General features: G+C 44.9%; 1 long non-coding RNA gene across 1 annotated transcript; it reads left to right on the forward strand.

Moving 5' to 3' along the window:
- Positions 1–2729: 2729 nt before the first annotated feature.
- On the forward strand, positions 2730–107901 carry LOC135968793 (uncharacterized). The gene is made up of 6 exons (XR_010583756.1): positions 2730–2856; positions 3504–3566; positions 48064–48112; positions 51148–51201; positions 90064–90331; positions 106942–107901. It is a non-coding gene; the product is annotated as an uncharacterized lncRNA (long non-coding RNA).
- Positions 107902–144179: the final 36278 nt, after the last annotated feature.

Below are 144179 nucleotides of genomic sequence, written 5' to 3' on the forward strand. Positions count from 1 at the left end.
TCTGACACCCTTCACCATCCTTCTTGTTTGCTAGAGGGTAGATGTGGGATGGTTTATCTCTCCTTTGAAAATGTTTCTTCTACTAATGGGCGATTTCTGTTGAAGTATAGAGAGCAGACTCCAATTCTGCCATTTATTTATTTATGAGACAGAGTCTCACTCTGTCACCCAGGCTGGGGTGCAGTGGCACCATCTCGGCTCATTGCAACCTCCACCTCCTGGGTTCAAGCAGTTCTCCTGCCTCAGCCTCCTGAGTAGCTGGGATTACAGGCACCTGACACCACGGCTGGCTAATTTTTTATGTTTAGTAGAAACGGGGTTTTCCGTGTTAGGCTGATCTCGAACTCCTGACCTGATGATCCGCCCGCCTTGGCCTCCCAAAGTGCTGGGATTACAGGTGTGAGCCACCGCATCCGGCCACTTATTATTGTTAAAGCAAACTACATATGGCCTGAGAAGGACTTCATACTTCTACATTTGAGTCGCTGTGGACCAGCTGTAACCTAGCTTAATAGTCAGACAAAATTGAAAAGCTAACTAAGGAGTATGCACCTGTAGCAATAACAGAGTCTTGGCCAACCCCAGCGGCAATACACACAACCACTCATAGACTGCTAAGTGCTCAAACTGTGTTTAAATCAGGCAAATGCCAACCTGTAACCAATCCAGCTGTTTCTGTACTTCACTGCTGATTTCCGTACATCATTCCCCTACCCCCCTTTTTTTTTGTCTATAAATCTTCCACCACGTGGCTGTGCTGGAGTCTCTGTGAATCTGTTCTGATTCTAGGGGCTGCCCGATTCACAAATCATTCATTGCTGACTTAAACTCCTTTACATTTAATTTGGCTGAAGTTTTTCTTTTATCATTATTAATGTGCCTTTGTGGGGAGCTGCTTCACTCCTCTGAACCTCAGTTTTCTCCCCTGCAAAGTGGGCTTTTGTGGAATCCCCCGTCCTGGATCAGGCCTCCTGCCTTTTGCACTTGTGGCTTCCTCTGTCTGGAATGTCCTTTCTGCCCCTTGCTATTCCCAGGTCATTTCCATTGGCCCACCAAACATCAGGACTCAGGTATGACGTCAAGGTCTTCTGCAGCCCTGGTTGATCTCCCCTGTCCCACTGCAGTGGCTGCCCCTCCTCTGTGCTCCTGGCACTCTGTGCATCTGCGTTGAAGTCACTTGTACCTCTGTGTTCTTCATTACGTACTGAGCCCTGTCAGAGCTGGGCCTGTCTCTGATTCATCCTTGTTTCCTTAAATTCCAGCAAGGCCTAGTAGATGGGGAATATGACTTGGGACAGGACCGTGGGGAGCCATGATACCTTCTCCTCTCTCCTCCTTGGGCTTGCTTCTGAAGGAGTACCTTCCCAACATCCTCCTGAAGAATTCCTTCTTTTCTGACCCACAGTGAAGTTCACCAGAGACGAAGCATTACAACACGCATTCAGTTTGTCTCTGTTTCCCTGGAGTCTCACAGTTCCACTCTCGTGCCATCAGCATTTTCTGTGAGCCCAGTGAGGGACACTTACGATACAGACAGGAGACAGGGAAATACGGGTTAGAAGAGAGTGGTTCCCTAGCAAAGGCTCCACCCTCAAGCCTGGAAACTCGTGGCCCTAAATGAGAACAGACATCCCTGTTTTTGTGCCCAAAAGTTGCCTTTTGGCCCACCCTGCCCCCATCCTATACACGCATATACCCCAGGCTCCATGAGGAGACAAACGGAAGAGCAGAAGAATGGTAGAATGGCGTAGCAGAGAGAAGAGAAGGAGTGTCTGAACGCTGACAGGAGTTCAGGTGGGGATGGTCAGAGAGGAGATCAGCTACTGGATGGCCAAACTCCAGAGGACAATCATCTTCCCACTCCATCCCCTTTCCAGCTCCCCATTCATCCCACTGAGAGTCACCTCCACCACTCAGTAAAACCCCCATATTCATCCTTCGGGTCCATATGTGACCTCATTTTTCCTGGATGCCAGACAAGAACTCGGGATATGGAAAGCTGCCACACTGGCCCTCTACCCTTGGAAGAAGGCAGAGGGTCCACTGAGCTGGTTAACAATTAAGCCATCTGTGGACAGCAAGCTAAATGAGTGCACTCTAACGCATGGTCTCTTGGGCTTTGGGAGTCACAGACACTGACCGCTGGACGCTGCCATGGGGCAGTAGTCCAGGGGTGTTTGCCCTGGCTCCTGCACCTGCCCATCTGTGTGCTCGCCTTCCCATAAGGGGTTTGAGCATGCATGGCGGCTGAGCAGACAAGCCACACCCCTGTCGCACGTCCTGTGAAGGAAGTCAGGGAACTTTCCCATTTCACTTATAGGGAAGTCTCATTTAGCAACATGTCTATGGTGCAACTCAGAGAGGGGAAGAAAAACCATTTGGGAGGGTTGAGTTTAGGCTATTGGTTTATGTAGGAAGCATGGAAGGTGAAGTAGATTCTGCTGGTGCCCTGCCTGGCTCCCCTTCATCAGCTGGCAAATCCATCTCCAAGCTGCTGTGCATGTTGGCTGCTAACAGCTCGCAGCTGTCCAGAGAATTGTCTCCAGGGAACTGCCCTTCCTGACAGGAGCCGCCTCACCTTGGGAAGTCATACTTCCTCATCTGCAGGGACAGCACTCAGTCAATGACTGACATCCTAGGTATAAAGGTTGGATCTTTGAGTCAAAGTGGGGAGGTCCCTGTCATTGTTTTTGTTTGTTTGTTTGTTTATTTATTTATTTTTTATTTTTAGAGACAAGGTCTTGTTCTATTGCCCAGGCTGGAGTGCAATGGTGTGCATCATAGCTCACTGCAGCCTCGAACTCCTGGGCTCAAGTGATTCTTCTGCCTCAGACTCCTGAGTAGCTAGGACGATAGGTGAGTAATTTCTTTTTTTCTTTGTTTCTTTCTTTCTTTCTTTTTTTTTTTTTTTAGAGATGGGGAAGGTCTTACTATCTTGCCTAGGCTGGTCTCAAACTCCTGGCCTTAAGCAATCCTCCTACCTTGGTTTCCCAAAGTGCTGGGATTACAGACGTGAGCCACAGTACTCAGCCCCTGTCATTTGATTAGTGCTGCAGAGCCCCCACCAGGATCAGGCCAGGTGAACTTGACCTGAAGCCATATCCTTGTTCACTTTTTCCTTGATCCCTTCCTGCTTCCCTCTCACTTCTCTTGAGAACCCTCCCTCAAGAGATCACACTCTCCAATTCCCATCTCAGACTCTAGGGAATGTAACCTAAGGCTCAGGGCCAACATTCAGTGGGGACACCCAACTGACTTTGCAGAAATGGAAGGTGGAAGATTGCTTAATGGCCTCATATGAGTTATGGAAGGGATGTCTGACCTGCTTTTTCTTTAACCATCATGAGGAAGGAAGATGATGAGGCTCTCATGCTTCTGTCTTAGGGCTTTTTGGGTTTGTATCTTGGTCTGACATCTTGGTTGTGTGTCTTTGGGCAAGGACAATTTCTGTCCGTCAGTTTCCCTGTCTATAAAAGGAGATAATAATCATGCTTTATTTATAGGACTGTTAAGAGGATTAACTGAGATAATCAATATCAAGAGCTTCGGAGGATATATGGCACTTGGTGAGTACTATATTACATTGCTGTTATTACTGATATTGTTACTATTATTGTATCATTGTCATGTTAAAATGCAGCTACAGAATGCAAATTGCTGTCTTTTTGAAGAACAATTTCCTGGCTTGAATCAAGAACCTTCAGTATGTCTCTATCCTTTCATCCAGTAGTTTCCAAACTTGGAAGTGAGCCTTAGGGAATAATCTGAAATGCAGATAAGGTTTTATTCACCCATGTCTCATCATAGCATTATTTACAATGGGAAAAAAGGGAAATCACTCCACTGTCCAACAATGGGGCAAAGTTGAATTAGCATGTGTACCGCAGCACTCACTCCCTTCACAGCAGTTCAGTGTCCCTCAAGGATCCAAAACAATGAAGATGCTAAGTTGACAGATGCCCTGCGGGAAGAAAGAGATAGAGATGGTTAAGTCAGTTTCACAACATCTGTTGGACACCTGCTGTGTGACCAGGCATTGTGCTACGTGGTGAGGTCCCCTTTCTCAAGTCATCTCCATCCTGTGAAGGAGACAGACAGGTGCAGAGCTGATTAGAGCGCAGACCAATATAGGCTGTGACAAGGATAAGAACAAGCTGGTTATGGAAGCTGAGAGGCAGAACACAGCTTTATTTGAAGGACCAGAGAAGAATTCCCAGGGAGCCTACCATCCTAGTAGCTATGTCTCTTTGGGGTGTCAAGATCAGCTAAAAAGACAGAGGCATTACAGCCAGCAGAATTCTGAAAACTTAGTTAACTTTTTTTGGATACCTCATCTTGAGTTCTTGCAATATTCGGTCCTACATGCCTTGAGCCCATGTATGTGTGGGTGTGCGTGTGTGTGTGTGTTGGTGAACTTAGGTGCAGATTTCGTGAGAGCCACTATTATGATAACGTCTACAGTTGCCTCTCAATTTTACCCTTGCCATCACTATGGCAACCCACAAAACAAAAAAGACAGAAGGAAAGGCTTTTGATCTTATCTTGCCTGGGGCTTTGCCGTAGCCTTTGATATTCCCTGGGACTCGACATCAGGAAGTTCACCATTGTGCATTCAGTATTTTGGGTCACCTGGATGTTGCTTCTTTCTGGCATTGGCTCCTCTCAGAGGGTGCTGGAAATAATGAGAAATTCTAAAACAATTAGCTGGAGGTTATGAAAAGCCATGTGCAAATTGTGGCAGGTTGTATTTTCCATAGATGATTACAATAAGATCTCCTGTCACACATGCAGTGCTATGGCCTTGGCATCCCCATTGAGTTGTAATTGTTGTACCCTCCCTGTGAATCTGGATGGGTCTTGGGGACTGTCTTGACCAACGGAACGTAGCAGAAGTGGTTATATGTGACTTCTGAGGCTAGCTTATAAAAATACCATGTACATCTGCCTTGGGCTCCATCTTGGAAGTCAGCCACCATGCTGAGAGGAAGCCCAGACGTCCTGTGGAGAGGCCCACGTGAGGAAGACTGAGGTCCCCAGCCCATAGCTCTGGCTGAGGTCCCAGCTGATAGACAGCACCAACTTGCCAGCCGTACGAGTTATGATTTAGTTCTCCATCTAGCTACCCCAGTGCGTACCACGTGGAATGGAGATGAGCTGTTTTCACTGAGCCCTACTCAACTTATAAATTTGTGAGTAAAATAAAGCACTGTTGTATTAAGCCATTAAGTTTTGGAATAGTTGGTCACTTGGCAATAGACAACCCAAACAAATCTATGTCCTAACAAGATGTTTTGCTTTGCGGAGGGAGAATATGCACTCATTTTAATTTTGTATTTGTTTATTTTTGAGACAGAGTCTCGCTCTGTCACTGAGGCTGGAATGCAGTGGTGCGATCTCGGCTCACTGCAAGCTCCGCCTCCTGGGTTCAAATGATTCTCCTGCCTCAGCTTCCTGAGTAGCTGGGATTATAGGTGTGAGCCACCACACTGGGCTAATTTTTTTATATTTTTAATAGAGATGGGGTTTTGCCATGTTGGCCAGGCTGGTCTCGAACTCCTGACCTCAGATGATTCACTCACCTTGGCGAGTGCTGGGATTACAGGCATGAGCCACTGTGCCTGGCCTAATTTTTATTTTTTATTGAATTTTTGAATTTTTAAAACTTTTTATTTTTTAATTTAGAGACAGGGATTAACTGTGTTGCCCAGGCTGGTCTTGAACTCCTGGCCTCAAGCAATCTTCTCACCTCAGCCTCTGAAAGTGTTGAGCTTACAGCATGAGCCACTGCACCTGTCCCATCACCAATTTTCTGTCATCTATATGCACTGATGCATTTCCAATTCTGTTTTAAAATTAGACCTTCTCAAGATTCTGAGTAGCTCTCAACAGTGACCTTGTAGCAGAGACTTGAAAAATGAGTTCAGGTGGAGAACGTAGGACAGGCATGGATGGTGACAGGAACTACTTGGGCCAAGGCAGTATAGCACAAGGAATTTAGTGGGCACAGGGAGCTAGGAGCAATTAGCTGTTTCTGGCATGTAAGAAGAAGGTATAGAGAAGCAGGGGATGAGGGTGGATAGGTAATGGGGGCTACACTGGGGAACCTGATAGGGGTGCAGAATGGGAGCTGGTGACTTGTCTCCAATTACATGGTAAACTCAAGTGAGGCTGGTTCCTGATTCTGGACTCCCTTATCCTAGCATAGAACCCTAGCCACCATTTTTGGTTCCAGCATAAACTGCCCTTGATGGTAGCTTCCTTTGAGGCCCTGAAAGTTTTAAGTAAGAAAAGCAAGGAGGTCATACAGCATAATGATTACGACCTTGAGCTCTGGGCTCAGATGTCAGCTTCCCGCTAGGTTGACCTGGTGATATAGGACTTCTCTAGGTCTCAGTCTTCCTGTTTCCACAATGGGGTGATGGGGCTGTTTTGCATATTCAATGAAACCATTAACATAAAACCTTTATCACATAGTCGATGTACATTACAGGTAGCTATTTCAACATCTGGAAGTGTGTGTGTAGAAGGAAGGTCAGGTGAACACAAGTGAATACAATTGGGCTTATAGAAAACTCTGTGACATTGGGTGTGGTGGCTCATTGCCTGTAATTTCAGGGCTTTGGGAGGCCCATGGTGGAGGATTGCTTGAGCTCAGGAGTTCCAGAGCAGGCTGGGTAACATGGCAAAACCCCGTCTCCACAAAATAACAATAACAACTACAATAACAACAAAATCCAGAAATTAGCCAGGCATGGTGGTGTGTGTGTAGTCGTAGCTACTTGGGAGGCTGAAGCGGGAGGATCGCTTGAACCCAGGAAGTGGAGGTTGCAGTAAACTGACATTGCGCCACTGCACTCCAGCCTGGGCGACAGAGTGAGATACTGTCTTAAAAATAAATAAATAAAATAAAAAAACCCCAGAAAACTCTGTGAAGTTAGAAACAAAATTATTTTCTGATCCACCCAAGAAAATGACTTTTCAGGCCAGTTGCGGTGTCTCACACCTGTAATCCCAGCACTTTGGGCGGCCAAGGTGGGTGGATTACCTGAGGTTGGGAGTTCAAGACCAGCCTGGGCAACAAGGAGAAACCCCGTGTCTACTAAAAATACAAAATTAACCAGGCATGGAGGCACATGCCTGTAATCCCAGCTACTTGGGAGGCTGAGGCAGGAGAATTACTTGAACCCTGGAGGCGGAGGTTGCAGTGAGCTGAGATCGCGCCACTGCACTCCAGCCTGGGCAACAATTCCGTCTCAAAAAAAAAAAAAAAAAAAAGAAAATGTCTTTTCAGATTTTTGAGACATTTCAGAGTTGAGAAGGGATGAACAATAGCACCTTTCCTGTAGAAAATGCAAAGTCACACTCCTGAGAAACAGCCTGCCCTGCAGAAGGAGGCGCCTGGAGGAATGGCTGTGCCGGATTATTTGACTGAGGTTAGACATGCCATGTGGGACTAAGATGCCCCTCCAGGCCCCTGGGTCGCTCCAGGAGAGTGACCGCTGGGGAAATGGGTGCTTTTAGGTCACTCTTTCAAAGACTCCTTAATGGCTTCCTTAATGGACTTCCACTGTCTCAGAAGTGGAATGGAATTGTTTTTGCGCAAAAATGGAGATGTGATGTCTAGTTCATGCCGTGTACAGAAGGAGAATGTTTTGCAGTGACAGCCTGCTTTTTTTTTTTTTTTTTTTTTGAGACAGGGTTTCACTCTGTCACCCAGGCTGGAGAACAGTGGTGCAGTCTCAGCTCACTGCACCCTCCGTCTCCCAGGCTCACGTGGTCCCCCACCTCAGCCTCCCCAGTAGCTGGGACCACAGGCATGCACCACCATGCCTGGCTAATTTGTTTTGTATTTTTGGTAGAGACAGGGTTTTGCCATTTTGCCCAGGCTGAACTTGAACTCCCGGGCTCAAGTGATGTGCCTGCCTTGGCCTCCCAAAGTGTTAGGATTACAGGCTTGAGCCACTGCACCCAGCAGTCCACCTACTGTTATAAACATAGAAAGCAGGAGAGAAAAGTTGCCTTGGCCTGGCGCAGTGACTCACGCCTGTAATCCCAGCACTTTGGGAGGCCGAGGCGGGTGGATCACCTGAGGTCAGGAGTTCGACACCAGCCTGGCCAAGATGGTGAAACCCCATCTCTACTAAAAATACAAAATTTAGCCAGGCATGGTGGCAGGCGCCTGTAATCTCAGCTACTTGGGAGGCTGAGGTAGGAGAATCACTTGAACCCGGGAGGCAGATGTTGCAGTGAGCCAAGATTGTGCCATTGCACTCCAGCCTGGGCAACAAGAGCAAAACTCTGTCAACAAACAAACAAACAAACAACAACAGCAACAACAACCAAACAGCCTCCTCGGCACAATGTGTTTCTTTTTTTTTTTTTTTTTTTGAGACGGAGTCTTGCTCTGCCTCCCAGGCTGGGGTGCAGTGGCCGGATCTCAGCTCACTGCAAGCTCCGCCTCCCAGGTTTACGCCATTCTCCTGCCTCAGCCTCCCGAGTAGCTGGGACTACAGGCGCCCGCCACCTCACCCGGCTACTTTTTTGTATTTTTTTTTTTTTTTTTTTTTGAGACGGAGTCTTGCTCTGTCGCCCAGGCTGGAGTGCAGTGACCAGATCTCGGCTCACTGCAAGCTCCGCCTCCCGGGTTCCCGCCATTCTCCTGCCTCAGCCTCCCAAGTAGCTGGGACTACAGGCGCCCGCCACCTCGCCCGGCTAGTTTTTTGTATTTTTTAGTAGAGACGGGGTTTCACCGTGTTAGCCAGGATGGTCTCGATCTCCTGACCTCGTGATCCACCCGTCTCGGCCTCCCAAAGTGCTGGGATTACAGGCTTGAGCCACCGCGCCCGGCCCACTTTTTTGTATTTTTTAGTAGAGAGGGGTTTCACCGTGTTAGCCAGGATGGTCTCGATCTCCTGACCTCGTGATCCGCCTGTCTCGGCCTCCCAAAGTGCTGGGATTACAGGCTTGAGCCACCGCGCCCGGCCCACTTTTTTGTATTTTTTAGTAGAGAGGGGTTTCACCGTGTTAGCCAGGATGGTCTCGATCTCCTGACCTCGTGATCCGCCTGTCTCGGCCTCCCAAAGTGCTGGGATTACAGGCTTGAGCCACCGCGCCCGGCCGGCACAATGTGTTTCTTAAGCTCTTGTAAGAGTCTGTATTTTAGGGCTTTCTTTTAGTGCAACGCAAACAACCCAGGTTCTAGAGTTATAAAAACTTAAGTCCCAGTTGTGTCGCTCAGTGGCTGTGTGATGTTGGGCAAGGGACCCACCCTTTCTGAACACTGGTTTTCTCATCTGTACAATAGCAACAGTAACTCTGCCCCAGGACTGTTGCAAAGGCCCCAGGACGCAAGGCATGCCGATGGCACAGTGTGTCACCTGCCTGTACGATGTGCCCCTTCCCTTCCAGCCTCTGGCTGCTGCTGCTTGTCCCCAGGAGCAAAGCAGAGGACTGGCAGAACTGGGGGATCTTGAGGGGCTGGGTTTTCACTCTTCACTCTCCCTCTCCTTGGCTGCAACCCCTGCAATTTTTGCTGCTTTAAAAACAGGGATCAATACTCCATTAACTCATACCTTTTGTAGTTGCTGAACACAGGACACCACTGGGGGTCACTGGGGCTGCAGGACAAGCCCTGAAGCCTGGCTTCAGCAGAAGCAGCCCATCCCAGAGGCACAGGGAGCTGATGGGAGCTGGCAAGGCCCTGGCTTCTTGTAATGTTTCATCCCAATGCCCCTCTGCTCGGAACTCTTGCCAGCAGCAAAGAAATAGCGGCAGAATAAAAACTTTGAAGGAATTCATTCATTTGGCAAACATTGAATGAGTTTCTGCTCTGAAGGGAAGTGGATTTGGTGTGAAACAGACATGGGTTTGGATCCTGGCTCATCCTGGCCTGCTGAAGAGCTATCGTCTGTGTGCCTGGCATGAGGTAGGCGCCTGCTAGATAGAGGCTGAGTGATGGGATGCATTTTGTGATAATTGGTGAGGCACATTGCTTTTCAGAACCTTAGTTCTTTATCTCTGAAATGGGCATAATCATCGTCCCTCCTCCACAATTCCCTTTGTGTTAGGAGATATTGTAAGTGATGCGCAGAACTGCCACACTGTAGCCTCTCCACAAGCGCTGGTGTTGATGATGGGCATTTATAATCCACCCTGACTGGTTGCAGAGAACTATTTCCATCCAGAATTGTATGATACCTTCGCCCCATCACTTCTGCAGCCAGTAATCCAAGTGTTTTTTTCTCTCCCCTAATTATCTCCATTTGCATTCTTTTTCTTTTGTTACGTAAGCTGAGATATTAGACGCATTGGCTGTGAAGATTGAATTCTCTTCTAATTATAAGAAAAACGGCCTTTTCTTTCTTCTGTTAGTCCTAATGGAAATTAGCTGCATAAATCTCCCAGCTTTGGGGTAATTTTCTAGGCCTCCAGCAGCATCAGGGAATGCAGACTTTGAAAGCAGGTTGGTGTGCATCCCTCAGTAAGGAGGCTGGGGCGGTGGCTTTGGAGTTGGGGAGACCTGAGGTGTTTTTTTCTTTTTTTTTTTTTAGATGGAGTCTTGCTCTGTCGCCCAGGCTGGAGTGCAGTGGCACAATCTTGGCTCATTGAAGCCTCTGCCTCCCAGGTTCAAGCGATTCTCCTGCCTTAGCCTCCCGATAACTGAGATTACAGGTGCACACCACCATGCCCAGCTAATTTTGTATTTTTACTAGAGATGGGGTTTCACCATGTTGGCCAGGGTGGTCTCAAACTCCTGACCTCAGGTGATCCACCCACCTCAGCCTCCCAAAGTGCTGAGATTAGAGGTGCAAGTCACTGCATCCGGCGAGGTAGACCTGAGTTTGAATGCGGTTATGAGATGTGTGACCTGGGGCAGGCCACCTTACCTCCCTCGTGTGGGTCTTCTCATCTACAAAACGGGCCTGATAATCCTCAGCATGTGGTGTTGGTGTGAAGTTTCATGCTGTTCTAAGATGAAGGGGGTTGGAATTGGGTTACTTTGCTATTATAGCATTTCTCGTCTTTCCCCACCTCTCCTAGGCTCATTCCCCAATGCCACCCATCCGGGAGAAGGAGGCCCATTCTCCTGGCCATTATATGTGTCCCATGGAGTCTGCTATGAGGACTGTCAGAAAAAGACCAAACTGTCCTACGACACTATTTTCCCATGTCCCGTAGCCCTAAGGTGTTTGGATAAATAAATACAGGTGTGAATTTCTGGATCTGATACCTGCCTATAGACTTGTTTTTTTGAGATGGAATCTCACTGTGTCATCCAGGCTGGAGTGCAGTGGTACGATCTCGGCTCACTGTAACCTCTGCCTTCTGGGTTCAGGTGATTCTCCTGCCTCAGCCTCCCAAGTAGCTGGGACTATAGGTGTGTGCCACCATGCCTGGCTAATTTTTGTATTTTTAGTAGAGACAGGGTTTCACCTGTTGGCCAGGTGAAACCAGCATGTTGGCCAGGCTGCTCTTGAACTCCTAATCTTAGGTAGTCCGCCAGCCTCAGCCTCCCAAAGTGTTGGGAATATGGGTGTGAGCCACTGCGCCTGGCCACCCATAGACTTTCTCTGCTGTTCTCCCCAGACCACTGTGTCTCCTCATGTGCATGGGTTTTTAAAAATTTTTTTTATGTCATTGTCATTGTGATCATCCCAGAAGAGAAGCCAGACCTGCAAAGACACATCTGAGATGGTGTCTGTGGATCCACCAGTTTATTCCTCATCTGTAGGGCCCCAACGGAACACAGATTGGAGAGAAGGCCCAGTTCTAATGCTGGGTGGAGGGAGGAGGAGGGTAGTAGGTGGGAGAAGACAATGGTTTGATAATTCCCGCCCACCACCAATTAACTGCAAGAGCACAGGGATGTTACTTAATATCTCCACATATCAGTTCTTCATCCACCGTCCTGTGGAAAATTCCAGGTCCTGTCCTCATTCTCTGGATCTAGACACAGAGGCAGGGATAGAAAGAGCTTAAGAGTCACCAGATAGAGCCAGGAGGAGATTTCACATCGTGGTCCGTGGTTCCTTCTCTTCACCTGCACGTCTGAGGTCTCTGCAGTGGGGACATTTGCTGTCACGGAATCCCAGCCACGACCTTCTGAGTGTGGCCAGCAAGTTCTCGTGATCAGCCAGGTCCTGAGCATGGCTGGAGGGCTGGGGGAGCAGAAACAGGCGCTGGGGACAGGGAAGGAAGCCTAGCTCTCCCTGTCTTTCCTCCGGTGCTCTTAGAGGATAAGGGAGAGAATAAAGAGAGAAAGCAATGAGAGGAGAGGGGATGATAGGAGGAGGAAGGTGGAGAGAAAAGGAGAAACAGAGAAAGAATATTTCTTTCCTTGCTATGTCTTTTGGCTCTGTCTTACGGGACAGAAGGGACCTGCCCTGTGTCCCACAGCAGGGGAGCGGCAGACTCTGGACTGTGTCAGCTGCACGGGTTTCAGTTTCCGGTGATGGCACCTGGTTATTGCTATTCTGTTCAGGAGACTGGATGTAGCAGGCTCTCATGGAAATGAATCCTCTAGACGTGATGAATTACCCTCAGGGCTCAAAGCCACCAGCTGGGCAACCTCTAGTCCTTGTGCTGTGCTGGCCGAGGGATAGCAGCTTCCTAATCGTGGCTCTTGGGGTGCAGAGATGGGGCAGTGGGAGGCAGGGCTGAGTAGCAGGGACTGTCCTTGCTAGCTGCACCCTTCATGCCTGGTCTGCCTTTCCCTGAAGCTGCCTGGAAGAGGAAATGAGAATCTAATGACGTAAGAGTCCTGGTTGGGGGGCTGTCAGCCTCCTGCAGCTTGGTCACGGGTCGTAGGAAGCCTGTGTCAGATATGGGCAGATTCTTTAATTGTCCTGGCATCATGGAAGCCCACTGCCATGGAAGAAGTACAACCTTCCCTTCTAGCAGGCGTCAAGGATTAGAAGCCAGCCCAGTGCTGTGGGAGGAACAGGGATCTAGAGTCAGGCAGACGTGAGGCTGGGATCCCTCATCCTGGGTGGGCATAATCTTGGCCCCACTTGGAGGCTGAAGGCAGGGATGTTGGCTTAGGGAGAGGACAGCAGGAGGGGGGGGCATTTTCATGTCAGCCTCTTGTCGCTTGCCAGGATTGGGTCCCGAAGAGATGGCTGGGTGGGCTTTGTTCACTCACCGTATCCCTGGCGGGACACTTGGGCCAATTGGTGAAAGCTCAGTTGACTCCACGGTGCTTCTGAGACACACTTTCTGGGAACCATCTGTGCTTAATAATTGGTGATAATGACATCAGTTAGAACCAAGCCTAGATTACCCATTGGAAAATGTTATGCACGTTTTATTTATTTATTTATTAATTATTTTTTTGAGACAGAGTTTCGCTCTGTCACCCAGGCTGGAGTGCAGTGGTGTGATCTTGGCTCACTGCAACCTCCGTCTCCCAGGTTCAAGCGATTCTCCTGCCTCAGCCTCCTGAGTAGATGGGATTACAGGCATAGCCACCACACCTAGCTAATTTTTGTATTTTTAGTAGAGAAAGGGTTTCACCATGTTAACAGGCCAGGCTGTTCTCCAACTCCTGACCTCAAGTGATTTGCCCACCTCGGCCTCCCAAAATGCTGGGATTACAGGTGTGAGCCACCATGCCCGGCCTGGTATGAAGGTTACCTTGAAGTCCCTTTGGTAGCACTACACTTCTGTGTTTTATTTTTTTATTTTTATTTTTTATTTATTTTTTTCTTTTGAGACAGAGTTTTGCTCTTATTGCCCAGGCTAGAGTGCAATGGCATGATCTCAGCTCACCGCAACCTCCACCTTCCAGGTTCAAGCGAATCTCCTGCCTCAGCCTCCCTAGTAGCTGGGATTACAGGCATGGGCCACCATGCCTGTCTAATTTTGTATTTTTAGTAGAGACAGGGTTTCTCCATGTTGGTCAGGCTGGTCTCGAACTCCCAACCTCAGGTGATCCGCCCGCCTCGGCCTCACAAAATGCTGGGATTACAGGCGTGAACAACCATGCCCGGCACACTTCCGTGTTTTAAAGCACCATTAGTCCTGGCTGGATCCTGACAAATCAGAGAGGTGTTCAGGTTTCTGGGGACACATTCATTCCAGCCTCTTTTAGGCCAGCCTGGGAAATAGTCAAGAGGAGAGGAGAACTGGGTTCGAATCCTGGCTCAGCCATTTCCCAGTTGTGTGGCCCTGGACAGGCAACTTCATCCCTCTGAGGCTCATCTTTCTCATCTGTAAAATGGGAACAATAACATTATCTGTCTTATATGTTAATTGTTAGGGTCAACTAAACTACATTAAGTGAATGAAAGTGCTTAAGGGAGGATTCAGCCATCATCAGACGCTATGCCTCCGTGTGTCCCTCTAGGTCCCCTCTCCCCTGTCCTCCTGCTCTGTGCCCTCAGAGGCTGACCTGTATGAACCACATCAAATGGCTCCCTTGATCTTAAAGCGTGGGTTGGGTTGGGCTGGGGAGCATTGTCGGGGGTGGGGGTGAAGGAGCCAGGTCAAGATATTTGTTCTTTTTGCTCCTTCTTTGCAGGGGTGACTGGGGTCAGTTGCATCCCTTGACGGAGGGTCTTTGCTCCTGCTTTGTGGGCCTGCACTCACAGCTTTCTCTGTGTCCAGATTTCGATAATTGCTCCCTCCTCCTCATCCGTCCAGGCCTAAGGTGGTAACTTCTCCACTGCCACAAGCCTCAGGTTACTGCACCGTCCTTTGAGATTTTCCAACACTCTGCACATTCCCTTGTAAATAATTCTTTATTCGTCTCAGCTCAAGTTGGTCTCACCCCATTGGAGTGGCAAGCTAATTTCCTGCTGGGAACCTGACCGATCTCACCCTAATCTCACTGTGGATGGTCCAGTGAGTCTACTGAAGCTGACACCAGATTTTCCTGTGATGTGTTCACCAGTGTCCTGGCTGGCTGGACCAAGGAGTTGACCCATTGTGACAGTTCAATTGAGGCATGACCTTCCCCAAATCAGGGTTAGGGGCCTTTCCTAAATAGTGATTAAACTGACTTTTTGACTAGCACTCCCCTGGGGACCTTACTGGAGACCTGAGTTCTCATAGGCTCTTAGGCTGTGTCCTACTAGGCCTTGCCCCTGTAGGAAGGTCAAGGAGCAGACCAGGTTATTCCCAGGTGGTGGGAGGGGGTAGGAACTTGCAGTCTTAGCAGAAGTGGCAGGATTTTTGCATCTGACAGCCAACCTCCAACTACCTCCACTCAGCCCTGGATAGATCTGATTAGTGAGGTGTAGAGGCTAAAGCACACTTAGCTTTAGCTTAGCTAAAGCATTCGACACATGGCTCTTTTTTTTCCTTTTTTCTTTTTTTTTTTGAGACAGAGTCTCACTCTGTCACCCAGGCTGGAGTGCAGTGGTGCAGTCTTGGCTCACTGCAACCTCTGCCTCCCGGATTCAAGTGATTCTCTTGCTTCAGCCTCCCAAGGAGCTGGGATTATAGGCACCCACCACCACGCCCAGCTAATTTTTGTATATTTTAGTAGAGATGGGGTTTCACCATATTGGCCAGGCTGGTCTTGAACTCCTGACCTCAGGTGATCCACCTGCCTCGGCCTCCCAAAGTGCTGGGATTACAGGCTTGAGCCATTGAGCCCGGCCTGACATATGACTCTTAATATCCAGTTCTTGGTGTGATCTTGGGCTTCACATCTGACCACTCCTCCTTTTTGTTTACTTCCCTGCCTTACAAAAAAATAAACGGGCCAACCATGGTGGCTCATACCTGTAATCCCAGCACTTTGGGAGGCCGAGGTGGGAGGATCACTCGAGCTCAGGAGTTCTAGATCAGCCTGGGAAACATGGCAAGACCTGCACCTGCACCCCCCAACCCAGATCTCTACAAAAAAATTCTACAAAAAAAATTAAATGAAATTGGCAGGACATGGTGGTGTGCACCTGTAGTCCCAGTTACTTGGGAGGATGAGGCTGGAGGATCACTTGAATTTGGGAGGTTGATACTGCAGCGAGCTGTGATTGTGCCAATATACTTCAGCCTGGACAACAGTGAGACACTGTCCCAAAAAAGAAAAAAATAAAAGAACATTAAAAAAAACAACATGTGATAGTTTAATGTGTGAACCTGGCTAGGCTACAGCTCCCAGTTACTCAGTCAAACACGAATCTAGGTGTTACTTTGAAGGGATTTTATAGATGTGGCTATGTAACGTCTACAATCAGTTGCCTTTCAGTCAAATTTGAGATAATCCTTTTCTCTTGGCTTACTTCCCAAGGTATCAGCTGGTAGCAGATTCAAACAGTGGTTTTCCCTCTGGGGTTCAAAAGATGTGTAGAATTTTGTGTCTTAATATTTTTCTAGGAAGAAGGTTCATCCACGCTCCTTCATTTTTGTTTTTTTTTTGGGATGGAGTTTCTCTCTTTGGTTCAGGCTGGAGTGAAGTGGTGCGATCTCCGCTCACTGCAGCAGTCTCCGTCCATCAGGTTCAAGCAATTCTCCTGCCTCAGCCTCCTGAGTAGCTGGGATTCTATGATAGACGCCCATCACCACACCCGTCTAATTTTTGTATTTTTAGTAGAGATGGAGTTTTGCCATGTTGGCCAGGCTGATCTTGAACTCCTGACCTCAGATGATCCACACACCTCTTTCATTCTTAAACCATGAAATGGTTAAGAATCCCTAGATACAGATATTAGTTATGTGTCACTTCTCCCAGGATCATGTGATTTTACAGATGGCATTGGAATAGCCAAAGGAATGAATCTTTAAGGGTGGAATTGACAGGGGATTACACAGATCCTAGGGGCTTGGCCAGCCCGGAGCCTCTTCCGTTGGCCCTGTACAGACCATGCCTCTCTGACAGCTGTGTTCAGGCAGCTTAATGTATAGTTACTGGTTTTATTATCGCACAGTGGGAAAACAAAGTCTGAAAGATTCATGTAGGATTATAAAGAAGCCAGATTTACTCTTCCCTAAAACCTTTTGCGTGAAGAAGAAAGGAAAATACTAATAAAAAATGACTTGCTAAATTAAATGGACCGAGAGCAGATTAAAAAAAAAATCTCACAATGAAGAGATTTGGCTGGCTGATGTTGGCTAGAGAATATTTAAGAGGACAAAAGATGGATAAAGCAAAGGAAAAGGAAAGTTGCTTCCTCTTTTCTTGGGGCAATCCAGTCTCTATCTTTAGGAACTGGAGAGCAGAATGTTCATGTTCTCGTTTCTTAGCAACACCAGGTGGTCCAACACTAGGGGGTGGATAATCTTTTGGGGATGGAATTCTACTCTTTTTTATTCCTTCTCATACCCTTTACCTCCTCCCTCTCTGTTTTCTGGCTGTGCTTGTCCTTCGTATTTATTAAGCTCTGAGAAGATACAGGGTATGATGGTAGATAATTTTGCCAGCATTATATCAGCTTTGCAGCGTGCCAGCTGTGTGGCTTTGATCAGGTGACTTAACCTGGCTGTGATTTAGTTTCTTTTGTTCAGGGATCAGTTGTGGGGATTGCATGAAATGCTACATCTAAAGCCGTTAGTGTGGTATCTGGGAGTAGCAGTCCATTAATAAATGTTAGTAGTTCTTCTTTCTCCTTGTAACAAAATTAGCCAGTGCCTATTACATCTAATTAATAAGTGTGCATTTAAAGATGCTGACATGGTGAACAAGAAACTGTGGCTCCTTTTGTCGCCTAAAAAAGGGTACCTGGACACTAAAGGGCTGAAGTTGCCTATTTTTAAATATTAAGGTGGGATCTCGATTCTTGTTTTAAGGTGTGAAGTAGGCAGGGGTAGTTTTTGAAATGCAAATGGGCATTGTGTTGCCATGACGAAGATGTTGCAAGGAAAGAGAAAATCACAGAACTTCAGAACCAGAACAGATTTTCAAACAAAATAACTCTATTTTCTAAGCCCAAATTGGGATGGAGGGTCAGAAGGGTATAAGTGCTGTTATGGGGACAGCGGGACAAAGCCATATTGTCTAGAGTTGGAGATGCTTTCTTTTAAACTTTTTAACATATCTGAAATTAGAATGCTTTTTGTATTCACTTAATGTAGTGGGTTTTTTTAAAAGTCTGGAAAAACTGTTATTATATCCAAGGTGAGTCTTACAGGCAATGGTGTCTTAAAATCAAGCAAATAGAGTTTGGAAATCACAGTGGCCAGGTGTGGTGACTCAGGCCTGTAATCCCAGCACTTTGGGAAGTTGAGGCAGACCAATCACTTGAGGTCAGGAGTTCGAGACCAGCCTGGCCAAAATGGTGAAACCCTGTCTCTACTTAAAAAACACAAAAATGAGCCAGGTGTGGTGGCGGGTGCCTGTAGTCCCCGATACTTGAGAGGCTGCGGCACAAGAATCCTGGGAGGCGGAGGTTGCAGTGAGCCGAGATCATGACTCCAGGCTGGGCAACAGAGAGAAACTTTGTCTCAAAAAAACCAACCAACCAACCAACCAACCAACCAACCAAACAAACAACCAAACAAACAAAAAAACAAAAATAAAAAGAAAAAAGAAAATCACCGCTCACAGTGGCCTGAATCAGCTCAGTCCAAAATAGACCACCTATGCTCTTCTGTACCTATGAAGAGGTGGACCAGCTGACCACTAGATGTCTTCCCGTTGCTGGTATGGCAAAGGTTATCAGTGCCTCTGTTCATTCCTCAGCATCTGCCTTGATGTGCCTTCATCTTCTTGGCCTTCTATCTGCAGGGACTTCCAGGTTAACAGCATGATCTATCTGCGTATGGGGAAGGCTGGAAGCATCAGGACATTGACACCTGTGGAAGCAGCCCTCAGCCAGCCGGGGCTGGGAGCTGGCAGATGACACCGCAGACGCTCACTCTTAGATGGAAAGCTGAGGTGCTGTGCACTCTCTGTCTAAAGTTCTCCAGTCATATGGGGTCCCCAGTTTGCATGCAGCATGTTTTGCTTAATATACATCCTCAAGGGCCTGTCCCACCTTCCCTGTCTCATTTTCCTACTCCTTTTGCTGATGTTTTCTGGGATCCCCTCCTTAATAACCCACTTGCACTGGAATCCTTGTTTCAGGGTCTGCTCCTTCATTTCCTTTGGATACATACTCAGAAGTGAGATTGCTGGATCATATGATAGTTGTGTTTATAACTTTTTTGAGGAAACTCCATACTGTTTTCATAATGGCTTTACTGATTTACGTTCCCACCAACAGTATACAAAAGTTCCCTTTTCTCGGCTGGGTGTGGTGGCTCACGCCTGTAATCCCAGCACTTTGGAAGGCAGAGGTGGGTGGGTTGTATGAGGTCAGGAGTTCGAGACTAGTCTGGCCAACATGGTGAAAACCTGTCTCTACTAAAAATTCAAAAAAAATAGCCAGGTGTGGTGGCATGCGCCTGTAATCCCAGCTACTTGGGAAACTGAGGCAGGGGAATTGCTTGAACCAGGGAGGTGGAGGTTGCTGTGAGCCGAGATTGAGCCTCTGCACTCCAGCCTGGGCGACAAAGCAAGACTCCATCTCAAAAAAAAAAAAAAAAAAAAAAAAAGAAAGAAAAAATTCCCTTTTCTCCATGTTCCCACCAATACTTGTTATCTTTTGTCTTTTTAGTTATAGGCTTCTAACAGGTGCAAGGTGATATCTCATTGTGGTTTTATTTTATATATCCCTAATGATTAGTGATGCTGAGTATTTTGATATGTTGGCCATTTACATGACTTCTTTTAATAAATGTCTATTCAGTTCCTTTGCCTATTTTTCTATTGCCTGATTGCCCTGGCCAGAACTTCCAACACTGTGTTGAATAGGAGTGGTGAGAGAGGGCATCCTTGTCTTGTGCTGGTTTTCAAAGGGAATACTTCTAGTTTTTGCCCATTCAGTATGATATTGGCTGTGGGTTTGTCATAAATAACTCTTATTATTTTGAGATAAGTCCCATCAATACCTAATTTATTGAGAGTTTTTAGCATGAAGGGCTGTTGAATTTTGTCAAAGGCCTTTTCTGCATCTATTGAGAAAATCATGTGGTTTTTGTCTTTGGTTCTGTTTATATGATGGATTACGTTTATTGATTTGTGTATGTTGAACCAGCCTTGCATCCCAGGGATGAATCCCACTTGATCATGGTGGATAAGCTTTTTGATGTGCTGCTGGATTCGGTTTGCCAGTATTTTATTGAAGATTTTTGCATTGATGTTCATCAGGGATATTGGTCTAAAATTTTCCTTTTGTTGTGTCTCTTCCAGGCTTTGGTATCAGGATGATGCTGGCCTCATAAAATGAGTTAGAGAGGATTCCCTTTTTCTATTGATTGGAATAGTTTCAGAAGGAATGGTACCAGCTCCTCCTTGTACCTCTGGTAGAATTCGGCTGTGAATCCGTCCGGTCCCGGACTTTTTTTGGTTGGTAGGCTTTTAATTATTGCCTCAATTTCAGAGCCAGTTATTGGTCTATTCAGGGATCCAACTTCTTCCTGGTTTAGTCTTGGGAGGGTGTACGTTCCAGGAATCTATCCATTTCTTCTAGATTTTCTAGTTTATTCGTGTAGAGGTGTTTATGGTATTCTCTAATGGTAGTTTGTATTTCTGTGGGATCAGTGGTGATATCCCCTTTATCATTTTTATTGTGTCTATTTGATTCTTCTCTCTTTTCTTCTTTATTAGTCTTGCTAGTGGTCTATCAATTTTGTTGATCTTTTCAAAAAACCAACCCCTGGATTCATTGAGTTTTTGAAGGGTTTTTTGTGTCTCTATTTCATTCAGTTCTGCTCTGATCTTAGTTATTTCTTGTCTTCTGCTAGCTTTTGAACATGTTTGCTCTTGCTTCTCTAGTTCTTTTAATTGTGATGTTAGGGTGTCAGTTTTAGATCTTTCCTGTTTTCCCTTGTGGGCATTTAGTGCTATAAATTTCCCTTTACACACTGCTTTAAATGTGTCCCAGAGATTCTGGTATGTTGTGTCTTTGTTCTCATTGGTTTCAAATAACATCTTTATTTCTGCCTTCATTTTGTTATGTACCCAGTAGTCATTCAGGAGCAGGTTGTTCAGTTTCCATGTAGTTGAGCGGTTTTGAGTGAGTTTCTTTCTTTTTTTTTTTTTTGAGACAGAGTCTCGCTCTGTCGCCCAGGCTGGAGTGCAGTGGCCGGATCTCAGCTCACTGCAAGCTCCGCCTCCCGGGTTTACGCCATTCTCCTGCCTCAGCCTCCCAAGTAGCTGGGACTACAGGCGCCCGCCACCTCGCCCGGCTAGTTTTTTGTATTTTTAGTAGAGACGGGGTTTCACCATGTCAGCCAGGATGGTCTCGATCTCCTGACCTTGTGATCCGCCCGTCTCGGCCTCCCAAAGTGCTGGGATTACAGGCTTGAGCCACCGCGCCCGGCCTTGAGTGAGTTTCTTAATCCTGAGTTCTAGTTTGATTGCACTGTGGTCTGAGAGACAGTTTGTTATAATTTATGTTCTTTTACATTTGCTGAGGACTGCCTTCCTTCCAACTATGTGGTCAATTTTGGAATAAGTGCGATGTGGTGATTAGAAGAATGTACATTCTGTTGATTTGGGGTGGAGTGTTTTGTAGATGTCTATTAGGTCCACTTGGTGCAGAGCTGAGTTTAATTCCTGGATATCCTTGTTAACTTTCTGTCTTGTTGATCTGTCTAATGTTGACAGTGGGGTGTTAAAGTCTCCCATTATTATTGTGTGGGAGTCTAAGTCTCTTTGTAGGTCTCTAAGGTCTTGCTTTACAAATCTGGGTGCTCCTGTATTGGGTGCGTATATATTCAGGATAGTTAGCTCTTCTTGTTGAATTGATCCCTTTACCATTATGAAATGGCCTTCTTTGTCTCTTATGATCTTTTTTGGTTTAAAGTCTGTTTTATCAGAGACTATGATTGCAACCTCTGCTTTTTTTGTTTTCCATTTGCTTGGTAGATCTTCCTTCATCCCTTTATTTTGAGTCTGTGTGTGTGTGTCTGTGCATGTGAGATGGGTCTCTTGAATACAGCACACTGATGGGTCTTGACTCTATCCAATTTGCCAGTCTATGTCTTTTAATTGGAGCATTTAGCCCATTTATATTTAAGGTTAATATTGTTATGTGTGAATTTGATCCTGTCATTATGATGTTAGCTGGTTATTTTGCTCGTTAGTTGATGGAGTTTTTTCCTAGCCTCGATGGTCTTTACAATTTGGCCTGTTTTTGTAGTGGCTGGTACTGGTTGTTCCTTTCCATGTTTAGTGCTTCCTTCAGGAGCTCTTGTAAAGCAGGCCTGGTGGTGACAAAATCTCTCAGCATTTGCTTGTCTGTAAAGGATTTTATTTCTCTTTCACTTATGAAGCTTAGTTTGGCTGGCTTCATATGAAATTCTGGGTTGAAAATTCTTTTCTTTAAGATTGTTGAATATTGGCCTCCACTCTCTTCTGGCTTGTAGAGTTTCTGCTTCCCTTTGTGGGTAACCCGATGTTTCTCTCTGGCTGCTCTTAACATTTTTTCCTTCATTTCAACTTTGGTGACTCTGACAATTATGTGTCTTGGAGTTGCTCTTCTTGAGGAGTATCTTTGTGGTGTTCTCTGTATTTCCTGAATTTGAATGTTGGCCTGCCTTGCTAGGTTGAGGAAGTTCTCCTGGGTGATATCCTGAAGAGTGTTTTCCAACTTGGTTCCATTCTCCCCATCACTTTCAGGTACACCAATCAGACATAGATTTGGTCTTTTCACACAGTCCCATATTTCTTGGAGGCTTTGTTTGTTTCTTTTTACTCTTTTTTCTCTAAACTTCTCTTCTCACTTCATTTCATTCATTTGATCTTCAATCACTGATACCCTTTTATCCAGTTGGTCAAATGGGCTACTGAAGCTTGTGCATGCATCATGTAGTTCTCGTGCCATGGTTTTCAGCTCCATCAGGTCATTTAAGGTCTTCTCTACACTAGTTATTCTAGTTAGACATTTGTCTTGTCTTTTTTCAAGGTTTTTGACTTCTTTGCGATGGGTTCGAACATCCTCCTTTAGCTTGGAGAAGTTTGATCGTCCGAGGCCGCCTTCTCTCAACTCATCAAAGTCATTCTCCGTCCAGCTTTGTTCCATTGCTGGTGAGGAGCTGCGTTCCTTTGGAGGGGAAGAGGTGCTCTGATTTTTAGAATTTTCAGCTTTTCTGCTCTGGTTTCTCCCCATCTTTGTGGTTTTATCTACCTTTGGTCTTTGATGATGGTAACGTACGGGATTTTGGTGTGGATATCCTTTCTATTTGTTAGTTTTCCTTCTAACAGTCAGGACCCTCAGCTGCAGATCTGTTGGAGTTTGCTGGAGGTCCACTGCAGACCCTGTTTGCCTGGGTATCAGCAGCAGAGGCTGCAGAACAGCAAATATTGCAGAACAGCAAATGTTGCTGCCTCATTGTTCCTCTGGAAGCTTCATCTCAGAGGGGCACTCAGCTGTGTGAGGTGTCAGTCGGCCCCTACTGGGGGGTGTCTCCCAGTTAGGCTCGTCGGGGGTCAGGGATCCACTTGAGCAGGCAGTCTGTGTGTTCTCAGATCTCAAACTCTGTACTGGGAGAACCACTACTCTCTTCAAAGCTGTCACACAGGGACATTTAACTCTGCAGAAGTTTCTGCTGCCTTTTGTTCAGCTATGCCCTGCCCCCAGAGGTGGAGTCTACAGAGGCAGGCAGGCCTCCTTGAGCTGCAGTGGGCTCCACCCAGTTCAAGCTTCCTGGCTGCTTTGTTTACCTACTCAAGCCTCAGCAATGGTGGGCGCCCTTCCCCCAGCCTCACTGCCGCCTTGCAGTTTGATCTCAGACTGCTGTGCTAGCAATGAGTGAGGCTCTGTGGGCGTGACACCCTCAGAGCCAGGCGCAGGATATAATCTCCTGGTGTGCTGTTTGCTAAGACCATTGGAAAAGCACAGTATTAGGGTGGGAGTGACTCGATTTTCCAGGTCACAACTTCTCTTGGCTAGGAAAGGGAATTCCCTTACCCCTTGCACTCCCTGGGTGAGGTGATGCCTCGCCCTGCTTCAGCTCATGCTCGGTGGGCTGCACCCACTGTCCTGCACCCACTGTCCGACAAGCCCCAGTGAGATGAACTCGGTAACTCAGTTGGAAATGCAGAAATCACCCGTCTTCTGCATTGCTCATGCTGGGAGCTGTAGACTGCAGCTGTTCCTATTAGGCCATCTTGGAACTTTGATCCTTACATCTAATTTTTACATTCTGTGTAGCATGAGGAAGAAAAAAGCTACCTTTAGAACTGGTCGGCTGGGTGTGGTGGCTCACGCTTGTAATCCCAGCACTTTGGGAGGCTGAGGTGGGTGGATCACGAGGTCAGGAGTTCCAGACCAGCCTGCCCAACATGGTGAAACCCTGTCTCTATTAAAAATACAAAAAAAAGTAACCAGGCGTGGTGGTGTGCACCTGTAATCCCAGCTACTCAGGAGGTTGAGGCAGGAGAATCGCTTGAACCCGGGAGGCAGAGGTTGCGCTGAGCTGAGACAGTGCCACTGCACTGCTGTCTGGGCAATACAATGAGACTGTGTCTCAAAAAACAAAACAAAACAAAACAAAAAACTGGCCTACAAGCAGATGTTGATATGGTTTGGCTTTGCATCTGCACCCAAATCTCATGGTGAATTGTAATCCCCAGTGTTGGAGGAGGGACCTGGTAGGAGGTAATGGGATCATGGGGGCAGATTTCCCCCTTACTGTTTTCATGAGGGTGAGTGAGCTCTCATGAGATCTGGTTGTTTACAAGCATGTGGCACCTTCCCACAATTCGACATGATATTTGGGTGTGGACACAAATCCAAACCATATCAACATCTGCTCGTAGACCAGTTCTAAAGGTACCTTTTTCCTTCCTCATGCTATGCAGAATGTAAAAATTAAACATAAGGAGCAGACATTGATGGTGGGACTGGAAAGGCAGGGGACTACAATAGTTAGAGCATGACCTCTGGGTCACACTTTGGCTCTCTCTCTTCTGCCTGCCCTGGTCATGTAAGATGCTCCTCCTTCCTGTTCACCTCCCACCATGATTGTAAATTTCCTGAGGCCTCCCACCCAGGCTTCCTGTACAGCCTGTGGAACTGTGAGTCAATTAAACCTCTTTTCTTCATAAATTACCCAGTCTCAGGTAGTTCTTTTTTTTTTTTTTTTTGAGACGGAGTCTCGCTCTGTCGCCCAGGCTGGAGTGCAGTGGCCGGATCTCAGCTCACTGCAAGCTCCGCCTCCCGGGTTCACGCCATTCTCCTGCCTCAGCCTCCCGAGTAGCTGGGACTACAGGCGCCCGCCACCTCGCCCGGCTAGTTTTTTGTATTTTTTTTAGTAGAGACGGGGTTTCACCATGTTGGCCAGGCTGGTCTTGAACTCCGACCTCAGGTAATCTGCCCGTCTCGGCCTCCCAAAGTGCTGGGATTACAGGCTTGAGCCACCGCGCCCGGCCTCAGGTAGTTCTTTATAGCATTGAGAGAACGAACTCATACATACATCAACACATTTTCTGTGGTGTCAGAAATGTGCGATGGGAGGGAAAATCACTAAGGCCAGAACTTTCAACATTTTCTTTTTTTTTTTTTGAGACGGAGTCTCGCTCTGTCACCCAGGCTGGAGCGCAGTGGCCAGATCTCAGCTCACTGCAAGCTCCGCCTCCTGGGTTTACGCCATTCTCCTGCCTCAGCCTCCCGAGTAGCTGGGACTACAGGTGCCCGCCACCTTGCCCGGCTAGTTTTTTGTATTTTGTAGTAGAGATGGGGTTTCACCGTGTTCGCCAGGATGGTCTTGATCTCCTGACCTCGTGATCCGCCCGTCTTGGCCTCCCGAAGTGCTGGGATTACAGGCTTCAGCCACCGCGCCCAACAACTTTCAACATTTTCTTTGTGGTGACCACATAATGGGATCTTTGACAACTGCCTAAAAAGGCCCATCCACAAGAAGCTGTTGAGACAGGCTGGAAAATGTGGATAATAATAGCACTGACCTCTTGGAGGTGCTGCAAGGATTAAAGGAGGGAATATATACAAAGTGCCCAGAACTGCGTTCAACACTTAGTGAGGTCTACATAAGCATTTGCTATTTTGTGTTCTCGAGAAGTGTTACCAAGGAATATTCTTCATTCATTGCAGCATTGGATTCATTCGCTAGCTTCTCTCTTGGCTCTAGGTCTATATAAGGGCTGGTCCCTCTGCATGGATTCTGTGGCCTGAAAGTCAGCACTGGTGTCTGCCTAACTCTCCTTAGTTATCTAGCCTCACATCTGGTGTCAATGTCTGCAGGGAGCCTGTCTGGCTTCTCTATCCTGTAGACTCTCTGTGCACCCCCCTACCCACTCTATGATGGCCCATAATCCCCCCTAATTATAAGTGCTCATTAACCTGCCTATCTTGCCCTCTGGGCTATAGGCTCCTACAGGGCACTGGCTGTGTCTTATTTAGCTCCAGACAGCAGAAGGTGAAATCAGAATGATTCTAAGCATGAGAAGGATTTGATGTGTTGGCTCTGAGATGGAGAGGCTCATAGGCAAGGACTCGAGAAAGGACCTTAGGAGCTATAGACTGCAAGGATATGGGAACCTCAGTCCTACAACCAAAGGAACTGAATTATAAAAAAAAAAGAAGGGGAAAACTGTGGGATATGATGAGGTTTCTCTTCAAAGAGCCTGATCAATCCTTTATTCTTTAATTCATAGTACCCCCCCACCTTTCCCTTTTCTCCTCTTTCTTCCTTTCTGCCTTTGTTCCGTGCCCAGACATGCCACAGTACCAGGTGTTATCAATACCAGCTCACATTCCTTTCCTTATTTGAAAAAAAGACTAGCTCTCTAGCTCATTACAGACACCCCTTCCCCTTTGCCCTCTCTCCCTTATGTGCCCACCTTATCTAAAGAAAGTTCAAATGTTTAGGCAGCCGGTACTAGTTTAGATTGTGTGGCCTGACTCTAGCCAGTGGGGAAAGGGCACAGGGGCAGGACTTGCATCAGGAATAAAGGCTCTCATGCCGCTTTGTTCAGTTGTGCTCTCATGGTGACTAGCCAAGGAGAAGCACCCCTCTAAACAAAAGTAAAATTACTTTACTGAAAATCCTTTGTTTGAGTGTTCAGTTTCCTTAGGATTTTGAACATTATTTCCAACACATGCTAGAATACATGCCAACTAGAATGCAGTGTTCTTGTAGTCAAACTTCCTGGGTTTAAAACTCAGCTCCACTGGTTGCTAAGTCTGTAACTGAAGGCAAGTGCCTTATCCTCAGTAAGCCTCAGCTTCCTCATCTGTAAAATGGGAATAATTTTAGTACCTATCATATGGGGTTGTTGAGGGCTTGAAATAAGTGTGCATGTAAAGTGCTTATAAGAGTACCTGGCACATAGTAAATGCTCAATAAATGAATGCTAGTTGTGATTGCTGCTGTCATTGTTCTTTAATTACTATTACTTCTACTCAGCACCAAGTACGTTGAAAATCCCCAAGCTTGGGAAAGTTTGTTTGTTTGTTTTTACTTATTTGTATTTTCCCCGCTGCCACAGGCAAATGCCACACCTAGCGTTGTTAAAATGACTTTAAAGAAACAAATCACAGTTAGGTTCTGCAATCTTGTCCCTCACTGATGCTGAATGAAAGCTTCAGAGAAGATAAAAGGATTGCCTCTTTGGAAGCAGGACTATTACTTCTATCCTTTAAAGTGATGAAATTATGAATGATCAAAGGAGAATGGATGGCGGGAGAGGAAGGTTTCATTCACATATCATTGTTCTGCAGGCACTGAAGGCCTGGGGAAGGGACAGCCACAGCTGAGATGGAGGAAACTGTGAGTGGGACAAATGAACTAATGGGTGGAAATCAGTTTGCATAGTGTCTGGCATGAAGCGAACACCTAGTAAACGTTAGTTATTATACAGCATGCAGAACACGGCAGTCCCTGCCTGGGGTAACTGTGTTGAATATCTGTCGTGTGCTAGATGTTAGTCTCCTGAAAAGGTATGTCCACCCAGAACCGGTGGATGGGACTTTATTTAGAGAAAGGAGCTTTACAGATGTCGTTAGATTAGGATCTCAAGATGAGATTGTCCTGGATTATCTGGGTAGGCCCTAAATCCAACGACTGGTATCCTTATAAAAAGAGGAGAAGATGCAGAGGCAAACACCAGGTGATGATGGGGTGACAATAGATGCAGGGATCAGAGTGAGGGGCCTACACGTCAAGTAGTACCCAGGACTGTGGCAGCCCCTAGAAGCTGTAGAGAGGCAAGAGACACATACTCCCCTTAGAGCTTGCAGAAGGAGCCAACCCTGGGAACACATTGATTTCTGGCTTCTGGCGTCCAGAACTGTGAGAGAATTCTCTTTCTTTCTTCCTTTCTCTTCTTTTCTTTTCTCTTTTCTTTTCTTTTCCTTTCTTTTCTTTCTTTTCTTTTCCCTTCCTTCCTTCCTTCCTTCCTTCCTTCCTTCCTTCCTTCCTTCCTTCCTTCCTTCCTTCCTTTCTTTCTTTCTTTCTTTCTTTCTTTCTTTCTTTCTTTCTTTCTTTCTTTCTTTCTTTCTTTCTTTCTTTCTTTCTTTCTCTCTCTCTCTCTCTTTCTCTCTTTCTTTCCTCTCTCTCCTTCTGTCCTTCTTCCCTCTTTCTTTCTCTTTCTTTCTTTCTCTTTTCTTTCTTTCTTTCTCTTTCTTTCTCCTTCCCTTCCCTCCCTCCCTCCCTCCCTCCCTCCCTCCCTCCCTCCCTCCCTCCCTCCCTCCCTTCCTTCCTTCCTTCCTTCCTTCCCTCCCTCCCTCCCTCCCTTCCTTCCTTCTTGACTGGGTCTGGCTCTGTTGTCCAGGCTGGAGTACAGTGGTGCCTTCACAGCTCACTGCAGCCTCTCCCTCCCAGGCTCAAGTGATCCTCCCTCCTCATCCTTCCCAGTAGCTGGGACTACAGCCACACACCACCATACCTGGGTATTTTTTTTTTTTTTTGTAGAGACAGGGTCTCTGCATGTTGTCCAGGCTGGTCTCGAAATCCTGGGCTTCAGTGATTGGGTCTCAAGTGATTGGCCCACCTCGGCCTCCCAAAGTGCTGAGATTACAGGTATGAGCCACTGAGCCTGACCGAGAGAATACATTTCTGTTGGTTTGTTGTAATCCACCAGTTTCTGGAAATTTGCGACAGGAAGCTACAGGAAATGAATATCACACCCCACTTAGATGTCATAATTTTCCTTTCAAATAAACCTGCTTCCTCCTCCACCTGGGTGTTTTTCTCCCAGTGTTGATCACCAGGTAGATATATGTTTACCTTTACAAGAAACCGAGAGGCATGTCCATTAATCACCCTCTCTTGACAGATGAGGAAGCTGAGGCATGGAGGGGCAGAGCAGGATGTCTGAGGTCACACAGCTAGTCAATGGCAGTGCCAGGATTTGAACCCAGGTAGACTGGCTGCAAAGTTCATGTTCACTTCAAGATGCTACATGGCATGTTTGCACCAAAACATCTCAAGCACCCCATAAATGGATACACCTACTATGTACCCACAGAAAATTTGAAGTGTAATAAAAAAATTAAAAAAATATGCTACCTCTCACCCCATGGAGCTCTCCGTGGTGGGAGATTTTACAAAACTGCCCCAAATTCTCAGTTTTCTTTGCTCATGCTTTATCTGTGGGGGATCAAAGGTTTTGTCCTCCCTACACCCAAACCCAGCCCTCCACACTGACTCCCATCACTCCCTGTGGGGGCGGGGGGGGAGGTGGTCTCCCTCCCATTTTCTGATCTCCTTTTTCCCTGTATGGGGAAGTTCATTTCACATGGAAAAGTTGAAGTCTGACTACAGCCTCACTTCTAGGCTGAGTTACCCAGTTCACTCCATCAGCAACGCACCTCCGTTTGTCCGCATCCTTCATCTTTTTCTCAATTGGCTCTCAGGAGTCAGGGCTGGACGTGGTGGCTCACGCCTGTTATCTCAGCACTTTGGGAGGCAGAGGCAGGTGGATCACGAGGTCAGGAGATTGAGGCCATCCTCGCTAACATGGTGAAACCCCGTCTCTACTAAAAATACAAAAAATTAGCTGGGCATGGTGGGATGTAACTATACTCCCAGCTACTCAGGAGGCTGAGGCAGGAGAATCGCTTTAACCGGGGCTGGCGGGGGCAGAGGTTGAAGTGAGCCGCCGAGATCACACCACTGCACTCCAGCCTGGGTGACAGAGCAAGACTCTGTCTCCAGAAAAAAAACAAAATAAAGAAAGAAGGAGACAGAGCCCCCATCTGAATCCCAGGAGTGGCCACATGGTACAGGGGTTTCATTTATGTATTTCTATTTTATTTTTAAAAATTTACTTATTATAGAGACAATGTCTTGCTCTGTTGCCCATGCTGGAGTGCAGTGGCACACTCATAGCTCACTGTAGTCTTGAACTCCTGGATTCAAGTGATCCTTTTGCCTTGGCCTCCTGAGTAGCTGGGACTATAGGCACGGGCCAACATGCCCGGCTGATTTTTAAATATTTTATAGAGATGGGGTCTTGGTATGTTGTCTAGGCTGGTCTCAAACTGCTGGCTTCAAGTGATCCTCTTGCCTTGGCCTCCCAAAGTGCTGGGATGACAAGCATGAGCCACCATGCTTGGCCTATACAGGATTTTTTTTTTTTTTTTTTTTTTTTTTTTTTTTTTTGAGACAGAGTCTCGCTCTGTCGCCCAGGCTGGAGTGCAGTGGCCAGATCTCAGCTCACTGCAAGCTCCGCCTCCCAGGTTCACGCCATTCTCCTGCCTCAGCCTCCCGAGTAGCTGGGACTACAGGCGCCCGCCACCTCGCCCGGCTAGTTTTTTGTATTTTTTTTAGTAGAGACGGGGTTTCACCGTGTTAGCCAGGATGGTCTCGATCTCCTGACCTCGTGATCCAGCCGTCTCGGCCTCCCAAAGTGCTGGGATTACAGGCTTGAGCCACCGCGCCCGGCCCCATACAGGATTTTTAAAACCATGTTATGGAATTTTGACTTTATCCTGAGGGCAATGGGGAGTCATCGGGCAGTTTCAAGCGAAATGGTTATATTTGTTTTTTTTTTTAAATTCTGGCTGCAGTGTGGGAAGAGTTTGAGAGCTGGAAGGGGGAAGTTAACAGTAGGAGTGTAAGGACATTATAAGACATTTTTCTCTGGATCTAGGTGAAAAAATGGTGGTGGCTAACCTAGGGTGGTGGTAGGGAATGGAGAGATGGAAGAAAAAGATGGAGTCAAGGAAAATATGGGATGTAGAGTGGACAGGAATTGGCTTGATTGGATGTGGAAGATGATGGGAGGTATCAAGGATGACTTCTGAACTCTTGCATAGGTTAATGGGAGGATGTTGGTTCCATTTATAATAAAAGGAAACAAGGAGCAGAACTTGGTTTGGGGAGGAAGGGGCAGGTGGTAGTTTGGCTCTGTTCCTTCACCTAAAACTAGCTGTTTGGGGACTTGGATGAACTAGACCAGGGTTCTAGTTTCTAGTCTGGAAAACTTTTTTCGTGTAAAGGACTAGATAGTACCTTTTTTAGACTCTATAGAAACCACTTGACTCTCCTGTTGTAGCGTGGAAGAAGCCGCAGACAGCATGTGAATGAGTGGGCAAGGCTGTGTTCTGATAAAGCTGTATGTACAAGAACAGGCAGCAGTGGAAACATGTGCATCAACAAAGACAAACAGATAAACAAAATGTGATTGACCCATACGACAGAATATTATTCCACTGTAAAAAAGAATGAAGTACTGACACATACTATGATGTGATAGACCTCAGAGACACCACGCTCAGTGAAAGAGGCCAAACACAGAAAGGGTCACATATTGTATGATTCCATTTAAAATAGACTGGGGAGGGAGGCAATGGGGAGTGACTGGTTCTAGTAAAGAAAATTGGCGGCCATGTGTGGTGGCTCACACCTGTAATCTTAGCACTTTGGAAGGCTGAGGTGGGCAGATTGCTTCAGCTCAGGAGTTTTTTTTTTTTTTGAGACAGAGTCTGGCTTTGTCACCCAGGCTGGAGTGCAGTGGCGAGAGCTCAACTCACTGCCACTTCTGCCTCCCAGGTTCAAGCAATTCTACTGCCTCAGCCTTTGGAGTAGCTAGGATTACAGGCACCTGCTACTATGCCCAGCTAATTTCTGTATTTTTAGTAGAGACGCGGTTTCACCATGTTGGCCAGGCTGATCTTGAAATCCTGACCTCAGGTGATCCATCTGCCCTGGCCTCCTAAAGTGCTGGCATTACAGGCATGAGCCACTGCGCCTGACCTTAAAGACATTTTCGGTTTTCTTTTTTTTCCTTTGAGACGGAGTCTTGCTCTGTCTTGCCCAGGCTATAGTGCAGTGGCACGATCTCTGCTCACTGCAGCCTCCCCATCCCGGGTTCAAGCGATTCTCCTGTCTCAGCCTCCAGAGTAGCTGGGACTACAGGCGTGCAGTCCCACCACACCCAGATAATTTTGTATTGTTACAGGCATGGTGGCACACGCCTGTAATCTCAGCTACTTGGGAGGCTGAGGCAGGAGAATCCCTTGAACCTGGGAGACAGAGGTTACAGTGAGCCAAAATCATGCCATTGCACTCTAGCCTGGGCGATAAAGTGAAACTCTATCTGAAAAAAAAAAAAAAAATTAAGTGTCACTTGTCAATTTTTGGTTTTTGTTGCAGTTGCTTTTGAGGACTTAGCTATAAATTATTTGCTAAGGCTGATGTCAAGAAGGGTATTTCCCAGGTTTTCTTCCAGGATTTTTACAATATGAGGTCTAACCTTTAAGTCCTTAATCCATCTTGAGTAAATTTTTGTATATAGTTATAGGTAGGGATTCAGTTTCATTCCTCTGCATAGGGATAGCCAGTATCCCAGCACCACGTCTGAATAGGGAGTCTTTCTCCCATTGCTTATTTTTGTCAACGCTGTCGAAGATTAGATGGTTGACACACATTAGAGGTGTGCGGCATTATTTCTGGGTTCTCTATTCTGTTTCATTCTTCCGTGTGTCTGTTTTTGTACATGTACAGTGCTGTTTTGGTTTTAGTTCACTTTCAGTATAGTTCGAAATTTTGTAGTGTGATACATTCGGCTTTGTTTTTGTTTTTTTTTTGCTTAGTATTGTTTGGGCTATTTCGGCTCTATTTTTGATTCCACATGAATTTTAGAATAGTTTTTTCTAAATCTGTGAAAAATGGCATTGGTAGTTTGATAGGAATAGCATTGAATCTGTTAGTTGCTTTGCGCAGTATGGCCATTTAGATAATATTGATTCTTCCTATCCATGAGCATGAAATGTTTTTTCATTTGTTTGTGTCATCTTTATTTATTTCAAAATCTTATGGACTTCATTTCTCTTCTTATTTAAATAGTCACCCCAAGATTTTCATCAAAGTCATCTTTATTTGGAAAATAAAACACATACAGCAAAACAAAAATGAAGTACTGCCAACTCTGTCTTTTAAACTTTGAAAGTATTGTGTGGAATCCTGCATCCACTTTTATGTTGAAAAGCTCAAGTTAAATCTTATTCTTTTTCTTTGTATTTGTTAGGATTTGCTGGGTGAGATGCATTTTTATTGTACATTTTAACATAATGCATCTAAAATATTGTCATTTTAATATGTAATCAATATAAAATATTTATGAGATATTTTGCATACTGCTTTTACATTAAGTCTTTGAGTTCTGTCGTATATTTTACACTTAGAACACGTGGCAATTTGGACTGGCCTCATTTCGGTGCTTGAAAACCATGCGTGGCTCATGGCTACGGTGATAGACACAGGAGGACTAATGCTTTAGTCCCAATCTAATTGTGATACATTCTGCCATAGGCAGTAGACTTGATTTTTGGAAACCCTTGTTTTTTTTTTGTTTTTTTTTTTTTTGAGACGGAGTCTCGCTCTGTCGCCCAGGCTGGAGTGCAGTGGCCGGATCTCAGCTCACTGCAAGCTCCGCCTCCCGGGTTTACGCCATTCTCCTGCCTCAGCCTCCCGAGTAGCCGGGACTACAGGTGCCCACCACCTCGCCCGGCTAGTTTTTTGTATTTTTAGTAGAGACGGGGTTTCACCATGTTAGCCAGGATGGTCTCGATCTCCTGACCTCGTGATCCACCCGTCTCGGCCTCCCAAAGTGCTGGGATTACAGGCTTGAGCCACCGTGCCCGGCCTGGAAACCCTTGTTATTAGAAGTCAGTCCTTTCTATAGAGCTGAAATTTCTTCTCTCGAAGCCTCAGCTGGTGGTCTTCAGTCATCCTTTTGGGCTAAATAAGTCTCTGTCCTTTCCTTCCTGACAGCCCTTCAGGGGCTAGGGAGATGGTGACTGATAAGCTCTCCTCCCGGCCAGTGGTCCAGCTCAGCAAACATTTACCAAGCCGCCACCACACTGGGCTCACTGCCCTGGGGAAGCTTATATCAAGACAGACAGACCTGCAGAGGCATCTTTCTCCTTTAAGGCTAAAAGGAACATCCCCGCTGTTTAATTTTTTCAGGGGATCATTGTCAGACTGGAGTCTAAGAAACACCTGGCTCAGTGGCCTCTCTGCAGTTCCCAGGGCGACCCTCTCTGTGGCTCTTGTGAATTTTCCTCCTCCTTGTGTGCAAATCTTGGGTCAAATTTTCCTTAAGTGGAGGTTGCTCAAAGGGTAAAGTTACTGTATAATGTTGGTTTCAAGGTCAAAAAAGGAGGGGCTGAGTGGAGTGGCTCATACCTGTAATCCCAGCACTTTGGGAGGCTGAGACGGGCAGATTGCTTGAGGTCAGGAGTTCGAGACCAGCCTGGCCAGCACGGTGAAACCCCGTCTCTGCTAAAAATGCAAAAAATTAACTGAGCATGGTGGTGTATGCCTGTAATCCTAGCTACTCAGGAGGCTGAGGTGAGAGGATTGCTTGAACCCAGGAGGCGGAGGTTGCAGTGAGTTGAGATTGCGCCCCTGCTCCCCAGCCTGGGCGAGGGATTGAGACTGTCTCAAAAAAACAAAAAAACAAAAAAACAAACAAACAAAAAAAGACAGAGGTAAGTGTTTCCAACAATGGCAAATGGCAAATGGCAACAAGAACAATAACAGCAATGACAAAGCATTCATTGCGCAGTCACTGCCTCTTCAGCTTCTCCCTATGCCTTTGCAGTCGGTGTTATTTTCTTCTTTATAAAGATGACAACATTGTGGCCAAGAGAGGTGATGTAATTTGCTCAAGGTTACACCTAGGCAAGGGAGGAGCAGGGAACTGAATACTCACCTGTCTGAATCCTAAACCCTCATTTTCTTTCCATTGAAATCCAAATAAGCCACAATAGAAATTTAATTCTGCAATCCAGGCTGCCCTCTTCCCACATCTCCTTTCTTTCTTTTCTTCTTCTTTTGTTCTCCAGTCCTCCTTTCTTCCCTCTTTATTCTTTCTCCTCCTTCCCCCATCCCTCTGCCCTTTCCCTCCCTCTTTTCTTTCCTTGTCTTTCATTTTTTGTTCCTTACTCCCCACTCTCTTTCTTCTCTTTTTCCTCCCTCCCTCCCTTTCTTTGTCTCCACCTTTCTTTTCTGAGGCATTTATTTGTGCAGGGCAGTGAAGAAACAAAATAGGCATAACTTCTGACTGTGAGAAATATAGCGGTCTTCAAGCCATCCTTCTGGGCTGAATAAATCTGTATCCTTTCCTCCCTTGGAAACGGGCTTGGAAATGGTGACTTGTAAGCCCTCCTCACTGTGAGAATCAATGACCCAGCTCAGTAAAATTTACCGAGCCCCGACTCTGCTGGACCAAGACAGACGGAAGGGCTCAGAGTTGCAGGAAAATAGCCGCAGCCAACTTTGGAATCTCATTCCTTATTTAACGTTGCATTTACAGCGATAACTTGGGAGGCAAATAAAGCTGCAGGAGAAAGCAAGAACTCTGGATCAGCCTCACTGATTTCAGCCCCAGGGCCCCCACTGGCGCCCCACCTGAACTTGGGGAATGCTCTTATCCCCCAGAGGAATTTTCTCATCTGTAAAATGAATATGACAAGAAAGGAAGAAAGAAAGATAGAAAAACAAACAAACAAACAAACAAACAAAAAAACAACAAAAACCCTGCGCCAAAGTTTACTGTTGGGACCAAGCAAGGTGATGTTTGTGGGAGTTCTTTGGAAATGAGAAACACTATTGATATTGATGATGGTTACTCTTAGGCTACATGGCATGAAATTGCTGACATTAGACCATTTTCAACCTACAAAAATGGCAATTTCAATATAGTTCAACCTCAGTTCTTGCTGAGGGTTTTACCAGAGAACAATCCATCTGGCATGACACGATAACCAAGTTTTCCAACCAAATACTAAATACATGTCATGTAACATAGGGACTGATCTTTGAATATGTTATTCAAAAGAAAAAAAAAGAAGCCTGAAACAGAAAGAATTCAGTGTTTCCCAAAATGCAGTGTATGTGCCTGTTTGTGGGCACAGAAGATTGTTCATTTGAAGTGGACTCCAAAGCCAACATTAAATAACTATAGTGGAAAATCAATCCCCTTTCAATGTCCTCTTATTTCTCTCATTACTCAAAGCCGAAAGTGTCAGTTTGGCTTCTTCTGTGTTTAATTCTTGCTGATCTTCTGTTCAAACAAGACAGAGCAGTCCTCAGGCTCAGAGCCTTCAGCAGGCCTCACGATCAAGATTTTCACTGTGTTTATTTTTCAACTGATGGTGGAAAACAATGCCAGTTTTTTCATCAATAATGATACAAGGTTTTATTGGAAAACATTTTTATCTAGGCAGGAAGAACAATTTATGTAAATAAAAAACATAAAGTAAGTACAGATATGGCCAAAATGGTGAAAGTGATATGAACTGCCTGATGTTGGGAGGTAGTGGCCTAATTAAAAGTGTGATTTTGTGTGTATGCTCAAGTCACACAGCTTATAAGTTTACTTTTCTTGCTGTAGAGAAAGTCCCTGCAATGTAAGTGTTTATGAACCAAGGTAAATCACTTTGAACAGCAAACAGCAGTGCAAAATTAAAATCCCTCAGCAATTAAAGGGCAAAGCTGTCACCTGTTATGAAATATTCACTAGAACTAATAAAGCAGCAAGAAAGACGTCAGGCTATATCAACAGCCCTGGACCTAAGTGGATTTTCTCTCTTCTTTATGTAGGCAGTGGCCAGCTAGATGACCTTGACTTGATTTTGAATCAAACTCATTGGGCCCACTTTATAGTTGGCAACCACATTTAATGAGGGAAACTGGAGAGAAGAGCTAGGTGCTTTGAATTCATTCATAAAGGAATAATCAGAATTAAATCCACCATGCATAAGATGCTTACTAAAATCTCATCATCACAGGCAGATGTGTGGGGCGAGCCTTTATATTACTGAGACATCTAAATGTTAAAATCTTTTTGAAGAGCTGTGCTCCTTTCAAAAGATAGTGTCCTTCTGCAAGACCACTAGCCTGGACTCTGAAAAAATGTCAACGACGTGATAGTTAGAACAAAGTGGTAGGATTGTTCTAGATTAAAGGAGACCAAAGAGACAAGACAACTAACCCTTGATTGGTTTCTGAATTAAAAAAAAAGACAAGTAGACCAAGCACAGTGGCTCACGCTTGTAATCGCAGCACTTTGGGAGGCCGTGGCCGGCAGATCGTGAGGTCAGGCGATCAAGACCATCCTGGCCAACATGGTGAAACCCTGTCTCTATTAAAAATACAAAAATTAGCTGGATGTAGTGGCACATGCCTGTAGTCCCAGCTACTTGGGAGGATGAGGCAGGAGAATAGCTTGGACCCGGGAGGCATAGGTTGCAGTGAGCTGAGATAGTGCCACTGTAGTGCAGCCTAGTGACACAGAGAGATTCTGTCAAAAAAAAAAAAAAAAAAAAGACAAGTAGCTGAAATGAATGTTTTGGGGACTACTGGATTGGGAGACTTTTAATATGGACTGCATATTGGGTAGTATTATATGACTTAAATTTCTTAGATGTGATAATGGTGTTATTACACAAAGGATTACCTTGCAGAATGTATTTGTTCTTAGAACACGTATTTAGGGATGAAATGTTATTATGTTATGTTTGTTTCAAGTATTAGGTTGGTGCAAAAGTAATTGCAAAAACTGCAATTACTTTTAATGGCAAAAATTGTAATTACTTTTGCACTGACCTAACAGTTCAGCAAAAAACCAAACAAACAACAACAACAACAAAACTAATAGAGATAAGCAGATGTGACAAAGTGTTAACAAATGGTAACTCTAAATGAATTTAGATATTTATTATTCTATGATTTTAACTTTCCTATAAGATGAAAAATTTTCTTTTCCTTTTTTTTTGAGACAGATCCTGCTCTGTTGTACAGGCTGAAGTGCAGTGGGGTGAACATGGCTCACTGTAGCCTTGACCTCCTGGCTCAAATGATCCCCCCGCCTTAGCCTCCTGAGTAGCTGGAACCCAACATGTGCACAACCATGCCTGGCTAATTAACAAATTATTTTTTGTAGAGACGAGGTCTTGCCATGTTGGCCAGGCTGGTCTTGAACTCCTGGTCTCAAGCGATCCTCCTGCCTCAGCCTCCCACAGGGTTGGGATTACAGGTATGAGCCACTGCACCTGGTCTAAATTTACTTTTGGATAAATAAGCTGAAGCTTAGAAAATACACACAGCTTGCTGGAGATTGCAAATCAAATTGCTTCTTTGCTTCCAAAGGAAGTCTAGAGAAGTCCTTGGGACCTTGGAAAGTGACAAATGGTTTCCCCAGAATGAATTGATTCTTTGTGTGTGTGTCGGGGGGTTCTCTCAACAACGGAGGGTTGCTGTAAGGAGCCTTGGAAAGCATTGACCCAACTCTCGTTTTACGGATGAGAAAATCACGGTCCAGAGGGGAAAAGAATCATCCAGCAACACACACTGGGCCACAAGTGCCAATGGCACTGAAGCCCAAGTGTCTTCACGGTAATGGAGTCACCTTTCCACTAACCCATGTGTGTCTCTCTCTCTCTGGGTGGACTCTTTTTTTTGAGACAAGGTCTCAGTTTGTCACCCAGGCTGGAGTGCAGTGGCACGGTCTCAGCTCATTTCAGCCTCAAACTTCTGGGCTCAAGTCCTTGGGACCCTCTCAAGGAGGGTGATCCTCTTGCCTCATCTCCCAAGTAGCTGGGACTACAGGAGTGTGCCACCACACCCAGCTAACTTTTGTACTTTTTGTTGTCCAGGCTGGTCTTGAACTCCTGAGTTCAAACAATACACCTGCCTCAGCCACCCTAAGTGCTAGGATTACAGGCGTGAACCACCTTGCCCAGCTGAACTCTTAATAAATGCAAACCCTGAACGTCTGAGACAGGTCTCAGTTAATTTAGAAAGTTTATTTTGCCAAGGTTGAGGACACGTGCCCATGACACAGCCTCCGGAGGCCCTGACGACATGTGCCCAAGGTAGTCAGAGCACAGTTGGGTTTTATACATTGTAGGGAGACATGAGACATCAATCAGCGTATGTAAGATGAACATTGGTTCAGTCTGGAAGGTGGGACACCTTGAAGCAAGGGTGGGAAGACTCGATGTGGGGAGGGGGCTTCCAGGTCATAGGTGGATAAGAGACAAATGATCACATTCTTTGAGTTTCTGATGAGCCTCTCCAAAGGAGGCAATCAGATATGCATTTATCTCAGTGAACAAAGGGGTGACTTGGAATAGAATGGGAGGCAGGTTGGCCCTAAGCAGTTCCCAGCCTGACTTTTCCCTTTAGCTTAGTGATTTTTGGGGCCCCAAGATTTCCAAGATTTATTTTCCTTTCGCATAAAAACATTAATTCTCCAGGTTGCACACAATGCTCAGCTTGTCCTAGGCTGTGTCCTGTTCTGGAAGACATGGAACCAGCTCAAGTCCAGCTGCTGACTGCTCAGAAGTCAAAGCATGAGCAGTGAGGGGTGGTGATAGGAAAGCAGCTTTTATTGGTCAGATGCTAGCAGATGGGAGAATGGCAAAGCTCAAACTTCAAAGAAACCATCTCAGCCTTCTGGGCTGATTGCAGGGGTTTAAGAAAGGTAAAAGTGTGGGAATTATGCAGGAGTAGTGAAAAAGAGGGTGCAGGTGTGTGTGTCTTGTTCTGATAGTTATTTTGAGTAATCGCCCGTCTGGAGTCTAGTTTGCATCATCCTGACTCTGGTCCAGTGGTGCTGGGCCAACTGTTCATAGCTCCCCTCAAGAGGGAAGATTCCATAGCTGGGTCTCTCTGCTTTGTTTCAAGACGGGTCCCTGGAATTCCTAAGCAAGCACATAATTCAATAAGCAAACGCTGTGCACGGATGTGCCTGGTGGGAAAGGGAAGGAAATAGAGTCTTACAGTAGAAGGCCACATTCTGAGATTAGGAAGGAAAGGAAAGAAGTTTTAAAATGCATTTTAGGGTTGGGATACTCGGTTATAGGCAGAGGGGCACAATGGTTTTAGGCACAGCTTCTGTGGGTAGATAGACTCAGTTTAAGTTGAGAAATAGAAAAGCAGCGCCTCCTGGTACTGTCAGCTGAGGCGTGGTATTGGTAGGAGCTGGCCTGGTACTACTCACAGATAGACTTGAGTATTGTCCTGTTGAACGTGAATGATTTCCCAGAACACCTACATCAGGCAGGGCACTCCGTGACTGTGATGCATCTGGACAGAACAGGCCACCCCCTACCCTCGACCATAAGCATGTTTGAAATCAGATAAAACACGAACATTGTCCAAGCCACAAAATGCCAGACCTTTCTCTCTGTTCCAACTGATATGAGTGACTGCTGTTTCTTTACCAATGCCAGCTTTAGTCTTGCTTTAGTCTTCTTTTTGTCTAGATAAGATTTACTGAGGCCTGAGACAATGGCCAAGGTGGGAGGATTACTTGAGCCCAGGAGTTCAAGACCAGCCTGGGCAACATGATGAAACTTGGTCTCTACCAAAAATACAAAAATTAGCCAGGTGTGGTGGCACATACCTGTAGTCGCAGCTACTAGAGAGGCTGAGGTGGGAGGACCGCTTGAGCCTGGAAGGTTGAGGCTGCAGTGAGCTGTGATTGCACCACTACACTCCAGCCTGGGTGACAGAAGGAGACCCTGGCTAAAAAAAAAAAAAAAAAAAAAAAAAAAAAAAAAAAAAGATGTATTGAGATGCTCAGTCACTCCTGCTTCCTGGCATATCCAACCCATAGCAAAGCCCTGCTTCCTCACACCCTCCACCAAATCACCTAACACAAGATCCAATCCAGTAAGTCCTTTCTAACTCTTTACTGAGACACCCCATAGTTCCCGTGGGCATGCATTCTTCTTCACTGCAACAAGCAACAAGCCCAGCATACTCATCTACAGATGTGTTTTTGGGGGCTTTTGGCTAGAGGGCTGCCTTTGACAGTGTGAGCTGCTGTAACAGAACACTGTAGACTGGGTGGCTTGAACAATAGACATTTATTTCTCACAGGTCTGGAGGCTGGAATCAGAGATCAGATGGCCAGCGTGGTTGGGTTCTTCGCGAGGGTGCTCTTCCTGGCTTGCAGATAACCATATTCTTGCTGTATCCTTACATGGAGGTGATAGAGAGAGAGAGAGAGAGAGAGAGAGAGAAAGAGAGAGAGAGCGCTTTGGCATCTCTTCTTATAAGGGCACTAATCCCATCATGAGGGCCCTTATGACCCAATCATTTCCTAAGGCTCTGATATAGTTTGTATATTTGTCCCAGCCCCAATCTCATGTTGAGTTGTAATCTCCAGTATCAGATATGGGGCCTGGCAGGAGGTGATTGGATCATGGGGGTGGATTTCTCATGATTGATTTGGCACTGTCCCCTGGGTGTTGTCCTCATGATAATGAGTGAGCTCTCATGAGATCTGGCTGTTTAAAAGCACATGGCACCTCCTTCTCTCTCTCTTGCTCCTGCTCTGGTCAAATGACATGCCTGCTTCCTCTTTGCCTTCCACCATGACTGTAAGCTTCCTGAGGCCTCCCCAGAAGCTGAGCAGATGCCAGCGTCATGCTTCCTGTACAGCTTGTAGAACTGTGAGCCAAGTAAACCTGTTTTCTTTATAAATTACCTTGTCTCAGGTATTTCTTGATAGCTGTTAAAAAATGGCCTAATATAGACCCCATCTCCAAATATCACACTATAATTAAGTTCTCAATATATGAATTTTGGGGTGACATAAACATGTGGTTCATAACAAGGATGTACATAGAATACTTTATTTCCAAACTTTACCGGTTATCTGACTTTGGGCTTGGAATTTCACCATGTTGGCCAGGCTGGTCTTGAACTCCTGACCTCAGGAGATCTGCCCACCTCAGCCTCCCAAAGTGCTGGGATTACATGTGTGGGCCACCACGCCTGGCCAGAAGGTACTGTTTAGATATTTGTTTTTTACATATCTATTACAAGAGACATAGGGACCTCAGATCCTGCAACCATTGAGTTCCTTCTGTATCTAGCATCTGTTTCTCCAGCTTTAAGTTGGGCCATTCTTAGAGGCAGTGGAGGAGAACTGGCCATTTTCCCTTCCCATCTCTGTGAGTAAATAGAGAGGAAGCACGGATATGCTCTGGGTTTGCTTTTCTACCATCACATGGCTGGAATGTGCAGAAAGGCCTGGGGCTGGCATGTGCAGCTGGTGGTGGCAATGAAAGATTCTTTTGTGCTTGTTTTTCTGTGGCTAAATCTGGCAGCAGAAAAGGCAGGAGACACTGGCAGATGGAGTGCGGGAGATGCCAATGGAGAGAAATACCTGGAGAAAAGCTCCATATAAGGGAATCCAGGTCCCTTTATCCAAAGCAAACACCATGGAATTACAATGTCTTGGAGTTGTTGGAGAAGTGAGGGACATTGGAAAAGCTGCACAGATAGGCCTGGAACATCTGTTAAGCCCCCATTTTTTCCTAGGCCATTTTGCTTTCCATAGCTCACAAAGCCCTATTTCAATATCCAAGGCTGGATCACCTGTATAGCACTCCTGATGGCTGGTCATTCTTCCTTAACTTAATTGCCCTCAGAGGTGGGGCACTCACTGCCTCACTTGGGTCAGGGGAGCCAAGACAATGCTCTCCTGCTTAAATATCACCACGTGCAGAAACGATGCCTGCATTTTGATGAAGAGCATACAGAAAAGTGTGTGTCTTTTCCACTTACCTTTTCTAAATGCCAGGTTCCTATTAGAGGTGAGTGTACAGATGGCAAGATTTGGATCTGTTTCCTTCGGCTGTGTTTCTTTTTTCTTTCTTTCTTTTTTTAAAATTTTATCTATAGAAGTTTCTGGAGCAACTTTTAAATTTTCCTGGCATTCTAGGTTATTATACCTTGAGTACTCTCCTTACCACTCCAGTCAGGCTCCTGCGACTCCACTGAGCCCTCACTTGTCAGCGCCTCGTGGCCTCCACGTTGCCAACTCCAAGGGTCAACATTGCTATGATTTTACTTTCATCTCAGAAGTAGTCATCACAACTGATCACTCCTGCCTTCTTAAAACTTTCTTCACAGAGGTTGGTTAATGGAAATAAATATACAGTTAGATTTAAGGAATAAGTTCTAATATTTGATTGCAGAGTAGGGTGATGATAGTTAATAACAATGTCTTGTAGGTTTCAAAATAGCTAGAAGAGAGGATTCGCAATGTTCCTAACACATAGAAATGATAAATACTCAAGGTGGTGGACAACCCAAATACCTTGACTTGATTATTATCTGCTTTGCATGTAACAAAATGTCACATGCACCCCATAAGTATGTACAAATACTATATGTCAATTAAAAAACCCACTTTCTTCTCTTGGTGTTGGTGTCCATTCACTCTCTTGGCTTTCCTCCTGTTCACTGGCAGCTACTTTGTAATTTACTTTCCTCCCTTCTCCTCTATTTCTTTGCTGTGCTCTGCCCCAGACATAGCATCAGTCCTTTCTTCATTGATCCCTGGGTTCTCTAGGTGGGGAATGGCACTTAGTGACCACAATCTGAGTGCTGGAGGTGCTTCTTGTTTCTGGGGTGGATATTGTTTCTCATCTTTTTATTGGCTAGAACCAGTAACTTAAAACATTTTCTTTTCTTTTTTTTTTTTTTGTAGATAAAATACATCTTGATTTGATACTGAGATTTCCAATTCAAATTCAGGACTAGTAGGTTTTTACTTAATTGTCTTCAATTTTATATCAGCATCTTCTTTCTTCTATACCAAAATTCCTGATTCCTCCAAAACCAACATAATCACTCTGCTTCATCTCGTAATGCATACAGAATGTTCCCAGGAAAGCAATAGCAACATATCATGTCATATCAATGATGTGATTAATGAAAGCAATGTAAGACATTTGCAGTCTTTTTTTTGGTTCTGAACGCATATCTTACTAGGGATTTACAGTCAAATATTATGTTTAAAGTCACTGGAATACTTAATTTTTAGGAATTGATATAAAAAAGTATAATGTTTAAAAGTCAATATATACAGTCTATTCAGTGAAATCTAGTTTCTGTGTCTTCCCCCTTCAACTATTTTCTTTATCCCTGGTAGATAACCATTTCTAAAATTTTTGATTTATTCTTTCCATGAAAAACATGTGTTCATATCCCACCTCTTTCTTAGGTAAATGTCAGCATAATATACATATTTTTCTTTACTTTGCATTTTTATTTAATAATGTATCCTGGAGATCACTCCATAGCACTAAGTAGAGACTTTTCACATTCCTTTAACGCCGGGAAGTGGATGGTATTGTGTCAATGCACAGGATTAATTTAACTAGGCAACTGTATAGGTGATTCCCAGTCTTTGCCATTACAAATGATGCTGCAGAGATAGACTCATCTCCCTACAATCTTCTTTTTTTTTGTTTGGTATTTTTGATAGTGTATTTTTTGAATAGATTTTTGGGAGTAGGACTGCTTTATTTTGCAGGTTTGTCCTCACAACCTTATGTTGAGATTTGATCCTCAAAGTTGGAGATGGAGTCTAATGGCAGGTGTTTGGGTGGTGGGAGTGGATTCCTCACAAATAGATTAATGCCCACTCTTGATGACGAGTGGTGAGTGAATTCTCTATTAGTTCCTGTGACAGCTGGTTGTTTAGAAGACCCTGGCACCCCCATCTCTGTCTTGCCTCTTCTTTTGCCATGTAATCTCTGCACACACCAACTCCCTTCACGTTCTGCCATAAGTGGAAGCAGCCTGAGGCTCTCACCAGAAGCAGATGCTGGTGCCATGCTTCTTGGACAACCTGCAGAACTGTGAGCCAAATAAACCTTTTTTCTTTATAAATTACCCAGCCCCAGGCATTCCTTTATAGCAACACAAAAGGGCTAAGGCAGGGATTGATCAGTCAGTGGCCAAATGCATAGGTAAATTTGCTATAGATTGCCAAATTCCCCCTTATGGGAGTTGTACAATTTTACATTCTCACCAATAATAGCTGAGAAGGCCTGTTTCCTCCTGACCTACAACAGTAGTTTGTGAAACTTTGGGGTGTTTGCCAATTGGATAGGGGCAGAGGTCCCTTAACCAGCTTTGCTCCCACCTGACACTCTGTTCTGTCCATGGCAGGCAGAGAACTCTTTGGTAATATCAACAGGATCGTATCATTCTCTTGTCTAAAATCCTGATTATTTCTAATGTCAAAATCCATCCCTCTCACTCTGGCATTAAGACCCTACAACATCTAGCTCGTTCCTACTTCTTTGACCTCATCTTGTTTCTCTCCCCTTGGTCTACTCTGTGCTGGCCATGCTGGCCTTCCATCTGTTCCTTTCATAACTGGGGTCATCCCCTCTTTAGGCCTTGCCATTTGCTATTCTTTCTGCTTAGAACGATTCCCTATCTTTACACGGCTGGCATTTTTCATATTTATATAACAGCTTTTCTTTCCCAACCAAGAACCCTTTCCCAACCAAGCATCTCAGTCATTCTTTACCACTTCATCCTATTTTTCTGGACTGATTTTTTTTTTCTTTTTCAGACAAAGTCTCTCTTTGTCACCCAGGCTGGAGTGCACTGGTGTGTTCTCGGTTCACTACAACTTCCACCTCCTGGGTTCAAGTGATTCTCCTGCCTCAGCCTCCTGAGTAGCTGGGATTACAAGTGCACATCACCACACCCAGCTAATTTTTGTATTTTTAGTGGAAACGGGGTTTTGCCATGTTGGCCAGGCTGGTCTTGAACTCCTGAGCTCAGGTGATTCACCTCTCTTTGCCTTCCAAACTGCTGGGATTACAGGTGTGAGCCACCGTGCCCAGTCCTGGACTGAAATGTTTTTTGATACTGATTGATTGTAAGCGCCTTGAAAGCACAGCCCTTCCCTCCCTTTTCATCCTGGACTTCGCAGTGCCTGATATATAGTAGATGATGAATACATATTTATTTAATGATTGAATGATTGAATAGCAAATATTTTCCCTGTGAAAAGATCCTCATGCTCATTCTCAATTTCCCGCAATGGAGAGAAGCTCCTTCAAGACATGACCACTTTCTTTTTCTTTTGTATTTTTAAATCACCTCTTTCTTTGACATATGAAAAGCATATTTAATGTATACAGCTTGATGAGTTTAGAGATCAGTACTCATCTATCGAGTCATGACAGCCATCAGTGTAATAAACATTTTCATCACCTCCAAAGATTGTCTCGTTTTTTATTTATTTATGGTAAGAACACATACCCTCAGATCTATCCTCTTATTTAATACACAATACAGTATTATTAAATCCTCTTAAAATACACAATATAGTATTGTTAGCTGCAGGCACTATGCTGAGCTCTAGGACTTACTCATTTTGTGTAACTCAAGCCCTGCAGGACAGGACTGCCTTTCGTTCATCTCTGTACCTTCAGCCCCTCATCACCCTGTGCATAATAGGACTCATGGAGGCAAATCCAGGTTTTTGTGGAGCCTGAGGCTTATACAATTTGGGGGGCCTTCCTTAAGGAAAATAATGCAGAATTACAAATATCAAATTAGGTGGAAGGACTTGGAAGAAGCCCATTTCCATGAGGGCCCCTGGAGCTGAAGCTTCGTTAGCGTGGGGGAACATGCACCTCTAGGGCTCGTTAAATGTCTGTAGAACAAATGAATGAGTCAAAGATAGACTTTAGTTTTTATTTTTGAGACTGAGTCTCACTGTCACCCAGGTTGGAGTGCAGTGTCACGATCTCGGCTCACTGCAACCTCTGCCTCCGGGGTTCAAGCGATTCTCTGGCCTCAGCCTCCCAAGTAGCTGGGACTACAGGCGTGTGCCACCGTGCCTGGCTAATTTTTGTACTTTTAGTAGAGATGGGGTTTCACCATGTTGATCAGGCTGGTCTCGAACTCCTGACCTCAAGTGATCTACCCATCTTGGCCTCCCAGAGTGCTGGGATTACAGGCGTGAGTCACTGCGCCTGGCCCAAAGGTAGACTTTAAATGTCCGATTGTCCTGGATTCATTTTTGGTGGGTAGAAACACAAAGGAAACTGTAGCAGCAGGCCAGGATGACCTGCTCTGTTTTATTCTCACACACAATTAGGGTATTTTTTATCATCTCAATTTAAGGCAGCTTCAACCTTAGGTTTGTCTTTAATAGGAAAGAAAATAATCCGGTATTGTGGCATTTCATTGAGGCCATTTTATCAGACAGCAGCTGTGCTGGCCTTTCTGCTCCAAATTCTCTTTTCTTTGCTAACTGTACATCCGTTTCCTGTAGGGGAATCATCCTCTGCCTCTTTTAATCCTTGTGACTCAGGTAGGGCAGATCCAGGTTTTAGGCGAGGGCATGCACCTGTCAGTCCCTAGCTCTGGTAATTTAATTAACAGCCACCTTCATGTACTGTGTACTGTGTGCTAGTCACTATTGCAAGCATTTTATAGATGCATTTTTTTTTTCTTTTTGTTTTTGAGACAGAGTTTTGCTCTTGTTGTCTGGGCTGGAGTGTTACCTGACGTAATCTCGGCTCATTGCAACCTCTGCCTCCCAGGTTCAGGTGATTCTCTGGCCTCAGCCTCCTGAGTAGCTGGGACTACAGGCACATACCACCATGCCCAGCTAATTTTTGTATTTTTAGTAGAGATGGGTTTCATCATGTTGGTCAGGCTGGTCTTGAACTCCTGACCTCAGGTGATCTGCCTGCCTCGGCCTCCCAAAGTGCTGGGATTACAGGAGTGAGCCACTGTGCCTGGCCCATAAATGCATATTAATCCATTTAATCCTCATCCCAATCCTTTGAGGGAAATCTAATTCTTAAGTGTATTTTACAGATGGAACGATGGAGGAAGGGTTAAGGTTACTGTCCAAAGTCACCAGCAGGTAAGTGATGCAGCAGGGATTTGAACTCACGTAGTATTGTGGCAGGCCAGGTTTCCCTAAACGGCTGAACAGGCAGGCCTCCATAACAACTGTGTCAGCACTGACTGAGTGGTGAAGTTAAATATTAAAAGCTGAGAGAGCCAGTGCCCTTATACAAAGGCTGGAATGTAACAAAAGCCCACCAAGACTTGTGCCCAGGCCTTTCCTGGGCCTTGAAACATGATAAGATAATGAAGGATTTCTTAACAGGACCCATTTGGGATTAAACAAGTTTATTGGGGGGGCGGGGGTCCAAAGAAACTCCCCAGGCCTCCACAAACAAGTTTATTGGGGGTCTGAAGGGACTCCCCAAACCTCCATGATTTAGCAGAAGACAAGATAAGGGTAATCACCCCAGCACCTGGACCCATTTAGATTAAGTAAATTTACTGAGGCTCTAGAGGAAGGTCTACAGGACTCAGATCTTAGTTACAGATGAGAAGTTAATCACTTCAGTCTTTAGATGAATGCACACTTACATGTAGACATATAGCTTAGAAGGTATAGAAGCCCTGGAAAACTTTGTAATTTAGAGTTGGTCTGGTGGTATTTTCCAGGCCTTCTCCCTGTACCTGGTTACAGAAATAAAAACTGTCTTCTTCCCCAGTTCATCTGCGTCTTGTTACTGGGCGGTGAGAAGCAGCAGCCTGACCCTCGGTTTGGTCGGGGAACAGTATGGCCTTTGTTGGGTTGCATCTCAATTAGTTCAGGCAAGAGAGAAGAGAGCTAAACCAGGCCCACAAGTCTTAATCCCAAGTCTTAAGACTCTCAGGGAGGATTTCTCTTTCCAGAGAACCTCTAGCAGTTCAGGTGATGAAAGCTGCAGGCTTGAGAAGGTTATCATCCAGAGGAGGGGTGGCAACAGAAATCAAGCTCTCATGATGCTCTTGGCACCTCAGTTGTCGGCTCAGGTGTTAAGATCTGCCGCTGGGCGTCCTACACATGGGAGTGGAGGAGTGCCCTTTATTACCCAAGAGAGCTTGAGTTGGGTTTTCCATTCTTTGCAATTAGAAAATGTGCATGTTGGTTTCTCTCCTTGATGACTTTTCACTGGAAGGACTTGAGGAAGAGTTCCTTTTGGGATTCGGGAAAAAAGTGATGCCCCCAGACTCTCTGGTATCATCTTTCTGAGGGCACTGTACTTGGTGCATGAAACAGTGTGGATGTTGGAGGCAGACAGTTATGGTTTTGATTTTCAGTTGGGTGACGCTGGCGAGTCACTTAAGCTCCCTGGATCCTGGAGAAATGGCAAAACTGCGTTTATGGATGGTGGGTGAGGATTTGATGAGATAACACAGACAGTTGTGGGTTTGATTTTCAGTTGGGTGACCCTGGCGAGTCACTTAAGCTCTCTGAATCCTGGAGAAATGGCAAAACTGTCTTTATGGATGGTGGGTGAGAATTTGATAACACATACAAAAGCTCCTTGAACATAGTAGGTGTGTCATTCATGAATTCCCCCATGGTTTCCACCTCCAGGGGCTGTGTCTGCTTTATTTGCTGTATTAACCATAGTTCTACAGAGAACCAGAACCAATGGTAGGGTGTGTGTGTGTGTGTGTGCACGTGTGCACACACACATCTGTATTTTTTTTTTTTGAGACGGAGTCTCGCTCAGTCGCCCAGGCTGGAGTGCAGTGGCCCGATCTCGGCTCACTGCAAGCTCCACCTCCTGGGTTCACGCCATTCTCCTGCTTCAGCCTCCCGAGTAGCTGGGCCTACAGGTGCCCGCCGCCACGCCCGGCTAATTTTTTGCATTTTTAGTAGAGACGGGGTTTCACTGTGTTAGCCAGGATGGTCTCGATCTCCTGACCTCGTGATCCACCCGCCTCGGCGTCCCAAAGTGCTGGGATTACAGGCGTGAGCCACCACGCCCAGCCCACACATCTGTATTTTAAGGCATTGGCTCACATGATTGTAGGTGTTGGAAAGTCTGAAGTCTATAGGGCAGGCTGACAGGCTAGAAGTTCAGGTAAGAGTTGGTGTTGCAGTCTTGAATCTGAAATTCATGGCACAAGTCAGGCGGGCTGGAAATGCAGGCAGTTTATCCATGTTGTTTCTTCCTTCCTTCCTTCCTTCCTTCCTCCCTCCCTTTCCCTTTCCCTTTCCCTTTCCCTTTCCCTTTCCCTTCCTTTCCTTTGTTGGTTATTGGTCTGTACCAGAACTATTTATATGACTTTTTCTAGCTCTTCCACAAAGTCAGTTTTAGCCCCAGGAGGGAGGAAGCACAGCCCTCGTCTGTTGTTACTCTGAGCACATGGACATAAACAGTCAGTCTCTCATAATCCTATGGAAACACCCCCTTTCTTGTCTTGGGTGCCCAAGTTAGAGGAAGAGGAGAAGGAGGAGGAGATAGATGATTACCTATTTTGTGAAAAAGGACACATATACAGGCACACATGTTTGCAAAGTGGAGAAATGATTGTTGGGGCTATCAGGAACATATATCAAAAGGAAATGAAGAAAAATCTTCCTTTGAAAGATCTGGGCTTAGTGTAATGGAGTCAGACAGAGCAGGGTTTGCATCCTGGTTCTGACATTTCCTTGCTGTGTGACTTGGGCTCGTCAAGCAACCTCTGTGACCCTCAGTCTCTTCATCTGTGAAAGGGAAGGCATGGTAATAAAACTTAGTTTACAGGGATGTGTTGAGGATGGCACCAGATAAAATATGTGCAGGGCCTTTCATTTCCTTCTGTCTCCATATAACCTGGCAGGCAAGGGCTCCTGGATCAGCAGATCAAAGAGGTGGCTCCAGGGTGGACTTGGTCATGGCCACTGATATGGTTTGGCTGTGTCCCCACCCAAATCTCATTTTGGATTGTAGCTCCCATAATTCCCACATGTTGTGGGAGGGACCCAGTGGGGGATAATTGAATGATGGGAGTGGTTTCTCCCATGCTGTTCTCGTGGTAGTAAGTCTCATGAGATCTGATGGTTTTATCAGGGGAAACCCCTCTCACTTGTCTCTCATTCTCTCTTGTCTGTTGCCATGTAAGACGTGCCTTTTACCTTCTGCCATGATTGTGAGGCCTTCCCAGTCCCGTGGAACTGTGAGTCCATTAAATTTCTTTTTCTTTATAAATTACCCAGTCTTGGTATGTCTTTATCAGTAGTGTGAAAATGGACTAATATAGCCACTGAATGCTGGATTCCTGGTCCCACCCAGTACAGCTGCTGGTCACTCTGTGGTCAAGTTCAGCTCTCCAACATCCTGGGTCTTGGTGTTTATGTTTATTTTTAGCAGGAGAGTGTTATAGTAAGGGAAGGGGAGAGCTATTAATGAACATATTATTCAATAATGGAAGATAATAAGCAGTTGCTCTAATTGTATTACAAGCCTGTCACTTGAAGTTCGTACTGTGATTCAAGCTCACTGTTTGAAGTATTCTTAAGTGGGAGCCCAGATTTTCAAGTACAATTAAAAACAAAATGAACAATTGCCTAAAAGTGGTAAAATTAACATCCCTTCCTTTTTGGCTTTCTAAAAAGCTTTCTGATGATACATCTTTCCTAGTTTTCACTGAGGCACTGGCGATTAGGGGAATGAGACCGTTTCCACCCAAGTAATGAAAAGCTTCCACAAATTAATTCTTATGATTTGACAAAGCCAGATGGTGAGCAGCAACGTTTCTTGAATGCATTCAAAACCACAAGATGTGTTTACCTTTATCCTGTCTGATCCTCTCAGTGACCCTGTGAGGCGGACATTATTATGCTCATTTTGCAGATGGGGTTCACTGAGGCCCAGGGAGGTGAAGTGACTTGTCCTAAGGGGGCAGAGCTAATGCAGGGGGTTGCCTTAACCCTGACTCTAACCTGCCTGCTGAGAACCAGGCTAGGTGAGGGCCGACTAGAGGCATTTCAGATACCTGCCTTGAAAAGAGCCAACCTGTGGAAAATGACTGTCTCCTACCTGCCCTTTCTTTTTCCCTCCCCTCCCCTCCCCTCCCCTCCCCTCCCCTCCCCTCCCCTCCCCTCCCCTCCCCTTCCCTTCCCTTCCCTTCCCTTGACGGAGTCTTGCTCTGTCGCCCAGGCTGGAGTGCAGTGGCACGATTTTGGCTCACTGCAACTTCCACCTCCAGGGTTCAAGCCATTCTCCTGCCTCAGCCTCCCAGGCAGCTGGGACTACAGGCATGTGCCACCATGCCTGGCTAATATTTTTTGTATTTTTAGTAGAGATGCGGTTTCACCATGTTGGCCAGGCTAGTCTTGAGTTCCTGACCTCAAGTTATCCACCCACCTCGGCCTCCCAAAGTGCTGGGATTGCAGACGTGAGCTACCATGCCTGGCCCTTCCTGCCCTTTCTTAATGGCCCTAGGGCACAGTGTGATGGGCTTAGATGTGGAGTCTATACAGTGGGCTTCCGAGCCCTGACTCCACCTTGCCTTGTTCCTCTCTGTTTCTCAGCTTATTTCCACTTGTGTGGAGCAACTGAGCTAGAAATCAGCGTTTCCAAAGGATGTCGGCATCCCATTAGTGGGGTGTGAACTGCTTCTACTTGGTAAATAATTACACACTTATGTTTACAGTTACCTTCTATTTATGACTAACAGGACTGGCTTTCCAATTAGGGTAGTGGTGTACCATTTAATTTTACAATAGATGCATTTAAGCCTTTTAAGATTGTGTAGATCTAGAAATATTTAAATAGATACTAGAGGTAGTGGCAGATATAATAATAAGAGCAAAGGTTTATTGAGTGCTTACTCTGGGCTAGGCATGATTTTAAGCATTTTCTATTTATCAACTCATTAAATTCTCATAGTCATTGCGGTTAGTTCCATTATTAGCTCCATTTTGCACTTGAGCAAAAGGAGCTGCAGAGAGTTCAATGTCTTTCCCAGGCTGCATGACTGACTGGTGGAGCCAGATTTGAAACCAGACCCCTGACTCCAGAATCTGTGCTCCTAAGTGGTTAGGCATGTGGGCTATGATTAAGTGGTATTTGGGGAGTGCTGGCCTGGGCGGTGTCTAGGGTGACCAACTAGTCCTGCTTTGCCTAGGACTTTCTTGGTTTTACACCTGAAAGTCCTGACCCCAGGGAAACCCCTCAGTCCCAGGCACACTGGGGGAATGGGTCACTCTAGTTATGTCTTCTTCAATCTCTTCTGAGACTGTAGCACCGCACATGCCGGTGACAGGAGCCAAGCATATGTAACCAACCCAAACATGCCAGATCTGTACGGATTGTGAGAAGTAAATACACACATATCTTAACTACATACATAACATCCAGAAACTCTTGCTTAAAAATAACAGAGTAAAGTGCCTGATCGCTGTGTATGTAACCAACAGTGACACCTTCCCTATCGGTATAAATAACAGAGTGAGCATATCCCATATCTCTGTCTATAGCAGACTAAAAGTGTCATGTACAGAAATACGAAATCCTAGCACACTGGCATATATCACTTGGAATAAAAGAGACCCTACTGGCACATCTGAAATAACAGCGATGTTAATAAGAGTGATGATGATGGATGGCCTCTGTTTAGCACCCACTTGGTCCCAACACAGTGCTAAGCACTTTATGTGCATTGTATTATCTTTTTGTTTTGTTTTGTTTTGTTTTTTTGAGGCAGGGTCCTGCTTTGTTATCCAGGCTCACTGTAGCCTCGACCTTCTGGGCTCAGGTGATCCTCACACCTCAGCCTCCCGAGTACCTAAAATGGCAGGCATGCATCACCACACCTGGCAATTTTTTTTGTATTTTTAGTAGAGACAGGATCTCACTATGTTGTCCAGGCTGGTCTCGAACTCCTGGACTAAAGTGATCCGCCCTCCTTAGCCTCCCAAAGTGCTGGGATTTCAGGTGTGAGCCACCGCACCCGGCCTACATGCATTATCTTAATTAATCCTCACACAATCCTTGTGGGGTAGTAGTATTATCATCATCTCCATTTTATTTATATTTATTTATTTATTTAATTTATTTATTTTTGGAGACGAAGTTTCGTTCTTGTTGCCCAGGCTGGAGTACAGTGGCGCGCCCTTGGCTCACTTCAACTTCTGCCTCCCTGATTCAAGCAATTCTCCTGCCTCAGCCTCCCGAGTAGCTGGGATTACAGGCCCACTCCACCATGCCCGGCTAATTTTTGTATTTGTAGTAGAGATGGGGTTTTGCCATGTTGGCCTGGCTGATCTTGAATGCCTGACCTCAGGTAATCTGCTTGCCTCAGCCTCCCAAAGTGCTGGGATTACAGGTGTGAGCCCCCATACCCGGCCAATCATCTCCATTTTACAGATGAGGAAATGGAGGCACGGAAAGATTTAAGAAACCGCTAAGTTCACACAGCTAGGAAGTGATGAAGCAGAACGTCCTAATTCAGGCAGCTTTTCTGAAGAACTGGTGCTGTTAACCCTGGGAAAAGACACATCCTATTGGTGATCAAGGCAGAGAGTAGAAGGAATTGAGGTCAGAAAGGTAATGGCATCTGTATCCCACAAGGTCTCCCAAATGGTCATATCAACCTCAGTCCTCTGAACCCCGTTACCAAAACGTCAGGGGTTTGGTCCAGGTCCCATTGCTTGCTGCACAGAGAGCCAGTCACCAAGATGAGTACTGCCAGGAAGAAGGCCAAAGAGACAGGAGATCAGTCTCAAATCTGTCTCCCCGACCAGCTAAAATGATGAGATGTATAGAGTGGGGAAGGTGGGAAAAGAAGAATGAGGGAGGAGTAAGGAAGCAGTCGTGATGGACGAGGGGTCTGGCGTCTTGCTGTCTGGATACCGTGATCTGGGTGAGTTATACCGTTTCTTTTTTTCTTTTTTCTTTTTGAGATGGAGTCTTGCTGTGTCACCCAGGCTGTAGTGCAGTGGTGTGATCTTGGTTCACTGCAACCTCTGTCCTCAGGGTTCAAGTGAGTCTCCTACCTCAGCCTCCTGAGTAGCTGGGATTGCAGGCACCTGCCACCGTGCCTGGCTAATTTTTGTATTTTTAGTAGAGATGGGGTTTCACCATCTTGGCCAGGCTGGTCTTGAACTCTTGACCTCATGATCCACTAGCCTCGGCCTCCCAAAGTGCTGGGATTACAGGCATGAGCTACCGCGCCCGGCTGAGTTATACCATTTCTGTGGGATGCTAGGGCTAGTTTCACAAGCACGTTTGAATGAACCCCTCTCTGCACCTTTGCATTGTTGCCAATACCTGTTAGGATCAAACTTAACATGTTTTTTCCAAGTGAGTGAGTAAATAATGATGCCTTCTGTTTTTGTTTACATTTTTGCATCTCTCTTGATCTTTCCTGGCCATCTGTATTTCCTTTCCTCACCCAAGGTCTCCCTCCAAGCATGGTATATGGTACCTATGTATGTTACACAGAAGAAAGCATCGCATTTCTATTCGTGCCCCTCAGGGCATGGAATACAATGAAGTGGTCGCAGGCTTTTTAATCCATCATGGGTGGAGACATCCTCACGCCTGCAGTAGCTGTAAATTCTCTCCTTTCTTTTCCCACTGAAGGAACCTAATCAGTATGCAAGAGTGGAAGTGATATTTCACAGGAATAACCTTGCATCTACTCGTACATATATTTGCCACATTTGGCACTCTGTGATTAGCAACAGATTAGTTGCTAATACACCTCACAACTGCTCGGAACACACCACACCTTGGCTGAGAATTGCTAGAAGAATGGGGGCAGTGGGGGAGAGAGAGAGAAAGAGAGAGAGAGTGTGTGTGTGTGTGTGTGTGTGTGTGTGTGTGTTTTGGACGAAAGAGAGAGAGAGAGTGAGAGCAAGCAGTATTTCTTTGCGCTTTTCAGCCATCAGGGTGCTGCTGGGTACCAGCTATTTCAACCTCCCATCAACCTGCACCTGGAGATTCTATAACATTGAAGGTTGACAGCCCTAGTTTAGGTGCCTGTAGAACTTTCCATTTCCTGCCAGTTGGGTCCTCTTTGTGGAAGATCTCTCCAGGAAGGTCTCTTGGACTCGGGCCCCAAGAAGTTGTTTGCCAGCTGCCAAGAACCTTGGGACCTAGGCCATGGCCAGTGACAGAGAATACCACGGTACCTTGGGCTTTTGCAGGTCTACCAGCTGGGTACTTTATTTCTGTTTTTATTTATTTTAATTTAATTTAATTTTTTTTTGAACAGTTTCACCCCGTCACCCAGGCTAGAGTGCAGTGGTGCAATCTCGGTTCACTGCAATCTCCATTTCCTGGGTTCCAGCGATTCTCCTGCCTCAGCCTCCCGAGTAGCTGGGATTACAGGCGCCTGCCACCATGCCCAGCTAATTTTTGTATTTTTATTAGAGATGGGGTTTCGCCATGTTGGTCTCGAACTCCTGACCTCAAGTGATCTGCCTGCCTCAGCCTCCCAAAGTGCTGGAATTACAGATGTGAGCCACCGCACCAGGCCTGTTTATTTTTAAAGACAGCGTCTCCGTCTGTCACCCAGGCTGGAGTGCAGTGGTGCAGTCATAGCTCACTGCAGCCTTGAACTCCTGGGCTTAAACCATCCTCCTGCCTCACCCTCCTGAGTAGCTGGGACTACAGGTGTGCACCATCACACCCGGCTAGGCTGGTGCTTTCAATAGACCCTCCCACTGAATCCTCCAGAGCAAGGAGGGGCTATTATCTCCTCTATACACAAGAGGAAGTGGAAGATCAGAGCTGTGGTGACCTGCTGTCACCACATTGAGTTGTGTCCTCCTGCACCGACCCTGCAATATTACATCGAAGTTCTAACTTCTGTGCCTGTGAATATGGCCTTATTAGGAAATAAAGCCATATTTAAGGTTGATGTGCAGTGAGTTGTGATCACACCACTGCACTCCAGCCTGGGTACACAGCAAGGCCCTGTCTCAAAAAAAAAAAAAAAAAAAAAAAGATAATACACAGGGTCTTTGCAGATGTAATCGTGTTAAGATGAGGTCATACTGGATTAGGGTGGGCCCTGATGCAAAGGAAAAGGAGAAGGAGATTTGGACACAGAGATAACAAATTCAGAGGGAAGAAGGCCATGTGAAGAGGGTGGCAGAGATTGGAGTGATGCGTCCACAAGCTGAGGAATGCCAAGGATCCTGGGCAGCCTCAGAAGCAGGGAGAGAAGAATGGAACACATTCAGCCCCAGAGCCTCCAGAAGGAACCAATCCTGCTGAAATCCTGATTTCAGAATTCTGGCCTCCAGAACTGCAAGAGAATACATTTCTTCATCTTCCTCTTCCTCCTCTTCCTCTTCCTCTTCTTCCTCTTCCTCTTCCGGCAGACAGGTGCAGATCTTGCCTGCTAACACCTTATTCCGAGGTCCTTAATTGATTCAACCAAAGAATGAATGGGTATTTATTGAATCTGTGCCTGACACAAGGCCGGGAAGAGTTGTCAGTGCCTCATGGGGGAACGGGGGCACACCACAGCCCCTGGGCTAAGGGCGTCCCACACCGTAGGTGTCAGGGACAGCATTTGGAAACAGGTGGGGCTGAAACAGCTTGAAGGAGGCAGCGGGCAGCTGGGAGACTCTTAGCCCCTCCCACCTGCATGGGAATTGGTAGTAAAATGATCTCAAGGCCCTCCCTCTACAGCCACACACAGTCATCTCTGTAAATTTTCAATGCAGTGGTGGCTTCTGAACATTTCCAGAAGCATTAAATAATTCCTAAAGGGCGAAATAACTTCCAAAAGATGTTACTTGTAACAATAACCTCTTCACTCTTGTAACTGGTCTGGTTCCAGTTTGTGTCTATCCAGGCAGATAACAGAAGAAATGCAAAGTTATCCAGTCAGTGCCCCCACATAGGATAGTCATTATTTGCAAGACTTTGTGCTAGGCTTCTAGGAGGCAGGAATAGGGGTCACAGAGGAAGGGCTCTCGGGGAATGACAGCCAACCAAGCAAGGATTTGGGGAGCATAGGTATGAAAAAGATTTTATCAAATCTAACTATCACACGTATAGCACTTACTACGTGCCAGGCACTGTTCTAAATGCTGAACTTATTAACTCCTGTAACCTTTGACATAACCTCTGATGAAGGTACTATTGTTACAAGTGTTTTTCAGATGAGGAAACCCAGGCACAGAGAGGCTGAAGTCGTGCTGGGAGTGTGCAGGCCATGAGTGCAGTCTTCTGCTTCTCAACCTCACTCTGCTGCTGAGAGGTTAAGGAGGGGAAAATCCTTTCTGCGTTGAAGGTCTGGAGAGAGTCACCACTGAGGGTAGGTCTTACGGCAGGAGTCTCCAACCCCCAGGCCACGAACCGCTACTGGTCCATGGCCTGTTAGGAACCAGGCCGCACAGCAGGAGATGAGTGGTGGGTGATCCGGTGAAGCTTCTTCTGTGTTGACAGCCGCTCCCATTGCTCACACTACCGCCTGAGCTCCGCCTCCTGTCAGATCAGCAGCAGCATTAGATTCTTACAGGAGCACGAACGGTATTGTGAACTGGCCTCCAATGCAGAGTGGATTTTCCCCTCCTTAATCTCTCCTCGGCAGCAGAGTGAGGTTGAGAAGCAGAAGACTCTGCACTCAGATGGCCTGCACACGCCGGCACGACTTCAGCCTCTCTGTGCCTGGGTTTCCTCATCTGCATGTGAGGGATCTAGGTTGTGTGTGCTCCTTTTTTTTTTTTGAGACGGAGTCTCGCTCTGTCACCCAGGCTGGAGTGCAGTGGCCGGACCTCAGCTCACTGCAAGCTCCGCCTCCCGGGTTCCCGCCATTCTGCCTCAGCCTCCCGAGTAGCTGAGACTACAGGCGCCCACCACCTCGCCCGGCTAGTTTTTTGTATTTTTAGTAGAGACGGGGTTTCACCGTATTAGCCAGGATGGTCTCGATCTCCTGACCTCGTGATCCGCCCGTCTCGGCCTCCCAAAGTGCTGGGATTACAGGCTTGAGCCACCGCGCCCGGCCGTGTGTGCTCCTTATGAAAATCTAATGCCTGATGATCTGTCACTGTCTCCCATCACCCCCAGATGGGACCATCTAGTTGCAGGAGAGCAAGCTCAGGGCTCCCATGGATTCTAGATTATGGTGAGTTACATAATTATTTCAGTATATATTACAATGTAATAATGATAGAAATAGGCTGGACGTGGTTGCTTACACCTGTAATCCCAGCACTTTGGGAGGCCAAAGCAGGTGAATCACCTGAGGTCAGGAGTTCGAGAGCAGCCTGGCCAACATGGTGAAACCTGTCTCTACGAAAAACACAAAAATTAGCCAGGCGTGATGGTGCAAGTCTGTAATCCCAGCTACTTGGGAAATGGAGGCATGAGAATCACTTGAACCCAGGAGGCAGAGGTTAGTGAGCCAAGATCATTTCACTGCACTCCAGCCTGGGCAACAGAGCGAGACTCTGTCTCAAAAATAATAGTAATAAAAAAAGAATCCTGCATTAGGTTCAAAATATTAATTACCCAATCACGAAAAGGGAGCATTATGGAGTGGGAGCATATGCAGAAGGAAGTCCAGGGCCTTGGGCTCAAATTTGGGTTCAAATCCTGATTCTAGACGAATGGATAAAGAAAATGTGGTCATATACACAATGGAGCACTATTCAGCCATAAAAAGAATGAGATCCTGTTAGTTTGCAACAACATGAATGGAACTGAAGGTCAGTATGTTGAGTGAAATAAGCCATGCCCAGAAAGACAAACTTCACATGTTCTCACTTATCTATGGGAGCTGAAAATTAAGACACTTGAACTCATGGAGATAGAGAGTAGAAGGATGGTTACCAGAGGCTGGGAAAGGTCATAGGTGGTGGTGGTGGAGAGAGAAATGGGGATGGTATAGACAGTGAATAAGATCTAGTATTTAATAGCACGACAGGGTAACTGTAGTCAACAATTTAATTGTACATTTAAAAATAACTAAAAGTGTAATTATATTGTTTATAATACAAAGGATAAATGCTTGAGGTGATGGATATTCCATTACCTTGATGTGATTATTATACATTATGTGCCTTTATAAAAATTTCTAAAACTATCTTGCCAGGCACAGTGGCTCACGCCTGTAATCCCAGCACTTTGGGAGGCCGAGGTGGGTGAATCACAAGGTCAGGAGTTCTAGTGGTCTTCCCTGGAGACCAGCCTGGCCAACGTGGTGAAACCTCGTCTCTACTAAAAATACAAAAAATTAGCTGGGTGTAGTGGCGGGTGCCTGTAATCCCAGCTACTTGGGAGGCTGAGGCAGGAGAATCGCTTGAACTAGGGAGGTGGAGGTTGCAGTGAACTGAGATTGGGCCATTGCACTGCAGCTCGGGTGACAGAGTGAGACTTCATCTCCAAAAAACAAAACAAAACAAAAAACTGTCATCTGTCTATCTATCTATCTATCTTTTTTTTTTTTTTTTTTTTTGAGACGGAGTCTCGCTCTGTCGCCCAGGCTGGAGCGCAGTGGCCAGATCTCAGCTCACTGCAAGCTCCACCCCCCGGGTTCACGCCATTCTCCTGCCTCAGCCTCCCTAGTAGCTGGGACTACAGGCGCCGCCACCTCGCCTGGCTAGTTTTTTTTTTTTTTGTATTTTTTTAAAGTAGAGACGGGGTTTCACCGTGTTAGCCAGGCTGGTCTCGATCTCCTGACCTCGTGACCCGCCCGCCTCGGCCTCCCAAAGTGCTGGGATTACAGGCGTGAGCCACCGCGCCCGGCCTATCTCTCTCTCTATCTATCTATCTATCTATCTATCTATCTATCTATCTATCTATCTATCTATCTATCATCTCTCTACCTCTCATATGCCCATAAATATATATACCTACTATGTACCCACAAAAATTAAAAATAAAAAAATCTTTTTAGAAGTCTTAGTTCTGCTGTGTGACCTTAGGCTGATTATTTAATTTCTCGGAGCCTCGGAGCACTCATCTTTCCAAAACACACAATGTTATCAATCATGATTGTATTCCTGAGGCCCATTTTATAACATAAAATGCTGTAACTGATCAGGAACACAAAAGAAAGCAGACCAACAACATTGCCTTCCTTCCCTGGTGACTCACCCGGGGCCAGAGAAGTCAGCCTGCTTTCTATCTTCAAGGAGTCCTTTGAGTTGAACTCAAAATTAGGGTCACCTCTCTGGAAAATATCAATGTCATTTTGACATTCAGGAATGCCACAAAAGTTCTTGAACGGCAAGTGCTGGGGGTGGTGTGGTTTCCATGGTGATGGGAGAAGCCAATGCTAGGCTGAAGGCTCTGGGAGGTGGGCAGGGAACCACATGGCTTTTTTTTTTTTCTTTGAGACGGAGTCTTGCTCTATTGCCCAGGCTGGAGTGCAGTGGTGCGATCTCAGCTCACTGCAACCTTTGCCTCCTGGGTTCAAGTGATTCTCCTGCATCAGCCTCCCGAATAGCTGGGAGTACAGGCACGTGCCACCATGCCCGGCTAATTTTTTATATTTTTAGTAGAGGCGGGGTTTCACCGTATAAGCCAGGATGGTCTCGATCTCCTGACCTTGTGATCTGCCCTCTTCAGCCTCCCAAAATGCTGGGATTGCAGGTGTGAGCCACCGCGCCTGGCCATGGTTTGGTTTTTTTTAACTGGGGAGTCTTATTTGCAGTGAGAATGGATGTGGGCGTGTGGGGTCTTCATACCAGGTGATGTGAGTAAGGAGTTCTTTTGTTCTCAGCAGCTCATGTGATGAGCCCTTGTGTATGTGTATGTGTGTAGATGTGTTTACATGTGTCTCTGTGTGAGTGTATATATCTCTCTGTGTATGTATGTGCATGTGTGTATACATGTTTCTGTGTGCTTCTGAGTGTGTGTGTGTGTATGTGTAGGTGTGTACATGTGTTTGTGTATGTGTTTTTGTATAGATATGTTAATGTGCTTATATGTGTACATCTGTGTGTATGCATATGTGTATGTGTATCTGTGTGTGTATGCATACGTGTGTGCCTGCACGTGTGTATATGTGGATCGCTGTGTGTTTATGTATGTGTACATGCATATGCATGCATATTTACGTTGAGTGTTCATATCAGTGTATGCATGTCTGTATGTGTTTATGTGTCTATGTATAAATATAAAATATGTGTTTATATTTGTGAATCTATGTATGTGTCTGTGTATGTGTTTGCACATGTGCTGTGTGTCCTGCATGTGTGTGTGTGCATGCATGTTGCTTGTAACTTCAGTGGGAGTGAGGATGAAATGTGACTTCCAAGGGGATAATGTGAGTCTCGGTTGGTTCAATAAACTACAAAAGAAGGTGATAATGAAATGATGTTTCCTGACCTGGTTCAGACCAAGGTACCACCCTTGGAGGGTGATGCTTGAATCACGTCCAGGAGAGGACCTAGAAGGTGGAAGTTCTGCAAATCATGTAGATCAGATACTATTTACTAGAGCGTTCCCTTCTGAAGCCAGCTTCCTCTGCCTTTCTCCCATTCCTCTCCTCCCAGCTTTCTGGTAACATCCAATATGCTGGGAGCCTTTCCCTGCTTTCCCCCTACTAAGAGATGGGCACATCACCCATGAGTGGCCACAGGAATTCCCAATTCCTCTGGCCACAATGATTGGCTCAACAAAAGCATGTTAGCCCCCCTTCACCACCTTGGACAAATTGGAACCCTTCCCATCATGGGAGAGCTGCTTTCTGTGAATTGGTATAATCAGCTGTGAAGATGATGTGTGAGCTGTCAGGTTCATTTTCTAGGTGGGAAGAGTTTATCTGTGAACACGGCCAAGACTGAAGAAATTAGAACAAAGAAAAGGTGAGATAGTGTCCTGGTGATTTATTTCAAGTGTTCCCCTAGATCCAGCCTTGCCTGAATGCAGATGCACCATTATACCATGTCAAATGCAGAACAGTAGAATGAACTCAGGTGCTCATCCAAGCAAAGAGGAGGCTTGGGGTTTGTGTGTGTGTGTGTGTGTGCGTGTGTGTGTGTGTGTGTGTGTGTGTGTGTGTGATGTGCCTGAGGGAAGGCATGCATCTTGCAAATGCATATTTAACAGATACTATACAGCAGTGTCATAGATTCAGACTGGGGAACTCCAGAGGGCAGAACCAGAATTCAAGGGTTGGAGGACCCATGAGGCAAAATTTGGCTTTTTCTAAGAAAGAGATTTCTGACAAAGTGCCTCAAAGTAGAAGGGTTACCTCAAGACAGTGAGTCCCCCATCAGTTCCCCAATCCCTAGAGGATACCAAATGGAGGTGTGAGTCGTGGATGATGTATCAGTCAAAACTCTTCTGGAAACTTCTAGTATTTTGAGTAACCTCCAAACTGTTCTCCATGGTGGTGGTACTAGTTTATGTTCCCACCAACAGTGTACAAGGGTTCCCTTTGCTCCAGGTCCTCACCAGCATTTGTTATTGCCTGTCTTTTGGATAGAAGCCATTTTAACTGGGGTGAGATGATAGCTTATGGCAAGTGTATTAGTCCATTTTCACGCTGCTGATAAAGACGTACCGAAGATTGGGTAATTTATGTAGAAAAAGAGGCTTAATGAACTCACAGTTCCATGTGGTTGGGGAGGCCTCATAATCATGGTGAAAGGTGAAAGGCATGGTGGCAGACAAGACAGAATGGGAACCAAGTGAAAGAGGAAACCCCTTATAAAACCATCAGCTCGCTGGGCGCAGTGGCTCACACCTGTAATCCCAGCACTTTGGGAGGCAGAGGCGGGCAGATCACCTGAGGTTGGGAGTTTGAGACCAGCCTGACCAACATGGAGAAACCTTGTCTCTACTAAAAATACAAAATTAGCCAGGCGTGGTGGCACATGCTTGTAATCCCAGCTACTTGGGAGGCTGAGGCTGGATAATTGCTTGAACCCGGAGGTGCAGGTTGTGGTGAGCCGAGATTGCACCATTGCACTCCAGCCTGGGCAACAAGAGCGAAACTCTGTCTCAGAAAAACAAACAAAACAAAACAAAACAAATCAGATCTCGTGAGACTTATTCACTACCACGGGAATAGTATGGGGAAAACTGCACCCATGATTCAATTATCCTCTACCAGGTCCCTCCCACGACGTGGGAATTATGGGAGCTACAATTCAAGATGAGATTTGGCTGGGGGCACAGTCAACCCATATCAGTAAGGGAGGAAATGTGTTGGTTCATGTAGTCAGGAAGAATTCTCAGATAGTTTGCAGAATCGAAGGAGGTGGAGACTGTCTGCTTCCCTCTGCCTGGCTCCATCTTCTGCTTTGTTCATGTGGTGGAGAAGATGGCCACCATTGCTCCTGATTCCACATCCTCCTTCATAACCCTGACTACAAGAGAAAGTCTCAGGAGAGGACTCTGTGTGGCTCTGCTCAGATCATATGTCCACCCCCAGAGCAATCACTGAGCATGATTGGCCAGGTCTGACTGGGTCATATGTCCATCCCAGTGATTGGGAGTAGAAATTACTAGAAGTTACTAGAAGAAGGTGAATGGAGGAAAATGTGCTGGGCTTCTGAAGACATTAGTCACCATGGTCCACTATGGATGGTGTGGGATGGATTCAACATAAAGTGGGAAGATGTCTGTATTACTTCTAAGGTATTTTGACACACAGTAGGGATGTTAAAAGCACTTGTTGAAGGAATTTGTAAAGATTCATTCCTGTGTCTCTGTTTTGTGATTTTAGTCTGTCTTGTTAATACCTGGCAGTTGACTTTGCCATGGCAGGGTTTTTTTTCTGACCAGTACAGGAACTCTTTGGCTTGTGTGCTGTGGGAGGGACACCTCGAGGTGGTCTTTGGCTACTGGCCACCTCACTCCACGCCTCTCAATAGGGCACCTTTTGGAGAAGATAACTCCATGTTGGGACACTGTGGATAGTAATTTAGATTAACCATGTGGTGATTAAATAATTCTTCCTTTTTCTCGTGATTCCCTGAGCCTTTCTGCCACCCCTTCCTTCCCAAGTGTTCTAATTAGTCAAAGTTATATGAGAACAAAATTATAATGAGGAATATTCTTGGGTGGGGGGAAAGCAGTGCTGGAGTTCCTTGGAACTCTTGAATGAGGTTAGTAGAGTTAAAACAAGAATTCAGGGAGTGGAGATAATTGTAAAAATATTTGATCAAGTTTGTTGGAGCAGGTTGCCTTTTGCAGGTTTGATATTTTGAAGAAAATGCTGCTTTCCATGGAATCCCAGGGCTCTCTGCTCTGATCTCTACTCTTCATGTCATAGCCTGAGTAGTCCTACTAGAGCGCTCCTTGCTCAGAAACTTGTAATGGCTCCTTATTGCCCACATCAGGGATGGCAAGTCTAGGCTAAGTATGCTGTTATCTCCCATTCCTACACTCAAGGCAGACATCACTAATCAATAACAGCAAGCCTCAAACTCCTCTCCTTACTGCTTCTCCCCATAGCTAGCTATCAACTAGGGTAGATCACAGGAGGAAACCTATGTGCCTTCCCACTTCTACAGTGTCAAGGGTCAGGCTGCTTAGCTCAGCATCTGATGCTTTTCAGAGCCTGTCTATTTACTTCTTCCAGTAAATTTTCTGCTTCAGCTAGCTCCCTGAACTCTCATATGCTCATTGCTTACTGGGCTTTTGAACAGTTCTCTTCTCAGCTAATAGGGGAGCTGTTAAGCATATAGATTTTAGAATTAAACTCCATGGGTTCTGGCAAAGTCAAAATAAAAATGCAGTGATGAATTTCTTAATTTAATGTTTTATTTGGGAAGAAAGAATTGCAGTTTGGGGCATGCACACAGACTGGGCAGACTTTGAAGAACAAAGAACAAAGAGGAGGTTGGAGGTTTTATGGCAAAGAGAAATGTTTTATTGTATTACTCTTTGAGAATGTTCATTGGCTCTAGAAGTTTCTGGGGAGCTGGCAAGCTTGATTGGTGGGAGATGGCAGTAGAAGAAATTAGTCCTAGAGTTGCAGCACTTTATCTCAGCAGCTGTCGATAAAACTTGTCTCAGGTTATAACAGGCAGTCTCAGCAGCTGGACTTGCAGAGAATAACATTCTTGCAGCAATATTATGCGTCCTGAGTGCCTTTTCCCCACCTGATTTCTCAACTCTTTTTTAGTTGGGTGTGACAAGAATGACCAAGTTCATATGATCAACATTCACAGTCCAATTTGTGCTCTGCCACCTTTGAGTTGGGCAGCTTTGAGTAAAATATCTAATTAGGGAGCACCTTCCTTATCTGCAATTTGCAGATGATAATAATATCTATTTCCAGGGTTCATGTTTGGGCAAAGCAAGATAATTCATGAAGGCCCCTAGCACTTTGTAAGTCCTGAGTGAGCTTTATATACTAAAGTGGTATTGCAACGCCTATTATAGTGGTTTTGTATCTGACACTCTTGTTGGTATCTATTAGACATCTGTTCATTCATTCTACTCTCTGTCCATATTATTCCCTGTCTGTCCCTTGTCCTCCCCCATTGCCTTTAAGGCACAGCTAAGGCTCCTTGTCCCCACTGATCTGCCTTTTCCTGTTTTCTAGCCTTTCAGAGGCCGCCATGTTGGTCAACCCCAAAGAGGCAACTTCACCTGCTTTTCTGAAGCCGTCCTCCAGGGGTGCCATTCCCATAGACTACAAGGTGAGAGGTGGCGCCCCTGGAGTCGTGGCACCTGGTGTCCTGTTTCTCCAGTCACATAAGGGGCCAAACTTGCCTTCTGCAGGAGACCGAACGCTTCCGAGAGCAGAGGCTATGCCTTAGTCACCATTTTGTGCCTGGCATGCATTAGGTGTTCACTCCATGTGGGTAGAATGAATAGAGAATAGGGAAGGGCTGAGATACCATCTGATCTTCCTCAGGAATTGGGGCAGTGTTGGTGGTTGGTGATGGGGTAAAATACTGAAGACCACATGGACGACTAATGCAATATAGTGAAAATAAGATCAGATAGAAAACTCCACATCCCCTTTCCCTCCATATCTATCCAGGAGGACTCTGAATGGCTCAGCAGCGGCCTGATGGCTTCCTTTAGTGCCCTCCATGGTCAGCTCAACACAGGATACAACAGAGTTTTTCCACCTCTGGACTAGTCGTGTCTTGGGCCACATCGTTCTTTGTGGTAGGGGCTGTCCTGCGCACTGTGGGATGTTGAGCAGTGTATTTGGCCTCTACCCACCAGACGCTTGTAGCAACATCTCTCCCACCTGCTGGTTATGACAACCAAACATGTCTCCAGACATTGCTGGCTATTTCGTGGAGGACAACATTGTCCCAGTGAAGAACCACTGAAGTATTAAACAGTTGTACCTGCAGGTCCCTGGCTAGGTGACAGCCATCTGCAAGCAGGGTAATAGATGGGAAAAGTGAGCCTGTCATTTTACCTCTATTTAATTTAGCATTTTGAGGCTTGGCATGGGGGCAGCAGGGATGGATAGCCTTCCAATGACCTATCCGAAATCTTAAGGCATGAAATTGGACCTTGGCTGATACGGACAAAGGCGAATTTTGTTGTTGTTGTTTGTTATTAGGTGAATAGTGACTTGGTTGCTTTGGAAAGCAGGGGGAAGGGAAGGAGCTTGAGACATTTCTGGGATTCTGGAGATGGTGCAGTCTGGTAAAGCTTCTGTCTTTGGGTCAGGTTGACCTCCATGGCACTGGCATGTCATGTGGCTTGCAGATCTCTCAAGAGTCTTCTTTTCTTCCCTTTCTTACCTGATTAATAGCTTTGTGGGCTCCACTAGAATCAGATCTTCTAGGAAGGCTTCTCTGGCACCTATCATCTCAAGCTAGTTGGGGTCCTTCTATGATTCCATATCCCTTTCCTCCACCCCATGTCTATTCCATCACAGTCCTTAATGTATAGGGGTCCACATGGCTACCTGTCAATCTCTGCCACATGGCCATGATCTCTACGTCTCACTTATGTTTGCACCCCCAATGCATAGCATAAGGACCTGACACATAGTAGGTGGTCATCTCTTCAATTTCCTACCAGGGGCTAACTAAGCTGTTTGCACAACGGTAATGAGACAAATGGCAGTCCCCAGCTCATGGAGCAGACTTTCATATTGCAGGATCCTGAGCCTATTCCCATCTATCTCCTGGAATCTGTGGAAGACTCTGGGAGTCTGATGTCCCCCTGGCCAGGAAACAGAACCACTGAATGAAAGGATATCACATTTCTTCTTGGATCCTCATACAACCTTGTGAAGCAGGATCTATGAGGAACACACCCGTTTTATCATCGAGGAAAATGAGACCCAGAGAGGTTAAATGACCTGCTCAAAGTCAGTGAATTGGCAGCAGAGTGTGGGTGAACCCAGGACTTTCAACGCTTGATCCATCGCTTTGTTTGGGTTCTGGGTGTAGAGGACAAACTCTGGAGTTGAAATCATGGCTCTGGTAGGTACCAGCTCTATGACCTTGGCCAAGTCACTTTCCCAACTCTTGATTTCCTCATGTGTATAATGGGCATAATTCTAAATGTCTTTTTAGGGTTATCTGGAAACATCAATGACATGATTCACATAAAAAAAGCTCTTGATAGTACATGGTAAAGCTCTCAGGACACAGTTGCTGCTGTGTATAAAACCCAAATACTCCTTTGTAGGGTGCAGTGCAGAACCCAAAGGGATCCATGATCTCATGGCCAGAACAGCCTCCAGGAAGAAGATGCACAGCTTCCTGAAACCGCACATCCCTCCTTCCTCCTGGGAGCCCAAATTCCAAGAAATGCAGCTAAAATTGGCCCTCAAACAGCTTTTGCAGAGCACGTCGCAGCTTTTTTTGGGCCTAGAGAGCCAGTTTCCATGATGAAAGTGGCACAGAAGGAGAGACCCAGCTAAAAACAGCCACCGCCCAGACTGGTGTTAACAGAATGCAGCCTCCCCTGTTGTTTTGGGAGTTTGGACGCTTCGACTTCCGCAGCAGATCTCCGCATTGCCACTAGGTGGTAGTGTCGCAACGCCCGGCGGGGACCGCACCCCAGGACCCTGACGAAGGGGCTGGGAGTCGCTTCTGAAAATCAAGCCCATCAAATACGCACCAGCTACAAAATTCTCCACCAGATTATTTCTCTTTTATTTGGGGGTATTTATTTGCATTACAGGGGCTCCGTGGAAGTGTCTCTTCTAAGGGCTTAGTGCTTTAGTGTCTCAGAAGCAAAGTGAAAGAATTGTCCGTGGGTGAAATCCTAGCCACATGGCCCCGTGGGTGTCCCTGATGCTAGCAGATACGTGATCCCTGCACCCCACCTCACTTAGGAGATTCATGATGCCTTGAGTCCAATGTAGTTGAAGAGCTTGCCTTAGTTTTACATTTTCCCGGAGAGGTGGCCTCAGTTAGGGGGACTCATAGCCTGCCTAGGTGGTCTGTTGCTGTCCTCTTTGGGTACAACGATGGAGTTCTAGCTCTGCATTGTGGCTGCCTTGTGCTCAGGCCATTACATCGTCTGGAGAACGGGGGCACTTGTGAAGCCCGCCTCATGGCAGGTCCTTCCCCTGCGAGGAATGGATGAGTCACAGATGGGGGTTTCTGAGGGCAGTGCCTGGCTCATAGCAAGGGCTCAAAGGTTAGTTCCTTTTGCTATTTTCTCAGTATCTCCAGGGCCTAGTGTGTATTAGCCACTCAACAAATGGTAGCACAGTGATTCTCACTGTTGTTTGGGTGACAACAGAAGTTAAAGGAATGAGTTCATGGTCTCAATTTTCAAAGTGTGATCCTGGGCCAGCAGCATCGGCACCACTGGGCTCTTGTTGGAATTGCAAGGTCTGGGCCTCTCGTTCAGCTTGCTGCAGCAGAATCTTACTTAACAGCCTCTCTAGGGGGTTTGCGACACATTGAGGTTTGAGGAGTGCTGCTCTGAAGCTCCTTCTGGCCCCGGAATGCCAGGATTCACCCCAGCCTGGGGTGAGCTCCATCTCTCAGATTCATATCTTTGGGAACAACAGCAGCCAGTCTAGCCCTGCATTTTAACCTTTTTCTCTTGCTTTTCTCAAATGTTGTCTCCAGCTGCCTCTGCGCTTGCGTGTGCTGGGGTGGGAGGGTGGGGGGATGGGGAGTTGATGGGGAGCCTCATGCTGTCTCAGATTCGGATTTTGCTGGGTTCAACATGCTTTCCCTGAGCTTCCAGATCCAGATCCTCACTCCCAGATCCTGCCAGCTTCCCTGTCTTTGCCTGCAGCATGCTCTTCATCACCCCAGTGACCAGAAAATGCACTGTTTCCAACCAACCCCTCCTTTTCTCTCCCTACCCTTGGCCACCAAAGCATCTCTTGCACCCCAGTTTTTCTCTTTGAGTGCCACTGCTCTGGCTCTTGGTTGTCCAGAACTTTGGGAACCACCCCAAATCTCCTAAAGGTCCCCCTGACCCCACCTCTCCTCCCCTAGCTCCTGATCTTATCTCACACATTTCTGTCTGATGGAGTTCTCCAAGCTGACCCTTTCACTTTGATGTCCAACACAGAGCTTACCACTGCTGATTCAAGGTCTGCCCTACCTTGCTTGGTAGCTAAGGTCTTCTGTGATCTCCTAACGACCTCCAATTTACCTTTGCGGCTTCATCTCCAGCTTTTTCCTCTCTTGTTCTAGATCAGGGGCCTTCGGGCCAAATCTGATTTGCAGCCTGCTTTTGTAGATAGTTTGATTGGAATCCAGCCACCCATGTGTTTACTGATTGTCTATGTCTGCTTTCACACTATCAGGGCAGAGTCAGATTGTTTCAACAGAGACTGCATGGCCCACAAGGCCTGAAATGTTTACTCTCTGGCTCTGTGCAGAGAAAGAGTGCTGACCAGATCTAGATCCAGCCAAATGGCACCATGCGCTGTGGTCCCTCGCACACATCCTGGCCTTTGCCATAACCTGGTTTGGCCCTGGGGGGTCCGTCCATTTGCAAAGTCCTGGCTCATTTCTGCCCATAGTAATTTTCCCCACCTGGAAGGTCCCCCTCCAATGCCACCGAATTTGGCATTCTTTCAGCAAACATTTATGGAAATCTGGCAGGTGCCTGGCATGTCGTGTGCCGGGGAGACGTTCTTGCTCTCAGGGAGCTGGTGTTGGAGTTGCTGACCTGGCCGTGGTTCAGAAGCACCTCTAGAGCTTCAGCGTGAGAGCTCTTGGCCTTTCATTTTTTTATTGTCGTGTCTTCTTGGCCTTGAGGCCAGGTGCTTGCCTCATATTTCTGTAGCACTTGGCACAATGCCCAGCACACAGTGAAGGTCAATATAGTCCATTGGAATAAATGAATGAATCTCTCTTCTCCCCAGAGTCCTTGTCCAGGTTATCATCCTGGGGGCTGGATTCCACCTCCCCTGTGCTTCCAGCTGTTTCTGGAATCCCATTTCAGGCCAGATGCTATTTACATCCATGCTTCTCAAACTTTCACGTGCAAAGGAACCACTGGAAAATTATGTTAGAATGGTTGGTTCCATGGGTCTGGGATGCAGCTCTCATTCATTCTCAGATAGTGCTGAAGATGCTGGGCCGTGGACCACACTTTGAGCAGCAAGGATTGGTTTTCACCCCCGATTTCACACTAGAGTCATTTGGGGGCTTTTCAGTGCTCACACCTAGACCTTACCCCAGATCAGATGAATCAGTGAAGGGGGGTATGGTGGGGCCCAGGCTCTCCAGGTGATTTTAATGTGCAGGCAGCATTAAATCTTGACCTAGAACCACCAACCTAGAACTGTGAAGCTGCTTTCCAAACGAACCGCCCTTCTAACATCACTACCACCTAGAGCAGTGGTTCTCAAAGTCAGGTCCCCAGACCTGCAGTACCTGCATTGCCTGGGGAATTGTTAGAAATGTGAATTCTTGGTTGTACCCTGGGGCTGCCGAATCAAAGAGACGGGGAGCAGGGCCCGGCAATCTGTGTTCTAGCAAGCCCTGAAGAAGATTTCCAGGCATGTGTAAGAACCACTGTCCTAGAAACGTTTGACCTTGGGTCCACCCATCGACTCCTAACTGGTCTTTCTGCCTCTGGTCACACGCCATCCAACCTACTCTTTATTTTGTAGTGAGAGTAATTTTCCAGAAATGTCAATCTGACTAGATTACTCATCTGCTTAACACGTTCCAAGGCTCCCTCCCCATTGCCCTCAAACCCGTGCGTGGCAGAACTCTGAGGACTAAATCTTCCTAGCCCACCTCCCACCACATCCTGTCTTGGCTCCCCTGTTCCAGGAACATAGAACCATTTATATACCATCTTTGGAGAAATGCCTATTCAAGTCCTTTGCCCATTTTTTAATTGGGTTATTTTATTTTATTTTTTGTTGTTGCATCTGGGAGCTTTAAAAAATACTGACATCTGGGTCCCATGCCCAGATAATCTAATTGGCTTTGGGTACAGCTTAGGCACAGGGTTTTTCGAAGCCCCCCACTCCCTCATCTGATCATCGCAGTGAGTATTCAAAGTTGAGAACTTCTGAATTTAGCCAGAGGTCTGTTCTTTGAGCTTAGAAAAACCTATTTAGTAAGAGAGGAGGCTGAGTGGGGTGGCCCATGCCTTTAATCCCAGCACTTTAGGAGGCTGAGGCAAGTGGATCACCTCAGGTTAGGGATTCAAGACCAGCCTGGCCAACATGGCGAAATCCCGTCTCTACTAAAAATACAAAAATTAGCTGGGTGTGGTGGTATGCGCCTGTAATCCCAGCTACTTGAGAGGCTGAGGCAGGAGAATCGCTTGAATCCAGGAGGTGGAAGTTGCAGTGAGCCAAGATTGAGCCGATGGACTCCAACCTGGGTGACAGAGTGAGACTCCATCTCAAAAAGAAAAAAAGAAGAAAGAGATAGAGGAATTGTTTCTTTTGCTTAAGGAATCAGGTATCTTGGTCCAGCTAGCAGAGGTTAAGATTCTTGATGAAAGTTTGAGTCTCACTGCTGGGGCCAATCAGACACAAGCCTCGGTACATTTGGATCTTGGAGGATTTCACTTAAGCCCACTCAAAGGGGAGGAGATTGGAACTATTGGAACTAACAGTCATTGCATACCACACACATTCATTCACTCTTTTAAAGGCTGTCAGGCCAGGTAGGTATTAATATCTTGAGATCATGAACTAGCAAACGGTTTATGAGCTTTTTAAAAGCTACCTTTCATCAAGAACTTTAACCTCTGTGAAGTGCTTTACATTCATTTTCTTATGCAATTATCACATGAAATATAAGTATTTTTATCGATGAAGGACTAGAGTTAGAGAAGTGCAGTTAAGGCCGCACAGCTCATGGAGACAAATGAATCTGCATTTGAGATCCTAGATCCCCTCCCCCACCCCTTTTTTGAGACAGGATCTCACTCTGTCATCCAGGCTGGGGTGCAGTGGCATGATCACAGCTCCCTGGAGCCTTGACCTTGGGGCTTAAGCAATCCTCCCACCTCGGCCTTCCTGGGACTATATAGGTGCATGCCACCATGTCCGACTAATTTTAATTTTAATTTTTTTTTTTTTTTTTTTTTTTAGAGACAGTGTCTTGCTACGTTGCCCAGGCTGGTCTTGAATTCCTGGGCTTTAGCACCCTTCCTGCCTCTGCCTCTGAAAGTTCTGGAATCACAGGCATGAGTCACTGCGCCTGGCCCCTAGATCTCTTTTAAAAATAACCCCTAACTCAAGTTTTCCCAGCCCTCTCCAACCTTCCTCTCCAACATTAAGCAAACATTAAAACAGAAAAACAACTTAGTTAAATTGAACGCAAGGAATCTGCAACTTAGCAGGGGGCATTTATCTGCATGAAAATTTCCCCTGATCAACTCTGGCTGTCATGGGAGAGATTCTAACCCTTGTTGGAGGATGCGTTCAAAGTTGTGTTAGTAAAAATTACTTTAGGTAATGAACCCTTAGATCAATTCTTATTGAAATGAGCTGGAATTAGATTTTTGCTCTTCCCATATGTAATGCTTTCAATTCAATGATGAATTACTGGAGTCAGCAGCTATCTGACATTTCAATGCCGTGCACAGCATGCTATGCCTTTCTTGTTTGCTAGCCCTTTGCGGAGGGAAAGCAGACCTATTGGAGTGCATTTTTTAATTTAGTGGGGCTGTTTGATAGAGGCTTTTTTCTTTATTGAGGGAGAATTTGCCACTTTAACATTTAAATTCATTAGTTTTCACAATCTTTCGCGGGTCCCCTTGTGAATATTAATGATTATATGTACATGCAAATACATTATTTGTATGAGTTCGGGCAAGCCACGTGACCTCTCTGTGCGTTTTCTGTTTTCTCATCTTTGAAATGAGAGGGTTGGATCAGGTCTCTGTTTGCCAAAATTCTGTAGATCTGTGTTAAGAAAAAGAAAAATCAGAGGAATATTAGGTTCAACAAACTCAAGGTTTCTGCCTTTCAGTTCAAATTGTTTCTCTTTTAATTTTTTCTTTTTAGAGACAGCGTCTTGGTGTGTCACTCAGGCTGGAGTGCAGTGGTGTGATCATAGCTCACTGCAGCCTCGATCTCCTGGGCTCAAGCAATCCTCCCGTCTCAGCCTCCCAAGTAGCTGGGACTACAGCACATGCCACCACACCCAGCTACAAATTGTTTCTTTATTCTTTTCAGTGTTCCTGTCCCCAGCCTGTAAAGTAGGAACTTAATCTAACACTTCTGCCTTCTCAAGGGATTATGAGAAGGAAGCTTCAGCTCTGACCTCTTTACTCCTCATTCAAAGAAGAATGACTCATATCTCTAGAAAGATGGGGAGAAGTTATCATATCTTGGCCGTTTTTACCAGGGCTGGGGACACTGTGTCCAACAGGTGACCTGGCTACCCACAGTCATTTCTCTCCACACTTGTTAGGGTGAGGCCAGCTGAGATCCTTCATAGAGAAGTATGAAGAAGCATCTGCAGTATATATTGTAAAGTTATTTGACTAGACACAAATATTCTCAGAATCATATCTTCGAGGAGAAGCAAATGCTTTATTATTTTGCAGTGATTCTCTCTATCCCTAATATATAGTCTTTACTAAAAAGCTATTTTATTTGGTGTTAATATGGCCACTCGCTTTTATTTTATTAGTATTTGCCTAATATCTTTGTCTATTTCTTTACTTTCTATATTAAAACCTTCCTATATTTTTACGTTTTAGCGTTTTTTTTTTTTTTTTAACAGCAGATAGCTGGATTCCCTGCCCCCACCCCATCCAATTTGATAATCTCTTTTAACTGAGATGGTTATTTCAATTACATTTATTGTGATTATTGATCTATTTGGATTGTTTCTCCTATTTTAACTTTTTTGAGGTTTCATTGGTACTGCAGTGTGTGTGTGTGTGTGTGTGTGTGTGTGTGTGTGTATATATATACTGCATATATAAAATTTATCTTTTCTGGTCTATACAAATTAAGTTTTTTTTCTTATTACTTCTTTTTCTTTCCTGAGATGGAAGTTATAACTTCTGTTTTTACTCTTTAAATTATTATCTTTGAAATTTTACTATGCACATGAGACTTTTAATGTCAGTATCTTTTACTTTTAATGTCAGTTTAACTTTTAATGTCAGTATCTTTTTTTTTTTTTTTTTTTAATTTTAGAGGCTGTCACTCAGGCTGGAGTGCCATGGCATGATCATAGTTCACTGCAGCCCCAAACTTCAGGGCTCCAGGCATCCTCCTACCTCCTAGCCTCATGAGTAGCTTGGATTACAGGCATGCACCTCCAAAACCAGATAATTTATTTTTTATTTTTATTTTCTAGAGACAGAGCCTCACTGTGTTGCCCAGGCTGTAATGTTGGTATTTTGACTGTCATCACCTTCCCACCCTGACTGATGATACGAGGATTTTGGACTACTTCAACCCTGGTCATTTCTCTCCTAATTGACACATTCTTGTTGCTAAGGACTTTAGTTCTTTCTATTAAGCCTACTTGTTAGGCAACTATATTTTATGAATACAATGGTTCTTTAGATTAACCTACATGTTTTATCCTTTTTCCCCTTTGCTAATCTTCTTGAATCTCAGGCCTTCTTACTTGGGTTCGTTTTCATTCTCTCTCAACTACATCCTTTAGAAATTATTTTAGTTGGCCTATTGGTTAAATCTTTGTTTTTATAAGTCTGAAAATGTCCTTATTTTGCTCTTATTCTTGAGATTCTTGAGTTTTGTTAGATCTGCTATTCTAGCTTGACAGTTCTCTTTCTCAACTAGATGAAGAGAGAATTTTGATGACTTCTGTTGCTACTGTTAAAAAATGTCCAGTTGTTGCTGGTCTAACTATTACATCTGTACTGGGGGTTGTTGCTGATTTCTTCCATCTGCTGCTGGTTTTAAGACTTCCTGTTTGTCTTTGATGTTCTGTAGCTTTATCACAATGTATCCAGGAATAGGCTTCTTTTTACTTAGTCAGTTTGGTGTAAATGGTACTCTTGTATCTGTAGATTCATGTCTTTACTAGTCCTGGAAAACTCTCAGTTTTTGCCTTTTCAAATATAGCCTCATTTTTATTCTCTCTCTGTTTTATTTTCTGGGATTCGAATTAGAATATATGTTAGAATATCACATTCTGCGCTTCACAGCTCTGAATGTCTTATTTTCTTATTCTTGCCTTTGTGTTGCTCTCTATCTTCCAGTTTATGAATTTCCCTTTTTAGCTGTGGATAATTTGCTTTTTTTTTTTTTTTAAGAAAAACTATACCTACTGAGTTCTAATTTCAATAATTATAGTTCTATTTTATGTATTTTCTTTGGTTTCAAGTGTGTCTGCTCATTTTTTGTTGCTTGCTCATTTATGAGTTTATACTGGGCCAATCTTAATCTGTGAGAATACTGAGGACATAGATTAAGAATGCTTTCCTTCAGAGAGTATTTTGCATTTTTGCCTTGCGAGAGCCACAGGCACTGTCTGTTTTTAGCTACTTGGATTAATAGTAGAGGGTCAGGTCCAATCCCCACATCTTGCTCTTATCCCGAGACTTGTGCTTGATTGTCACACTGATGTTCCCTTATGCATGTTTGTCTGATCTGCTTAAGCTTCAACGTAATTTTTTGGCCCCTTGGAGATTTCTCTTGCTTCTTGTAATCCCACCAATAAAATTTTATTTTCTTTAGGATTTAGTTGTCTTGTGTAGAGAATTCCTTTAGAACATCTGGTCCATATATTGTCAAAGCAGAAGTCAATGTCTGGATTCCAGACTTCCTAGTGAAGTAACACAAAGCCTTCCTTTACCGTAGGTCATTCATCCCAAATATGCCAGAAACTCTGCATTTGGGGATAACAAAGCATTTCATTCCTCCTCTGGCTTGTGGGTGGTTCAGAACCCAGAGGGGCAGAGGGGTGAGGCCAGTTGCCACCTCCAGACCACCACACTAACATTCACCATGAGCCCCCAAGAGAAGAATGTGGAACTCACATTTGCCACACTTTTTTTGCCCACAGAGCAGTGTACAGAGGGCTCCTCAGGGCTGGTGTTCAACAATACACCTGTTTAGATTAAAAGGGGTGGGTGAAACAATTTCTAATGACCCTTCTGGAAATTTTGAAGGCTCTTATTTCATATTAATGTGCAACTCCTTGATTGTATTATTTGATGGTCAGGTACATATAGACAAGATGCCCCCTTCTCCTTGGTAGATTGTCTCATTTTAACATATGAGAACAATGTGGAGATGAACTGTAGGAGGTGAACACTATGTTCTTATTTCTAGGGCATCTTTTCCCCCTCTCCAAATTCCTGCTGGCTTTTATGAGGCAGTAACTTACAGTTAAATACACAAATACAGCCTGGGCGCAGTGATCACACCTGTAATCCCAGCACTTTGGGAGGCCGAGGCGGGCAGATCACCTGAGGTCAGGTGTTCAAGGCTAGCCTGGCCAACATGGTGAAACCCCCTCTCTAGTAAAAATACAAAAAATTTGCCAAGTGTGGTGGTGCATGCCTGCAATCCCAGCTACTTGGGAGGCCGAGGCAGGAGAATTGCTTGAACCCAGGAGGCGGACGTTGCAGTCAGTTGAGAGCATGCCCTGCATTCCAGCCTGGGTGACAGAGTGAGACTCCATCTCAAAACAAAACAAAACACAAAATTTCACACAAATACAGTTAAATCACAAGGGTGAATGTGTGAGGGAGGGAAATAATATGGCAAGTCTCTGTATGACCATACAAATGGGCGTGCGGGAGGGGAGAGGGAGGCAGTAGGAAGAGCTAAGGACCAGGAGTACCTTCTGCTATGTTCACGGATCATTCAGGGGTATGCTCTGCTGGAAATCCTGCTTTTAAGCTGCTTGCAAACCTCATCAGGAGTTTGGGTGTGTGGAGGGGGTTGTCTTTTCCTGAGCTTTACTGAGTGCCTGGAACCGATCTACGTGTTGTGGAGGCAGACACAGTCCCTTCCCTCTTGGAGGTGACATTCTAGTGGAGAAAGACAATTTCAAGGAAGCAAATAGGTAAATAAAGGTAATTGCTGACTGGTTTAGATTCTATGATGCAGATGAGGCATAGAGAGTGATGAAGAGATAGTTAGGTTGAATGGTGAGGAAAGGCATCTCTGAGAAGGGTATTTGAGCTGGAATTTGAAGGAGGAGAATGCGTTGGCTCTGTATGGAACTGAGGAAAGGCTGTATCTGGCAGAAATAACTGCCTGAGTGAAGTCCTTGATGGATGAAGGGGTACAGCACAATCAAAGTGGCGGAAAGGAGACCTGTGTGTTTGGCACAGTATTAGCTATCTATTGCCACATTTACTCCATCATCCACCCACCCATCCATGCATCCATTTCTCCACTCATGCATTCACCTACCCATTTACACATTCACTCATTTAATTCAGCCGTTCTCTTTTTCCCTCTCTCCCTTATCATTTATTCTTTCAACAGTTCCATTTCAATGATTGCCACAATCTTGGCTGCATAAAAAAAACCCACACGTATTATCTCACAGTTTCTGTGGGTCAGGAGTCTGAGTACAGCTTAGCTGGGTCCTCTTGGCAGAATCCGTTTCCTTATGGATGCATGATTGAGCATCATGGCTTTTTGCTGGCTGTTGGTTGGAGGCAGCTATCTGGTCCTAGAGTCTGAAGTTTCTGGAGTCCTCCTTCATCCCTTTGCCATATGGGGTTCCTCAACATGACTTTCTATTTCATCAAGCCAGCAAGGAGGCTCTCTCAGCTCTTGGGAGCCCAGTCCCTCTTTTAAGGGTTTTAACCTGAATAAGTCAGGATGATCTCCCTTTAAATTAATTCAAAATCAGCTGACTTGGGACCTGAATTAGAGCTGCAAAAATCTCTTCACTGTTGCTACAACCTACAGGCAAGTCCAACATTTTAACCGCCCTTTCTTCTTATCAACAAAAGCCTGGTTTTGTTCAGGAGGCAAAGTACTCACCTAAGAAGACTGTCTTCCTTGAAACTGACATTGGTAATGTAACAAAGTTCTGGCCAATAATCTGTAAGTTGCAGTCTAAAGAAAAGTTATTACTTTAGTGATAAAAAGGGACAGACCCAACTGTTAATGCCTTTTTTCCTTTGCTCCCTTCCCTACGTTTTCCCTGGAACTTGGAAGCAAAGCCCTGAGCTGGTGCAGCCATCTTGTGACCATGAGGGTCTCTATTTTCTGATGATGGCAGAGCAGGAGGATAGAAGGAACATGCGTCACTCGTGGCATTTTGGAGCTTCTCTGGACCATCTCTAAACTTCTTATCATGTGAAAAAAGTTTCCCCTTGTTTGGTTGCACAAATATACTTAGGCTTTTTTTATATGCAAAAGTTACATCAAGGAGTGCTTGCTGAGCATGTTCTGGAGTGCGTGCTTTATTCTAAGTTAAATGGGAAGATGTTGAAAACTTTTAATCCAATAGGTTCCTGGATTGATTTATGTTTTAAAAAAATCTCTTGTACTTAGCAAAGAATGAACTGTGAGGTGAGGTGTGTGTACACAGTTGGAAGTGGAGGCTCAGAGGAGGTTATTAAGTCTCCCAAGGTAGCACATCTAGAGAGGGACAGAAATGGAATCCAAAATGCACAATTATTTGACTCAACAGCCCTGGCTTCGGTTGTTGTCTCTGATTTTAGTCAAGGTCTTTGTCTACTTATTGCTGTTGGAAGAGCCCTGAGACTATTGTTTCACTCAATTTATCTCTGGCATCCCATTCTCTTAAAAAAACTAATGATTTTCAGAATCATAAAAGATAAATTACTTCTGGGTCTGGAAATGTTTTCATATCAATCTGGGCAAAGCTAACTAAAGATAAGAAAGATGCGTGTGTGTGCGTGCGCGTGTGTGTGTGCATGCACATGTGCGTGTATGTGTGTAGGGAAGAACTTTCCTTTCCGTTGTTGCTTTTAAATCCCTGTTGACTAATGCCCACCTGATCCTAAATACTAATGCTTGGAAATAAAAGTAATTCCAGTATCATAATCAGAACTCTAATCAGCCCCGGCTGAATGCTAAATGAGCTTGGAACAGGGTACCTTTCTTAGATAAGGTGTTGCATTTTTTCCAGGGGTCTCCAAGGGAGTCATGCATTTTTGACGTATTAAGTAGACATGCAAGCAAGTCTGAGAAGCGATTGTAATACAGGTAGGAGCAAAGTGCTACTAGAGTTTGGAAGAGGGAGAGAGTTTGGGAAGGTGGATCAAAGAGGGCTTTGAGAAGGCAAGAAAAATGAAATGACTGCTGAAGAAGGAGTTTAACTTTATCAGCTGGACAAGGGGGACAAGGCGTTATTTTTTGGAGGCATTTCCAGTTTGGGGAGCTGAAGTCATGGTCATCCTTAATAGATAATGTTAGCTTTACTGTCCTTTCTCCCTCCTTCCAAGACTCAAAAAAAAAAGTCTAGATTATTCATCTCAGATTTCTAGGTTGATGAAATTCAGGTTTAATTCAACAACTGATTTTTCTTGTTCAAAACATTGGATGGGAAGAAAATTCAAATAAAAATCACAGAAGCTCATAGCAGGAAGTTACCTTAACCCAACCTGTCTCTGTAGCATCTCCTTTAACTTAGAACTCAACATACCAACCACCAGCTATTCATTTTGTTGAGGTGTGTGTGTGTGTGTGTGTGTGTGTGTGTGTGTGTGTGTGTAGGCATGCATGTTTCTGAGCTGATTTTGTTTTATACAATCAGACTGTTTCTTTTGATTTGGAACTATCTTGCCAAAAGTGTCTCTTATGTGTGAGCATTGTCACATTGTCATGGAGCTTGACACTTACGTACTCAACATTCATCAAATATTCCATTCATCAAATATTCATTAAACTGCTTTTCTCTCCCAGGCCCAGCACTAGATGCTGATTGCAATACACTGAGGAACAAGGCAGCTTTCTTCCTCTTAGAGAGCCCATAGTCTGGTGCAAGGGCCAGCAAAATTTTTCTGTAAAGGAGTGAATAGAAAATATTTTAGGCTTTGTGGACATATGGTCTCTGTTGCAGTTATTTAATTCTACTCTTGTAGTGCAAAAGCAGCTGTTGCTAATACGCAAAAAAAGGGACATGGCTGTGTTCTAATAAAACTTTATTTACCAAAACAGATTTTACTCCACTCCCAGCTGTAGTTTCTGACCCCTTGTCTAATGAGGGGTGGGCACGCAAGTAACTAACCATGATAAAGTAGCCTATTATGGAAGCTTAGAGTTGAGCGTCAATTCAGGCTTGGACAATGGAGAAGACTGCCTGGAAAAGGTGATGTGGGATCTTAGACCTGAAAGGTGAGTGGAGTTGGCAGGGTGAGGAGGCTGGGGTGGGAGGTCCCTCTAGGCACAGAACACAGTGTGCAAAGAAGTTTGAAGGCAAAAGGAGATATGAGGGGCCTGGGGAATGCAGTGGACTGGGTTGGCAAGGCAAATGCGGCAAGACAGGAAAGGATCTTGTAAAACAAGGCCATGGTATGCCACTGACAGGCTTGCAGCATCTTGTTCTTTTGTCTTGTTTAAAATATTCAACAGTGCCATCGCAGCAGGCCTCCGAGGTGGCATCAGGGCCTCAGTGGCACTCACAGTATGGACGTGCAGCTCTGGAATAGGTGGTTTGGTCTTCCTTCCTCACCCTGACCTATGAGGGTCCCCCAGGCAGCCTGTGGCCTGGTCCGGGAGGCAGGTCACTCAGGATAGCTGCAGAATGGGACACAGTGTAGGAGGAAACAGAGGCAAAACAAAAATAGGCACAGATATGGAGTTGGGATAAAGCATGATACTTATTTAGGCCAAAGCTACATCCCTTATTTATTTATTTTTTTTTAAGATGGAGTTTCACTCCTGTCGCCCAGGCTGGAGTGCAGTGGCACAATCTCGGCTCATCGCAACCTCTGCCTCTTGGGTTCAAGTGATTCTCCTGCCTCAGCATCTTGAGTAGCTGGGATTACAGGTGCCCACCATCACAACTGGCTAATTTTTGTATTTTTAGTAGAGATGGGGTTTTGCCATGTTGGGCAGGCTGGTCTTGAACTCCTGACCTCAAGTGATCCTCTTGCCTTGGCCTCCCAAAGTGCTGGGATTACAGGTGTGAGCCACCACACTCAGCCCAAAGCTACATAATTGCAGGCATTGTGGAGAGGATCAAATGCTATAATATGTACTAATTTCAGCCTAGTCAATACTTAAGAGTAATAAAAGCGAAGACATTTTCATGCTCCTCACCTCCTCTCCTCTTCCCTCTCTTCCCTTCTCATCTTCTCTCCCCTCTATTACACTGGCCTCTTAAACTAGAATTACTAAGTGTTTTTTGTTGTTGGCATCCAGTGGGCAGTGGCCAGGGATGCAGCTAAACATACCATAATGCACAGGACAGCACCACAACACAGAATTATGCAACCCCTAAATGTCAATAGCGCTGAGGTTGAGAAACCTGCTCTTGTCCCATCTTCCCACTGTCTACGGCTCACCATCCTGACTCAACCATTAATCTATGAACAAGCCTCCACATCTGCACATCTCTGCTTCCCTTTATCTTGATCACTCTTTGTCTCTCTGCTCCGACACCCATTTCATGGGCCTCTACTTCCAGGAAAAGCCATAGGGTTCCCCTAGGTTGGAATTAATTGCTTCCTTCTTGTGGAGCTCATGGGACTTCATTCATACCTGTCACGACCCTTACAACATAACGATGTTGTAAATATTAGTATTACAGTGTATATGTTAGGCTCCTTCCCCCATTCATTGCTGAGCTTCTTTAGTAAAGGAACTGGGTCTTGTTCATCTCATACCCCTTTGCTCAAGATGATGTGTCTGCTGAATGGATGAATAAAATATTAAACATTATAAATGTGCAAAATATTCCCTGTTTTGAGATAAATACTCTGGGCTGGTATGCAAACCCACCTATTTTTCCACTTGTTCCTCATCTCCCCCATCTTCCAGGCAAATTTTATGCAGGCAACCTTCACACTTTTCTGAAACTCAGAAATGATTTGTGTTCGTGATTCAATTTTAATTTCATATCTTCAGCATTTTTACATTCAGTAACATTTTCCATTTTGCAGTAAATCTACCGATGCAGCTTGAACACATTTCCCCCTGCTCCTCCCCAGGATCCATTTACCGCCACCAATCAAGGGCTTTCTTTTATGAGAATGGAGGCGAATGCTTCCCGTGTGTGTCTGCCAACGTCTCATTCGCATTCGAACCATGATTATCTCTTACTGGAGCTTCATTGTCCCTGCTATGGGAGCAATTGAGGTCCTCTGAAGCCAAAAATCTGAGTTAGTCTCTATCATTGCTGTATCTCTGGTGCCTTGCATGGCACCTGGCTTGTAATAGGTGCTTACCGAATACTTGTTGAACAAATATTAAACATGTGAGCTGTGCCAAAGCTGCTTTGGTTTGCAAGACCAAGATTATTTGACAATTGGAGAAGTAGTGGAGAGAACACAGACCTTTGGTCATATTAACGTGAGGTCTAGTCCCAACTGTACTACTTATTATATATGTGCCCTTGGGCATGTAAGCCTCAGTTTCCCCCTTTTTCTGATGGTCCTTATTCTTACCTATCTCTTAGGTTGTTGTAGCAAGTGAAATAATCAGCACATAGTATGCTATCCAATTAAGTACCATTTATTAACAATAATAGGACCTGCAGCTGGGGTGGATCATTCCAGGGAATTGATCAGATATTGGGAGCCATTCAGGTAAATACAGTCACTGCTGCAGTTAGGGACTTTTGTAGATTCTCCTATAAAGCACTGTTCTTGGTTTCTCAGGATTCCCTCCTCATTTGGGTTCCAGTCATGTAGGCCTGAAATTCAATACGCAGAGGGAAGCTCAAACCAATTCATGATGTGTATCTCCTCCGGTATGTGGGCACAGGAGCCCTGGATGTTGGAGGCAGAGAGTTTAGAGAAACCCTGACTCATCACACTCCACGTGCACAAGAGCCTGAGGCTCTGACAGGTGAAGTGACTTGCCCCAGGTCATCCAGTGAGTCAGGGATGCCTCAACTTGATCTGAGATCTCCTGATTTTTTACACCCTTGTTTCGTTTCCTGCACCGAGAGGCTAGTGGTTTGCATTTTGTGCTTTAGTGGCCAAAGTGCAAATGCTGTTAGAGCTGAGCCTATGGAGACCCACATAGCACCTTTTTCCGCAGCATTCAATTAAATCCCTGATTCAGCTCTTTGAGGCCTGACAGCCCCTCATGAGAATGAGGCATGCAGGAGAAGCATTTCCAGAAGGGGCTTCTCAGAGCAATGCCTTAGAAAAGCAGCTCTGGCCGTGGCTCGGATGCCCTTGTGCTGCAAGGTCAGCTTCTCAGACAGGAGCCTTTGATGGCAGAGCTGCTTCCCTGCAGGAAAATAGCAGCTCGTACAATCAACCCAGCCTCAGGGCACTTGGCTTCTCTCTACCATGTCCTCAATCCTTATTCAGGGAGGGAGGTGTTCTTTGTGCTCAGGGTCTGTTTGGAGATTTTTGGCTTACTGAGAGGCTTGGCACTTAAGAGAGAGTCTTGGAAGTGCCAGGTTCTCCCCGTTCAAAGTCTGGCTCCACCACATTTGGTGGGGTGAGCACTGGTGAGTCATTCGGTCTCTCTGCCTCTCAGTTTTCTCATCTGTAAAATGGGGCACTCCTCCTAGGGTTGCTGTGAGAACTAAGTAAGTCAAAGACAAATGGTGCTTGGAAGAATCTTTGGCACATAGTAAGTACTCAATAAACACCATCTATTGTTATTAAACATAGGTGCTCAATTCCACCTTGATTCATGTTCCCAGCTCTGTTTCTCATTGACTGTGGGACTCTGGGTGAGTTACTTGACTGCTCTGAGCCACAATATCCAATCAGACAAATAAATATAATACCCATACTGAGAGCTTTTGGTTGCCACATATTCATCTTTGGGACAAACTGGGCTTTGGGGGCATTTACACGGATACCCATACACCCCTTCTTACATAGGAGTTTGAGTTTTTGTGTATCAGGGTCTGCAAGGCCATCTCAAGCTCATGTGATGATGACCCCCTGGCAGAAATTCCTCTCCAGGAGGGTCTCTGTCTTTGCCTGTGCAGCAGTGTTTGTGCCAAGGACTTTAATATTTTATTGCATTTTTGTGATTACTATAGAAAACCAAGCAAAAAGAAGAAGTGCTGATCTTTCTGGTAAAGAAACATGAGTCTCATAAACTTAGTACAACCAAGCCAAAGAACGAAAGAAACAAATGAGAATATAAAATCATAAAAGCCACCTAACACAGCAGATCTTTAACTTTTAGCTGGAAGATCTTTGGGATTAGCTTATTGTACATTGCACAATTGTGAAAAAAAAGAATACAATTAAAAGACATATATGAAAATAGAAATACATGGTCGAAGATTGCATCAGAAAAATGAGGTTAAATTGAAGATTGTATACAGATGTTATCCTTTCCTCCCCCAACATTGGAGTTGATTATTTGAATTCTGTACACATTTTTAAGTTGTGCATTATATATGTAGGGAGGGCTGGTGATCGCTCTGTGTGTTAAAGGCATGGCACAATGCATGGTACATCGAGGTGCCTCATAGGTGATGGCGATCACAATTATTATTATTATTTTTGAGATGGAGTCTTGCTCTGTCACCCAGGCTGGAGTGCAGTGGCGCGATCTCTGCTCACTGCAACCTCCGCCTCCCGGGTTCAAGCAGTTCCCCTGTCTCAGCCTCCTGTGTAGCTGGGATTATAGACGCGTGCCACCATGCCTGGCTATTTTTGTATTTTTAGTAGAGACGGGGTTTCACCATGTTGGTCAGGCTGGTCTTGAACTCCTGACCTCGTGATCCACCTGCCTCGGCCTATAGTCATTATTTTAAGGTTGCTTGAGAAGATTTCGAGTTGATTGAGTATAGACTGAAAGCATTAGAACATCAGTCATCATCTTAGTAATTCATAAATTAACTCTGGCATCCCTGGTGGGCATTCCTTCAGCTTCTGCTTGCATACCGCCAGTCTTGTGGAGTCCTTTGCCTGTTCCTGCAGCCCATTCTCTTTTTAGGTGTGGCTGAGTGCACCCACTATGTGTCAGCATATTTCCCTGGGTCTTCAAGCCCTATGTGGACCCACAGAATTAATAAAGTCCCTTTTGCGCATGGAAGGGTACCTAAGTGGACTACCCATCCTTTAATAACTCATTCACTCACAAATATTTCCTGAGCACCTACTGCGTGCTGGCTTCTGAGCTGGACCTTAGAGGAGTTCCAGGGCCTAGGAGAGAGACAGATAATTACAATATGGATTTATAATTACAGGGGAATTTTAAGCTGAAAAAATAAGGAGGGGAGTACTGTGGAAGCCCCAAAGAGGCATCTAGCCCCATGCAGTGTGGTCATGGAAGGCTTCCTGGAGTAGGTGACACTAGAGCTGAGTTTCAGAGGGCAGTGTGTGTGGTAGAAATGGGGAAGGGGAAGGAATTTGAGGTAGAGTGAAGAGTATGTATGAACAGACACAGAATTCAAGAGACTGGCAGGTCTGAGTAGAGATGCAGATGGGGGGATTGGAGTGCGTGAGGTACCTGAGGATAAAGATGGGAAGGTTGGAGGGCTCAGGAGAGCTTTTATGCCAAGGCAGAGTTTGGCCTCTATTCTGAGGATGAGGAGTTCCTCCAGCAGCCCTTTTGGTCACTCTAACCCTGAGATAGGGTCTCCTTCTTCCGGGCTAGATCCTCTCTAGGTGGGTTCCGTGCTGACTGCTGGTCTGCTCTTGGCTTTGTAAAGTGAGAGCCAGTTCCAGGGTTCCCAGGACTCTGGCAGTTTCCCAGAAGCAGCTGTGTATCCTTTCCTTCTTTCCCCCTTTCATGATCCAGTGGTAAGAACTTAGCTTTGGAGTCAAACAGACCAGTGTTAAGTCTCAGCTTTGTGGCTGGCAACCACTGAGCCTTGGTCAGCCTCCTTAATCTTTATCAACCCCAGGTTCCTTGCTTGAAAAATGAGGATAATAATAAACGTAGGCCGGGCGCGGCGGCTGACGCCTGTAATCCCAGCACTTTGGGAGGCCGAGACGGGTGGATCACCAGGTCTGGAGTTCAAGTCCAGCTTGGCCAAGATGCTGAAACCCTGTCTCTACTAAAAACACAAAAATTAGCTGGGCGTGGTGGCACCTGCCTGTAATCCCAGCTACTTGGGAGACTGAGGCAGGAAAATCGCTTGAACCCGGGCAGCAGAGGTTGCAGCGAGCCAAGATTGCGCCACTGCACTCTAGCCTGGGTGACAGAGCAAGACTCCATCTCAAAAAAAAAAAAAAAAAAAAAAAAGTAGCAAACTGTTACCGGCAGTTACTGTGTGCAAGGCACTATTCTAAGGACTTTGTAAACATGAATTCATCAAAGTTTTGCAACTCTTTGAGGTCAGAACTATTATTATCCCCATTAAACAGATGAGAAAACAGAGGCACAGAGAAGCCCAAAGGCTTCCAGTTGGTAAGGAGCAGGGCCAGGGAGCCAGTAGAACCTCTCTCCTGGAGTTGACATGAAGATCAAAAGAGCTAAGACATACTGAGTCCTCAATGCACGGCCCGGCACATAGCAGATACTCAGTAGACAACAACTCTCAGAGTGATAGATGCCCTGAGAAATGCATGGAGAAACGTTATCAAGCAGAGAGCATTCCCCAGAGTTAAGCAAGCTCCCTTTATCCAAGGGAGGCCACAGAAGCAACGCCTGATCAAACTGACTCATTAACTGCAGACAATAGAAAATGACACATCAAGCCTTTGTTGAAAGAGACTGGAACAGCCATTGATTTGAAGCCGGACGTGCCTCTTTCTCCCTCAGCTGATTGACTGGCTTCTGAAGGCTCTTCTTTCCATGTAATTAAAGAGCTAACTGAACTGTCAAGCATGTTCCTTCATCAGCCACCATCATGCGGTGGGAGGAGGGCCATCTGATAAGCCACAGATATCCTTCTGTCCAGTTCTTTGGCTAAAAATCCAGCAAAGCTTTGGGGTTTGCAGCCTGTTGCTCTGTCCAGTTTTGAATCTCTGAAGGCCATGTCACCCTCTCTTTTGCCATCAAAGGAAGATATTGGCAGTTGAAGCCAGTGATTGTACAAGAAAAGAAGATAGTTGCAAAATCACTAGATGTGAAACTTGGCTGTAATTGGCTGGAGAAGGAAATGGGAATGATGGAGGGGAGGAAGCTGGTATGAGCTGGGGACTGCAGAGTGGAGTGTAACCTGCTTGTACTGCAGAACTAGCAGATCTGAGTTTGGATCCAGGCCTGGGCACTTCCTAGCTATGGACCTGGGGCGAGGGACCTTAGCTCTCTGGAACCTCAGCCTCTGCATCTATAAAACCCGCATAAGCAATTCACAGGGCACTTGTGAGGATTAGAGGAGATGGTATTCAAAGGTGCCTGGCACATGGAAGATACTCAAGAAAGTCAACCGTTGTGGACTATAACGTGTTGTTCATCTGTTGGAGCACACAGCTGTTCCCTGAGGGCTATTTACACTTTTGCTATTACCACCCCGTGGGAAGGAAGTAGGAGAATGTATTCCTTGAACTTAGACCCTGGGCTTTCCTTACAACCACTGTTAGGGCAAAAATCCCTGATAAGCAATGGAAGAGCAGGTCTGGTGTCAGACATAGGAGTGACCCTTTCCTAACTACTGCCAAATTCACGCCCACGGTTTAGTACAGGCATTGATGGATGAATCTCCTTTGAAACAGACGCTGGATGGTGGGTGGGAAGAGGACTTAGCTTGGGGTCAGACTGAATTCACATCCACTGGACCCCATACAAACTGTGCAGTGATAGGGACTTGCCTTCCTTTTTGAGCCCTGGTTTCAGGCTGAAGATTGGGGATTAACAGCAAGGAGTTGGGATCATGTAGCAATGAGGGGAGTGAGCTTTGGATTCAGCCTGGATTCGAATGATTGTCCTATTGCACTGGTTCTCAGCTGGAATTGGCCCCCAGCCTCCAGGGGACATTTGGCCATGTCTGGAGACATTTTTGGTTGTCATAACTTGAGGGAGTTGCTGCTGGCATATCTAGTGGGTAGAGGCTGAGGATGCTCTTCAGCATCCTTCAATGCATAGGACATCCCTTCACAACAGAGAATAATCTGGCCCCAAATGTCAGTAGTGCTGAAGTCAAGAAACCCTGCTCTATTGTCTACTAGCTTATGAAGTTACTTAATTTGGCCAAGCCTCTGTTCCTTCATTGATGGAATGCAAATGATAAACAGTTCCTGGCCGGCGTGGTTGTTTTCAAAACAGAGCTCTTGTGACACATAGCACAGCATCAGGGACCTGGCAAACCCTCCATAAATATAAACCTGGATTTTCATGGGATTAAAAGTCAATGGCATATGGCCGGGCGTGATGGCTCATGCCTGTAATCTCAGCACTTTGGGAGGCTGAGGCGGGCAGATCACCTGAGGTCAGGAGTTTGAGACTATCCTGGCCAACTGGTGAAACCTCATTTCTACTAAAAATACAAAAAAATAAAAAATAAAAAAACAATTAGCTGGGCATGGTGGCACACGCCTGTAATCTCATCTACTTGGGAGGCTGAGGAAGGAGAATCACTTGAGCCCAGGAGGCGGAGGTTGCAGTGAGCTGAGATTGCACCACTGAACTCCAGCCTGGGCGACAGAGTGAGACTCCATTAAAAAAAAAAGTCAGTGACATATAGGCATATATTAACTGCTTCCATATCGTTTAAGTCCACCGGTAGTGGCAGGGACATGAGGATGATGGTGATGTGTTTGATTTTTACAGGACCTTGCCGTGCCTCTGAGGTCTTCCCTCAAGCCTGCACTTCCTGATGGAACCCTGTCCCTCACATGACTCCACTTCAAGGTGATGTTCAAAGTCATTGTCAACATTGAAAAAGGAACAGACGTGTCCCTGGAGATGGTGATTGTGGACCGCGGGTCTGCTAGTGCTGAGAATCAAAGGCAGCTGTCTGCCCCTGGCTTTTCCTCTCCGCTGGTTTTCTGAAAGCTGTCTCCACCATGAGCAGTCATTGGGACTGACTTCCCCGGAGGTAAGGATTGTGTCCTCCTCTCTTCTATTCTATCTGGGCCTTTAAAATAGGAATTTTGTCCTGTGTTCTCCAGAAAATCCTGGGGAGGGGTTCTCCCCTCTCTCTTCACCCTTTACTCTTCCCTGCGGGAGAAAGAGCGGATTTCCCCGGAGCTGGAGCTTGCCTTCCATGGCCTGTGCTGGCCGCAGGTGTAGAAATTGTTCCCTACAGTGGGGAACAAGAAGCAACATGAGAAGTTGACTGTCGCAGGCTTCTCCCCCTTCTCTAGTGCTGATCATCTCACAGGCCCCGGAGAAGGATCAGGGCTCTGAACAGATGCAGCCCCGTGGCGAGCAGCTTCGGACGGTCTCCCTCATCCTTGTCTTCTGCTTGCATTAGGCTGAATCAATTGGGTGTGGCAGGGGAGAGGCTCTGATGCATTTTTCAAATCTGTCTGTTCCATAATCATTGAGGTCAGGTGTTTGAGACTATCCTGACCAACAGTCACCTTCATTATTTGCAGGTTCTGTATTTGTAAATTTGCCTACTTGCTAAAATTTATTTGTAATCTGACAATTAATACTTGCCACACTATTTTTTTTTTTTTTTTTTTGGTGGGGATGGAGTCTCACTCTGTTGCCTAGGATGGAGTGCAGCAGTGCGATCTCAGTTCACTGCAACCTCTGCCTCCTGGGTTCAAGCAGTTCTCCTGCCTCAGCCTCCTGAGTACCTGGGACTACAGGCATGTGCCACCATGCCCGTTAATTTTTGTGTGTGTTTTTGGTAGAGAAGGGGTTTCACCACGTTGGCCATGGCTGTTCTTGAACTCCTGACCTCAGGCAACTGGCCTGCCTTGGCCTCCTAAAGTGCTGGGATTACAGGTGTGAGCCACTGCACCCGGCCAATACTCGACACAGTTTCACAGTTGTTGACGGACAGGCACCGAAACGTGAAGAAGCTGAGTCGTGTGACGTGCACCTTCCCGTCTGAGGCTGAACAAGGCAACATCCTGCCTCCTTGTATCAGCAAATAAGTGTTATCATTGTGGTCTATTAAGTGCCACCTTTATTTTGTGCATTTGTGTGTGTGTGTGTGTGTGTGTGTGTTTTTTTTTTTTTTCTGTTTAAAAAGGCCAAGTGTAGTGCTGAAGGCTGAGGCAGAAGGATTGCTCGAAGCCAGGAACTTGAGACCAGGATGGGCAAAAAAGCGAGACCCTATCTCTACAAAAGGAAAAAGTAATTTAGCTGGGTGCAGTGGTGTGTGCCTGTAGTCCCAGCTACTTGGGAGGCTGAGGTGGGAGGATAGCTTGGGCCCAGAAGTTTGAGGGTGCAGTGAGCTAGGATTGTGCCACCACACCCTGGCCTGGGCAATAGAACAAGACCACATTTCTTAAAAAGAAAAAAAAATACATACATACACACACACACACACACAACCTCGATGATTAGTAATTTAAAAATACACACACACATACACAATCTCAATGATTTAAAAATACACACACACACACACACACACACACACATACACACACACACACACACACACACATATATATATAGCATCTACCCTTGATAATGTGGTTGGCTTCATCCAGTCAGTTGAGGGCCTTAAGAACAAAAACTAAGTTCCCCTGAGAAGAAAAAATTCTGCCTCAAGACTCTAACATGGAAATCCCACCCGAATTTCCAGGCTGCCAGTTTGTCCTGCAGGTTTTGGACTTGCCAGCTTCCACAATCTCATGGGCCAATCTCCTAAAGTTTCTTTCTGTCTCTTTGTGTTTTTATCTCTCTCTCTCTCCCACCTCTTGTTGGTTCTGTTGTTTTTTTTTTTCCCTGAAGAATTCTGACTGATACAGATACCCAGGGCCTCAAACACCATGCTTCTTTTATTTATTTATTTTTGAGACAAAGTCTCACTCTGTCACCCAGGCTGGAGTGCAGTGGCATGATCATGGCTCACTGCAGCCTCAACCTCCCAGGCACAAGCAATCCTCCCACATCAGCCTCCCAGGTAGCTGAGACTATAGATGTATGCCATACCTGGCTAACTTTTTGTATTTGTTTTTTGTAGAGGCAGGGTCTCACTAGGTTGCCCAGGCTGGTCTTGAACTCCTGGGATTAGGTGATCGGCTGGTCTCAGGCTCCCAAAGTGTTGGGATTACAGGTGTGAGTCACTGTGCCAGGCTCACCATGCTTCTTAACCATTCTGAGAGCATAGATCCATTGAGAAAATGATGTAGGACTTGGGCCTTCGCTCCTAAAAAATGCACATGCATACATAATATTGTGTGCAAGCTGAGGGATCTGACACACAGGTTTAGAATCCTTGAGCCAATGCTGATAAATCCCTAAACTCTATCCTCCCTGACTACTCTCTTGAGCTGCAGTCTTACTTGGCATCTCGTCTTGGCTGTTTGACAGGACCTCAAACCCCCAAAACAAAACTCTTCATTTTTCTGCCCTGTTTCTCCTCTCCTGTTCCATTTGTCGGTGAATGATACCGTCACCCACCCAAGACGGTGATTTTGGGTCATCCTTGCATTTTTCCCTTCCCCTCTCCACCCGTATCTAAACAATCACCAAAACCTGTCGAATGCATCCCCACTGCCAGGGGCCAGCTTCAGGCCTGATTGCCTTCCTCCCTTGGATTACGGCGTTGGTCTCCTGATTGGAATCCCTGCTTCCAGCCCTGCTCATGTTCAATCTGTTCCTCATTCAGAAGCCAAAGTTGAATTTTAAAGTGAACAATAAAAAAACCATTTCTGAATTATGACTGTTTCCTGATTAAAAACATCTTTAATGTTTCCACCTTGTCCTCGGGTATTGCCAGAGCCAGCATGGCTTATGAGACTTTGGCTCCGTTTCTGTGAATCCATGGCTCATTCATTCCAGAAGCATTTCCTGAGCACCTTTATGTGCCGGGCGCTGTGTTAGGTGCTGGGAATATAGAGGAGGGTGGTCCTTGTCTTCAAAGTACTAGCTGCTTTATCCTTGTATCTTCTAGCCATGCTAAGATAATTCCTCTCCTCTCCTCTCATCTCTTCTCCTCTCCTCTCCTTTTTCTTTTCTTCCTCCCTTTCTTCCTTCCTTCATTCCTTCCTTCCTTCCGTCCTTCCTCCCTTCCTCCCTTCCCTTCCCTCCCTCTCTCTCCTTCTCTTTCTCTCCCTCCCTCCTTCCCTTTCCTTCCTTCCTTTCTTCCTTCCTTCCTTCTTCCTTTCTTTCTCTTTCTTTTTCTTTCTTTCTTTCTTTCTTTCTTTTCTTTCTTTCTCTTTCTTTCTTTTCTTTCTTTCTTTTCTTTCTTTCTCTTTCCCTCCCTCCCTTCTTTCTTTCTTTCTCTCTTTCTTTCCCTCCCTCCCTTCTTTCTTTCTTTCCCTCTTTCTCTCTCTCTCTTTCCCTCTTTCTCTCTTTCTTTCCCTTCCTTCCTTCCTTCCTTCCTTCCTTCCTTCCTTCCTTCCTTCCTTCCTTCCTTCCTTCCTTCCTTCCTTCCTTCCTTCCTTCCTTCCTTCCTTCCTTCCTTCCTTTCTTTCTTTCTTTCTTTCTCTTTATTTTTTTCTTTTTTTTTTGAGATGGAGTCTCGCTCTGTCGCCCAGGCGGGAGTGCAGTGGCCGGATCTCAGCTCACTGCAAGCTCTGCTTCCTGGGTTCACGCCATTCTCCTGCCTCAGCCTCCCGAGTAGCTGGGACTACAGGCGCCTGCCACCTCGCCCGGCTAGTTTTTTTTGTATTTTTTAGTAGAGACGGGGTTTCACTGTGTTAGCCAGGATGGTCTTGATCTTGTGACCTCGTGATCCGCCCGTCTTGGCCTCCTAAAGTGCTGGGATTACAGGCTTGAGCCAACGCGCCCGGCCCTTTTTTTCTTTTTTTTAGAAATGGTGCTTTGCTCTGTCGCCCAGGCTGGAGTGCAGTGGTGCGATCTCAGCTCACTGCAACCTCTGCCTCCTGGGCTCTAGCAATTCTCCCACCCCAGCCTCCAGAGTAGCTGGGACTACAGGCATGTGAGATCATGCATGGCTAATTTTTGTATTTTTTGTAGAGATGGGGTTTTGTCATGTTGCTCAGGCTGGTCTTGAACTCCTGAGCTCATGCGATCCACCTGCCTTGGCCTCCCTAAGTGCTGGGATTACAGGCCTGAGCCATGTACCTTTTAGAAAATTAGTATTTTAAAAATCATTCCTCTGACCATTTTGAATTTTGACTCCTTATGTACTTTGCTTTTGTACTGAACTCTGTATGTCTCTGCGAACTGGACACCAATCACTGTGTCTAGCACATAGTTGGCGTTCAGAGATGTTGGTGGTGTTGAACGGATGAGTTGGAAAACAAACATTCAAAATTTGATGTTTCAAGGTCCACTTTTAGATATGGATTCTTAAGAGCAATGTCTGCTTTTGACTTTCAGACTGTAGTTTTTTGTCCCCTTTTCTCAGGAAGCTTTGAGTCTTGGAATGTTGCCTATAAAGAGAATTTGGGATAATTAAAATTGATTTGCTGAATGGTTTTCATGATCATAACCAGATATATGGTGCCCAAGGACAGATGAAGAAATTAGCCCTTGTTCATACCAGAGTCATTTACATGAAGAGATCTAATGGAAAAATCATCATTTTGGATAAAAAATGATGCATAAAAAGTTATAGAATATAAATGCAAAGTAGCCGGGATTTATGTTATGCTTGGGGGAAGAAAAAAGAAAAGGAAAACCCAAGATTAAGACTGTAAATGAATGGAGCATGTGGCTTGGAAAATGTCCTCTCTTCTCCTATTACTGACACCTATTGTGTGCCTGGTACCAAACCAAGCACTTACACACAGAATCACCTTTTATCCATACAAATCCCTGCTTGGTGAGAATTACCATTTCCATTTTACAACTGAGGACACTGAAATTCAGCATATTTATGTAAGTGGCCCCAAGTTCCTACAGTTAGGAAGCGGCAGAGGTAGGATTTGAACCCTGGTCTCCCTGGTGTCAAAGCTGCTGTTCTGGGTCACAGTTGTAATTTCTTAAAACACGGTGCAAAAAGCCCAAAAGGTGGACTTCACACTTAATCCCAGCAGTCACCCCAAGGCTCTCAAAACTCCTTCTTGCCAAGGTCAGCACTGGCTCCAAGATCCAGGAAGGGCTGGGCTTTTTTTGTTGGGATCGAAGGATCTTTGGGAAGACTCCATCTTGGCCGGATGTGCAGGTGGAGTGCTCCAGCTCTGAGGACCAATCCTGGAAGAGAAAACCTGCTCCCAGTAAGAGAAAAATGTCCCTCCCTCTGCCTCTTTGGTCAGGGAGGGTTATGTGTGTGCCTGCATGTCACAGGGAATATGTTTGCATGTGTATGGAGAGGCCATGTGCTCCTGTGTAAGAGGGTGTGGGTGTGTCTGTCTCTCTGTGTGTATTCTGTGTGCGTTTGGGTGTTACATGTTTTGTGATCATTTATGCCTGTAGGGATCAAAGGCCTAAGAGAAGAGGAAGGAGGCTGTACCTACTTGTAACTTAATATCTTTTTTTTTTTTTTTTGAGATAGAGTTTTGCTCTTGTTGCCCAGGCTGGAGTGCAATGGCATGATCTCGACTCACTGCAACCTCTGCCTCCTGGGTTCAAGCGATTCTCCTGCCTCAGCCTCCTGAGTAGCTGGGATCACAGGCGCCCGCCACCATGCCTAGCTAATTGATTGTATTTTGTATTTTTAGAAGAGACGGGGTTTCACCATGTTGGTGAGGCTGGTCTCGAACTCCTGACCTCAGGTGATTCGCTTGCCTCGGCCTCCCAAAGTGCTGGGATTACAGGTGTGAGCCACTGCGCCCGGCCTAATATAATTTCTTTTATTTCTGTTATACCTGGTTTCTTAGTCCTTCTTGTGTTGCTATAACAGAATACCACAGACTGGGTAATTTTTGTGTGTGTATGTGTGTGTGTGCATGTACACATACAGATGTGACTGCGTGCATGTGCTTCCTATGAAGTATAAGTAGGCAGGTCTCTGTGCGTGCACTCACCTATATCCCTGTGTGGTGTGTGTGTGTGTAGAACCACTTGCAACACTGAGGAAGTGTGTATACAGCCAGCCTGATTTCCTGCCAAGCTGTTTAGCAGGTTTCAGAGAGTGTCTATTTACTTCTTATTGAAACTGCTCGGCAATTTCATTTTCCATTTGATCAAATGGGTTTTGTTGATCTTCCATAAATCTCGCTTTGGCAACTCCAACTCTGCTGATTCTCACATCTCTCATTGTTCTCAACACTGGAGTGTCTCTTATGAGGTCTCATATTCTGCCCCAGCCTTCCTGTGATGTCAGTTTCCTACTGGGCTGTGGTCCCGTTTCACCGGCCTGGACACTGGGAGGCCTGGCTTCAGGAGCAATGTCCAGACCTGTCCTCTTAGCCCTTCTGAAATATAAAGATGATCTTGGCTATTGGTAAATTTGGCATTATCTTAGGCAGCATGATATGAGGCACAGAGGATAGATTTTGAATTAAATGGAACTATTTTCAAATCTGGCTTTGGAATCTACCAGATGAATGACCTCAGGCAAGTCCTTCTTTTTCTTTTTGTCATGAAATCTCATATGACAAAGAGAATTATAAATCCTCAGTTGAAAGAATAAAAATAATGTCTTCAAAACATTGATTACTTAGTAAGTGTGTCAGGTAGATGTAGCTGCATAACAAACCATATCAAAAGTTAGTGGCTTAGAAGCTATGAACTTTTTTTTCTTGTTCATGATTCTTAGTGTTGGCAATTCAGGTGGGTTTTGCTGGGTAGCTCTTCTACCCCTCGTGGGGCTTCCTCATGTGTCCATGCTCAGATGAAGGTTGAGTTGATGACCTTGCATTTGGAGGTTGGCTTGCTGTTAGCTGTGGTCTCTTGGTTCTAATGTACCTGGTCTCTCAGCCTCCAGAAGACCAGCCTGGGCTTGTCATCATGATGGAGGCAAAGGCCCAAGAGAGACGGTAGAAGCCTGCAAAGCCTCTTAAGAGCTCAGCTTAGAGCTGGAACACTGTCAGTTCCACTATGTCCTATTTGCCAAATGAAGTTAACCAGCCCATCTTAGGTGCAAATGGTGGGGAAATAGACTCTACTTCATGATGGGAAGAAGCTGCAAATTCACACTGGAAAGGATGTGGAAGCAGGGAGACCCATTAATTGGAGCAATCAATGCAATCATAATACTGCAATAGGCAGTCAATGTTTGCTGAATTGCTTGGAACCTGGGAGGCACTTATTGAATATTAATTAATGGTAGTTAGTGTAACCTGTATAAGTCACGATATCTACATGGTCCAGTCTCAGCACAGATTTGCAGTAAAAGAAGTTGCAAGCCAGGTGCCATGGCTCATGCCTGTAACCCTAGTGCTTTGGGAGGCTGAGGCAGGAGGATTGCTTCAGCCCAGGAGTTCAAGACTATCCTGGGCAACATAGCAGGACTCTGTCTCAAAAAAAAAAAAAAAAAAGAAAAAAAATTAGCCGGGTGTGGTGACACAAGCTGTTAGCCCTAGCTACTTGGGAGGCTAAAGCAGGAGGATAACTTGAGACCAGGAGTTCCAAGAGTTTGAGGTTACAGTGAGCTATGACACCACTGCACTGTAGCCTGGGTGACAGAGCAAGACCTTGTCTCTAAAAAAAAAGAAATTGCATTATGGAAGACAATTTAGTTGAAAGAAATTAAAACTTTTACTCAGTCTCTCAATCATCTTAAAAAATCATAGCTCATCTCTCTCACCACAAATTACTTCCTAAATCTTTGCAGTGGCTCCTGGGAAAAGATCAACTCATCTCCTTCTCTCTTAATTTCCTAAACCCTGACACTCTGCCCCAAAAACTTTCCTGTCTCCCTTTTACTTCATGTTTCCACCTTTGTTCTTTATTATATAAATCAACTTAGCCTTTCTGGATCTTTACATTTCTTTCTACTTTGCCCTTTTAACACACACATAAAGGGGAACCTAAGAACTGATCCAGTAAGAAATAATTTTTTTCTCTTTAAAAGGCCAAAAGGGAGTGAGAATGGAAGGGGAGAGCACTGTACCTACTAATAACTTAATAGCATTGGTTTTATTTCTGTTATACCTGGTTTCTTAGTCTATTTTGTGTTGCTATAACAGAATACCACAGACTGGGTAATTTATAAACAATAGAATTATATCTGGCTCATGGCTTTGAAGGCTGGGAAGTCCAAGAGCATAGCACTAGTATCTGGCAAGAGCCTTTGTGCTATGTCGTCCCATGGTGGAAGGTGGAAGGGCAACAGAGGGCAAAAGTAAGTGAACAAGAAGGAGCTAAACTCACTTTTGTAAAAATTCACTCTCAAGATAATTCAACTTCTCTCCCAATAACAACCTTAATCCCTTCATGAGGGCAAAGCTTTTGAGACTTAATCCCCTTTTATTAGGCCCCACTTCCCAACACTGTGGCATTGGGGATGAAGCATCCAACACGTGAATTTTGAGGGACAAATTTGGACCGTAACACTGGGGTGTTGTTATGTTTAAAAGAGCTCTTCTGCACTTGCTTCAAACTGTTTTTCCAGCTTTTTCCCTCCTCCTAGCCTGATTTTTTCTTTTGAATGCAGAAAACTCTGCTAGAATGTCAGTTTCTTGGGAATCCATCATCAGGCCCCAAGAGAATATTCCTCAGAATGGTCAAAGAGGAGGGTGAGAAAGGGCTGGGATATTGGGTGGTCTACCAAGGGTGTAGGCACCCAGGGTGGTCCATTTCCTTCAGCCAGAATCCTAGTCTTCCTTCTTCCTTCAGTGGGGAGCCCCCACTCTGTCGAACCCCTGAGACTTCAAGGACATAGCACAGAGTGTGAGAGATTAGTCCTACCTCATTCCCCAGTTCATCCCAACCACTATCTATCCTAGCCTCATCTCTACATTGGTCTCTCTGACCTTCTCATCTGCCCTAGTCATTAATTCATGGTCTTTGGTTTCACCGTCTCTCATTTTCCTGGATACCCACATCCAGGCTTGTTCTTTCCTTTCTTGCTTGGGAGGCGTTCGGAATGCATCCTGGTAACTCGTTTATTCAGAATGATGAGAATAAAACATACCGACAGCCTCCTCTATGCCAGACACTATGCTATACACTTTGCTTGCATTATTAAATGTTACTTTACTACATGACTATCTTACATACCTGTGAGTTGGGCAAACATGACCATTTCCGTCTTACAGAAGAGGGGAGGTGATGCTGCCTGCCCAAGGTTATTTAGCAAGCACAGCTGGAATTCAAACCTAGGCCTGGCTTACTTTAATGTTTATGCTTTAGAAACTACATCAAATGGTCTCTCCAACCTAGGGTGAACAATGCACTGTAGTTTGTTTGTTTGTTTGTTTGAGATGGAGTTTTGCTCTTGTTGCCCAGGCTGGAGTACAATGGTGTGATCTTAGCTCACTGCAACCTCCGCCTCCCAGGTTCAAGCAATTTTTCTGCCTCAGCCTCCCGAGTAGCTGGGATTATAATTACAGGCACCCACCACCATGTCCAGCTATTTTTCTGTATTTTTAGTAGAGGCGGGGTTTCACCACATTGGCCAGGCTGGTCTTGAACTCCTGACCCCAGGTGATCCACCTGCCTTGGCCTCCCAACTCATTCTAGTTTTATGGGAGCTTTCATGATTTTAAAACAGAAAGCCCTGCATCTCGGGATATCACTCTATCCCTGGCAAGGTAGGGTGATTGATCACTCTGCCCCAACTTGAGCCTTCTTGTGTGAAGAGCCTGGATAAACAGTCTCATCAGGGAGGTCTGGCTCAGCACTGAAGCCTCCTCCTGCTTCCCCTGATCAGAAAAGGAGAGTTCTGAGATCCTCTGCATCTCCTGCATCCTCTCCGATTCCTGACACCTGTCTTATTGCCTGCTTCTTGCCTGTGCAGTCTTGTGTACCGTCAACATCTGGTTTGTTCCACTTTACAAATACACACAGTGCTGAAGGCTACTACTGGCACTGGGATTCTCTGCATCCGCCTCAGTAGCTGAAGCCTCCTTGGGACCCTTGGGTGATGTAACAAGGTAAGAATTCCATCTGGTTTGCAGAATCTTAGTATTTTTTTTTGAGACAGAGTCTCACTCTGTTGCCCAGGCTGGAGTGCAGTGGTGTGATCTTGACTGACTGCATCCTTCATCTCCTGGGTTCAAGCGATTCTCCTGCCTCAGCCTCCTGAGTACTGGGATTACATGCATGTGCCACCATACCCAGCTAATCTTTGTATTTTTAGTAGAGACAGGTATAACCATGTTGGCCAGGCTGGTCTCGAACTCCTGACCTTGAATGATCCACCCACCTCAGCCTCCCAAAGTACTGAGATTACAGATCTGAGCCACTGCTCCTGGTCTACAAAAAATAATTAAAAAAAAATTAACTGGGTATGGTGGCATGTGTCTATAGTCCCAGCTATTCAGGAGGCTGAGTCAGGAGAATCACTTGAGCCTGGAAGTTTGAAGCTGCAAGTGAGCTATGATTGTGCACTGCAGTCTGGGTGACGGAACCAGACCCTGTCTCTGAAAAAAAAAAAAAAAAAAAGGGGGAAAGGCAAATATCCAGATGATTCCCTCCACCCCCAAAACAAACTGATTTGTCCTTAAAAATCTTATTTTATTTTTAAACACTTTGGGATTTTAAAAATAGAATTCCCCTGATGATTCTCTCACTTAAAGACTTCCATTTAGATCAAGGAACTTCAAATGTCCAGGCACCAGAAATACTGCTCAGAACTATATATTTCCTCTCCAACACGCAGCATAGATGTCTGTCTCATAAATAGGGGGAATGCCAGATGTCCCCAAGTGTGGACTTAACCAGTACAAAAAGCGCAAATATATCGGACACGCAGACCTAGACAGGTTTGCTACATAACCAGAGAGATCACTGGATTTACTCAGTTCCAAATGAGCAGTTCCCCTTTTAAGCTTCTTCAAGCTTGGCATCTGTGGGACTTTGTAAATACCCAGCAGAGCTCAGGAGAAGTAGTCCTGAATTGTTTAACAGCCACAGCAATTACTTTGTTTTATACACGACATTCTTACCTTATCCATCTGGGAGAACAACAGGTGGAGCAACTAAAAAAAAAAATTGTGTGAGTGCTTAAGTGGCTCCAAGTTGAATATTAAACAGAAACCCTCAGTGCCCCATGATTCTGGAGATTGGTGTGCATTGGTGATATACAACAGAAGTCAAATCAATATTCATCCAGAGAAACAAATTAGGAGTGAACAGTTTCATCCTTAGCCAAGTGTGCTGAACTCTCAAAGGATGTAGAAATGAAAGATTTCCTCAGTCCTCTGTGCATGCCCCAAAGAACATCTAAAAGCTCTCCAAGGTTAACACTAGAATAAAAAAGACCTCTGGCAATTGTGATATTGTGAGAATTTCCATTCGATAAAGATAATGGGATTTTTAAAGTACTTCTTGGTTTCTATTAGGTCCATGCTGGGAAAATGATGGGAAAAATCCAGTAAAAATGTTTTTTAGTATTAGTGGGAAATAATATAGAGAAGAAAGAAAATCCCCCACTAATGAGGGACAATCTAATTTCTGGAAATGGCCATTGTGTTGGATAGATTTTCTGTAATTTCAATTATTAGTATGATTGATTAATCTTGGGGTGACCAATAAGAATGTAAAGAGTTGTCTGGTCACAGATTCTAGGGAATGGGAGATTGCGAGTACATCAGTTTATGCCTTTTTCAGCATCTCAGCTTGTCTTATCCCACTTTGTAAATTCTATGAGTTGAGGGAAAGGAGGGAAAGGTCATGTGTCTGTTCTCTTAGGACACAGTCCAGTTCAGGTATCTGAGTGGTCACCCCATGTCTGTGTGACTCCTGAAATGGCGATGTCTTGTGAGGTTTCTAGTTGCAGGTGCCATCAGAACCTGAAATGGCGATGTCTTGTGAGGTTTCTAGTTGCAGGTGCCATCAGAACTTGGAGGCCAAAAAAATATGGTGGTGGTCCAAGACGGACATCTGTCAAATGGGTAGTTTGAAAGATGGACTCTGGAGCTGAGATGCTGTGTCTTTTATGGATATTGAGACAGAGAATCATGTTATCTAGATTTTGGGAAGAGTGGAAAACCTCTTCTCCCACAACTGCAGGGAGCTATGCAATGGAGGATTTGAAATCATGTGCTGGGACAAGCTAGAGTCACTCCTCCAAGCCACCAGGTGTCACTGGTGTGCCCAGGCGGCAACGAGTCCAAGTTTTCCCGGTGGATGCGGAAGCTGGAAACCAGCAATCCTGTTAGTTCCCCAACCTGGTTGCCCATCAGAATTCCTTGGGAAATTTAAAGAATAATTCTTGGAAATTACTTCAGACCCACTGAATCAATCGAGGCCCAGAAATGAGTATCTAAAAAAAATTGCTATATGGAAGTAGTCATTATTTGGGATGTGTGTGGCGGGGAATTGTCGCTGTATATTATATCTCTACTTAAATAAATGTCCCAGGTGATTTTATAGTTGCAGCAGGTGTTTGGAAAAATCAAACTAAATGTCTTTAACAAAGAAGAAGATTAATTTTCTAGGAGTTGAGGGACTTGCTTAATGCCACCCAACACAGAGCCATGCCTAGAGGCTAGGCACCTCAACTCAAGTGGGGGGCCCTTCCCTCTAGGCAGGGCTGCAGCTCCTAAAGTAGTTCTGGAGACTTCTGGGAAGGTTTTGTGCCCTCCCTTGCTATCCCCCTCCCTGCCCCCACCAAGCCCAAAAGACACATCCATAGAAGAACTGGTTTATTTGGCAGAATATAATCTTCTTATCCTCTCTGATAGCTCTCCCCTCACCTCATTCTCCAGAGCTCCCACATGCAGAGGTCTGATCCCCTCTCCTCCAGGTGAGTGGTCTCCATGGGCAATTGGACAAAGCAGAATGGCCTACACTCTGTCACAGCTAATGGGTTAACGTGTAACATTTATTGAGCATCTAGTACATGCCAGGCACTTTCCCGTCCATTTGAATGTCACATCAACATTCTGAGGGCTAGGAATTATTATTTCAACTTTCCAAATGAAGAAACAGGCTCAGAGAGGTGAAGAAACTCAATCAAGATCATAAAGCTCAGAAATATAGAGATTGAAGTTCAGGTGGTTTTTTTTTGTTTGTTTGTTTTTTTACAAAGTCTTGCTTTGCCTCCCAGGCTGGAGTGCAGTGGCGTGATCTCTGCTCAGTGTAACCTCTGCCTCCCAGGTTCAAGTGAGTCTCACTGTAACCTCTGCCTCCCAGGTTCAAGTGAGTCTCCTGCCTCAGCCTCCCGAGTAGCTGTGACTACAGGCGTGCACCATCACACCCGGCTAATTTTTGTATTTTTAGTAGAGATGGGGTTTCGCCATCTTGGCCAGGCTGGTCTCGAACTCCTGACCACAAGTGATCCACCTACCTTGGCTTCCCAAAGTTTTGGGATTACCGGTGTGAGCCACCATGCCTGGCCTCAAGCCAGGGCTTTTGGGCTTCAAAGCCGTATTAATCATCATCATATGGGGTCCCCGTAACTCTCCCATCACATCCAAAGAATTTCAGTGATTCTCACCTAGTTTAGAAACTAACCCACTCTCTGGGTTAAAAAAAATAGAGTCTGTGAGTGTCTTTTTCAGGTGAAAGTAAGAACCAGGGATATTATTTAATACTTTATAAAATTTCCAAAAATATTGAACTTTGAAGGAAATAAACTATACAGCAAACTTAGTGCACAAATTACCACTTTTCTCTGGTGGATCTCAAAGAACTTTTAAATCAGAGAATTCTTACCTAGGAGTAGGCCTTGGTGAGGTCGCCATTAGTATTAATGAAGTCCTTCATGTTCTTGACATCCGAGACATTTTCCCGAGGATGGAGGTCAAGTTCGGGCGTTTGTAATCAGTTGATAAAAGACATGTGTGCACAGCCACATGGGAAATTTATGAATATTATCAAATAACGATGTAGGGTATAATTAAGGTTGAGCTATTAAGTACTAATTAATTAAGCTGTCAGATTTTAATCAAGGAATTGATTGTTTCTGTATAGAGCTCCGATGGTTCCGCATCTTTGCAAAGCTCTGGAACCCTGTTTTGCAAAGATTAACAAATTAAAAGGCCACACTTCAGCTATTACGTCCTCTGCAAGAGGCAGTGAGCTTTTCTGCTTCCTGGAGAGTGTGGATTCAACAAATTTCTGATTCTTACAGAAAGCCAAAAAGATAGGTGAGCACTCTTGGATAGGCCCAGACCCAAAGGTTGTACTTAGGGTGGTCATTATTCAGATATTTTTAAAAAACAATGTTTTGAGTACCTACTCTGTGCTTGAAAATACATTGTCTCACTTTCTCCTCAAAGCAACCCACTTTACAGAAGAGGAAACTGAGGTTTAAAGCAGGATTGAAACCTTCTCACTATCCTGTAAGTGAGGCCAAATGTCTTCAGGGGAGGAGCGGTGGGTTTGAGTTTGTTTTCCCTGAAACTGCGTATGGACTGAACTCTCTTTGCTTTTGGTGATACCATTGTATCTTTTTCATTTTCATTTTTTATTTTATTTATTTATTTTTTTATTTTTGAGACAGAGTCTCGCTCTGTTGTCAGGCTGAAGTGCAGTGGCGCGATCTTGGCTCACTGCAACCTCCACCTCCTGGGTTCCAGCAATTCTCCTGCCTCAGCCTCCCGAGTAGCTGGGACTACAGGTGTGCACCACCACGCCCAGTTAATTTTTATATTTTTAGTAGGGTCGGGGTTTCACCATGTTGGCCAGGATGGTGTCAATCTCTTGACCTCATGATCTGCCTGCCTTGGCCTCCCAAAGTGTTGGGATTACAGGCGTGAGCCACTGCGCCCAGCCTATTTTTATTTTTATTTCATTTTGCATCACTACTTCCTCTATTGCCAGTCTCTCTTCCCATTGCATGAAGATTGCTTATCTCATGAAAAACGCACCCATTTTTGGAGTCATACAGATCAGGGTTTAAATTCTGACTTTCCTAGTTACTGGTATCAGAGTTTGAATATGTTATTTTCATTCTTCTGAACCTCAGCTTTCCCATCTGTGAAATGGGAGCAAAGCCCCCACCTTGCAGAGGATTAGGTGGCATAACAGCCTCATTGTATTGAGCACTTTCTATCCTTCAGGCGTGGTGCTAGGCACCTTATATTCATCAGTTCATTTACTATTCCTCACAGTAATCCTGTGCTGTCCAGTAGACTTTCTGCAGTGATGAAATATTCTATAGCCACCCTGTCTATCCCTTTAGAAAGGTCGCTGGGTCTAGCAGGGACAGTGCATCTTGCTCAATCTCATCTGCCTTGGAGGGTCATCTGTTTATAGGCAGGAGATTAAATGGACTTGGATGGTGGACTGGCTGAGAGGAACTTGCAAAGTGTGGAGATTGATTATATGGTGTGTGTTGGCTTCTTGGCAAGAGTGGTCCCGTGCTTCGGCATTTGGTTAGTTGAAGCGAAGGCTGGTTGTGTGCCGGGTTCCACGTGGAGCTCTTTACATGAATGATCTCATTTAGCACCATAAGCTAAGTGACCTGAAGACGGGGAAATGGAAGCTCCAAGAGGCTAACTGGTTTGTTCCTGATCACACAACATCTATGTCGTGAAGAATAAGCTCTTGATGGGACAGGCCTTTGGGATCCATCTCAATGGGCAGGAGAGCCACAAGAGGAAGCCGGGGTTTTGCATGATTTGCCCTCAGTAGCTGTGAACAGGGTGGGAGAAGGGAGGTGATGAGCTAAGGAGGAATATGAACAAAAGGGAGCAACAGAAAAGAAAGTCATTATAATAACAATAATAATCATCATAATTATGCTGGTTCTCCCTGTCCTCTCCCTGGAATCCCTGTGACTCCCCCACACCCAACACAATGGCCCTTTCTGGAGACATCTGGGACCACAGCATCTGTCATCCTCAGAGTAATCATTAGAAAAGAACAGCAGTTATCTTTAGAGCCAATGGAAGCAAACTCACCAACATTTAAGGAGATGTGTCTGCATTTAATACTTTGTTTCTTTAATGGAGCCATAAGAATGCCAAGATTTACACGTTTTGGGATTCCTAATTGAATCGTGTAAGTGGAAAACACGAGCCCTGGGAATCTTTGGAAACACTGGCGAGCGTTTTGTCAATGTCAGGTTGCCGAGCCGGCTTCCTTCCAGGACAGCTTGGTGGCTGCGCTGGTGAGTCTCCTGCACTGGGGCGTGTCTGTGCCGGCTCATTTCCTTCCGGGACAGCACTGTTCTCCTGCAGGAAAACTCCAAGAAACAAATGAAAACAAAACAGTCTTTTTGGCGGTTGCAAGGTGGTGCGTCTGAGCCTTCTGTCCCTGCCCCATTTGACTGCCAGGGGTGTAGTTTTCTGTTATTTTGAAGCACTGGGCAAGGAGTCAAGGCCTTGGGGCTTGAATCCTGACTCTGCTATGTTCTAGCTGTGTGACTTTGCGTGAGTTACTAAACCTCTCTGAGACTTAATGGCTAATTCTGTTAAAATGGAGGGCACTATTTAAGGGTTGTTACAGGTTGACCTTTTTTTTTCCCCTAAGAAGACATATTTAAGTTTTAACCCTTGGGGCCTGTGAATGTGACTTTGTTTGGAAACAGGGGTTTTGCAGATGTAATTAAGATGAAATTATACTGGAGTAGGGTGGGCGCTTACTCCAGTATGACTGGTGCCCTTACAGGAGGAGAAGAGACAGACACGTGGAGGGAGGCAGCCATACAGAATGGAGGAAGAGATTGGAGTCATGCTTCCACAAGCCACAGAATACCTGGGGCTACCAGAAGCTGGAATAGATAAGAAGACTTCTCTCCTGACACGGAATCAACCCAAATACCCATGAATGATAGACTGGATAAAGAAAATGTGGTACATATACACCACGCAATACTATGCAGCCATAAAAGAATGAGATCATGTCGTTTTCAGGGACATGGATGAGGCCGAAAGCCATTATCCTCAGCAAACTAACGCAGGAACAGAAAACCAAACACTGCATGCTCTCAGTTGTAAGTGGGAGCTGAACAATGAGAACACACGGACACAGGGAGGGGAACAACACATGCTGTGGCCTGTCGGGCAGGGGGTGGGGAGGCAGGGAAGAGCATCAGAAAAAAATAGCTAATGCATACCGAGCTTAATACGTAGGTGATGGGTTGATAGGTGCAACAGAGCACATGGCACACGTTTACTTATGTCACAAACCTGCACATCCTGCACATGTACCCTGGAACTTAATCAAATGGAATAAAATAAAATAAAAATAAATAAAATACAATGAAATAAATAAAAAGAAGACACGTCTCCTGGAGGCTTCAGAGGGAGTAGGCTCTGCTGTCACCTGATTTAGGGCTTCTCGCCTCCAGAACGGTGACAGTAAATTCCTGTTGTTTTAAGACACCCAGTAGGCACTTTGTTATGGCATCTTTAGGAAACGAATACAAGGGTGGATGACTTTAAGGAGTCAAAGGACCTATTTCAGTGCCTGGCAAGAATAGATGTCCAGGAAATGTATGTTTTCCCCTTCCTTCATAGCGTTTGGGGTCCTGCAATGTGAAGGAAGAGAGACAGGGTGATGTAGTGGTTTAAATCACACTCTAGAATGGGCCTGCTGAGGCTTGTATTCTAGCTCCACCACTTGCTTTGTGACTTTAGGTAGTTGTTAGACCCTTCTTGTCTCAGTTCTAAGAAAGAGAAAAGCAGCCCCTGACATCCAGGAGCTGGCCTGGTACTATCGACAAGGGCTTGGAGTTGCTAGGAGCTGGCTCGGCACTCACAGGTAGACCCTGGTGTTGTGTTGAGCATAAACAATTTCGCAGAACGCCAGCATCAGAAAAGGCCCCTCTGTAACAATGACAGGTCAAGATGAAAACAAGATCACTTTGTAATCATGTCCACGCACAAGCCAAACATCAGCATTGTCTAAACCACAAAGATGACCAAAGGATCCCTGATCTTGGCTAACGGGAGTAACCTCTGTTTCTTTACCAATTACAGCTTTGGCTGTGCCTCATTCCTCACCCTCTAAAGGAGATTTATCAAAATAGAATTACTCTCACTTCATGACAGTATGCAATCCAGAACAAAGCCCTGCTTCCTTAAACTCTTCCTAAAATCACCTAACACGAGCCCAAAGAAGCCTTTCCAACACCTCTTTCCTGAGATGCCCCATGACTCTCCACCGTGTGTGCTCTCCCTCATGGCAATGAGTCCAGAATCCTAACTTGCTCAATGGCAGGTGTGGCTCTGGTGGTCTTTGTTGACTGTCAGATGAGGAATAAAACAAACCAATCTCCCTAGGGTGCAGTGGAGGTCACAGAGTTCGCATATTGCTTTGAGCAGTACCTCTTGCCTGTTGGGTAGTGGATAAATGTCTGCTAGAATTAGGATTTTTGCAGACTGACACTCAGCATCCATTCCCTTTGCTTTCTATAACAGTATTCCACATTTCCTTCGGGAGCCATCTTTCCTCTATTCTCACGTCATGTGCTCTGGTTCTGGTTGAGCCGTTCCCAGCTCCGGGAGTAGACATGTGACTCAGGCCGGTCCAATCAGCATGGTCCATTCCCTGACTGCAGTGATTGGTTCAGGGGGAGCATGTGGCACCAGTTGGTCCAATCAGAGCGTGTCCTGGGACTTACGTGGAACTCCGGGTAATGGCTTCTTTCTTTTCCAGCCGTGGTGAGAGGATACGGTCAGGATCTGTGAGGGTCACCAAGAGGATCCCAAAAATGAAGGTGGTGAAATGGAAAGCATACCGTTTATGGATCTTAAGTCTCATGCCCTATAAAATGGGGTGGGGATGGTGTCCTTTAAGAGATATTCCTATAGAGCAATAGTTTCCTGGGTGCCACTATGGATAATTTAAATCTTACTATGGAAAAGAGGAGGCAAAATGCGCTGCATGTTTTTCGGTTCTAGCAGTGGTGTGTTTTGTTTTAAAATGGGGTGATCCTGCTGCTTTGCTATGACCTTGCTGTTGGTTGGTCTCTGAAGCTCAACCCTGCAATTTAGGTTTTCCCTTGTATCCTGGAAGTCATCATGGTACAGGAGAGGTCACTACATGGCCTCAGCCCCCAAGCGCAGTCGTCCAGAAGAGATAGCAGTTAAGGTGTGAGAGTGTCCTGCCCTGCGACCAAGGTGGATGATGAGGAGGGATGGGAGGCAGGCGTCTTCTCTTCCTTGCTCAGCTGGATCAAGCAAATTGAGGCCTTTGGTTGCCCTCGATGAAGTTGAGTGTAGTCGTGTGGTACAGTGGATGGAGTTAGGTTTTGGAGTCAGAAAGACATGGGGTACAAACCGTCTTATGGCTGTGTGACTTGGGGGAGACTCACTTCCCTTGTCTGAGCTTCTGTTTACTCATTGACAGAATGAGAAAGACCATAGTATCAATATTATAGCACAGTCGTCGTAAGTAGTTTTTACCTTCTGTCTGTATCAAAATCCTTCAGTTAGACAAGTGTGCTTCTCAATTGGAGTCACATAGCAGGATACCGCAGTCCGAGACTAGATTAGAGGTTCTCAACCTGAGGTGATGTTGCCCCCCAGGGCACACTGGGCAGTGTTTGGAAACAGTTTTAGTTGTCGCAGCTAGGATGAGAGTGGTGCTTGCTGCTGGCTGGGATGCTGCTAAACATTTTACAATGCACAGGACAGCCCACCACAAAAAAGCATTACTCCAATGTCAATAATGCTGAGTTTGGAGTCCCCGGACAGGGGGAAAAGGAGATGCATCTTTTTGTGTTGTCCGTTTTCCTCGATGGTAGAAAATTTACTTTTTAATTATTATTATTTTTTCTGAGATAGGGTCTCACTGTGTCGCCTAGGCTGGAGGTACAGTGGCGCGATCTGGGCTCACTGCAACCTCTGCCTCCCAGGTTCAAGCGATTCTTGTGCCTCAGCCCCCCGAATAGCTGGGATTACAGGCGTGAGCCACCTTGCCTGGATAATTTTTTTGTATTTAAAGTAGAGAGGGGGTTTCAACATGTTGGCCAGGCTGGTCTCAAACTCCTGGCCTCAAGTGATCCACCTGCCTCGACCTCCCAAAGTAATGGGATTACAGGTGTGAGCCACTGTGCCCAGCCAATGGTAGAAATTTTAAATAATCATATTTATATTACAACAAATGCAAATATCTTATGGAGGAAACAGCAGTATTTGTCTGACTTTTTCATGAAAACCTGATATTTACAAAAATTACACTCTGGGGTGGGCTGTTTTTAGCTCTGCTAACTTGCTTTTCCACCCTTTGCGACTCAGAGTTATATGAAAGCTTCTGTCCTAGGGTTGGATTCCAAATCCACAATATAGCCTGGGCATCTTCCACACTCAGCCCTCTGCTTCCCCTCCTGCCTTGCATCAGAAATATTCTCTGGTCCATCCACACCAAGCAAGAACGGTGAGTAGCATGTTTACTATGGGCCAGCTAAGCATTTTACACACATTTTCTCCTTCATTCAAACTACCAGGAGTGCCTTCAAACCAGATGTGAACATTTTTGCCTTTGAGCTTGAAAGTTCTCCATGTTCCCTTTCTCAATCACTCCTTCTCAGCCCTCAAAACCCAGTTCAGGCAGACTGTCTTCTGTTAAGCAGTTAAGAGTATAAACCCTGAATCCAGTTGCCTATCTAGGTTTGCATCCTCCTCTGCCTCTTGCTTGCTGTGTGTTCTTGAGCAGGTTGCTTTGCTTCTCTGTGCATCAGTTTCCTTTTAAAAAATGGGATGATGATAATATTTACCTCACAGCATTGAAGATTAAATGAGATAATGAGAGTGTGTGAAATAGTACTTGGCACATAATAGGTGTCCAATGAGTGTTAACTATTACTACTATTATTTGACTTTCTTTGACCTCTCCCCTATCACCATCCTATCACACTTGCTAGGAACTGGGTCTCACAGGGTATTTCTGGATTTATTAGGAGGCGTTCATAAGTGTTTGTGGAAAGAAAGAACGTGATATAGATATGTAGTAGCCACATTTTATAGGATTGGTTGCTAAACTCAGCAAGCAAACAAACAAACAAAACAACCCAACCCCAAGCAAACTTCTGAGCTCCATGTGAATAGATTCTGCTGCCATTGAGGAAATTCTGTTATGGTTTTCCTGGGCAGATTGAGATTGTAGATAGTGTTTGGGGCCTTTTAAGAATCTAGGCTAATAAGGGGTCTTGGCTAATAATAAGGAAGGAGATCAGGCTTGGGAACTCCACCCTGGGCAGCTCTGAAATGACTGGCCCTGGAGCTGGCAGAACTCCGGAAGTCCAGGTTCATTAGTTCTGTCTGCCCAGCAATGATGGCAGCAGTAGGAATAATAATCTCTCGTATTTACAGAGGGCTTTACTCGTTCTCGTTTCCCATTTCCGCCCTGTCTTGCTCTGTGCAGCCAATGCATGATGGAGGTTATAGTATTACAGCTCTGTCCTGGCTGGTTGTCTGACTTGGCCAACCCTCTTCACTTGCTTGAGCCTCATTTTCCTAATTTATAAAATGGAGGCTGATAGTACTTATCTTCTGGGTTGTTGTAAAAAGTGAGGTTTAGATCAGAAGAGGCATAGAGTTGGTAGTGGGCTGTTAAATCAGCTCTTTGAAACAAAAGCCCTGTTGTGTAGTGTTTGTCAATTTCCAAGGTATACACACTCCTTCCATGGTGGATTCCAAGCAGTCTGTGTCACATCATTGAGTAGATTTGGGAAGAGACATGTGCCATCTACTTTTCTGTGCAGCTGTGAGCTGGCTCCAGCACATTCCGTTAAACCTCTTACACTAACTCTGCTTTATTAGTCAGGGGCTTCCCGACATGGTGTTGAGAAAGATTCTGAGGCTGTGTCTGGGAACAGAGGAAGGGGGTAATTAAATTCATTATGGCTGTCTGCCATGGATGAGGGAGGAGAGATGGCACATATATGTAGCGACTTATTATCCCTGGATTTATGAGACTGTATGCAAAGGTCCTTTCAGGGTTTTACACCCAGAAGACATTCAACCAATGGTATATATTGCAACTGGGCAAGGAGACAAGGATCATTTCTTGTTTTTCTTACATTGACACTTGCTGAGCACAGATAGCAATGAACTGTACCAAGAGTTGATAAGTGCTACAGAAGCATAAGTCAGTGTGGTATACAGGACAAAAGTTGAGCTTTATGACCTGGGCTGGTATTCTAGCCCATTAGTCATGCGACCTTGGGAAAAATGGCTCATCCTCTCTGATACTCAGTTTTCTCACCTGCAAAAAGGAGACATTACTGGGGAGATTGAATATTACATGCATTAAAATGAAGCGTGGGACCTATTGCTGGTGTGTTTCGTCAGTGGCGGTTTCCTTTCCCCTGTTCACTTCGAAGCTGCAAGTGGATTGTTGACCCGCGGCCAACTCAGCACCATAAACCCTGAAAATCCTCGGAGTGATTTCCAAGCAGCAGTAAAACTCAAAATCACTCACACCACTTCTCGTCCCACTTAAAATTTTCCCTGAGTTATTCTTTTCCTTTTGCAAATGGAAACAAGAATAAAATGGAAAAAAGTGCTACCTACCCAAACCCTGCAGGTAAATATCTGTCAGTAGTTCAAGCCCAGGAACGGCCTTCAGTGACGGACAGGGCGGTTTTGTTTTTGCCATATGCTGGGTTCATTATAATCCTTGGAAAAGCAGGTTCTCAGAGAAATGCTGATACAGCTTGTCTTTGTGTTGCTATGATACATGAAAAGCATCTCACACAATTAGATCCTGAAATACGGACCCAAGTTTTTAATTGCCGAGTTCCTGCCTGTTTTTCAGGGGAGCTTTGGTCACTGTGTACTAACAAGTGCTGCCTTTGGTTTTATTTCCTTTGTGGATAACAAGACTAATTGTTCGCCACAATCTGACTTCTTTTTATTTGGAAGATGTAGGCAGGAACTTGGGCTCAAGTTGAGGAGCCAGTTCCTCCCTGAAAGACTCTCAGGAGGGCAGTGAGGGGCAGGCAATGAGGGGTGCAAGACTAGAGCGTGCAAACGCGGAGTGGCACTCACTGTTAACTCTGTGTGTCTTTATAGAAGTCACTTAACCGCTCTGGTTACAGTGAGGACTTTTTCCTTGGCCGATTTGATCAAGGGGTCTATGGTTGTGCCTTTGGGACATTAGTGCACACATAAACCACGCAGGTGGGCGATGTCCTGATAAATGCAAGATTCTAAGTGAGTTGGTCTAAGGTGAGGGCCGAGACTCTGCATTTCTATCTAACAAGTACCTGGCTGATGCCAGTGCTGCTGGTTTCTGACCCAGTCCATACTTTTAGTCGTCGAAAGGAGCAAGAAAGCAGTTTGGAAAGTTATTGTACCTTGTAAGGCATCTTATATGGAAAACACAAACATGGAAATTTCATCAGCCACCCAGCTAGATAATGCTTACTATGTACCTTGGAAATACCCAGTGGTGCACTAGGATTGGAGGCGGTGACCTGGATTGTAACTCACTGATGCCTCTGGGCAGTAAAGTGAATAGACAGTAAGGGCATTGGCCCCAGAAAGACCTGAGTTGCAGCCCTGGCTCTGCTCTTTTATGACTTGTGATCATCAACAAGTCAGCTCTCCTGCCTTGGCTTCAGTTTCTCCGTCTGTTACATGGGTTTGATATCACCATTCCAGGGTGGGTTGAGAGGTTAAGCAAGATGAAAAGTGTGGTGGCTGTCTCAGTGCCTGGCTCATGGTGGACCCTCCTTCAGCACGTTTCACAGGTGCACACTGCTTGGGAGTCCCCACCCTCTGTGGCCCTGGTTCCTCACGTCAGGGTTCAAAGGGGAGGAGGTGATGGCATCTCCGAGGCAGCCTTCAGCTCTCACAGCCTTGGTCCAGGATGGAGCGATCTGACTCTCCAGGGACCTTGCAGGCTCTTCCTCCCAAGTCAGCAGAAAGGGCTGCAGTGATGACAGACCAAGCCTATCCCAAGTCTCATTATCCACCTCAACATTCCTGCCAGCCGTCAGCAGGCTCCACTCCCATGAGGACCAGTGACGCTTGCACCAAGGCCAGTAGCCTTTGAGATTCCTGAGTCAGAAAGACCTAGGTCTTAAACCTCATCCAAGAACCTCAGTCTTCTCATCTGTAGAAGGATGTTACTCCTGCCTGCCTTGCAGAACCATGTGAGGATCAGAGAGGATCATGGTGAAAATCAGAGCAGCTCCCTTCTTCCATCCCCAGCACCGGGTTCAGAGCTTTGCATGGAGCATTTGAGTCCAGGCCTGAGACCCCCACAAGCATTGGTCTCATTAAACTGCCCAGTTTGCAGGAGAGGGAGCTGAGGCTCAGAGAGGTTAAGTAACATGTCTGAGGGCACATAGCTGGTGAGGGGCAGAGTCAGGATTTGAATCTAGAAGCCCAACTCCTGGGAGTTTGAAAACCCAGCAGCTAGGTGCTACTGGCTCCCAATTTGTTTTTTTCCGGAATCTAACATGGGAGTGACAGGCAGGGCTGGGCTGGGCTGGAAACAGTACCACTGCTTGGTGTGGGTATTAACACATGAATAGACATCTCTTTTTGATGACTTTGTGTCTGGGTCCTCTGGGCTTGTTGTTACATGATCTCTCCAGCACGTTTTAATCGAACATTATGGTTGTGTGATCATAAGCAAGTCAGCTCACCTGTCTTGGCCTTGCTTTCTCTATCCCTTAAATGGAATGATGTCTTCCCTCAATGGTCGGAGGGTTAGTAACATGATGGATGTAAAGGACCTACTGGTCGAGGCATTATGTTAGCAGCTGAAGAATATGCTCAGTGCATGTCTGTGCTCCCTGTGCCTCCCCTCCACTGGACCCTGACTCTCCAAACTCTCCTTCCCTATGTGTGTCTAAGATAGCCTGGGCATAGTGAAGGATTCAACATTTGGAAGGTGTCATATTATTTGAGCAGCAAGACCTGTGCCCAGGGTGTCTCCAGTCCTGACTGTAGCCTGTGTTGTCAGGGAGAAAGATTCAGGGGCCTTGTCAATCTTTCTAGCAGGAAAGAAAAAAGTCCTTAAGACAGCAGGGCTGTGGACAGGGCAGGCAGGATGATGGGCAGCTGCAGAAGCCAGCTTGCTCGGCAGCCAGTCTGTGAGGCAGCGGCTACAGATTCCTAACGTCAAGGAGGCCCGGCTTCCCGGAGTGCCACTGCGCATTGCAGCAAGTCATGACTAACACAGCTGTCAGGGGGAAGGGCTTGGTTCCCCCAGCACACATGTCTCACCAGCTCAAGACTGGCCACTACAGTTGTGCCTTTGCTCTAGGCAAATGGCCTCTGAAACACCCTCAGGAACCCCCAGGCAGGGAATATACAGTATCCATGCCTCTGGGAGTTGGGTGAGGGTGCATTTGGCCAGTGGGTGGAGTAGCTGGGGTGCAGGAAAGGGAACAGAAACTTGGAGACTGACTCCAAACGGCTTACAGCTATCTGGCCTCAGCTTTCTCACCCGCAAAATGGGACCAAACACTTTGATTCAGAGAGGCATGTCATAAAGGGCAAAAGCCTGGCAAGTCTGAATTTGTATCTTGGCTCAGCCACTTAGAAGCTGTGCACTCCTGGGAAAATTCCTTCACCTTTCTGAACCTCAGGTTGTTTTCTATAAAAAGGGGGCTAATGATGGTACCTAGACCTCATAGAGATATTATGCAGATTAAAATAATTAAAATAATGTGTGTAAAATGCTTAGCCTATTGCATGGCAAACGACGAATATTTTTTCCTCTTATTTATGAAGTTGTTCCTTTATTCCTTCCAGGCGCTGGGACGGGACTGGGGATGCAAAAGCAAAAAGATCAACAAGCGTTGAACAGACATTTCAAGAGTTTTTAGCTGAGAAATGCGTGTGTAGGTCCTGGCTCCTGTGCTCAGGAAGCCCTAAGGGTCAGTTGAGGTCAGTCCCTGTATGCTCATCCATTCCTATCCCCTGACCAACTAATAATAATAACAAAAGATCTGTGCCAGGCATTGTTAGAAATGTTAATTCATTTAATTTTATGATATATAAGGTGTATATTATCATTTTCCTCATTTTGTAGATGAGGAAACTAAGGGAAGTTAAGTAAGGGAAGTTAAGTAAGTTGCCCAAGGCTACACAGCTGTTGGATGGTGGAGCCAGGAGTATAGAGCAGATAGTCTGGTTCCCAGGTCCTTGCTTTTCACTGCTCCACCAGACAGCTTCTTAGCATGGCAGGCTGGGCTCCTGACCTTGCTTTCCATGCCCATCTCCTATCCACTGGCTACAAGGTCCATGCTGCCTCCAGACTGAAGCCTTAAGAGATGCCTTCTCCCACTTGAGTCAGCTCAACTCAGCTCAACTCACCTCAGCTCAATTCAACTCACCTCACCTCACCTCAGTTCAACTCAACTCAGTTCAACTCAACTCAGTTCAACTCAACTCAACTCAACTCAACTCAACTCAACTCAACTCAACTCAGCTAAGCTCAGGTCAACTCATCTCAGCTCAGCTCAGCTCAGCTAATCTCAGCTCAACTCAGTTCAGCTCAGCTCAACTCAACTCAGCTCAGCTCAGCTCAAATCAGCTCAGCTCAGCTCAGCTAAGCTCAACTCAACTCAACTCAGCTCAGCTAAGCTCAGCTCAACTCAACTCAGCTCAGCTCAGCTCAAATCAGCTCAGCTCAGCTCAGCTAAGCTCAACTCAACTCAACTCAGCTCAGCTAAGCTCAGCTCAACTCAATTCAGCTCAGCTCAACTCAATTCTGCTCAATTCAACTCAATTTAACTCAACTCAACTCAGCTCAGCTAAGCTCAGCTCAACTCAATTCAGCTCAGCTCAACTCAATTCAGCTCAGCTCAACTCAATTCTGCTCAATTCAACTCAATTCACCTCAACTCAGCTCAGCTCAGCTCAATTCAATTCAGCTCAGCTAAGCTCAACTCAAGTCAGCTCAGCTAAGCTCAGCTCAATTCAATTCACCTCAGATCAACTCAATTCTGCTCAACTCAATTCAGCTCAGCTAAGCTCAACTAAATTCAGCTCAGCTAAGCTCAACTCACTTCAGCTCAACTCACTTCAGCTCAGCTCAACTCAACTCAGCTCAACTCAACTCAGCTCAACTCACTTCAGCTCAGCTCAACTCAGCTCAACTCAGTTCAGCTCAGCTCAACTCAGCTCAGCTCAACTCAACTGAAGTCAGCTCAGCTCAGCTCAACTCAGCTCAACTCAGCTCAGCTAAGCTCAACTTAGCTCAGCTCAACTCAGCTCAGCTAAGCTCAGTTAAGCTCAGCTCAACTCAATTCAGCTCAGCTCAACTCAATTCTGCTCAGCTCAACTCAATTCAGCTCAGCTAAGCTCAATTAAATTCAGCTCAGCTAAGCTCATCTCAGTTCAGCTCAACTCAGTTCAGCTCAGCTCAACTCAGTTCAGCTCAGCTCAACTCAGCTCAGCTCAACTGAAGTCAGCTCAGCTCAGTTCAACTTGGCTCAGTTCAACTGAACTCAGCTCAACTCAACTCGACTGAACTCAGCTCAACTCAACTCAAGTGAACTCAGCTCAGCTCAACTCAGCTCAGGTAAGCCCAACTCAACTGAACTCAATGGAAGTCAATTCAGCTTATCTCAACTCAGCTCAACCAAGTTCAGCTCAGCTCAACTCAGCTGAACTCAACTAAGTCCAGCTCAACTCAACTCCATTTAACTTAACTCAGCCCACCTCAACTGAACTCAGTTCAATTCTGTTGAACTCAACTTGACTCAACTCAGTTCAGCTCAACTCAATTCAAGACGAACATGTACCGAGGGGATCCTCAGAGGTGAGTAACTACAATGAATGATGAAAAACTTGGGGTCTGTATGCTTGTTTCATTCCTGTTGGCCTGATGGGAATCTCATCTCCCCCATTCATGTAAAATAATAGCAAGACGTTATGTGAGTACACTGCTGTACAGTTTACAAAGCTCTTTTACATATGTAGCTTATTTATAACTGTTTTCTAAGCCAAGCCAGCTTGGAGGTAAAAAATGGGAGGGACTATATGCAGGACAATTAATAATAATACCTACTATTAACTGGGCAGCTACTATGTGCTACGTACATTGCTAGGTACTTAACAAGCATGATCTTGTTTAATCTGGCATCTTGGAAAGTGAGATTATTCTGGGCATTTTACAGATGAAGTTACTGAAGTGTGGAGAGGCTGAGTAACTTTTCCAAGTGACAAAGCTATAGGAGGTGGAATGGTTGGCTTCCAAAGGCCATATCTTTCTGCACTTCCACCCTGCTCCCAAGGCCTCACCACTATCTAGGCAAACAAGTCTCCATGTCTCTTTGAGAAATTAGGGCTCAGAGGACAAAGGATGACTAAAGTTATGTCTTTCCACTACTTTTGAGCCAAGAGCTAAAGGAACTGTAAGCTCCATGCTATAAGGGTTTTGAAAGAGCAAAATTCTGGAACTCCCACTTTATGGACCTAGTATGATTTCACTCATTACCTAAACATATCCTTGGTGAGCTGACCCAATGCCTGCAACCTTCCATTCTCGCTGATGGCTGTCTTAAGAGTTTGGGCTGGAAGAACCATTGCAGTACCTCTACCTCAACCTCCTTGTTTTCAGATGTGCAAACTATGGCGACAAGAGACAAATCCTTAGAGTAAGGTAGATGAGAGACCAGAGCTCAGGCCTCTAGCATTTGCTGGGGTTAATTAAGTAAAAAACCTGAGAAGGAAGGAGGATTGAAATTTGGCTCTTAAAAATGAGCATCAATCACATTTTGATCCTTACTTATTTTCCTTTTTCCTCTTTGTGTTTGGGATCCCTGGATCCCAAAGCCTGCTTGCTTCAGGCTTCACACACAATAAAAACCATGTTAATTAAAATGCCAACTTACATCAAAAAGGAGACCTAGTTGTGGAAAGGGTGGAATCCATCAAATGAGCCTGGAAATGGTGTTCTGCTGAGGTGGGGCTCTATCAAATTAAAAGGGAGATGGATTTTGCTGAGAATGGATGTTCAACAGCCCATTCATTTTTTCCTTTTGTCTAGATTCAAATTCTTATTTCTGCTATTTTGAGGTGTTCTCTCTGAGAAGTGCCATGGCTTAGTGGCTTGGTGGAGAAGCCATTTCAGTGTCAGATTAGAATTACTTGCTCACTATTGATGGTGTAATCTTGGCCGTGGTTCTTCACTGAGTCTCATTTTCCTCATTTGGATAGTAATTCTCAACATGGTGGGGTTTCAGAAGGATTAAATGAACACATAAGAACTAGCATTACTCAACAGTTTATTTATTATTGTTTTGGAGGGGGAATGTCTGAGTCCATTAAGGCTGGCCACTAAGTCCATTAATGTCTGAGTCCATTAAGGTAGATTCAGTGTCTGGTGAGGTCCCGCTTTCTGGCTCATAGTGCCATCTTGCTGTGCCTTTACATGATGGAAGGGACAAAGGATTTAGCCTCTTTTATAAGGACACTAATCTTATTCATGAGGGCTCCACCCTCATGATGTAGTCACCACCCACCTCCAAATAACTTCCCACTAAGAATTAGGTTTTAAAATATGAATTTTGGTGTGACACAGAAATTTAGTCCATTGCAGGCAGCACCTTGAGCTGTAGAACAACTTGATGGCTACAGAACTGGCTTTTCTGTTGGAGGATATTATTGATTAGTTACCTCAATAATATAAAAGAATGATTAGATACATTCTTTCTCTGTTGGGTCGTCAAACAATTTTGTGGAATATCAGGCCCCATGGTGCCTTAACTGGAGTCATATTTATCAGTGAGCAGTCCTGAAATGATGCCATATGCATAAAGCAAATGCTACAGATGTTCCTTCACCTTGCACCACACTTTTTCCTGTGGCCACTTTGTAGCTGGAAAGTAGGAACTCTACTTTCTGCTGTTTTCAGAGGTTAGAGATCTTTCAGCTCTTGGCTCATGGGTGATGAGTGGTCCTCTCTATGGTGAACCCAACAATGTATCTAGGTTTTTCTGTTTGCTCAGCTATTCTGATCATGCACAGAAGTTACAGATTTAGCGTGTGGCTAGAGGAATTGTTTTTAGAGCCAGACAGAGCTCAGTTTGTATTCTAGCTCTCCAGCCCCACCTGTGTAATCTTGGTTAGTATGTAACTTCTCAGAGCCCATTTTCTCCATGATTAAATGCGGTAGAGTAGTCCTGTCTTCCTTACAGCATTGTCAAAAAGAATAAATAAAATTAATTTCAGACAAGTGTTTAGTTTAGGAGCCATATGCTAGCTGTTATTAGATATATATATATATTTACAAAAACCCCTATTTGTAACTATTACTTCACCTATATTGATGAAATTCTCTGAGATAAAACAGAAATTGCTCACAACAAGGTATCCAAAGTAAAATGCCTCATTCTCCATTTGCCTTGGGGACAAAGGGCAAAAAGAGCTCACTCTGCCATTTTCTTCATTCAGTAAAGAAGATTCAAGTGGGCCAACTTTTTCAGCAAGGCTGGTAAGTATCATTAGTATGAGAACCAGCAAAGAATACACGTCAACCCCCTTGGCTTGGTGTTTGAGACCTTCCATGATCAGGCTTTCACCTCTCTTTTGGCCTCCTTTTCCTCTGCTCCTACTCATAAGCGTGCAGGGTTAGTTTGGCAAATGGCTTCACACTTTGCCACCTCTGTGCCTTTGACCGTGTTGCTGCTTCCCTCGGGAAAATTGTTCCTCGTCTCTACATTCATAAATCCAAACAGACACACCCTTACTTTCTCTGTGTCTTGCCTTCTCACACATAAGGAACATCTGTTATTTTGGCCTTGTGAAATAATCATCTCATTAGTTTTGACAACACTCCTTCCCATTAGAGTAAGGATGGGGTTTGCTATCATCTCCAGTTTACTGGGATAGGCCCAGTCAGAACTTTCCATTCCTGTAGCAGCAGGAAAAGGGAAGAGTGGAATGAGAAAAAGGGGACACTTCTCACTGGAGTCCACTCCTTTTAAGGATCCTTCCTGTAAGACCCTCTTCCTCCCTTTCTACCCTTGTCTCTTTACATCTCATTGGTCAGAATGTGGTCACGTGGTCATGCCTCACAAGAGAGTCTGGGAAATGTAGTCTTTTAGCTGAGTGATAAATGTAGTTTCTCATACTAGCAATAAGAGGACATCAAGTAGGCCCTAGTATTTATGTCACTGTCCCCTTGAACTCACCCACCACATAAATAGCCAGGGCAGTGATGAAGGTTGGGTAGAGAGCTTAATTTGAGAAGAAAGCACTGAACTTCAGTGCTGATATGCCTTTCCTAGTCTAGTCTTCTTTGGAAACTGTAAATCAGCCTGGCTTGAAGAAAGCCCCCTGGAGTATCTTGACCCAGAGTCTCATCTTTGCTTTGCCCTCTATGACCTTAGGAGCAGGGGACTGAATGGTGGCTGTTCAGTTTCCTGCATCCTTCTGTGGTTCTCATGGAAGCACCCTGCCTATTCTGATCCCAAGCCACGCATGTTTCTGTTGTTACTAAGCTTCTTACCACTGTCTTTGGCTCCTGCTTATAAATGTTTAAAAATATTCGCTTGACGCACAGTGGGATTATAGACTCTCTCATTTCTGAAATGAAAAGCAGCTCATGCATTATTCAAGAAAAATATTGTATTATTGAACAAAGGATGGGTACACTCATTCCTTGTTATGCATTCCAGTCTTTGCTACCTTATTAGTAGATGTGTTCTATGAAAATTTTACTGATGGGGTTTGTAAACAAAGGCAGAGATCAAACACTAATGCGTTAGATGGCATGATTAAGAGATTATCATAAAATCTTCAACTTGCATGCATGGGAGGACTATAGTCGACTCAACACTTGGGCTCCTTCTACCTATTCCTACCACATGGAAGCTCACCCTTGGCTTGAACACTTCCAGTTGTGGGAAACTCACTACTCCCAATTTCACCTTTGTGCAGTTTGAGTGTAAGGAAGTTTGTCTCAAATTGGGCTGAAATCTCTTTCCTTGTGGTCTTTACCCATTGGATTTAGTTTTCACATGGAACAATTCTGTTCCCTTTCTCCCTGATGACCCTTCAGTTTTATAAAGATGGCAATTGTTGAAATCCACTTGTGTCATTTCTTGGAAAGGTCAGAAATCTACTAACTTTTCAGCCATTCTCCACAACGAAAAAGGAGAGTTCATTGGATCTAACAAGCATTTATTAAAGAGCTTTTTCTTTATGCTCCAGACATGGTGATAAGCATGTTTATGGCTTATAACACTTTGCAATTAAGCAAAGATTCGTAGGGTATTCAACTAGCAGGATTCAAAATTCCACACTTTTCCAGTCCTGTCTTCCACCACTCTCCCTCTCACCCTCCTTCTTCAGAGTTACTGAATTTTCTTTTTTTTTTTTTTCTTTTTGCTCTGTTGCCCAGGCTGGAGTGCACTGGTGCCATCTCGGCTCACTGCAACCTCTGCCTCCCAGGTTCAAGCGATTCTTCTGCCTCTTAAGTAGCTGGGACCACAGGCATGCACCACCACACCTGGCTAATTTTTGTATTTTAGTAGAGACAGGGTTTCACCATGTTGGCCAGGCTGGTATCGAACTCCTGACCTCAGGTGATTCACCCAAGAGTTCCCGAATTTTCTATTCTTTGAACACACCAAGATCCTTCCTGCTTTAGGGCCTTTGTACATGCCATCCTTGCTGCCTGGGATGCTTTCCCAAATCTTCGTAACTGCTGCTGCTTCTCACCATGCAGCTCTCATGCACATGACATCTTTTTAGAGAAGCCTACATATATTTCTATCTAAACTAGGCCCTCAATCCTACTTCTGCTCCGTTACCCTCTGGCTTAGTCCATTAGGGCTGTTATAACAAAGTACCATAGACCGGCTGGTTTATAAACAACAGAAATTTATTTCTAACAGTTCTGGAGGCTGGGAAGTCTAAGATCAAGGAACCAACAGATATGTTGTCTGGTGAGGGTTCAAGTCCTGGTTCTTTTTTTTTTTTTTTTTAATAAAACTCTTTTTTTTTTTTTTTTTTTTTTTTGAGACGGAGTCTCGCTCTGTCGTCCAGGCTGGAGTGCAGTGGCCGGATCTCAGCTCACTGCAAGCTCCGCCTCCCGGGTTTACGCCATTCTCCTGCCTCAGCCTCCTGAGTAGCTGGGACTACAGGCGCCCGCCACCTCGCCCGGCTAGTTTTTTTTGTATTTTGTAGTAGAGACGGGGTTTCACCGTGTTCGCCAGGATGGTCTTGATCTCCTGACCTCATGATCCGCCCGTCTCGGCCTCCCAAAGTGCTGGGATTACAGGTTTGAGCCACCATGCCCGGCCGTCCTGGTTCTTAGGGAGTGCCTTTTTGCTCTGCTCTCATACCACAGAAGTGAGGAGGGAAATCTCTAGGGTCTCTTTTACATGTGCACTAATTTCACTCATGAGGGCTTCACCCTCATGATCTAATCACCTCCCAAGGGTCTCACCTCCTACTGTTATCACATCAGGGATTAAGTTTTCAACATGTTAATTTTTTTTGGGGGGGGGGAACCATAACACTCTATTCCATTACCCTGCTTAATTTTTCTGTAGTACTTTCCATGAAATAAGTCAACTCAACAAATATTTACTGTGACAGCATAGTAATTGTTCTAGGCACTTGGGCTACGGCAGTGAACAAAACAATGATTCTTGCCTTCATGGAGCTTACATTCTCACAGGAGACACAGAAAATATACAATACACATACAAATAAATTACCTGGTAGGTTAAAAGGAATGAGTTATGGAAAGGAAAATAGGGAAGGCGAGGTTAGAGGGTTGTAAGCACAGGTGGGGCAAGGCTGTGCATTAAATAGGAAGGCTGGATATATCTCTCTAAGAGATGAGATTTGAGCAAGGACAATTTCATTACATCAAATTATCTTTTAGATTTGTTTATATATTGATTTTTTGTACACCACTCCCCTCCCCACCACAGCTGACCTCAGTGTAAGATCTATAAGGCCAGGACCTTGTCTGTCTTGTTTTCCACTGGTATCCAGTGTCTGGCACACTGTAGGCTCTCAATGTGATGTTAGTTGAATGACTGTCAAATGCCTAAATGATAAGATAGGAGGCAGTAGCAGAGGTTTTGGTCCTAGGTGTACTGTAAAATCCATGCACCTGCATGTTTCACTTCCCCCTGTGAATGTTCCTTATGTTCCTTTCATGTCTTGCCTCCCTCTTTCCTCTCCCATAGAAGAGTGAAATCACACCTATTTCCAGCAACACATCCCATGGTGATGGCTAGGTAGAACAAGCGCTATCATCCCCATTCTGCAGATGAGGAAACTGAGGCTCAGAGAAGTTCAAGGCTGTGCAGCTCTAGTGACAGAGGGTGGGTTTGAACCAGAATCGCTGCCACTGACAGGAAGGCCAGCAGCTACCTGTAAGCCCCATCTCTCATTGAGTTTTTTGCACCATCCTTGGACCAGAGCTTCCCTGAGCAGCATGGAGGATGGGCCCTGCCCAGGGGAGCAGACTCTTCCTCTGCTACCTCCACTCATGTTCTGAGATGGAATTTCCCCGACAGTGAACTTAATGCTTCAAAGCTCTCTCTGAACCAATTCAGTTAAGGCAAATCTGGCTGTGCCTGATGGGTTCTTTTAAACACGACCAAATAAATAGGCAGGGAGCTTTGAATAATTGGCTTTTGCTTCTCAAAGCCAATTGTTATAAAAATGAATCCTTCATCCTGCCTCTTTCAAGACAACTAAATTGTCTTTCTGGGCTCGGGAGAAAGATTAACTCTTTGACTTCCAGATGTTTTCTGGGAAATGAATACTTTCTTACCTTGCTACAGAATTGTAAGATTCAAAAGTGCTTTCATACAAAATATATGATTTCAGTCCAGGCATTATGAACTGTGCTATAATATATACAGGACACTTCTAGAAACTGGGTATCCACGGATGTATTTTTTTTTTTTTTTTTTTTTTTTTTTGAGGTAGAGTCTTGCTCTGTCGCCCAGGTTGCTGGAGTGCAGTGGCACAATCTCGGCTCACTGCAATCATTGCCTTCCAGGTTCAAGCAATTCTCCTTCCTCAGCCTCCCAGGTAGTTGGGATTACAGGTACCCGCCACCACGCCCAGCTGTTTTGTATTTTTAGTAGAGATGGGGTTTTGCCATGTTGACCAGGCTGGTCTCAAACTGCTGACCTCAGGTGATCCGCCTGCCTTGGCCTCCCAAAGTTCTGGGATTACAGGCGTGTTCCACCGCGCCAGGCCAGATGCATTCATTTTTAATAACAGCAAACTTAACTGCAATGGCCATAAAAACAAAGGGAATTGCCTGACTCATAGAACTCATAGAAGAACGAGCTTGAGGTGCAGAGTGATCATTCCTCTGGCTTAATTTCCCTTGTAATTTTTTTTCAGTGACTCTTCTTTATTTTGCAAGTCAGATTCACTCTCACACTAGCTCCTGTCATGAATGCAGGATGGTTACAACAAACTGCTTCTTGCTTTCTCACTCATGTCCAGGGCCAGAATGAGCACTTTTGCTTTCACATTCAAGCAAGGGTCCTGAGATTCACCTTGGTGGTATCTATGTCGATCATGTGCCCAAGTCTGAACTGGAGACCGGGCTGGGGGACTAAAAGATGCTGATTGCTTTAAGCCAGTCAGAGCTCACTCTTGCTGCAGGCCTGGGCATGTATTTCCCTTAAAGCATATTGGTTGTATCAGGGGGAGAAAGAGGAAGGGATGGATGTGGCAAGGCAGCCAGCACATGTTTGCTACAGACTCACTTTAGGATAAGAACAACTGAGGACTGAGTGACTTATTAAAGGGCATTTGGCTATTCAGTAGCGGAGCAGAGGCCAGAACCCAGGTGGGCATCTCTGTATTCAGAGTTCTTTCTAAATATCAGATTTTCACCACCCTTTTCCTGTTGTTGAATTTGTGATCCTGTTTTCATCGGAGGCTGGGCAGCTATCACAGAGTAAGATATTAGGGGTGAGAGAAGGTCTCCTTCCTGTCTTGCTGATGCCAGAAATTCTACATAATTACCTTCTTTTGGGTTACAGTATTGCTCATTCCTTCAAAAACAAATATTCATTGAGCTGGGAATATTGGCTGGCCTGGGCCATCTGAAAACCTGTCTTTTAATCAGGAGTCTTTTCGTTGCTAGTAATAGAAACCTGCTCAAGTTACTTTGGACAAATAAGACAGGGGAATTTATTCTAAGGATACAGGATACTCTATCCCATCTACTAATCTCTCACATATTATAGAATAATTTTACATGCCAAAATGTTTAATAACAATGCACGCATTGCTTATTGGACATATTGATTGACAGTTGAGGCCTCTGCAGTCTGTTTGATAGTTCACATTTATCTTCCTTAGTGAATACTCTGCAACTGTTATTATATCTGGGTTTAGGGAACTTCAGATAAAATCTAGCTCCATTTGCATGTACTTCCAGATAGTCGATTTAGGCTTAATTAGATGGAAGTGTTCAAGAAAAGTGAAGGGACTGAACAGTTTCTCAGGAGGAAAAGGCGGGATGAATCAGAAAGCTGGATGGTGAACTCTGCTCATTATGAGGCTTAGATATTCAGTGGCTGCAACCTCAGCAGCATGCCCATGTTGTACTGAGCTTGCATTCCGATTCCAGTCCCACAGGTGCAAGCAAAGACGACTCCAGGCTTAGAGGAGGTGTGTTGGTTTTATAAAGTTTTCTCAACTCACTCCGAAGTACAAGGTGGGGCATGGAAAAATTTCTTGGCCATTCAAGTCTTTAGACACTGTCAAAAGAGGATGAGGTGATGTCTCCCTCTTTATGTAGACCCTGAATGAATTTCTTTTGGGGATGCTAAGAGAGTCACCTTCCCATACATCTGGATCTGATCATCTTGAATCATCCTTTCCAGTTCATGAACTTCATAATGGTCTCCTCATTTCAAAAGCTGGGGGGAAAAACACCTAGGTAAGCCAATGAGTAAGCAGGTGTATTTCCCCGAGAATGAATGAATTCTTCATTTTTTTTTTACCCCCAATGAATTCTGTAGACCTCTTTTGCTCAAACTGTGCAGCATCAGAATCAGTGGGAACTTGCTAGAAATGAAGACTCTTAAATCTCATCCTAGACCCCAAGTCAGACACTATATTTTAGTAAGAATTCCCTGGGCCATTCCCAAATGCACATTAAAGTTTGAGAAGCACTGCTGTAGAAACTGCTTCTCCATCCCTCCACATTGCATTTATTTGATTGCTTCTCTTTGTCTGGGAGAAGGGCCAAGATGTGCACGTCTACACACCTGTACATCTCCATCTCCTATGTAGTGCCAGGTGTCCAGGTGGCATTCAATAGCCATTTGATGACTAGATGGATGGAGAAAATAAGTTTCCCTGCTTGTCAGGGAGGCTACAGTCCTAGTGGGAGAATTCTGGGGTCAGGAGAAAAGAGAAAGGTCACTAAGCAGTTTTGCTGCATCCAACATTTCTTCAGCATCCAATTTGTGTGAAGTGATTTACCTACATTATACAACTTACTTCCTTCAAAACTTTCCCAGGGAGGGATCAGTCCTATCATGTTACAGACAAGCAAGTGGTGCAACTGCAATTTGCCATTTTTCTTTTTTGAGACAGAGTCTTACTCTATTGCCAGGCTGGAGTGCAGTGTCTCAGTCTCAGCTCACTGCAACCTCCGCTTCCTGGGTTCAAGCAATTCTCATGCCTCAGCCTCTTGAGTAGCTGGGATTATAGGTGTGCACCACCACACTTGGATGATGTTTTTGTATTTTTGGCCATGTATTTTTTGTATTTTTCACCATGTTAGCCAGGCTGTTCTTGAACTCCTGGCCTCAAGTGATCTGCCCACCTTGGCCTCCCAAGGTGCTGGGATTACACGTGGGAGCCACCATGCCTGGCTGCAATTTGAACTGCAATTGGCTGCAATTTGAACCCAGCACAGTTCTTTTGCTTTCCTTCTACACAGGCACTCCGTGTTTGTGTGAGCGTGGGTTTGCAATGTAACCTTCCTGGACTCTACTGTGTGAATCTGCAGTAGGGGCTTTGGTGCCATGCTCATATCCCCCCTCCTCTCACACTCACTGTTCCTGCCAACCGCTTCTGTCTTCAAGGAGCCTGTGACTCTGCCTGAGGTCTGCTGGCTCTAGGAACACGCCTGTCCCGTGCACAAGCAAGCTAGAAGTGCCAGGGAGTTAACACCCCCAGGAGCAGCCTTCAACCAACAAGAAATGGGAGTTGATGAGCAAATGCCCAGTGGGTGGGATAACTGGGTGCTTTAGGTGGGATAATGGGGTGCATGTCCTACACCACCTCTGAGATTCCCTCTTGGGATGAAGCCCCTGGGCGCCCACAGTGGTGACCTACTCATTGGTTTCATTCCCTTCCCTGTCTCACTTTCTTACTCTCCTTCTGGTGCTTCCTGGGATCTTCCGGTAAATACATTGTTTGCATTCAAGTCTTTATCTTAGGATCTTCTAGGAAACCACATCAAAGGCAGCATCTGTTAAATAAAAACAACCGCAGCCAATGTGTTCTGATTGCCTGACACTGTGATGAGCCTCTGTGTGCATTACCTTCTTTTTTTTTTTTTTTTTTTTTGAGACGGAGTCTCGCTGTGTCACCCAGGCTGGAGTGCAGTGGCCCGATCTCGGCTCACTGCAAGCTCTGCCTTCTTTGAGCCTCTGTGTGCATTACCTTCTTTAGTCCTCATAGCAGCCCTCTGAGGTAGGTGCTGGTAAGGTCTCCAGATGAGGAAAATGAGGCCCAGACAGGTGAAAGAATCTGACAAAGCTTGTACATGGTAGAATCAAGGTTTGGATCTGTTTCTGTTTGATGACAACCCCATGGTCTTGAAATACTTGCCCTCCATGATCATTTAGATTATTGGATTATTGAATCATTTGGATTATTATTTATAAAGAAAAAGAGGTTTAATGGACTGATAGTTCCACATGACTAGGGAGACCTCACAATCATGGTGGAAGGTGAAAGGCACGTCTTACATGGCAGCAGCCAAGAGAGAATGAGAGAGCCAAGTAAAGGGGGAAACCCCTTATCAAAACATCAGATCTCATGAGACTTATTTACTACCATGAGAACAGTTTGGGGGAACCACCCCCATGATTCTTAGTTATCTCCTACTGGGTTCCTCCCTACAACACATGTGAGTTATGGGAGATGCAGTTCAAGGTAAGATTTGGGTGGGGACACAGCCAAGCCATATCATTGCCTGAAATCCTGAAAGTGAAGGTTTTTTGAAAAAAGGAGAAGTTTAATTGTCATCGTTATGTTTTTAGAATGGGCTAATTTTGTCAAACTCTTTCTTACCAAAGGGGTTAGGATAAGTCAACCACGGCTGAGATTGCAAGGGTTCTGATAGGATACTTGGAGCATCCTCATGTTAGGATTTGATGGGACTGGAAGGAAATGGAAAAATGCTAAGTCTAGGGACGGGAGATACCTTGACAGTAGAATAGGATGAGGACAAATAGATGCAAGGACAAGCTGGGAAAATGGAGAAATGTTCTGGGTCCCCCTAGAGACAGTCCATGTATGTATGGTGCTTGGGGTCGGGGCATAATGAAGGCCTGTAATAGACAAACGTGTAGAAGTAGAAACAGAAATTATATGTCACCAGAGCAGTCAAAGATGACCACCTGACATCCACATAAATGAATTCTAGGTGGCAGAATGGCAAACAGCTTTTATCTTATATGCCACTCTTACTGACTGACAGTGGTTCCTGGAGCCCTGTTTGGAGGCTTCTTCCCACCTTAGAGCAAAACAGAGTCATGATTGATTAGTAATGTCTGCTTGGGGCACAGGAGTGGAGAATGTTGGTGCACATGCCACCTGGAGGAACAGACTGAATTCCAAATATGAGTCAGAAGAATTCTCTGTCAGGATTGAAGCAGCTACATTTCAAGTAGGCGTTCACTTTCGAAAGGGATGATTTCCCTTTGAAGACAGCTTATCTTTAATTTGAACATATGTGGCAAACCTAGGCAATATGCAAAATTACAGCTTGATTATAACTCCTTAGGGGCAAGGAAGAGAAGAATTGGCAATTTACTGAGTAGAATATGCATAGAAGAAGAACCCCCCCGGGGCTTCCATCTTTTGGTAGGGGTGCCCTCTGTGTTGGATGGGCTGTGGTGGTGCTCAGTTTTATCATAACCTTTTCTGAGTCTGATTTTCACCTCTGGGAATTCAGGCTTTTTGGTCTTATCTAAGTAGCAGTGACTAGCTCTGATGGTTGGAGTTGTGTTTTCTTAAGTTACTGCAGATGCGAGAGGAAGGCAGGGAGCCCCACACAGGTCACAGTGAATGGGTGCATCCGCCTGTGAGCAATGCTGAACACAAACTATTAATAATACAGCCACTTCTGCCCTTGTGTTTGGAGCTCGTGTAAAATTTGCTGAATCACAGAACTTACCGATGTTCAATGCAGACCTGTGTGGAAGGAGGATTCAGACTCACACTTTGAGTTTAACCCATAATTGGTACCCTTGATTTCAAAATGCCCTTGGGAATCACCTTTTATCTCACGAGGTGGTGTGTAGTTCTCCTCAGATTTCCACTGGAAATTCAGTTTCAATTTGCTTTAATTAACAAAGTGCCCAGATCACTTAGGTGAAGTCTCATGGAGTGAACTTGTCATGAAATTACATTAGGACAAATTCTGTTCATGTTTAATAGTTGCCAAGTTAAATGGTTTAACAATGTACACTGAGATTCTATAGTGAGAAGTGGCTTCTCTAAATTGGGTTGTACATTCGGGGGATTAATAGAGGGAGGGGAGACAGCATTCCCTTAGTACAAAAGGATGGTTTGGGAGTTGTTAGGTGGAGTACTGCTAGAGAAAAAGGGTGAAAAGGAGACTTTTTAAAGTTGGTAGTGAGTGCCTGGAATTTAACGAAATAGAGAGGATTGATGCTGAGGCTAGGATGGGTGAGATGGAATGCCAGGATTGATTAGTAATGTCTGTCATGGGTAAGGGAGGAGAGGAAACAGCACATACACATATGTGCCATCCCTTCTCCGGGAGAAAGCTGTTTAGAAACACAGGGCCGTATAGCAGACATTAACCGTCCTGGAAGTGAGAGAGAATTGGACAAAGTCCATTCTGACTGCCATTACTGGAGGAGAACTTTTGATTTAGACATTGGCAGACTCCAGAAAAAGCTCGCCTCTGCGCCCTCCTCTGTTTCCTAAGAGGATGAGCCAAAGATATTGTTTAGGAGCTGATGCAAATGAGGTTTTCAGGCAGAGGAGTGACAAGTGAGAGAAAAGCAAATGTCTCCTTTTGGCACTGGGCAATGACTAGTAGGACTATAAAAGAAATTGCTTTGTGGAACCACGACAAGAATGGTGCTCGATTTTTCCTTGGAATTTCCACTTGTTCCAGAGCTATGTGGTGGAAAGAGTTCACTGAGCTTTGAATAGGGGTTCAAATGCTGGCTCCACCAGGTATTACCTAAGTATGCTTGGATAGGTCATTTGAACCTTCTGAATATTATTTTCTTTATGTGGAAATTAAGACTACAAATACAAAACCCATTTAACTCACATGATTATGCCAGAAGTGGCATATTAATGTCTCCCATTTGGAACCAACATGTGCAGCTGTGACTAACACACTGTCAGGCACATAGTACGTGTACATTAACATGAATTCAGAAAGGAAAATTCCATTTTGGTTTAGACTATTCTGGTGTTTGCCCCACCTTTTCTTCTACCCTTAAGGTTCTGGAACCCTTTCTTTTGGAGATCATGCCTTCCAAAATGTTGACAGAAAAAGGAAAGTTCCAGGTTCTGGTGGCTTTGGTTACTCTATCACCTATGTGAATTTAAGAGATGCTGCAGGAAAAGGCAGCGTGATTGTTCAAGCTCATCCCAAGTGAAAGGACTTGGCCAGCCTGTCTAGATGATTGAATCCTTTTCTTGATGAATATCCTGGATGTTGTTTTATGTGCTTCATTTTCTGTGACTGGGGGAGGGAGCTAGGGACACTCCCTGCCCAGGTCTTTGTGAAGCTCCAAGGTGAGAATCACTGCCAGATGATTTCTGACCATCTTGTACTTTTAGGAGCTACACTCTACTTCTCTTTTTTATGGTTCTGGACTCATGCAACCCTTACAAACCCAAAGAGGATGAATTTTCCATCAGAGTCATAAAAGACTTCAGGCAGGAAGGACCTAGGGGATTGGCAAGACAGTCCTTACCCAAAGAGCTCCACTAGCAGAATCAAAGTCTACTCATGTCTGAGTCTACAATCCTGTCTGCCTTAAGGTGACTCACAAATTGTTAGCAGTGGATGGGTGGATAATTCAAGGGTTTCTGCTTGTGTTTTTTACCACCCTCCATTCTGGCTAAATATAGTTGAGCGTCTGTGATAGTAATACATCTAAATAGCAGATTTTTCTGCTCTTGTGCCCAAGATCAACCCACCATTACCCTATCCTTGGCCCTAACTGTGCAGACACCAGGTCTCCCAGGGTCCTTCCTCACTTTGGAATTTAAATCACAGTAATTCTTTCTTATTTATTTTTCCTTGCATGGATCAAGGCTAACATCAGCTGCTGCCTCTTGCTTCTCCCCTTGCACACTGAGAAGGTCGGAAGTCCGTGTCCAGAGTCGAGCATCGCTGGGCTTTTGTGTTGGGAGTATTTGAACATCTTGCCCACGGAGAAAGAAAGGCCCTGCTCTCTGGGTCTCTTTCAGAGCGCTGAGACATGAAGCCCTGGAGGCATTTCCTCATGGGCAATCAAGGGAGAAGCAAAAGCCGATTTTTCTGTTTTCTGGCAGCAGCCTTTGCTTTCCTTCTCCCTCTGGGGAAATTAGCTTGCTGGCATGGACAGAGGGAAAATAAACAAGCCTAACCTGAAATATGCATTAGAGTTGAGCTATTTTTGGAGATTCCCAAGATTGAAAATGGCTGAAGGCTGACCAGTTCCCATCTGCCCGGAATTAACTTTCTGAGGTTTTGTGGGGAGAGTGAGGGGCCTGAGCATATCGGGACACTTAGCTGAGATTGGCAGTGATTTGTGGATCTGAGCAAAAGAATTATGGTCATGAAGCATCTATTCCGCTTAGAGACTAGCTCAGAGATGAGATGGAGAAGGAGCTGTGTCAGGATGGGTACATGGGTTTGGAATACAAGGGGGAGCCTGGGGTTTCCCTGTTAAGATGTTGGTTGTGTTTTCTCCTGAGTAGCAAAGAAGCCTGAGTGCAGAGAGGGGAATGGAGGAGCCTGCTGCATGGGCATATAGGGTTTCCTTTTGGAGTGATGACAATGTACTGATCGCTATTGATTTGCTCACTTTAAAATGGTTAAAAAAAAAACAAAAAAGAAAAAAGAAGGACGTGTGACAGGACCATCCAATGGTTCTTACACACTGAATGCACATTTAGATCACCAGGGAGCTTTGAAAATACTGATGCTGGGCCCCACCGCAGATTCTGATTCCATGGGTACATTTTAAAGGCTGCTTAGTAGATTCCTACCTGCAGCACGGTTAAGAATCATTGAATAGGCTGGGCAAGGTGGCTTGTGCCTGTAATCCTGGCACTTTGGGAGGCTGAGGCTGGAGGATCGCCTGAGCTCAGGAGTTCAAGAGCAGCTTGGGCAAGATAGTGAGACTTTGTCTCTACAAAATAAATAAATAAATAAAATAAAAAGTTAAAAGACAAAGAATCATTGAATAATCTCGAAGTTTCTGTGAACTCCATGCTTCTCTGTGTAGTGAGAATCTGTCAATTCATTTCTTCTCCCACAGCATTTTTAATCTTTGCTAATTGTGGAGTAAAATCCCGACTTTTTTTTATTTTTTATTTTTGGCTAAAGATATTCCAGGCATGGGCTTTTAGGAAACATAGTTTTTGAAGTGGGGGGTGGTAAGACAAGAGTTTCCAGGAACCTTTGAAATCTCCCCTGCCTCCTGTGATCCAGCCTCTCTCACCCACAGGAAAAGGCCTTTCCCAGCAGCATGCTTGGTCTCAGCACATTCAGTATTTAAAATTACGCGCACAACATTTAACATGTATAGGTACTGAACTTAAATGGATTCAATTCAATTCAAATGGTTATACTGAGGACCTACTGTGTGCTGGGTGTTGTACTAGACACTTTTAAAGAGGGGAGGAATCAACATGAATCAGACCTCGGTCCAGGACCTTACCGTTAAATTGCAGAAGACAGAATGCTATAAAGAAAACAGTCATACTCCTGCCAATTGTTAATCTGGACAAAGGACCTACTGTGTGCTATGCCCTTAATATGGGTCATCTAATTCTGATACAGCAATTGTTTTTTTTTTTTATTTATTTTTTATTTGAGATGGAGTCTCACTCTGTTGCCCAGGCTGTAGTGCAGTGGCATGATCTGGGCTCACTGCAGCTTCCGCCTCGCAGGTTCAAGTGATTCTCATGCCTCAGCCTCCCGAGTAGCTGAGATTACAGGCACCCACCACCATGCCTGGCTAATTTTTGTAATTTTAGTAGAGACAGAGTTTTAATGTGTTGGCCAGTCTGGTCTCGAACTCCTGACTTCAAGTGATTTGCCCGCCTTGGCCTGCCAAAGTGCTGGGATTAGATGTGTGAGCCACCGTGCCTAGTGTAATTGTTTTATTTCTATTTTATAGTGGAGGACACTGAGTCACAGCAGGTCAAGTCACCTGCTCAGAGCCTCATGGCTGAGAAGTGGTCGGGCCAGGGCCGTAGCTCCTGACCACCGTACTTGACTGCTTGTGCTTTGAGAGATGGCTCTGACCTCACTACCAAAGAGTCATGAGCAGAGTTATGCTGATAGAGGGGAGGGGGTGGTTCATTTTACAAGAGAAAGGTCTTTCTCCATACCCCGTCCAACAAGACAGCATAAGCCATGGGGCTATGGTACATAACTTTAAATTATTAATAGTTGAAATAAAATTTTAAAATTGTAATTTCTCATCACACCAGCCACATTTCAAACACTTAGTAGCCACATAGGGCCAGCGGCCCCCCCACACTGGACAGACCAGACATAGAACATTTTCCGTCATTTCAGAAAGCGCTCTTGGAGAGCACAGATCTAGACCTTTTATCCAACCTCAAGTTCTCGGTGGGTTCTTCCTGTTGGTTCTTTATTCAGATGGTAACTGTGGTGTGACTGCACCTCTTATTTACAGAGGTGTCTGTTTTCACCCGGGGTCTCTTCATAGCTCCCAATTTTTTCCTTTATAGTATTCTTCATTATGTGGATGCAACAAATTACCACAAATGTAGCGGCATAAGATGCAAATTTACTGTCTTACAGTTCTGGGAGTCAGAAGTCTGAAAAGAATCTCACAAGTCACAACTGGGTTAACATCAAGGGGTAGGGAGGGCTGTGTTTCTTTCTGGAGTCTCTGGGGGAGGATCTGTTTCCTCCCTTTTTCAGCTTCCAGAGGCCACCCACATTCCTTGGCTCATGGCCCCTTCCTTGGACTTCACAGCCAGCAATGGGCAGTTGAATGCTTCTCTCTGCTCATCACTCCGACTTCCTCTCCTGCCTCCCTCTTCCACATTTAGGGTCCCTTCTGATTACATTGGTCCCACTTTAATAATCCAGAATAATCTCTGTATTTTAAGGTCAGCTGACTAGCAACCTTAATTCCGTCTTAATTCCCCTTTGCCATATAATGCAATATATTCACAGGTTCTGGGGATTAAGATGTGGATGTCTTTGGGAGGACATTGTTCTGCCTCCCACACCATCTAACATTCTAGGAGGAAGCACAGGAAAATAAATAGAACCCATGGATGTGGAGGAGGAGTGGCAGGTGAGAGGCCAGGCTTTGTGATTTGAAAAGCCATGGTGGGTGGTGGTAATAAGAGGAGGGGCTTCCTGGAGCTGACTGCCTGGCTTGGAATCTCCCATTGTGCTCTTGCACAGACATCGCTGAGCCTCAGTTTCCTCACCTGTAAATGGAGAATATGCAGGATGCCTCCCTCACAGAGTCATGGGGAGGATTAGAAAAGATAATGCATGTGAAGCTTTGGCAGATAGTAAATCTTCAAATGTCAGTTACCATTTGGAAGCTAAAAATGCCTTCACATTACGGCATATATGCGTTCTAGCTTTGAAAATAGATCCAAATTCCATTTTTGTCAAGAAACATTCTGTTCCCCTTCCCTGTGTGTGTGGTGGCCCCTTGGAGTGGGGTGGTTGTCAGTGCTGTGTGGTAGGAAGCCCTACCTGTTCAGAAGGCGTGACAGAAGGTGGATGACCCAAAGAATCTCCTTCTGTAGTGTGCTAATAGGCGTGGGGTCTTGAAGGCCAGAAGCATGTTATGCTTCTACAAACCTAATAGAAATACTTTTGTCATTCTGAGCACAATGAAATGAGCTAGTACGGATGTATTTCAATAAATTCCTAGAATTCCAGGGTCAGAAGGGAATCTATTTGGATTATTCTAATGATGATTGTGTACTATCTGTAATAGCCTGCTAAAATAGTTATACATGTTTAAATGACCTAAAGATAGCAATTTCACTATATTTTAAGTAAAACATTTTCGTTGATTAGGCAATAAATGTACATGGTGCAAAATGTAAAAGAATATATAGACCCAGCCATGCAGTTTTACTCCAGCGCCAACTATTGGTCTCGGTTTCTCCCATGTCCTCCACATGTATCCTGTGATATATCCTATGCACTTACAGCCTATGCACTTCTGCCTTGCCTATTCTTCTCCCTGCATCCCTGCACCAATGGTAGCTCACTGTATTCACACTCTGTATCTGCCCTGCCATCTCTCCTTCCTTTTGCCAGTTTCAACAGTGTAACTTGGATGCTGTCCAATATTGCTACAAACAGAAGTATTTAATTGCATGGATGTACCATAGTGTATTTTACCAATTTTTTTTTTTTTTTTGAGATGGAGTCTCACTCTGTCGCCCAGGCTGGAGTGCAATGGCATGACCTTGGCTCACTGCAACCTCCGCCTCCCAGGTTCAGGGGATTCTGCTGTCTTAGCTTCCAGAGTAGCTGAGATTACAGGCATGCACCACCACACCTGGCTAATTTTTGTAATTTTAGTACTAGAGATAGGGTTTCACCATGTTGGCCAGGCTGATCTCGAACTCCTGACCTCAGGTGATCGACCCACCTTGGCCTCCCAAAGTGCTGGGATTATAGACATGAGCCACCAGGCCTGGCCCCAATTTCTTATTTATAGTTTTCAGGTTGTCCCCACTGTTTGACTACCACAATGCTGCAGATAAACTTTTGTATCCATAGCATTTCTCACAAGTTCAAGGATGATGTTTTTTTTTTGCAGTGGAATTGGTGGGTCACATAGTATGTGCATTTTTAACTTTAAAAGTTCGTGCCAAATGGCTCTTCAAAGATGTTTATCAATTTATCTTCCCACCAGCAAATATGAGAGTGACTGTTTCCCCACAATCTCAACGCCACAGTTTGTTATCAAACATGTTGATTTTTGCCAATTAGAAGCTAAAAATATGTTGCTATAGTTTTAAGTTGTATTTAACTTATAATTAGTGTAGATGAGCATATTTTGGTATGTTTAGATATTCTTTTTAGATGAAAAAAAAACTTGGCCAATTTTTCTATTGAGTTGTTGGTCTTTTTCTTACTGATTTATAGGATTTCTTTATCTTTAGGAAATGACCTTTTTTTTTGGTTGTTTGCAAAAATATTTTCCCCAGCTTTTTAGATCTTTTTAAAACTTCCTTTGTGGTTTTTAAAGGTAGAAATTGCGTATTTTTATTTGTTTAAATATACCCCCATTATATATGGGTTCTGAATTTTAAGTGGTTCTTAATGTTTTCTCTCCATCAATGTTTTAGGAAAAAACGCCTCCCATCCTTTCCTTTAGTATTTTAATGGTTCCTTTATTTTATGTTTAAATCTTTGATCCATCTGGAATTTGTTTTAGTGCAGTAAGAATTCGACTTTATCTCTCTCCAGATGGTTTTCCAGTTGTTACCATTTATGGAGTAATCTGTCTTTTCCCAGTGGTATGAAAACACTGCCATTATATACTAATATCATGTATGCATGTGGGTCTATTTCTGGATTTCCTATTCTGTTGATTTTCCACCCTTTGAGATGCCTCATTTTGTTTCTGAGCTCTAATGCTCTTTGTCCCAAGTCCTCAAAAGCATGAAGAAGGAAGCTCCCGTTTGGTTGACAGGATTCTAGACTTTTCAATGGCTTTTATTTGGGACCAAACTCATGCTTGGGATGGTGACTCATTAGAAGGAAGGGCACGAGGGAGAAAACTTCTCCTGATCATTAAGCCCAATCATCTTCTCTCTCAGAATCCAGAGGCTTCAAATTGCTGCCTTGAAGAGATGGAATGAAAAATGAGTTGAACTCTCTAATGGAGAACGAGTTGATGATAATAATGATAATATTGGTGATTGTAAACTACCATCCTGGTGGTGCTGGGCAGCTTAAATATGTTATCTTATTGATTCTTACACCAAGTGATAAATTAACATTTTTTATTCCCATATTACATACGAAGGAAGTGGAGATGATACAAAGTAGCGAAAGGATTAGGACTCATATGTAACCGAATCCAAACTCAGGACTCCTATTTACTCTGTATTGTAGGATCTTTGGCACAGTATAGCCAATGCAATCACATTTTGTTCATTTATTCTCTCCTTCATTAAACATTTCATAATTCCTTTGTAGCATTTGGTTATTATTAATAGGAACCAGAAAATTACATACCTTCAGACACAGGCAGGTATCATAAATGAATAAAGTTGTCCAGGTGGGATATGGAAGGAAGTGGGGAAGGCTGTGCCAAATGAGAGAGCACTTGAAGGGTCTTCAGTTGACCCTTCCCATTGTTCCTGGTGGAGAAAGGTGAGCCCAGTGTTGCCCAATCTTGAGATTCTTAAGATGCACCCAGACATCTAGATTTTTATATGAAACCTTCCATTTTTGCATGCCAAAAAATTATAAAGACAATCAATGCATGTTCTTTAAAGTTTGATACTTAATTCTGCAAATATCTTTCTAGATAATGCATTAAACAAATGGATATTTATTCAACTGAATATGACTCTGCAATGGAAAGGAAGGAAATTACTGATACCTACACAAAGCATGAATGAATCTCAGAAGCACAGGGCTGAGCAGAAGAAGGCATACACAAAGAGCACATATGACAGGTGTCCATTTACTCAAAGTTCTAGAACAAGTAAAATTGACCTATGATGAGGGCAGGAATCAGCTGTGAAGAAGGGAGTGACGCACCTTCAGGGTGCTAGTAATATTCTCTAGCTTGATAGAGGTTTAAATTATACTGTTACATGCATTTGTCAAAACTCAGTGGATGAATACTTAAAATGTGTATATTTCAACCTGAAGTATACTGACATCTGCAATATACTTTGAAATGAACCAAAAGTAAGGTGGATTGATGGATGGACGGATATATGATACATCAAGTTCAGTAAAATGTTAATGATTCAATGTTGCTGTGTGTTGAAAAGTTTTATAATAAAATATTGAGAAAAATGAGGAAAAACCCAATTAAAAAACTATCTGCTCAATACACACCCCCTCCCCCCCCACACACACATACAGACACACACACCCCCCCCACACCTGTGGAACTAGGTCTGGTTTTTTCTGGGCACCAATTTTCAGTAGTCTTTAACTTTTGCATTATATCATCATACTTCCCTGCCACTCTATTACATGGTGTAACCTCAGCAAGTCGATTATAATGGGATTGTTCCTGCAGCTCCAAGCTCTTTGTTCTTCCATCCACTTTGCACGGGGCTTGATAGATCTGGCATGGTTTAGTGAGTGAAGGTATGAGAAAATCCATCATCTGATGACATCATTAATATTTATCCAACATGACCTGTCTGAGATAAAAGCACAGCCTGGCCTCCTTCTCATTAATCAAGGGGAAAGACAAAAACCATTTTGGTGACACAGCTCCTTAGCCCCTTATAGTAGTCCATCTTGCTGCATCGACACTCTCTTTCCATGCAGCATTTAAATTCAGAGGGGACAAAGATTAGCCCAGAGCAGTCTCTTTATTAGAGAACAGGATTTATGAAGTGTTTGCAGCCGTCAACACTGTTCCCTGTGTCGGTTGAGCACACACAACTTTCACTCATTAGTAGCTTTTCAGAGCAAGTGGCCATGTCTGAGCTGAATACCCACTGGGTGCCCTTGGCTGGGCTTAGAATAATGAAGAATATGACCAAGCAGTGTCAGAGTCTTGGCGGTACTGCCAGAACTGCAGGGAGAAAGGAACAGGGGGAGTGGATTCTCCTCTAAATACACGCTCTAAAAGTGGCACCTTTTCAATAATTTTAAAAGCCAATTTATTATCATAGTAGTTAAGACTATGATGAATACAAATTAAAGAAAGCAAAGGTCAGTCTTGTAAATATGATTGACGCATCAGAGGTCAAACCTGGAGACATTTACAGATTGCAATCAAAACCTAGCACCTTTTTAAATGGGCTTTTCCCTATGTTAGCTGAATTATTACTGTAATACTCACTCCATCTTCTTGGAAAATAATCATGCTTTCGTTCCCTGCATGATGTCATGGTTTTGACTTGCTTTGGCCAATGAAATGCAAGCAGAAGTGACAGGAGTCTCTTCCAGGCAGCAGATTTAAAAGCTATGTCCTCTTTTCCCTCTGCCAAAGCAATGTCCCAGATTGTGGCCGCTCCCATAGCCTGTGTCCCAGGCAGAAGAGATGTGGATCGTAGCCACAGCTGACCCTGATGGACGTGCAGTAGGAGCAAGAAAGAATGACTTGTTATTGTTATATCACTGAGCTTTTGGGGTCATTTGTTACTGCTTCATAACCTGGCTTTCCCTAACTGATACACTCGCTAGCCAGCAAAGCAGTTCTCCTGTCCAAGTCTCCCAGAGACAATCCTTTTGACATGATGACTTCCCTGTACCACTTTGACCAGTTTTGAAATGAGAATTACACAGTGTAAACGATCCTGGATAAAGATAAAGCAATTGAGGTGTTATGAGGTGTGGGGAGGGTGGTTGTCAAAAGCAGCAGCTATGTGGACTAGTGGTCATGGGGGTGGCTATTAGGGACAAGGGACCACAGGGCAGTATGGAGCAGTGATCTAGAATTTGACAGACTGAGCTTGAGTCCTAGACCTACTCTTCACTAGCTGTGTGGCTTTGAACAAAACCCTTGGTCTCTCTAACATTCCCTTTGTAGGTAGTAGATAGGGTTGTTATGAACTAAGTTATATGGAAGGATGAGGTCAATTGTAAGACCTACTATTGGGGTGGTGGTTGTTAATTTCTTTCTCTTCTTTCTCTTTCTCCTCCTCTTCCTCTTTCTCCTTTTTCTCCTCCTCTTTTTCCTCCTTCTTTTCCTCATTGGCTTGAATAATAGTAGTGAGGAAGGTGGGAGATTGGAGGTATAGCATGACAGGGTGCATCTAGAGACTCAGAGGGATCCAGCCTCTTCCAAGGAGGGGCCATGTGTTTGAAGTTTCTGGGGGACATATTTAGATGACAACTCTGACACTTGTTAGCTCTTTTAACCTTTCCTGAGGGCATGGGCCAAAGGGAAGTTTGATGAAGACATAGATCTTGCCTCAAAAAAATTGTTTTAAAGTCACAGTATTTTGGGAGGCCAAGGTAGGTGAATCACTTGAACCCAGGAGTTTGAGACCAGTCTGGGCAATATGGCAAAACCCCATCTCTACAAAAACTACAAAAAATTAGCTGGGTCTGGTGGTGTGTGCATGTAGTCCCAGCTACCTGGGTAGCTGAGGTGGGAGGATTGCTTGAGCAGAGGAAGCTGAGGCTGCAGTGAGTCGTGATCATGCCCCTGCACTCCAGTCTGGGTAAAAGAGTGAGACCCTGCAAAAAAAAAAAAAAAAAAAAAAAAAAAAAAAAAAAAAATTACAAAGAGAATACATTATTTTGTTGGCAAAAGATTAAAAACAATAAATATGTGGTAGAATGATACGTATACTTCCTTAATAGTGCATTAAATAGATCCCACAGCAGGTCTAATAACTATCAATATTTCAACATGGTGCTAAGCATGAATAGTATTTTGTGATGTCTACAATAATTGTGCTGTGATGGCAAAGTATCTGTGGTTTCTCTTGGTGACAAAATCATAATAAGGTAAGTACCACTGTGCTTGATTGCCTACATTCAGTTGAAGGAAATGAAAACTTTCAGCTAGACGTTATTGAAAAGTCTCCCTCTAATGTTTTCCCATTGAAGTTCATGGACTCCCTAAATTCTATCCAGGACCCTTTGAGGGTTTGTGGACACTGGGTTAAAAACCCCTGCACTGACTTAATTTTCTTGAGGAAGCCACACTTCTCTGAGCCTCAGTGTCCTCATTTGGAAAATGGGTGCATACACTTTGATGTTTTTTCTAAGCATGGGACTCAGTTACTCTACAGTGAGCAGCCCTTATAGGGCCTTGATTCATTGGATAATAAGGTTTGAAGAAGACTGAGTACCTCTTTCCGACCCCTTCTCACTCCAAATCCTATGAAATAACAAGAGAGGGAGGGGAGACAGAGGATATGAGAGCGAATGTGTAGAGCAACAGACTGAAAAACAAGAACAAGTAGCAGAATAGCATCAACAAACCAGGATTCTTGAGGAATCCCTAACAGATCAAAACCAGATCATGCATTTGGAGAAAGAGCCATTGCAAACCACAGCCTAAAACATATTCAAAAGAATATCTAATTTTAAGGAGCTCTTTGTGCCAAGCACGATGTTAAGCTTTGTACTTGCATTATCTACTATAATTCTCACAATATCCCTCTGACGTAGTTTTTGCTAGTACTTCCATTTTATAGATAGAGAGACTAACGCTCAGTGGGTTGAGGTATTTTGCCCAAGATCACACAACCAGAGAGCGATAGAGCCAAGATATTGGGCTGCCTGGCTTCCAAGCCCATGGTTTTGTCCACTGCACTCTCCCAGGTTAGTTAATTGCTGCATTTAATTCTTATGCAAGAAGAAGCCTTTCTTTTTATTCTTTTTTTTTTTTTTTTTTTTTTTTTTAATCTTGCTAGAATCTGTAGGCTTAAGAAACTAGGACAAAAACTGTTCTGGCACCACTTCTAGGTTTGAGAACAACTTAAGCTGCACCACGCCATTTTGGGGCCAATGAAGTCTTCATCACCCCCGGCTCTGGGTTAGCAATGCAGGCGGGAGCTGTCTGGCTCTGGGGGCTGTTGGGAAAACCCACGCTTATCTGTTCGGGAATATCTGCGCTGGAACACAATTACCTCACCGTTTCTCTTCAGTTCTTTTCTGAACACCATTTGCCCTAAAAATACTCTTTGACATTATGCACAAACATTGAAGAGACATTTATTTGGCCCTGACCTTTGTACGGTTCCTGCTAAAAGAGATTCAATGACACAAATGGGGGACTGAATTATTTATAGGTTCCAGGGGAAATCAACGTTGCTTTTATCCCTATTGAAAGTGCATTGGAAGGCCAAAAAGTGCCAAATTAACTTCGGCTCCTTACTGAGGGACTCCAGCTAGACTCGAGGGTGCTTATTAAAGTTATGGGCACTCTCCATGGCTGCATCTTTGGAAATCTGCATAACCCTGGACTGTTGTTCCTTTCAAGTACTTTGAAGACAAAGGTCTATACCCTTTTTGCAAGAAGCTACCACGATGAGCAAGGTGTAAGGAGTATCTCGAGGCTTAAATCACCCGTGAGGTTCACTTATGAATTTATTTATCACATCAACCGAATACAAATTGGACATTGCTTGATGCTGGGTACTGAAGAGAAAGGGATAAATTCATTAATGCATTTATCCAAAGATTCAACACATATTTATTTAGGGTCTTTCTTGGCAGGTTGTTTCAGGCATTGGATACATGTAACAGTTCTGACAAGGTCCTGTTTTCATGAGTAAGATACTCTTCCTATCCTCAAGGAACTCAGCATAATGAGTGCCTAATAAGAATAAAAGTAGATTGCAAAAATTTTCTCCCATTGT

Source organism: Macaca fascicularis, chromosome 20, assembly GCF_037993035.2.
Source record: "Macaca fascicularis isolate 582-1 chromosome 20, T2T-MFA8v1.1".
Taxonomy (NCBI): Eukaryota; Metazoa; Chordata; class Mammalia; order Primates; family Cercopithecidae; genus Macaca; species Macaca fascicularis.